Source organism: Alosa alosa, chromosome 14 (assembly GCF_017589495.1).
Source record: "Alosa alosa isolate M-15738 ecotype Scorff River chromosome 14, AALO_Geno_1.1, whole genome shotgun sequence".
Taxonomy (NCBI): Eukaryota; Metazoa; Chordata; class Actinopteri; order Clupeiformes; family Clupeidae; genus Alosa; species Alosa alosa.
In genome coordinates this window covers 7677892-7811150 of record NC_063202.1, presented here as the reverse complement: position 1 = coordinate 7811150, position 133259 = coordinate 7677892, and the positions used below count along the sequence as shown (strand labels likewise).

Sequence of the window (133259 nt, the reverse complement as noted above, 5' to 3'; positions counted from 1 at the left end):
AGTTACCATGGGGATTTATTCTCTGCACCTAGCCAAGCTAAGTTAATTCTAATGGTAATTATGTCGTCTTATTGGAGCTTTATTCCATGTATAAACTATTTTCTAAATGTATTTGCTCGCAAAACAAAACAGATTGTCTGCCTACTACCATATAGTTATTATTTTAATTGTGATAGCCTTATAATTATTAACATAGGCCTAGGTACTCTTTGTTTGCTTATTTTATATATAGGCATTTGATGAATAGCCTACTGTAGTTGATTGGAAGTGGAGTGGCAAGTTCTCGAAGGTATTTTCAACTATAATATTAAGGTATATCATACTATGTGCATCTTTGCAGTGGCAAGCGCTTTCTTAATGACGTTGCGTGCCGAGACAAGGAAGCACTCACACGTGGGTGCATACGTAAATTTGCATTCAGTTGGTCTACCACGCCTACTCCAGAAATAGCCATGATTCCCCATTCCAAAAAGGACAACTTTACTTCATTGTTAGTCTATATCAAAAGCGGTTGTTCACTTTGTGTGAATGACGCTATTTTCCGCGTCTTTTTTATTCCAACCGTGGGCACTTTGGAGCAGAAACGAGAACGCGCACACATCCTGAATTACTTACACCTGGTTTGACATAGTCGCTCCTACTCATCCTGGATTGGCATTAGTGAAACGAGTTGAGCTAGGATGACCAGACAACGCTATGTCAAACCTCGCTTACTTGGATGTCTTAATTCTGCCTTTATGAAATACCCCTCTGGCCTGGTTTCATGCTGTGTTAGTCAGGAATTTCTCTTGCACGGTTAGTTTGAAACTTATGTCTTTAGCAGGTAAAAATATTCACCAGGCATATTTGGGGACGTTTTTTTAAATAGACCATCAGCTTTTCAGCTCAACACAAGTTAATCAGTAACGGTATGATGCTTTGTGATTTGTATAAAGTAAAGCAGTAGTTCAAAATGTGAACAGACAGACACACCTTGTTTAGTACAGTGGGAGTGAGGCACTAACAAAATTCCCCTCTGTGTTAGTAAATTATGTGTCACTGTCTAAACCCCTCGCCCCACTGCCCCCTCTGAGCGCACATTTTCAACCTTTTACACCCCGAGTCTCCCCTCACCAACACACACACACACACACACACACACACACACACTCAAATGAATTTCTCTTGAATATTCTTTTGCATGCATTCCCACACACACGCACTTGTATGACACATCCACCCACCCAAATGCTTTGGACTCTCACTACTGTCCCTACACTACTGAGCGCTAGTTCCCACAAACGCTAAGCTAAGTGTGTGGGAGGAAGTAAGGTCAGCGTCCAGACGTACTTAAGCATGGTGGCACACTCGTGGGCTAAGTGTCCAGACGGACAGAGAGACTAAGACCGAGATTCTGAACTTCGAGGGGTTGTCCCTGTCTAGTCATGTAGTCAGGATCCCCTTCAAGCGACTGAGTGAAAACCAGAAAGCAACACAATCACATCAAGTGCATCATATGTTTTCTGAAGACGAGGTTGAAGCATTGGAGTTTATGTCAGATCAGTGAGACCTGAAGAGCATCGAAACTCAGCGACTTCCCGCCTTTGTTCTTTTTACGCGTAGCATCGAAGTTGTTTATTCCAACAACAAAGAGTTTTTATCAGCTATTTCTGTGTGTGTGTGTGTGTGTGTGTGTTTGTGTTTGTGTGTGTGTGTACAGACTTGCCTCATGCTTGAATACGTATAATTAACCACAATTTGCAGACAAATTCTGAAATTGAGATTGCTCTGCAAAGCGTCCCGGGAGTCTAACTTGTATGTGTTCTAATATTCTTTGGGTGTGTGTGTGTGTGTGTGTGTGTGTGTGTGTGTGTGTGTTCTAATATTCTTTGGGTGTGTGTGTGTGTGTGTGTGTGTGTGTGTGTGAGAGAGAATGATGGAGAGGGTGCGTGAGCACGAGGCCCTGTGAGAGGGGCTGTGACAGACAAAGATGGTGCATTTCTGATGGCATGCAATGCAAACCTCGCCCAAAATAAAATCAAATGCCACGGGGTCCAAATTTACCCTGTACCCTGTCCAACTGTAGCACTTCACTCACACAGCTCAACCCTGCAATTTATTAACTAGAAACTCAAATAAACACAAGTTGATGTGCCTGCTGGGCATAGCAAGTGAATCCACCTACAGTTAGTGGAAAGTTTATATTATGAATTTTGCCCTCAAAAAACTGAGTTGATGCTTGGAGAAACATTTATGTGTATTTAGTTGAGGCCAGTTCCACCTCTTATACCAGTATGATTGCCACCAGCATTTTCAAGTATGTTATTTTTAAACTCTTGTTTTTAGGCTTTTACATCATAAGTCAATGAAGGTACTGGGTTATATTTAAAGTTCTTCTTCTGAAAGCTTTTAGTTGCCAAGGTCTAAATCAGTAAGGCCGAATGGCACTAGGAGGGTGAACTGAGAATGGTAAAGGTCTCTGACATTGACGCACCATAAGGCATGGAACTGTCAATGGGCTCGCTCTTATTGGTTTTGCTCACAGCAGCATTGCATGAACAATCGGTACAATTACAGATAGGCCAATCTGAAACCTTCAGTAATTGTGTTGTGAGCTTCAATAAGACAGAAAGGAAGAGCAATCTGTTCATGGTACATTGAGTCTCTTTGGGTATAAGAATGCAAAGATGCCAACTTGCCAAGTTAGTAAAATTGTGTGAAGAATTATGTGCTTCCGACTTATAAAGGGCACCTATTGCGAGTGTCTCAGCTCAGTCTCAGCGAGAGGCAGAGAGCATCTCTCTCTCTCTCTCTCTCTCTCTCTCTTTCTCTTTCTATTTCTCTGGCAGAGTTGTACGTGTGAAGCGTGCTGATACGAGAGGAAGAGCCTCCCACACGAACAGGATGATCTGTGACAGGTGGCCAGACTCGCAAAAAACAACAACCAACACAAAAAAAAGTGCTGATCACTCTCAAAAACCTCTGTTTATATGTACACAATGAGTGGAATTGGGAGGGTTCTCATTTCTAGATATCTACACACCTCGTGGTAACTTTTACTTCTCAAAGGCCATTTGGTGTATACATTTAAAATGATCAAACTACCACAACCAAAAAAAACATTTACAGTTTGCGTGTTAATATTCAAAATATGAGCTTATGTGCTAACATCCTTAGCTCTGTCATATCTATCTAAAACAAACAGTCTTGTCCGGTGATTGTCAATATGGGCTCATTGATAAAATATTGATCTTTATTAACTATTTAGGTCACTGAGCTTTGATCGGCCATGCTGAGTGCTCACAGGAAAAAAATACATTTAACCCCTCCCCTCTTTGAGAGTGGAGAATTTCACCTATTTCAGTCATGCCCTCTTTCATCAGATGAAGTTGCACAACAGGACGGCTACAGCCCTGAGAGAGAGAGAGAGGAATGCAGTAAGCAGAACTACTGTTGCCGTCATGTAGAGACAGGCCTCCATCGTTCCTCATAGTAGACTTTTCCAGGAGTTGGTTTTATGCCCTCCTGTCGTGTACCTGAGGGATGTGGGTAGTCAGTCCTCCTCCCCACCCTGGCCCTCCCATCGCCCCGCGTTACAGACACGCTTTTTAGGCATTGCTGTACTTGTTGTTAGGAAACCGTGGCAACTGCACACACTTTGTGATTGAGAGCTGATTTGACTGTTGGAAAACTTCTGATCACTTTTTCCAAAATACCAGGAAACAAGTGTGCGTACTGTCTGTCTTTCTTTCTTTCTTTCTTTCTCTCTTTCTCTCTCCCTCGCTCTTTCACTCTGTCTGTCTTGCTTTATCGGCCTCCCTCTCTCTCCTTCCATCTGCCTCCTCATCAAGTCCCATTGCGTGTTTTTTTTTTTTATGTAATAAAGTCAAAGATCACTGCTCATCTGTCAAGGTGCAGGATTGGTTAGGTAACTTATAAAGGATAGAAGAAAAATCCACACACTCCAGTGTGGGCAAAAAAAGTAAAAAAAAAAGATTTAATGATGTGGAAGTACTTTACAGCCGCAGTTTTATTCTTTCTTTGTAACGGGGCGCCCCGTGGGGCTGTGCTGTGAGCTGACCAGTGGGAGACCGGTGCAGACCCAACGGCCTCGTCACCGCAGCAACAATCAGCTCTCTGTTGGAGGCCCTCTCTCACCCCAACTGACGGGGCCTTGGCTGCGCTGCGGAGCTCCAACGCCACAGAGCTGCGGCACTGCCCCTCAGCCCTATTTATTTAATAAGAGACTTCCAGGCAGCCAGAGCGGGTAATTACGACCCTCGCCTCAGCGCCTCTCCACCACGGAGAAACATGTGTTTTAACAAGGCATTACTTTTTATGTGCCCTCTCGCCCCGCGCGCTCACTCACTAAACCCTGGGCAGAGGCTGGGGGAAATATTTATTTATATGTTTAATTGTGAAGAAGCGACAGACAGCGTGCATGGCAGCTGGAGCCATCAAATCAAGTGGAGGTGTTTCATTGAGGGTTTATGTGTTGTGGTAACCCTCAATAAGACAAGACACTGTGTGCAGAGTTTACGCCTTCACACACCCTTTCAATCTCTTTGACTCTCTCAAACTCTCTCTCAAACCCACACACACACACACACACACACACACACACACACACACACACACACAGTATGTGAGAGAGAGAGAAAAATAGTCTGTTCCCGGATGACATGCCACACCACTGATGCCACTGAGTGGAAGAGTTTTTCTTTTCTTTCCACTTGTCGTATGTGCGTTTCATACCAAGTCTTTTTTTTTTTTCATTTTCCACGAGTTCTTCACCATCCGTCACTGGTACTGTTGAGCTGCGCTTCGCCGACAGCGCAGCAGCAGCAGCAGCAGCAGCAGCAGCAGCAGCAGCAGCAGCAGCAGCAGCAGCAGCAGCAGCAGCAGCAGCAGCAGCAGCAGCAGCAGCAGCAGCAGCAGCAGCAGCAGCAGCAGCAGCAGCAGCAGCAGCAGCAGCAGCAGCAGCAGCAGCAGCAGCAGCAGCAGCAGCAGCAGCAGCAGCAGCAGCAGCAGCAGCAGCAGCAGCAGCAGCAGCAGCAGCAGCAGCAGCAGCAGCAGCAGCAGCAGCAGCAGCAGCAGCAGCAGCAGCAGCAGCAGCAGCAGCAGCAGCAGCAGCAGCAGCAGCAGCAGCAGCAGCAGCAGCAGCAGCAGCAGCAGCAGCAGCAGCAGCAGCAGCAGCAGCAGCAGCAGCAGCAGCAGCAGCAGCAGCAGCAGCAGCAGCAGCAGCAGCAGCAGCAGCAGCAGCAGCAGCAGCAGCAGCAGCAGCAGCAGCAGCAGCAGCAGCAGCAGCAGCAGCAGCAGCAGCAGCAGCAGCAGCAGCAGCAGCAGCAGCAGCAGCAGCAGCAGCAGCAGCAGCAGCAGCAGCAGCAGCAGCAGCAGCAGCAGCAGCAGCAGCAGCAGCAGCAGCAGCAGCAGCAGCAGCAGCAGCAGCAGCAGCAGCAGCAGCAGCAGCAGCAGCAGCAGCAGCAGCAGCAGCAGCAGCAGCAGCAGCAGCAGCAGCAGCAGCAGCAGCAGCAGCAGCAGCAGCAGCAGCAGCAGCAGCAGCAGCAGCAGCAGCAGCAGCAGCAGCAGCAGCAGCAGCAGCAGCAGCAGCAGCAGCAGCAGCAGCAGCAGCAGCAGCAGCAGCAGCAGCAGCAGCAGCAGCAGCAGCAGCAGCAGCAGCAGCAGCAGCAGCAGCAGCAGCAGCAGCAGCAGCAGCAGCAGCAGCAGCAGCAGCAGCAGCAGCAGCAGCAGCAGCAGCAGCAGCAGCAGCAGCAGCAGCAGCAGCAGCAGCAGCAGCAGCAGCAGCAGCAGCAGCAGCAGCAGCAGCAGCAGCAGCAGCAGCAGCAGCAGCAGCAGCAGCAGCAGCAGCAGCAGCAGCAGCAGCAGCAGCAGCAGCAGCAGCAGCAGCAGCAGCAGCAGCAGCAGCAGCAGCAGCAGCAGCAGCAGCAGCAGCAGCAGCAGCAGCAGCAGCAGCAGCAGCAGCAGCAGCAGCAGCAGCAGCAGCAGCAGCAGCAGCAGCAGCAGCAGCAGCAGCAGCAGCAGCAGCAGCAGCAGCAGCAGCAGCAGCAGCAGCAGCAGCAGCAGCAGCAGCAGCAGCAGCAGCAGCAGCAGCAGCAGCAGCAGCAGCAGCAGCAGCAGCAGCAGCAGCAGCAGCAGCAGCAGCAGCAGCAGCAGCAGCAGCAGCAGCAGCAGCAGCAGCAGCAGCAGCAGCAGCAGCAGCAGCAGCAGCAGCAGCAGCAGCAGCAGCAGCAGCAGCAGCAGCAGCAGCAGCAGCAGCAGCAGCAGCAGCAGCAGCAGCAGCAGCAGCAGCAGCAGCAGCAGCAGCAGCAGCAGCACAGCAGCAGCAGCAGCAGCAGCAGCAGGCCAGCCCCCTGGTCTTGCCCAGTAGCCCTCGGCCCTAACGGCTGCAGCAGCGGCCCCCTCTGCTGCAACACTCTGCCTTCCTCCTCTTCATCATCATCGTCATCATCATCGCCATCGCCATCACTCATCCTCAGATCTACTGCGCCCTGCCCTTTTGCACACACACACACATATGCACATACACAAGCACGTAATACTCATTTACACCATTACTCACCTATAACATCTGCGTCAGAAAAAAAATAGCCTACATGTGCTTGCTCAAACATACACACACATGCTCACATACAGACACTCACACACCTCAGATTTGTGATTTTAACAAAGAGGTATGCTTCACAGAACATTAGACTCCAGCTGCCAGCTAGCAAAGCAGAAAAATCAGATAAATCTATGCAATATGAGGCCACTGCAGTGCCCATCTGTCTGCGCTAACGAAGAGAGCCATGCTTAATCTGCTTACCCTGGGTTTTTCTAATGGCCAACCTGTGTGTTAGGGAATCTTTGGGAGATAGCTGGAAAACAAGGGTCTACCACATTCATACAGGTGCAGTATCCACTCACACACACACACACACAGAGTGATGCTTGTCTGACCAGCAATCCCCACCCCTCCCCCCGTCTGTTTCGGTACAGGAGTACTAGAGATGCGTCCGATGCCCTCCTGGGTTCGGCAATATGCAACATTCCACACTTCTAGTGACCTTTCAGCATTGTAGATAGTCTGTTTTATTGTACTCCTCTCCCCCACCTTTTCTTCAGGTTTAACAAATGCCTTATTAAAGTCTAGCAGCTTTGAATGAAGATGCTTTAAAATATATAAAGTTACTTTTTCTTGCACAGTTGACCTTTGTGCTGATGACGTGGTTGAAGCCTAAAAAAAAACGTATTATTTTAGAATTAGCTGTAGTGTTAGATAGCATTAGAGTTGCAATTTTTTGGATTGCTAGTGTGTTGGTCAAGTGTTACTTTGTTTCAATACAGTGGTTTCTTGCAATGAGTGATTGTGGACAAATATTTTATTTTTTGTTTGTCAAAAGTCAAAGACTGAAATGAGCAGATACGAACTGTGTGTTTATGCTAGAGTAGGAAGCGCATGTCAACCCTACTGTAATAGGAATATAGAAGGGAAGGGACAATCGAGACGGAATTTGGTTGATAGCTGGGGGTTCAGCCTCGGTCATGATATACTATGAGATGAGGAGGGAATTATATGTGCCTTTGACTTTCCACTTTTCTAAGCAGCCGTGCGTAGAGGAAACCTAGCTACCGTTCAGAATAAACCCCAACCTGTTTATGCTGAATTTGACGTCAGTAGACAGACCACAATTAAGTGGTTGTATTTTAATTTTATTTATTTTTTTGTGTGTGTGTATGTGTGTGTGTATGTGAGTGTCACACAAACACACACACACACACACACATAATTTCCAAATCAACCCTGTCCCAGAGCGGATATGGTTTTTTATTCACAGAAATGTTGCATCCTGACAATCAAAGACTAGTTCAAATTGCAGTGTGGTCACAAAATTGCACTATTTGGACATAGCAGAGACACACAAAAATATCCCATTGGCAAAAAGAAACTGTAGAGCACTGTCCATTTTCACAAGCATAGTTTGTATGTTAATCAGGATGGTAGTCCCAACATTGCAACAGGAGGGCATTTCAAGGGTTGGTTTGGCAAATGTACAAAAACCAAACAAATAAACAAACAAACAAAAACAGTGACCGCTTATAGCATGTAGCTTTGAAATGAAATGGTTCTTATTAACAACTTCTCTGAGCAAGTGTTCTGTCGGATAGTGGGCAGGGAATTCCAACTTTGGGAAATACTCCTGTGATTCATGAAGACAATAACACAAATTTACAACAATCTGTGGGACAAGGGACAATTTTCAAATAGAATTTGAGAGCAGACGTGCATGAAGACTGACATTATGATGAATGGTGTTGAGAGCTCAATAATGTAGTCACGAGGTGCAGTTCATCTTTAAAACTACAGATTTTTTGGCGAACGTGGTTAGAAGTTTCATACAAACAAATCTATGAAGAAGAATTGTAACGGCTCTTTGCCTTAATTTCTTTTTTCTAAATTGACAGTGATGTTGCATGTATATTTTTGTATTCTGAGGGAAAAAAGGTACAGTCACTTCATATTTTTTTTTTTTTAAAGTTTTTAACTATAGCTATATTGACAACTGTTCATTTTTGTCCAAGAGAAAATGAAAAAAAGAGACAAATCTGCTATGCACTAAGAACCTGCCTGATGCCTTTTGAGAAAAGAAAATCATAACAAACCTTGATGCCTCTAGGTGTAGCAGCTCCTGAGATGCTTTCTGTTAGACTAGCATGCCACATGTCCTATTCCCACAAGAGGTTTGGAAGGGTTTGCATTACTGCCTTGGTTTAAACAAAAAGAATGAAAATGACAAAAAACAGTGCAAGCGTCTTAACAGATTGTGTGTGTGTGTGTGTATGCGTGTTTGCGTGTGTGTGTGTGTATGTATGTGTGAGGGTGTGTAAATTGTGTTCTTGAGTGTTTCTATTCAGTAGACTGTAGATATGATTTTTTTCCACTTTTTTGGATTTCAATATTGAGAAAGCACACAAATCCATGAGGCTATGCAAAATAAAAATCTGCAACTTGATTTTGGTGATATCCAGCATCAGGTAAAAATGGGACAGTAAATTATGATTTTCCTCTGCATTTAACCGGTTGTATGTAAACCATTACATATAGCAATTGAGGATCATGATGCCACTCTTTGAGTTATTTAATTTAATCTATCAAACATACTGTAGGAAAGCCTTAACTTGTGTTTGAAGTACAGATTACTGATTTGGGTGTGAACCTTTGGGATTAATTTAGGACTGGGTTTGATCTGTTGAGGCAGGATGTCACTGGGGCTGGTTCCAAGGGTCCTTACTAGTAAGCCCTCAATGTCTAAGACAAGACCAGTCCTCACAGTAACTCCTTTTCTATAGGAAACCAAAGACCGAACATGTTCCCATTTTACATGCAGGTAACAACAGACTTTAGAACTCTATTTTTGATACTTTAAAGTGGATGTCATTCCTAAAGGTTGGTGATATATAAATATATATGCATATATATATATATATATATATATATATATATATATCTATATATAAAATGTTTTGTAAATTAAAAGGGAAATACAGGTTAGCAAATGTTTACGGAGCCTTGTATTGTCATTTCATGTACATTTTGTATTTTAACATTTTGTAATTTTTAAGACTGCAGTGCTTTTTGAAATTATTCAAAGGGAATACCTTGCATTGTAGGCTCTTCTATGGTAATGTATCAATAAAAAGGAAAACCCCCAGTTATTACTGTTTGTCTTTTTTTGTCAGATCAAATGTCACATTTACATTGAGTTACACATGATACTTCCCCACTGGTCTCCAAAGGATTTTTTTTTTTTTTTTATGTTTTAGGATTACTCTCATCATACTGTCCATTTCATTCTAAAGATGCATAATTATTTGCTACACTGTTAAAAAAAGTCAGTTTAAATATTCTTTTGCATAATGCATCGAATGGACTAAAGCTAGGTCACATTGTAGGCCACAGCACCATCTTGAGGATTTCAGAGGAATTGCACACTGGGAAATGTCACATGCCCAGATACATATGTATTGTTTTATTAAATTGTATTTTCTCTTAAATAACAAGTATTGGAAATATTCCTATTTGAGTAGAACCTCAAGCTCTCTTTGAAATGATCGGTACCAGAAAGCCTCTCTACTAATTAAAAAGACCCACATAAAGGGATGCGCCAAAGACCAAGGAAATATATACTGGCATAGCAAGGAATAATTGAATCAGGGTCAAGGAGCATTTTTGATTTATTGTCAACATACAGGAGTCACAAAAGAGAGCATTTCTAAACTCAAACAAGTTTCAAACTTGTTTAAAGGGGAGGAAAAAAAACAAACATGCACTGCTGTTGCAGGCCCACTCATCCCTTAACACTGCCCCCTGAATGATGCTGGCATGGCAAAATCAAGAAAGAGAAACTGTCCCAGTGGCCTCGTCACAGTCATGAAGAAACAGGACGTAGCAGGACGTTGCTGGTTTAAAAAAACAAACCTAAGGTAAGGGAGTGGATTTGGGACTGGGGAGGGCACTTTAAGTGTTTTTGACAAATGACATCCTCGAAGAATCAACAACAAAAGAAAAGCCTCTTTGATAATCTACTGATGACAATGAAAAGCATGCAAAACAGACAAAAAATATTCAGCTCCTGCTTCAATAAAATAACGGGGTTTTTTTTTTTTAGGGGATTGGATGGATTAAACTATTAAATCACATTTACGAGACATGCAAAAGAGTACACAGTTAGAGGCACATTTGGTCTATACTTGATTATAGCATCTGATACAAAGTATAAAAAGCTTCTCGAGTTCTACAGTGCTTTGACACTTTCTACAGAATAACATAACATCTTTTTCTTCTTACTGCAACAAAAAAGCACAGACACATTTGGCTTTGATTTTTTTTTTTTTTTTTTTTTTCGCTTCTGCACACAGTGGCTTGGACTAGACTGACCATCTAGTCAAGACAGTCATCAGTAGTGCTTTGGCTTTCCCTTTGCCCTCCAGTGTGCACTGCAAGGCTAAGTGATCAACAGCATATGGCTTTAATATTATATTGCAACAGCCTTGGCATGTCAGTTTTACAGTTACGGGGGAAAATCAAACATCATCCAAGGGACAAGCAAAGACACGAGTTTTAAATAGGAAGAGCTTTCCTTGTCGTAATGCAGCACTTTGTTCGGCAAAATAAACATCCCGTCAAACTTTGAGGGACTTCAATGCCTTTATGAATATATTTTTTTTAATTTTTTTATCGTCTCCACCACTAGAGAATGGTGTTAGTACAGTGTAGGGCCAGAAGAATCCATGCTCACAAGTCCACACACGCACTCTCTCATGCACACACTGGCACAGGCACTTTGAGCGAGACTTCTAGAGACACGTTTGTATATATAAATACAATATGTACATAAGAGTTTATACATGTAGCATGTTGGCTGTCCTCCAGTGGGAGTAGAAGAGGAGAGGAGAGGAGAGAAGGAAGGGAGGCAGGGAGGGAGGTGCTGGTCTGGTTCTCACAAAAAAACAAAGCAGTCGGTGTCAGGAGTGAAGTGGTGAAGTGCAGTCCTCTCTTTTGCATTTTTTTGTTGTTTCCCCCATTCCCCCTTTCCATCCTCCCATCCTGGTCACTTGCAGCAAAGCAGGCGCACGGAGTGACCGTAGAGGTTCTGGTTGGAGCGCTCGGCCACGGCCCGCCTGGCCGCCTCCTCGCTGGGAAAGGTCACCAAGGCCTCGCCGCTGCGCTGGCCACTCAGGTTGTACAGCACCAGGATGGCGTCGGCACTCAGCTGTAGCAGGAACCGGTCGGACACACACACACACACACACACACACACACACACACAGAAACAGAAAAATAAAATTAGATATGCAAACATTTGAATATTCTTATGCAGCTAAAACTGATCCCTTCTCAAATCCAAACAGGAGAATGGACAGACAAACATAACATGCCAAGGTTGAGTCCGCAATTTCAGTAACACCCCAATACAAACATCTTATTACACCTTGCACAGATGATTAAGGTAAATGGGCATTATAAGAACAGATAACAGTTAGATGCCTTACTAAGAGCCCAAATAATAAATCTTTAATGCAGTTTACTATGCAATCACCTACGCCTCCAAACAAACACCCCAGGCAATGCTGCTTTTTTTTTAAGGAATCCCACAAGCGAGAAAGTTCGCTCAAGAAAGAGTTCCATGTTAAACAAATCAGAGAACCAAGTAGCAGAAAAACTACTAAGAACAACATTTTCACCACCCAAGAGAGATGGATATGGGAGAGGGAGTAGGGAGAGAGAAAAGAAAAAAAAACAGAGAGAGACAGAGAGACAGAGAGAGAGAGAGAGAGAGAGAGAGAGAGAGAGAGAGAGAGAGAGACAGATGTTAGAGGAGTGTTAGCGAGACGGGTGAAGAGGGTCATCGGAGCACGTTTCTGATTAGAGGTTAGGAGCTTGCGACCAGAGGTCTAAGGTGGTTGTTAGCAGCCATGCCGGGTCCTTACCTTGTGGGTCTCCCTTACAGGCAGAGCCACTCTTTTGGCTGGATCAGACTCCGTGCCTGATCGCTCATCTGAACCATGCTGCTGTACTCATCGGGAGCGTACTACAGTCACAAGTGGGTTTACAGTCAGCACTAGGGCCTTAGGATTCATTCATGCACACATACTGCTCATTCATTCGCTCATACTATACATTCATACATTCTCTTGTTCATACACCAACAAGTTTCTAATGGTATCTACAGTATAACACTCAAAATTCACACAAATGCCTACAACTACAAGACCCATGAGACCCTAATTGTGACCCACAGACCAAACACACAAACATTAGTGACAAGAAAATAATAATAATAAAAAAACATGGTCTACACACACGCACGCACACACACACACTTGCACCCCCTACAAAGAATCACCTGCAAACAGCAAATAGAATCCAAGAGGATGGAATCCACTAGCAAGACCTAAAGCAGTACAGGTACATCTAGACTAGATGAGCCAAAAGTCAAACTTACATTTTACAGTCTCATTCAAATACACACTCACTCTCTAATGTTGCTCTGCAACAAAAGGAGTTTGGCTGTTGAGTGTCAACAACAGCATAACCCACCTTTCCCTCAGGACACACACACACACTTTAAATGACTTTTGGCCATTCTGAATGAGAGTGAGGACAAACAAAGGACCCAAGCCCAGTTCAACACAATAGAATGCACAGCACCCATCCCCCCCTTCTGAAAACCCCTTAGCACTGCTTGTTAGAGCTCATACCGTCCTCTGAAGACTCCGCCTACTCAGGTGTCAGCCCACAAGGGAGAAAAAAGGTGGAGGAGGTGGAGAGGGGGGAGGGGAGGGGAGAAAAAAAAATGCACAAGGGAGGTTCAAAAACGTACAGGCAGGCGGAACCCTGTTGCTTTGGTTACATGGGAAGAGAACTTGGGCTGCCGCATAAGCGGTGTGGGGTGGAATTTCTGTCATGACACAATCAGCTCTGAAAACTGAAGCGCTTGTACTTATGGTAGCTTGCCAGATTCTTTACATTCAGTGCCAACAAGAGGCATCTTCACAAAAGAAACACCAGATATACTGTATCTATATACAGATATATAGTACATTCTAAAGTACTCTGGGGAAAAAGCTCCTTCAGTGTGAGACATGGTCAGACGTGTGTGTGTGTGTGTGTGTGTGTGTGTGTGTCAGTGCTGGCCGTAAGTGGAGAGGGGAATTACGTGCCTGTGAGCGGTCTTTAATGTGGCCACTGTGGTGTCTGCTTTTGAACCAGACGACAGCAAGAACAATACAGAATGCTCATGTTGCTACTCCCTAGCCCAGGCTGCTGTCCATCTCCTTCACTGGAAGGAGGCGGGGCTGTACACGATGGGGACTGGGGCAAAAGGAAGAGTAGGGAAATGAAAGCTCTGTGGCCCAACGCTTGAGTCACCCTGACTGACACACAGCTACTGTGTATTATAATGAGTCAGCGCCCGGTCTGGTTTGACACCAGTCACTAAGGAAATGCAGGGTGGACCAAATCCCATTCACAACAAGAGCTGGATAACAGCACTGGGGGGAATGCAGGGGAAAAAAAAAAAAAGGTGATCTATTTCAAGGACTGGTCACCTGGAAGTCTTGCTAAAACAAGGCTAAAGCTGAACGCAGACTCAGATGCTAACGATTCTTATAAACCACAGTAAAGAGATCAAAAGCTCACCTGGTAGCCCTGGAAGAAGCTGAGGATGTCCTTGACGCCGGCGTTGTAGGGCAGGCCCTGCATGCGCACCAGCGCCCCGTGCTGCGTGCCGTGTTGGAGCATGGCAGGGCTGGGCTGGGCAGCGACGGCCGCCGCCACAGAGCCCGGGGGGGCCGCGAAGTAGCTCACCGTGGAAGGGGACACGGGAGGACTGAGGGGCCAGGGGGGAGGACACACACACCAAAGATTAGTGTGAAACTGAGGAAATGGTGGACAGTGGATAATCACGTTGATACTAGATTCCTTCCTCTATCTGAAACTAAGAGGACTCCTTTCTTTCCTCCCTGAAACTAGCTAATGGCTAGACAAGTTTACGTTAATTGTTTTTTTTTTTTCATTTTTTTTTTTTTTTACATATTACGGCTATAGATTTGCTCACTCGTTTCATAGGTCAAAACATAACTTGCAAAATATTTTTTCTTCATTTGGAATAAACAAGACTTTGCTGACTCTGAAGTGTCATTTATTTGATCTCCTATGAATAAATGACTACTGGCATTTGAAAACCGTTTGACTTCATTCACAGCGAATAAGACCTTGATGACACCACACACACACCAAATTTGGATAGTTACCTGGGGTAGTAGGCTGTGTAGTTCATGTTCATATTCATGTAGAGCTGGGCGTGTGGCTGCGGGGGATAGTAGGCCAGGGTTGGGGCGGCCGAATGCGTTGGCTGGGGAGTTCTCGGCGTGGCCAGCAGGGGGGGTTGGTAGAGGGCCGCCTCAGTGGGGAGGAGGGCTGCAGGGCTGGTGAAGGCAGCGTACGTCGGGGGAGAGAGACCTGTGCACAGGAGGTGGAGACGTCATCAACACCAGACCACGGTTATTCAGTCACAAAGCAAGGCTCAACTGTATGCAGAGAACAGACAGCCTACATGAAGTGAGCAGGGCCTTCATTAAGCCATTAAGAAATGGCCAGGTAATGTAAACATCAACACAATGTGCAGGAGAGGACTGGGCAAAGCACTCATGTTCTGGTGGCAAGGACACAGGGAGGGAAAGAGACTAAGTGTCCTTGGGGAGATTTGGGTTAAGTGCAAACACACACACAAAACACACATACCCACAGAGAGTGAAAGCGAGAAGGAGCAAGAGAGAACAAATCGCACCTCCCCAGATATTTACACACAAACAGGCTGAGCAGGGCTATGTGGGAGCCTATGCATTCTCCCTCATCAACACTCTGGCTGCAAAGACAAAGGACTCTCCTCCCCTCACCCACTGACCCTGCATACTACAAAGCCCACTGTAGACCCAGTACCTCTTGCTAATCATTACACACTAATGATTACAGCAAGGTCACTAAGCCAAAAGGAGATCTCTCTGGCCAGTACATGGTCTGGCCCGACCGCTGCTGACACAGGATGTTTGACATTGTGTGGTTTCATAAAGGGTGACTGCAGTTGCACCAGGCCGGGCCATTTCTTCCTTGAAGATAAATTGGAATCTTATCTCCAAACGGCTATACTGATATGAATGGCAAATACACCGGCAGGGCACTGGGCACAGCCCTGCTTCACTCAGTCAGCAGTCTGCTACTGTCCTAGCTACTCTGGACCATCAAACCCCAAGTGCCACAGCACATGACAATCTATAGGTTATGGTTCCATTGGGGGAACTAGGTGAGGGTACGAGATAATTAGCATTCAAAGGCCTTAGCATTTCAGTCAAAGTGACGTATATGAATCGACTGAATAGAAGCCGGATCGATTGTCAAGCGGCAATGCCAACCACTACACCAGGTCTACCGATGTGTGAACAGGAGGACTTACAGGGTAGTTTGCAGGGTGGAGGGGAGAGGCCACTGCGGTTGAGGGTACCCCCCATCAGCACGTAGCTCATTTCCTCGGTGGAGCACTGGAACACCTCGACGTAGCGGTCCTTCATCATCTTCTTGTGGCACTTCTGCGCCACCATGAAGGCCCGGTCAGCAGACTTCATCTGTATGAAGGCATCGCCAGATGGGCGCCCCTATTGGGTGGCAAGATGGATTGAGAAGAGTTTTACTTGGACCCCTACCTGGAAAATCTCATCAGTAAAAAGCCTGGCAAGTGTTTGAACACTCCAGCACAGCAGGATGATGAGTCTACACAGAAATAATGGACTTAGTCTGCAATTGGCTTTCAGTCTGGAAAAAGTCTGCAGAAAACTACACTGCTGTTGCACACTGCGATTGTGCTGCATAGTATTACTCGTAAAGTTAGGCAAAGATGAACTGTTCTGCAGTTCATGTACAGTTTTTGTCAATTGTCTTTAAGTACTCAAAGAGTACTTTAAGACTTAAAGTACTTTAAGCTTGTACAAGCCATTCATGCCAATAGTTGGAGTTTTTTTATGCATTCCACGTCTTAATATGTATTAGATTGATGTTATTGTTCCTTGAATATCAATAATGTATCCATCTACCGGTATCCATCTATCCATCCATCCATCTAATGAAGTGTGCGTACTTGTACAAGAGTCAGATGCTTGCTGAGTCACAGCAAATTTATTTGTTCTGAAGAAGCTTATGAAATGGACAAGCTTGTACAAGAGGAGTCACATTAATTCAGTTGAGCGAGCTGGCATAGTCAGTCACCTGCTGGTTGAGCACCATGTGAACCCCGTGGGGCTTGATGTCGATGGTGTGCTCTCCCATGAACTCCAGGATGTCTTCGATGGCGGCGGTGTAGGGCAAGCCCCGGAGCCTGACACAATCCCGCGTGGTGCCTGTTGTCAGGAAGGGCGGGGTGGCCAGTACAGGAACCGGCACCATGGGAGGAGGCGGCAGGGTGGAGATTAGAGGAGTGGACATGTAGCGGTTCAGCACCTGAGAATACAGGGAAGTGAGAATGCCAATGTTGAACAACGGAATTGTTAGCTGATTAAAAACAATGCAGCGTGAACATTATGCTTCCAGAGTGCAGCGTTTTTTACGTGTTGTAGCTAGCTATGTGTGAATACAACGACTGAAGAGAAAAGTGACAGTAGAGCTATATAACGTCCTTAAAAGCTGTTTACTAGTCTACTACAATTTGTACTTCACCAGCATATAATAAATGGCAACAGAAATTGAAATTGAAAACAGAAAAGTTATTCTAGCTTAGTAGATTTGACCACATGAAAGTTAGAATTCTTTAGGAGAAAGTAGTATTCGTTTTGCGGACCAACATACCTGCTGCACCTCAGCGGCCGTGCTGCGGAACAGCTCGATGTATCTCTTGCCGAGGATCTGCTTGTGCTTCTTCAGGGCGTTCTGGGCGTACTCCTCACAGGCAAACAGCACAAAGGCGTCACCTGTCGGGCGCCCGTCTGGGTACTTGACAAACAGGAGCCCGTCGGTTCCGTCAGTCACTGGGCTCTCGGGGCCCAGGAAGCCCAGTGCATCCTGGGGGGTGGAGGTGAAGGGCAGGCCACGCATCCGGATGATCACCTGGTTCTCTTTGGACAGGAACTGAGCCACCTCGTTGGATGTGCCTACGGTAAACAGTTTGGAGAGGTGAACGTCAATATCTCGTAGGACACACTGAAATGCCAAGCAACAAACACTTGCACATCAACTTAAGACATTTCTGGCCAAAATCCCTGAACATGAAAATGATGTGAGCACAATCAAAGTTGGCTTGTGCAGACTCGCAATGTACGCAATGAAAGTTCCAAATAAAATGTACTGCAGGTATTTTCTTGTACTCTATATTACTTGAATGATTGTCACATGTATTAAGGTTTTGTTTTCTGGGGGGGAATGTCTGGCTACCCAATTATGGTGGGAGATACTAGTCAAACATTATTGATCTGTTGGTGTCTGAGCAAAGTCCTGCAGCGTATGTGTACGTTTATCAGGGTTTATCTGCCTTTGCTCCTTCCTCCCCCAAACACACTAATATCGGCCCACCCTTTGTCTCTTTACACCCCCTTTGTGTGGTGTCAGAGCCGGGCTTTTCACCGGCCGCCTGCCCCCCTCTCTCCCCTGGGTATCGGCGCTCTCTGCGCGGCCCTGGCAGGGGGCTACCGCACACAGGTGAGCCGCTGTTGGACGGGAGTAGAGTTTCCAGCAGCTGGCCACAGCGAGGCAGGTCCAGGAGCGTGCTCACAAAGGCCCTTTCATTCCCACAGGATAAGCCTCTGAGAATGAGCCCTGGGGAAGAGCGTGTGTGTGTGTGTGTGTGTGTGTGTGCGCATGTACATAGTGTGTGTGAGTGCGCATGTACGTAGTGTGTGTGTAGTGTGTGTGTGTGTGTGTGTGGATGTACATAGTGTGTATGTATATAGTGTGTGTGTGTGTGTGTGTGTGTGGATGTATATAGTGTGTATGTATAGTGTGTGCGTGGATGTACATAGTGTGTATGTAGTGTGTGTGTGTGTGTGTGTCGCTGGTGTCACAGGACGAGCCTGACTGCACAAGCTCTCACTATAGAGTAGCCTGTCTGTGGATGTGTGGCATTAAGGTCCTGCACGCATGCAGCAGGTGGGGGCAGATTGAATTTAATGTGAGCTGGCACACAAAGTCTCACCTCCAGCAATCTTCAGGAACTCCTCACCACTGGCCTTGTAGACCTGCAAAGATAAAAGACAGACTGGATCAACAAAGGAACACCAACAACCAACCAGACAGAACCTCAAAATGTTCCCGACTCACAAGACCTTAGGTGTGCAGTGCGAGTCTCACCTCTATGTAGCGGCTGCCCATGTGGTGTTTGTGACGCTCCAGAGCCATGTCTCTGTGCTCAGAGTTGATGAAACGCACCAGGGCCTCGCCATTCCTCCTTCCCTGAGCATTCAGACACAGAGCAACACCACCCCTGCCACACACACACACACACACACACACACACACACACACACACACACACACACTTTTTTTTTATACACCAAAAAAATGAATGGTCAAAATGACATAAAAAGATGTTGCATTACTTACTTTGCAATGTTGAGGCCCTTGAAAAAGCGTGCAATGTCCTGGTCGGAGGACTGCCATGGCAACCCCCTGGCCCGGATGACCGTCTCGCTGTCCACTGCTTCAGTTTTGCTGCTGTGCCACAAGCAGTCATTTACTACAAATGCTATTTGGATTGGTCTAAGCACATAATCCCACATACAGTATACACACGCAGGTCCATATTCAGGCACTGAATTAACAATTATGTGGATAATTGGTAATATGACAAGCTGTGAAATGCAAGCTGGAAAATCTAATTTTGCACTTACCATGCTCCTGATTCAAACTTGTACTTGACAGCTTCAAAACCTGTGAACTTGTGACCTAAAAATTGAATGACAATTTCGGTTATTTGTGAAGCAAAGGCTCCCTGATATGATCATCAATGACCTACATCTACATTTCTAAACTTTCAGGCCAGTTTTCTGGTGTTTTTTTGTTTGTTTTTACAGCCAACATGCTCTTGCTTTTCACAAAAAGAGCAGGGAGACCCCATTGTCAGTAGCTGAATTCTTGCCTTCTGCCAGTGCGTTCAAACATGAATCATCTGCACGTCTCGGACAAGCAACAATTTGAACCCAGTCACTCGGGCTGCACTTGGTACAGGTCCACACAGGCTGGCAAACTGCCTCATCTTATCCCAGCATTCCAAGCCACAATTAATACACGTGGAGACTGGTGGTCTGAGTGAGTGGGTGGTTGTGGGAGAAGGGGGGAGTGTGGTTTACTCACTGTAAGGCTCAGCCAGGATGTGTAGTGTGACCTGGACCATGTTCTCCACCTCTGTTGCCCCCGCCATTTGATCCGTAACGGGAGGTATACATACATCTGCATTCATACGGTTAAAGGAAATGCGGACAAAGGCTTGAACAACTTTGAACAGTTCAATTTAAGAGCCAAATTAATATGCTCTTCAGCACAAACAGTCATAAGAGGCGTTAGCACTCCTATTGTGGGAGATGAAAGGATACAGTCCAGCATGGATGGCAGGGTGAGGTCTTTGGCGGGGCCTGCGTTGGGACAGCATTTGTAAAACTCTTTCTTCAAGTCCACAAAGGAGTAAAAACACTCGGGCAGGACCAAATTCTGGAAAACAGCCGACAGTCGAGTGTCACCTCAAAACAGCACGAGTAGAATTTCTTTACTTTGAACACAACAACTCTATGGGAACTTCAAAATGGTATTGAATACAAAGATTGAGGACGAGTCAGAATCGGTCAAGACTGGCAGGTGTCTAGCATATGCTACAAAATCTTAGACTCTGACAAATAAACCTACACGTGTGGGCCGATTATGAAACGTGAGCATTACACAAAATACTGCCAAGAATTGCCACATCACCGTCACATAGGAGCACATGATTTCAACATCATGCGCTAGTCACTAGCATGTGCAAGGTCAATAAAGACATTGGGGTTGCAACATCCCACTGACAAATATCTGGACACCTCATTGTCTGTAGGACCTCATTTCCATTATCAGTTACATTTACATTACATTTAAATTCACAGGATGCAAACTACACATTCTGCAGCGTGCAGTGCATTCAAATCCATCAGGGGACGACGTCAGTGGTTTACATGTGGCGTGTGCAGTGCTGGCGTGTGGTGGAGCCACCAGCTTTACCTTTTTGGAAGCTTCTGGGTGGAGAACCTGTCGAATTATCAAAGGGCCATCAACGCACAGCGTGTAAGAACTTCTGCCAAGGGCTTTCACTTCGGCAGACACCGACTGCTGGAACTACAGAGTGGGGAGTGTGGATAGGAAGGAGGAAAAAGAAAAGAACAACAACAACAACAAAAACAAACAAAAAAAAAAAAGGGGTTACTTGGAGATAATATGGCTGACACATAGGCCTTTAAGCCTAAGCCATGTGCATGCTTGCTTAGGTTTCCATGACAAAAACGATTCATCAACATTATAGAAGTATTGTTTTAACAACACCAGAGAAACCAATCGTCACAGAATAGATGTTTGTAAAGCATCTAAAAAGCACCTTGGGGCTTTTGTTGTAGTTTTCAGCAAACAAAAACAGTGTTTATATTGGAGTTTGACTCATTTCTCAAGTCATTAAATCTGCTGTGAAGACATCTTAGGTAATACATTGTGTACAGGCTGTTCTCTGCTTGGTAGGTGTGGGCTTTACTGTGCAGGTGTGGGCTGGTTGGACAGGTTTCACATTTGGCACACAGAGGTTGCCATCTAGCTATCACTAGAAGATCAAGGATTTCACTGAACAAGTGAAACGATAACTTGGGCTCCTCAGAAACAACAGCCAGCACAGTTCTTGCCATTATACACACACACAATACCTTTGTTTGGTCACAAACACCACCTTTATTTGAGTCAAATGCACTTGTTTTGTAAACTTCTTCCTGATTGCTGTGTTAGGTCACCAACAACCCCCATCACCCAGTTGAGAACAAAACGAAAAGGGAAAGCCCTCCAACTCTGATCCAAAACAAACATTTTTCTAAGTGCATAAAAATGATTGCTTGTCAGGTATATAAGCACAGGCTGCTTGCTTAATTAATGTTAAACCGTCATGAAGACATACCAACAAGATACCTGGAGTAAAATAAATAAATAAATAAAATAATCATATATATTAAAAAAAAAAAATAATAAAAACACTGCAGACATCTTTTGTGTTGGTGTAAGCAAAATATCTATTAGATTAAATTAATTTATGAGCAGAATTCTTTCCCTTTTAGTGTCGTCAGTACCGGCATGTACTTAATCACCCCACCCAAGTGAAAACAAAACAAAGCACCTTCAAAATTTGACCCAGAAAACAATCATTTGCCTTTCATAGGAAGCTACTAATGTGGAACCGCCCCACTCTGCTTCTCTTTCAAACTCACGTAAGAGCAGCCAATCAAATTGTCTACTCTTTGGACACAGCCTTTGGCTATTAACGGCAGGTCTCAGACTGAGTGATTTGAAGCACTGTCGTGCCTCAGCATGCTGTTCTATGAGAGAGCAAGGGAGGGAGAGAGAGAGAGCAAGCAAGCAAGAGGGAGAAGATAAGTCTGACTCTGGCGGTTAGCTGCGGTCATTCAGTTACAGAAACTGCTGCTTCTGAACAGAGGTCATCAACCTGGTTTGCGTTATTCTCTTTGATCGTATTTAGGGGCTTAACTGCGTTTCACCAAATTTAGTAGACCTGGACATGACCTAGCAGAGCATGTGCGTTTCTGTGAGCGTGAAGATTAGTAACGTCATTCATTTAATGTCCCAATCGTTTCCAACCAAAGTCCAATAGTGGCTGATAATTAAGACGAAGTGAAAGAATGTTTGTGACCCTTCCCAATGCCATATGTGCTATGACGTTGGATAATGGCACTTGTGAGAAGGTTGTAGCATTCTGACTGCCAATAAGAGTCAGATCACAGGTTACTGATTGATGAGCCATCCCAGCATGCACGCCACATGAAGACAGCCACTCCTATTGTGGCCTACTCCACATTTCATAATGGCTAGTGATAACATCTGGCTCAAGCCTGCTACACCAGCCACACAACCAGTGACTTCAGATACCAGAGGACAGCTAGGAAATATCAACCCCAGTAGCAACCATAAAAAAGGCATCCACATAATCATCTCAACCACATTCAAGTTGTATCAGGCACTACTACTACTACACCACCCTATTTCAAGCCGAGGGTCCATCATAGCTGCATAAAGCAATTAAGTCATTAAATCTTGTAAACATAGATTAAGCAGGTAGTTAAGAGCTTTTAACAACAGACAGAGGCATGATTAGAGAGGGTGGGGTGAGTGCGGGTTCAGATTGTCAGGGCGTAATAATCTCGCTCAGCCACATTCTTCATCATCAAGGTTCTTCTGTAGACACGCCGACGCGGTTCCATCTAGTCAAACAGGACTAAGAGACCAAGCTCACCAAAACCGATGCCAAGGCGGATTACCACAGTGCAGCACAAAATGGCAGCCATGTCTGGAGACCAACCCATGTATCAACACAATAAGTAAATACCAGCGCTGTAATCCTGACCCGCGTCCTGTTCTGCAATGCAGGGACATAAGGGGTTGGCACAATAACACCTCCGCATGACACCCAGTCACACTGTTTACTCACGGCTGTTTTCACAGCTATGCGGTCCCACCTTGCGCAAATCAGCCCTGGGGATTAGCAAGTGCAACACAAATGGTTTAAGGTATAATTGACACACCTCAGGCCTCACCCTTTCTGCCATTAGAGCTAAGTCTCAAATGAGAGCAGACGGGTGCAGGTAAACGTGTTTTAGGGGCTCTTCTTTCTGCCTGGGGGCAAACAACAGCCTACATAATGGGTCAGAGTGGAGCGAAAATGCAAAAAAACACCTTCCTGCTGTAATAACAGCAGTAAAGAAAATGACTGAAAAAGCCAACTATAAAAGATGGGATGGAATTCAAAAGGGATCAGGCACCAGTTTCATTTTCTCATCTGAAATGATAGCTGGACATCGTGACGGTGCATTCAGTGAAAGTGACACAGTTGATCTTTAGCACCCATGCTATTGATCAACTCTTCTCGGACTAGAGATGTTTGCTCTGTGGCAAGGCTGACGTGTTTGTACACTGTGGCCCAGGCCAACACACAGAAACACAGAGGGGGGTTGCAAGATAAGGCACCAGGAAGTGCCAGGACAGCTGGGGCATTAAAGGCACAGTAACCTGGAGACTTCACAAACTAGACCGACAAAATCTGAACTCTCATTCACTCCCATTGAGTCGAATCTGACATTTACCATCAAATGCCACTACAAGATATTGTGATGTTCACACACGTCGCCCAATGTCTGAGCATGTACACGATTTATCCACACAAAATCGTTCAACTACAGTAACGTACAGCACAGGAAAGAAACACTTATGTCAATGTGTGAACTCCTTAATGAAATTCATGACCTTGATGCTACCAGCACCTGGCTCTACCAGTTCAGCCACATGAACATAACATGGATGGATTTGCATTTTAGATCTGCTGTCCATCCCAGCTAGTCTGAAAGCCTGGGAGCCTCGTGCTTCCTGTAGTGAGGCGAGGAGAGGGGAAGCGAGGCACGTCTCACAGGCTCTGGCTTGCTCCCTGCCAGGCTCTAGCTCGGGCTTGCCGGATCAGCTCTGGCTAATTCGCACAGGTGAAGCAACGTCACTCCTTTCCCACAGATAGTGTTCTTCAGCAGGTGCAGAGAGCAAGATACACAAGATAAGGTGCCAGGGGCCGTAAAACTACCTCTAGCTCTATCCCTCCTCTCCAAACGAGTGTCTTCCCCTCACTCACATACTCTATTTAATCTTTCAAGTGCTGATGAAAAAGCCAAAACTCAAGTGAAGCAAGTTATGGCCATGTGTGGACCTGTTACAAATTGGCTAATATCAAATTATGCAAATGATTTACAGTGGATGAATAAAAGTTTTAATGAAAACATAAATAAATAAAAAAAACAAAAAAAACACATCTATCTATAAATCACTATGATTATGTGTAGCTCAATAGTTAGTTAGTGGGGGGCAAATCAAGCAAAAGTGGGAGGTTAGAATTACATCTGTGCTTAAAAGAGGTCATTTATAATAACAAAATAACCCTTCTCCTTATTTATTTTACCTAAAAACTTGCCACTGCAGCTGAACTGTTCAAATCAATATGGCAACATAAATAATCTTGATCACTTGAAAGAACACATTTCACAATTAAGTGAATGAGTGCAATTTATTTTACTGGTTAATATTTACGTACAAGAAAACACTGCAGCTACATTTGCGAAAAAGGGCCAATCAGTGGGAGCCTCATCTTAAATAAAAACATCAACTTCATTACACTGAGCTCTATCAACGATTGCTGGGAGGCAACACAGGCTAATCTCTAACCGTATAGAGACCGTAACCTTTTGAAGGGAGGACAAAACAATTAGGGGTTAGCAGCACATACGAAATAATGGAGGGCAGGGATGGGTTTTCAAACGGCAAACACATTCTCTCAGCACAGAGGTGGAGAAACACGTTTGGCAACATGCGCTTTTGACAAAACATACCGGTACAGGTTATGAGGAACCTAAAACTCATTCACATCCTGGTCATGAAAGACCCACCTGAGTCTTAACAGGGCCAAAAGAAAACCCCTCATCCACACCATCAGTGGACCAACAGGTTGTGTTGGTTTCTACCCTCACTCTCTATACCCCCCACTCTCTCTCCAAAAACAAATCACCCCGATTTCTCATTCCCATCCTTGGCCAGCTTCTCATGCCTCAGTCTCGTTCATACCTGTGAGAGGGCTGACATTTAGAGGAGGGTGGTGCACTCCCAGGTAAACATTCCGCCTTCCAGATGTCTGTGGAGTGCCTCAGCCTTAAAACAAGACCGGACCTGCTGCTCTCTCCCCCTTCCAAGCCTCTGGCACTGCCCTGCCCATCTTCCCACAGCAACTTCTAGACCTACCAGCAGTGGAGATAGTGACTTTCTAAAGCTTACTAAATATGATTTGGCACTCAAGGATAGGTCTACCTTCAGACATAGGCAACATGCTATAGGCTATTATGCTAGGACCGGATTATATTTAATTCGGTATGAAATATATGTGATAACATTCTTTTACAAAATCTTGAACCACAAAGCACTAAGGAAGCGCCACACCACCTGAGGCCTATTTCTACATCGAGCACAGCAGGTCATCAGTTGAAATTCAGCTCACCTGTTGAAGAACGCTGTCCAGTGGTTCGGCCTTCAAAAGTTCGTCCACGGTCAGGCCGGTCTCCTCTTTACATTGTTCTGTTAAATCCAATGAGTCCGGCTTTACTAGACGTCTCTGAAGTTTCCCCACCTGTTAATGAGACCCAGGAGTTCACAGCATGTTGCTTTTTTGCAACATTGAGGTTCATACACCACGCACCGAAGGCCTACCATAGAAATACTAGTTATGCCTGATCAAAGCTTACGGTTTCCCTCTCAAACACACCAAGAGAAGCCATGTGCAAAACACTGCAATATAACCGCAAGATATTTTTTTATTATTAACAATGTAGTGGCAAAGCAGTTAGAACTAATTCGTCACCGGTAGCCTATACGCTAATAACAGGCTACGGCTCTGACATATTCTTAAAAAGGTACGTTTCGCTCACCCTTATTTTCAGTCTGGGTTAACTTAGTGTTAGATTTCTATGAAACACCATGCAAGCCAATTTACATCCAAGGCCGACACAAAGAGTGTTGTGAAACTTTGTGATGGTCGCCCGTTTGTTTGTCAAACAATTTAACCCCGCTTTACAAAACGTCTATACACGTACCTCGTTAACAAATATGTCAGCTGTCAAGGTAGTATTTTAATTATGGGCTACTTGTATGGCATTAAATAGTGAGCCACGTTTAGACACCTTTCAACGGGTCAGAAGGTCCGTACCTTTTTCTCATGTAGATCCACAATTTGCCACACCAAGAGAATTAATTCCCTCTCATCCGAACCCAGTTTACCCCCATTTGCACCAGCTGTTGCCCCAAAGAACACCACCAGAGTATCACTGTGCGAAGCCATCAGGGACCACAAGGGTAAAAACTACAATTAAAAGCAAAGACCAAAAAAAAAAAATAACACGAGGGTTCACCTTCCTCCAAGTGATAAGAGAAGCAAACAAAAGAGCTGGAAATTCAATTGCAGTAAACGAAGAAGAAAAGGAGATTATTTTCGAAGAGAGGACGAAAGAGTTTGCGACCACAGACTCTACCTGATCCGGTACTTGTGTGCTCTATCCAGAGTTACTGGTTTAACTGGTAAAGAAGGTTGGAAAAAAATCGTGGTTTCTTTCACTCTAACCCCATAACAAGCCCTAAGGGTTTTTTCTCCTCCTCGCTATTTTTTTCTTAGTTACCTGCGCTTGGTTCTGCCTCTCTTCTTGTAGTCAATCTCCCAAGGGAGTTGGTCTATTGGCTGTTTCCAAAAGGTGAGGGAGGGACGCGATAGCACCAATACTATGTAACCCAACCTGATTGGTCTATTATGTTGAAAGGAAGTTACCACATTCAAGAATCCATTTTTCCCTTCGCGCTCACCTTTGCAATTATAGGTGCGCCTCTGTTTCGGTGACATTGTGCGCCACCTATATGCAGCCCTATTAGCCTACTAAAATGTTCTTTCAGACCAGTTCTACTTTTGGCATAGTTATATTTTGTTTGTTATGGTTGTCATACTTCACAATGGCTAATGATAGATGTGCTAACGCCAAGGTAGATGGTAGAACGTTTGGGCATGTAGCCTACCATTGCTCAGTGTATTTTTTGGCTATGTGTTGCTATGCAGGCAATATGTAAATGAATGATACAATTGCTAAAAATCCATGATTGTTAACCCTTAAAGGAGTACCGTCACACCGGTGTGACGGGAATGTTGGGAAATGAACGTTCTAACGAATATCTGGGTTCATTGAATTCAACATAGAATTTTAGAACCTTCAATTGTTGCGGAACTTAGAATGTTCAAAAACCTACACCTTTAGACAATATGACAGTTTCTCTCATATTGTCCCACCAACCTGCTTGATTACAGCACTTTGCTTTACTGACATCAGTAACTAAAATACTTTTGCCCATTTGCCCTGCAGTGAAACCAAAAGCTGGGTATCATCAAATCATTGAGATCAGAAAGGTCAGTAGTGTTCCTTAACATTCATTTGTAGATTGAGGTCATAATGTGCTCATCAACCATACACTCAAGCCACCCCTTCTATCTAAACAAGATCATGAGTCAGTATAGTTTTCAATGTCACATAGACTTATATTTCATTATATGTGATGTCTTTGTCTTTCTTAACATGACATTTTGGATTTGCAAATAACTTTGAATGAATCCAAATTAAAGAGTATATGACTTTGTATCTGAGAAATACTCATATTGTTACCTTTCTCTCTCTCGTGAAAATTAACATGAACAGCCAGGCAGGACACACTCTCTCTCTCTCTCTCTCTCTCTCTCTCTCTCTCTCTCTCTCACTCTTTCTCTCTTACACACACATACACACACTCTCTTCCCCCTCTCTCTCTTTCTCTCTCCCTCTCTCTGTCTCTCTGTATTATAGCTGTCACCTCTCTCTCTTTAAGTGAAACTAATACAGGCTGGACTTATGTATGGCCAGACGGAGCACTCTTGAGCCTCTTTAGGTCACCTCTCTCTCTCTCTCTCTCTCTCTGTCTCTCTTTCTCTCTCTTTCCCTCTCTCTCTCTCTCTCTCTCTCTCTCTCTGTCTCTGTCTCATGTCTGTTTGTTTTTTCACTCTCTCTCTTCAAATGATCAACTGAAACCTAGCTGGAGCAGATTGATAGCAAGTGTGGCCAGACAGGGCACTCTCAAGTCTCTTTGGGATTTATGTGTGTGTGTTGACAGACTATGTATATGCTAAAAATATATTGAAAATGCATACTTGCAAATATACATTCAAGGAAAACAAGAGAAAAACATAGTAGGAAAAATATTTAATGCATTTGTTTTAAGGCTTTCTCATTTTTACCTTGCAGGATAACAGTATACTATAGTAACAACACATGGATGTTGTAAAATTATTAAAAACAAAAATAAAAGGTAGCTTAAATTACACAATATTCCTAATGAACTCTCATTTGTTTTAGCAACTCTTAACAAAAACAGTGCGTCTGGAGGAGCCATTTCCTCTTTTCACACACATGTGCACGCAACAGTAGTTGTGAAATCCACAGAACTTCAGAACAGAACACGCAAGTAGCGTGCATAAAAAGCTTGCACCACTGCACATTTAAAAACCCTGTGTCAGCTGTTCATGGTATCAACCATGGTTGAATCTTCAGTGTTCTCACAACTATTTCTACTAAACCTGTTGTTGAAATTACTCAAAAGGACCGTATGCCATTCTAAAAAAGACTAAATCGTCAGATTCAAAATCACGAACATTCAAAAAGATCTCAATTTTAAGTGCTTAATTTGTTGATACAGTATCATTTGGTGATTTAATAGTCCTAACATTTCAAATGTAAATTTTATAATTTTAGGATGATTTATAATATGAATATGAAGGTTTAAGGTAATTTATACACCTGTGTACTTCTGTTTTTCTTGTAATGAGTTATTATGACTTATGGATTCATTATATGTTGGTTTGTAAAAATACAAAACAGTAAGCTAAAAAAAAGTAAAAATACAAAAAATACAAAAATACAATACATTATTTTCCAAATTTGCATTAAAATGCATTATAATCAGTTCCATAACAGCACATAAATGATACTTTCCTATGCATAAATGTTATAAATTCTCAATAAAAACTTTTACAAATGCACAACAGTAAAATCTCATAAAGTTGAGGCCTGGTGACAGATGTCCGGGAGGTCTATTTGAGTTTTTGATTCTGTACAACACTGTGAAGACTGGGTGTGAGAGCTCTGCCTCTTGGATGTGAAACATAAGTCTTTATTCCCCTCACCAGTAGCTGTACTGGAGATGTGGCGGAAAAGCTTCTGTATCCCCGTGTCGCGCAGTGAACTTCGAAATGACCGCGCAGCAAAGAAATACAGCACTGGGTTAATAGTGCTGCTGACAAATGCCAAGGCTGCCGCAAAAAACATCATGGTCTGTCTAACGTCCTCCAAACGTTCGGCTGCCTCTTCAGAAGATTCTTGGATCCCAATGTAAATCAGGGAGAGGATGTTGCCAATGTGATGAGGGGTCCAACAGATGACAAACGTGACAACCACCGCTGCAATGATACCTGTTGACTTGCGCTTGGATTTGAAGTTCATCTGCGCAATGCGGCTATACAGACAGCCATAACAAACCACCAAAACGGTAAGTGGAGCGACGAAGCCCACAATGGTCTCCAGCAGCACATTTATAATTTCTTCAGTGTCGGAAGTGTACTCCCTAAATGTACAAAGCTGTTGGCCTGTTTGCTCACCCAGCGCTTGCGTGGGAATCACCGGAATGCTTAAGAGAAGGGCCGCCACCCAGACACCAAACAGTAGCTTATGAAGCGCTTGTTTTCTTCTCCAGCCAGCTGAGGCAAAGGGGTAACGAACAGCCACAAAGCGCTCCACACTCATAATAGTAATGAAAAACACACTGCTGTACATGCAAGCATAGACAAGATAGACCACGGCCTTACATGTGACCAGCCCAAAGATCCAGGAGTGGGCGAAGGAGTAGATCCACAGGGGCAGGGTGATGAGCACCATGAGATCCGCAACGGCCAGATGGAGGATGAGAATGACCGTGTGAGAGCGCTGCTTGATGTGCTTCAGGATGATCCAGATCACAAACAGATTCCCAGGAGCGCCGACCAGAAAAGAAAGACTTAAGATAACAGAAGCCACCACCAGCCCAGTCTCTGGACTGGACTGAGGCTGACTATCCATACCCACACTCGCCATGGTCACAGCAAGGTTTGTCGAGACTGTGCACCCTTAGAAAATGCTGTGGCAGAAGACACAGTTTTAAAGACAGCCTTGACTTCCTTCTTTTGAACAGAAAGTAAGAAATGATGAACAGGGAAGATGCTAAAAAACAGCTTTGGTCAATGCTGTGACAAAAAAAGCAGACATTCATGTTGAGAAATGATATATGATTTCATCATTCCATGGGTTTCTCATAGTTTCCCCAGACAAACAGATATAAAGAGTATCTAATTAATAACAAAAAAATAACAATGCTTTACCAACAAAAAATTAAATTGATTTGTTGAGTTAGAAGCATGCATTTAATTTGACACACAATGTAACAATTTACATAAGAAATAAAAAAAACTTTTAAGACATAATTAAACACACTTCTACAGCTTCAGTCAACCAAATTCATTTATGGTTTCTTGTTGTGTTTGGCTGGACGTGAGAACATATCTGTGTGCACATGATATGGGAGAGCTTATGTCACTCAACTACGTTGAAAATGGTTTAAGTCTATACTCATGGACAACAAGTGTGATTTGTTGTTTTTTTGGCTTTTACAAAATGTTCTTATATTCTTATTCTTATATTTGTATGGAAATATATAATTAGATCATATTACTGGTTACCTAAATATAAGAATTTCAGTGAATTAAATATATTTTTGAAGTACCCATGAACAATTACCGTGACTCTGAAAACAAACCAGCATACGCCTTAAAATCTTCTGTTACTTTGTTTTCAAAGGTCCGCTATTATTTAACTGACTTTGCACAAAAGGCCACCAGGTAAACTTTTTTATGCCAGAGGTAACATTAATACTCTGTCTTTGCATCTGCACTAAGATAAGATTTTACTGTACAGAAACAGTGAATAGTGAAAGCAATACTGATGCACTAACGGCACTCTTTGTGGTAACATTCTGGGCCTGGTTTCGTCCTTTCTCACGATGGTGTATTGAGCCAAGGCAAAAATAATATGAACCACAATATTGCAGTTTAGGTTATCATGGTTAAAATGTTTGGTTAATTTGCTCAACAGAATGTACACAGTGATACAACATCATGTCCACTTCCTGAGTTTGGTTCCAAAACTCTATATCCACCATTTTAATGAATTTTCATTAAAAAAAAAAATACATTTCGCAAGTAAGTTCAGTAGAACTGCTATTGGGTATTGTTATTTGATTTATCTTTACTCAATCAAAACAACAAAACAGCCATTTGATTGCTAATACCTGAAATACACAATTAAATAACATGACTTTTTAATGTTTTTGAAAAATGGAGATATAGCGTTTTGGAACCAAATCTCACCATTTTCACATATTCCTCTACATCTCTGGAAAAGCATTAAATGCAAGCATTACATATCATTTTCAACACAGGCCTACAAGATCAACACTAGAGTGGTTCTGAACCTTCTAAACATCTGTAGCTTTGTCTTTGTCTGATTAACTTGAATACTGTAGATTCATTTTTCATTCTAATAAAGTATTTTTTTTTTTTCAATTTCAAAAATTGAGAACAATCTCAATGTTTGTTTATTTTTTGGTCAAATCATCTCAGTCATTGATGCATTAACATTATGTGTTGCATGTATTTTCCTAACATTACAGTGCATGAGTATGATAAGTATGATGAGCCTTTGAGTATAATGAGTCTGTGCGTGGAACCATAATGTCACACTTACATGGTTGCCTTGTCTGGTAGGAATCACTAGGAAATTGCTTTTCTATAGGCCTGCAAGATCAACAGTACAAGTGGTTCTGAACCTTTTTTGAATGCACATTTGTAGCTTTGTCTTTGTCTGATTGACTTGAATAGATTATGTTTACTCTTAAATGCTCATTCTAATGAAGCTTGTCTACATTCAATTTTAAAAAAGAGCTTAGCAAAACCACACAGCGCCTTCCTCATTCTGATGAAATTATCTGATAAAATGGAACAGTCAGTAATGGACTAATGAGAACAATGTTAATGTTTGTTTATTTTTGGTCAAATCAGCTCAGTCATTGATTCAGTCATTAACATTCCCACTAAACATTATACATCATTAGACGTCTGATGGACATGCAGATCATGTCTTTATTGCATCCGTCTGTCCAAGACCAATTCTGGAAGACTGCAGGATGTGTAAACGTCCGCTATTTTGATGTCTAACCATGACCCCATGCATTTGGACTTCAATAGGACTATGTAACCTATTTTGGACGTTATACAGAGGTTCTGTGGATGTCAATACTGGACGTCGGAAAAAGACATCATCTGGCGTTACAATCTGCACCTGAAGTTGGACGTCCAAAATAGGTATTTTTGCACAGTGGGAAACAGGAAGTATGTGTGGGGACGGCAGAGGAGGGAGGGACCTATTCCTCCTGTAACCTGTTATACTTCAGTTTGTGCTGTGCAATCTTGAACCTTTTGAATTCTCTTTGGCTTTTAAAGAATTGGAGGCTATGTCAAGGAACAGTTTCACAAAGCCAGACCTCCTAAGTCCACCCTGGAAATTTCGTGCCGCAAAAGCATACAGCACAGGGTTCACAGAACTGCTGATAAAGGCCAGGGCGCCTGCAATGAGCACAAAATTATCTCTGTAGTCTGGTGTAGAGTCAGAGTTCTCCGTGGACAGGATGATAACGTCGATGACATTGAGGATGTGATGAGGAAGCCAGAGAAGGGCAAAGGCCACCACCACACTGCTGATCAGAACAGTTGACCTCTGTTTAGTGGCGGAGTGTAGCTGCTTTAGCTGTGTGGCCACCTGACAATAGCTGATGGCCAAAATGGAAAATGGAATCACAAAGCCAACAGAGGATTCTAGGCAGAGGCAAAACAGCTCTTGGTTCACAGAGGTATAATTTTTGAAAATGCACTGAAGAGTACCATCATCAGTCTCATCCACGTAATGGATCAGGATCACTGGAATTCCCAATAGAAAAGACACAAACCACATGACTCCCAAACATTTGTACAGCATATCCAAACCTTTCCAGCCACGCATTTTGAAAGGGTAGTGGATGGCCACGTAGCGCTCTATACTCATAATGCTGATGAGAAACACACTGCTGTACATGCAAGCAGTAATGATGTAAGTTATGGCTTTGCAAGTAGCGTTCCCAAAGATCCAGGAGTTTGCCAGGGAGTAGATCCACAGGGGCAGGGTGAACAGCACCAGAAGATCCGCGACAGCCAGATGGAGGATGAGCACCACTGTGTGGGAACGCAGCTTGATGTGCTTCAGGATGGTCCAAATCACCAGTAGATTCCCGGGAGCCCCTACCAGGAAGGACAGACTCAGAATTATGCAAGCCACAGATGTACTTGCCATAGACCACTCATCCAATGCTGTGCTATTGAGGTTGGAAGGTCCGGAGGCATTCATGTTGCGTGCTCTAAATCAAATCAATGTTCACTGGTCACACAAACCATTGTCTACATTAGTTCCTTTTGAATTGTTCTTACTCAGCAACCCTTACTCTGCTTTTGTGATTCACTTCTGCAAAACAGGGTGTGTGTCTACTAATGTCACAGCAGTGTCAGGAAATACCCTATACTTATTAGATGCATATTCTGTTCTTGACATAATTTATTATCAAGTTATTTTTGTTCATATGTAATGTGGTTTGTCTCTTAACCAGCAAATGCAAGTTATGTCTGGAATCTGGATGGTGACAAAATAGGCTTATACAACTTCATTTAATTACCAGGGATATCCAAACAAGTGCAATAGCCTAGATCAGAGGTTGCCAAACTGCAGGGACCCCTTTTGAGGGAGAACATTCCCCTTCCCCCTTTTTTTTACAGTGTACTCAAGGAATGGGCAGCTAGCGGTCATGAGATGATTGCTGAATGTGACAACTATTTTGGATGGCATAATTTGATGATGTGAACTGACACGCATTTCTAAGCAGCTAGAAATGGTTTATTCATTGAAGTGAAGTGAGTAATTCAAGTGATTCATGAAACATTGATGTGATCTGTCACAAACATATGAGTTATTGTTAATATGGGTGGGAACAATGGACACCGTTTGCTAGTTTTATTGGTGCAAATGGTCATCATCTATATGCATTTTTGAAATTATACAGCAAAACTTTAACTTAGTCTATTGAACATTATTTCACTGACCCCCTGTCTATGGGTTAAATATTTTAAATTGAGCTCAGACATTCAAAAATTAAAGTATTAATTCAATTAAATTTAGTTAGATCAAATCGAAGTTCAATTAAATCAATTAAATGAATTATATTCAGTAGTGAAGTATGCATATAATAGGCCTGTAGGGGCTTATGTGGCTGACAGCTTGGTCTGATGAGAGTGATGCATGTAGCCTAACAAGAAAGTTGATGTAGTGTGCTCATCAACTTTGGTCAATGTGAATACACACAGTATAATATTAAATACAATTACCAAGACTAATGTGTGGCTTGACTGTCATTATGAATGAAGTTAGGTTTGATACATAGATTTCTATTAGTTTGATACAAATTAGTCCTGGTGGCATTATGTACTCAAGCCAGTAGGTGGCAGCATAGATACCACTTTCCACTTTGGAATTGTCTAGTCTTCTCGCACGAAGCACTCTCTAGGTCTGTGGTATAGTCGTCGGAGAAGAATAATGTTTGGGGACTATGCTGGGATAAGCCACCTGAGTCAAACATATCGGACAGTGAGATTGACATACTCAAGGAACGCATTTGGTAGATGCAACCCTAAAGCTAGATTCTTGTAATGCGCCGTTTCAAACTCTGACGTACATATCTACGCGTATCTGTCATGGTATCCTTGAACCAAAGCTGCTAAGTTTGCTAGCCAGGTCAGGTGAGCCTTAGGTTGATCATTCATGTGATAGCTAGTATTTGCTAACGCAAATATATGTTTTTCATATATTCAACTGCTGTCCATAGTCGTGATACATCTGTCGCGGTGGTTAATCTTGTTCAAAATCTAACGAGAGATAGTTGTCCCATAGGAAAGCTAGAAACAGCTAAACGCGGAGGTTAGCTGCAAAGTGATAGTTTGTGGAAAGCTAGCTTAGGGTTAGAAACGTTAGCGATACATTTGCCAATTGTGGTTTGCTGGCGCTGCCCATCTCATAACATAATTTTGTGAGGCCAATTTCCTGAATTTAGAGATCTAGGCAGGCCCTGGCAAAAACATTTGATTACAGCCTTGGTATATTAGTCTAACCTTAACTCATTTTATTGTGTTGGAACTTTCAGCGATGATTAGCCTCGAATTAACCTAGTTAACAGTTAGCTAGCTAGCTCGCTCGCTAGCTTAATATTAGTTATCCAGCTGTCTGGTCCACGCAGCTGACTGTCTGACTGAACGTGTTGACAAGTAAAGTTTTTCCGCGCAGTTGGCGCGGAAACTTATTTACATTGACAGACGAACTTGTTTGGAGCTCCAAGGATCTAAACTCTGTAAGACTGTGAGGATTTGGACATTATTTATTCCCCACACGCTTTAAGTTGCAATGCCACTGATGTTTTTGGAGAGATTGCCATGGCCCAGTTTGCAAACCTACATAGCGCTCAGCGTAGTCCTGTTGACAGGAAGTATCTACAGCGCTTACAGCACCCTGACAGATTTTAGGCTGAAGTCGTCATCTTTGGATGAAGCCCCTGGCTCTGTTGACACTCTCCAGCACCCTGATCAAGATGTGGACAGTGAAGTTATGTTGTCCACAGTCCTGTGGTACCTTGTTAATGACAGTGTTTATGTTTGGGTAAGCTTCATATGAACAGTATTTTGTCCGTAAATGCACATTCAAATAAGATGGATGTCTTGTCAGATATGCTGTCGTGCCTCATTTATACAAACCTAATTTTGATTTTACCCTAAGGTGCTTGTCAACACCGCTTGTTGCACTCTTATGGTCATTGCCAAAATGATCCAATGGATGATTTTTGGAGCCCTCAGAGTCAGTGAAAAGCAGGTATGATTATTCATTCAATTCATGCACCAGTCAGCCATAATACATCAAAAAAGAGGCATTTAATAAGGGAATGATTTAAATACACATGAGTAGAAAAACTGCCACTCTATGATGCCGAGTAACTATGAGAATGCAGGCTTCTTGCATGGGACTGGTAGGCTACTGCTTTTCTAGTGTGAGGTCAGCTATATTAGGAGCGAGCCCCTTCTGTAAAGTTTACTAGGTGTAGAAGTGTTAAAGTTGTCTCAGTTGTGGTGGTTACCTCTCCCTCTAGTCTTGAGACCAAAAAATGAAGACTCGTGTGTACCAAGTTATGAACTTGTGTTGTTAGTATTACTTGTTGTGCCTTCCACCTCAGGTGGTCTTTAGATGCCATACTGCTGTCCACTGTTTTATCTCAGACCAGGGCAACATCTGTTCGCTTGGATAACCTTTGCCATAAGTTTCTAGCTTTCTGACTCTGTTCTTGTCCTGATCTGTCTAGCACTTGAAAGACAAGTTTTGGAACTTCATCTTCTACAAGTTCATCTTTATTTTTGGAGTCCTGAACGTGCAGACCGTGGAAGAGGTGGTCATGTGGTGCCTCTGGTTCGCTGCTCTCATCTTCCTCCACCTCATGGTTCAGTTATGCAAGGACCGCTTTGAATATGTGAGTTAAATTGGGCACTTGTTGCTCTCTAGTGTAAACACAAAAGGGAGTTTGCATTCTAATGTACTAACAGGTGTGGTGAAACTGAAGGGAGTTTTGAAGTTTACAGCACTTTGTAACTTTGTTTTGAAAAGTGCTATATAAATAAAGATTATTATTATTATATTATTATTTGGGGGCTTGGGGATGCCATGAGTCGTGTAAATGTAGGAAGACTCTGAAAATCTGCTCATCTGCTCTTTCTTAGTCTTGCTCCGAGCCTGTCTTTACACTTTCTTACTTGCATAGCCACAACACAACACAACGCATTGCATTTGTATAGTGCTTTTCAAGTCACCCAAAACACTTCACAGTGAAGGGGCTAACGCTGAAACACTACAATAATACAGTATAAACTGTTACAAATTGCTGTGCTATGAGACAGTAAATCTTTTTAAATGAGTGACAATGGTAGGCCATATCTTTTTCAGGTCTGCCTCTATTAATAGTATCTGGCTAAAGCATGTGAGGCCTAGAGTGTTGGTCATGCAGGGAGCTGCTCATGTTGTGCATCTGAGAAGCTAGGTCTCCAGGGACTTGTTTTTATTTGTTGTCAGGTTATGATTGCAGGTTATGGACATGTTACATGTAGGTCAATGTTAAAATGGCATATTCTTTGCTTTTAGATTTTAGGTTGTACCAGACATTGTCCTACCTACTGCCGTTAAGCATTAGGCTATAGTTGGCTGAAGTGATCTATCCTCCTAATATAGGCTCGTTTCCATACGGGCGTTCGGGGTAAAACCTAAGGAGGTGGGAACTTGTCCAGGAACCTGCTCTCACTAGGTCCTCTCAGTCCTTGTGTTTCCATTAAAATTGAAGGACTTTGGTCAAACTCGCCAGCCTCTGGAAGTTTGTTACATGACATGCCCATATGCGGCTTTTGTTGCACGATCGCGACACTAATTAGATTAACTAAAATTGCATAGCAGATCACACAATCTGACATAACAGGCCGATCTGTGTTTGAGAAGGGGTCTGTTGGGTTCCAGTGTTTTAACTTGTGTGTTTGTGTTTGTGTGCGTGTGTTTTGTCCCAAAGCTCTCCTTCTCCCCGACCACCCCTCTGAGCAGTCACATGCGGGTGATGTCCCTGCTGACGGGTCTGCTCCTCTCCTGCTGTGGCCTAGGAGTGCTGTGTGGCCTGTGGGGGCCGGCCCATGGCATGCACACGCTGGCCTTCATGGCTGCTGAGGTGAAATATGTAACATGGCAATCACCCATGAGCTCACCCATGTATTTTTCTCTTTTGCGTAAATACATGTTTTTTTTTCTCTTCTCTCTGTAGTGTATGTTGGTGACCGTGCGCACTGGCCATGTCATTATGCGGTAAGCCTCAGAACACCCAAAGATAATGATCTAATTTCTTGCTTTGGCACCTGGACTTAGTCGCCTCCTGCTTGTTTGAGAGAAACTCCTTTCTCCTTGCTCTACCAGAGCTCGCGTCAGCTGAAATGGCAGCTTTGTGTGACAAAGGGAAAGGGGGATTAGGGCAAGCTTTATTTAGTTAGCAGACTCATTAATTAAAGGATTATATTTCAGCTTACAAACTGTAGGCTAGTCAAATTAGCAGTCTAGTGTCTAAATGAACCTTAGGGCTATGTTTATTAAAGACTGATGTGCACAGAGATGTAAAATCATTCAGCTGTGTTGCTTTTCAGTGTATGTTGACTTTTCAGCAGACCAGTTTAAAATCACACCTCATGAATGGAAGAAGCACATGTTTTACCGCTAGTGCATGACCTATCATCTCATTTGTCAGTATCCTGGACAGCACACCTGCAGAAATAAACACTGCATGTCCACATTAGGCCGCATTCTCTCAAAGTTCAACAAGTTTAAGCTTTAAAACATAACATTTCACCAGAGGCACACTACAGTTGTGTGGTTGTGGTCACTGAATCACTATCCCCCTCATTCTTTTAGCTACTCCATTCACCTGTGGGATCTGAACCACGAGGGCACCTGGGAGGGCAAAGGTAGCCACATCTACTACACTGACTTTGTTATGGAGATGGTCATGCTGTCGTTGGACCTAATGCATCACATCCACATGTTGGTGAGTGGGGGAGGGGGGCTGGTTTCTGTTCTAACTCATAACGAGGCTTATAGTACTCCAGTCATGGTTGCATGTGTGATGCTAAATTACTAGGGAGAACTATCAAAAGTGTTCACCTGACTATGTATGTAGGCATAGAGATAAAGGATCTTGAATGCCACTCAAATGAGCTATGAAGAGAAATATCCCAGTAGTAGTGATAAATACATGATCACCCTTTCTTCGATCTGTCTCTGTTCCTACCTCTCTCCCTCACGGCATCTCACATTATCTCTCTCTCTCTCATACTCTCCAGCTCTTTGGGAACATCTGGTTGTCCATGGCCAGCCTGGTGATCTTCATGCAGCTGCGCTACTTGTTCCACGAGGTGCAGCGTCGCCTGCGTCGCCACAAGAACTACCTCCGCGTCATCGACAACATGGAGGCCAGGTCTGCTGCCCTTAGTTGTAGTTAGTTGCTCATGACACCGGCCCCTACTCCTCTGTCATGGCCAGGGATTTACTGCTGGCCTGGTTGTGTAATGTCCAAGCCTTAGGCACAGATTTAGTGCGCCGGTAATCCTTGGCCAGGTTTTGAGTAAATGAGAGGTCTTGAGAATCACCTGGGAAAGTGGGGTGGACTGTGGTCGTAATGCTGATAATCTTTGGTTGGTTGGGGTCTGTGTGTGTCTCTGTGTCTGTCTCTGTGTGTGTGTCTGTGTGTGTGTGTGTGAGTGAAAGAGTTGGTTTTGGCTTACTCCACTGTCTGTTTTCATAGATTTGCAGTGGCCACTGCAGAGGAGTTAGAAGCCAACAACGATGACTGTGCTATCTGCTGGGATACCATGCATACTGCACGCAAGCTGCCCTGTGGGCACCTCTTCCACAAGTGAGTGGTATATTGCTCTGCTGCAGAACCACTATGAACAAGAGGATTGCCAACATTTGTTTCAGGAAATGTTTTGCATTTGTTTCCTTTTTTTTGGCTTCAAAACATTTTTTTTTATTCCCTCAGAATGCCATGTATAGGTCATATCCTTAGTGACCAGCATAGGCCATATCATTTGTGATCTGACACACCATGATATGCAACACTGAGTATACCTAGGGAGTTGGCCACTGTTGCTGCTGTTATTTGATCTGTGCTTGCGTGTGCCTGTGTGTTGTGCACATGCATGAATAGGCTTCGGCTTTGTAATGTTTACTGTGTCGTTTCCTCTCAGCTCCTGTTTGCGCTCCTGGCTGGAGCAGGACACTTCGTGCCCGACCTGCCGGCTGCCCCTGAACATCAGCGGCGAGGGGGGCCATGCCCGGGATCCCCCACAGAGGGGGACCCTGGAGGGCAACCTGGCCCCTGGGGGCCCCGCCGCAGACGCTCGACCCCACATCAACCAGCACAATCACTTTTTCCACTTTGATGGTAAAAGCCCATGCTGGATCTCAGATGTGACCTTAGATAACTGCAGGCTTTTATTATGCCAGATGAACTGTGCATTGTTTGCTTTACTTGGCCCCACCTCAACCTGCGTGTTGCAGCCTCTTTGAAGTGAAGAGTAGTATTTTGTGTATTCACCAATACTGCTGGTGTTTGGATTATGTAGTTGGATCTTATTTTTTGCAATATCTAGAATAAGTTTTAATCTTTTAAGTGTGAAATGATAATGATAGTATTCACATTGTGGGCATTGCTAATGGGTACATGTTTGACTTCCCACGGTGTTGTGGTTTGTAGGATCTCGCATTGCCAGCTGGCTGCCCAGCTTCTCAGTGGAAGTCATGCACACCACCAACATGCTGAGTATTGCACAGGCTAACAACTCCCAGCTCAATGCTATGGTGAGACATGATTTTTTGTTGTTTTGGGAAGTGAGAGCAAAATATTAAAGTATAAAATGAACTGATGACCTCTAGAGTGTTGCAAAAAGTTCAAATTTTGCTCTTTTATCTCCATTTAAAGAAGACATTTTAAACATGAGTCTAGCTGCTACCAGTACTTACTAGTACTTTCAAGACTGAAATGTGTATTCTCTTCAAGAACGCTTCTATTCATTCTCAAATATTCTTTATGGTTGTGAAGAATAATGTTGCCCTTTAAAGATAATCCAGAATGGAAAACCATTTTTACCTTGGCTTTGTTGAATAAGTTCGGTGCATGACCATAAAACTACCGTGAATGGGAAACACAGTTGTTTCCTCCTTCATATGTAGATCTTGAACTTTGAAATGACCACTACAAAATGGACGAATCTGAACGATGGATTGTGACGTAAATACAGACTGTAATGCAAACCATCCTTCTGATCACCGCTCCCCTCCACACGTTACTTTATCACTACGAGTTGGAGATTCAGGAGGAAGTTGCTGGAGCCTATTGTTATTCCAAATAACGCCTTGAGGGGGCGCTATATATCTGCTTAAACGGGCCATTTTATTCCCCAGCCTACCCTAATTACAGGGTTGTAAATGGGGTTGTAAAATAGCATCTGAACATTGTTTTTTACAGACCAAAGTTGCATACAGTACCTTTAATGTTAGCACCAGAAAACATAAATATCTTCATCATTCTATGTCATCTTTTTTTGCATATATCAATCTTTTTTATCACAGAAGCGTTTTGGCACAGTGCCACCTTCAATGTGCTCTGCACACGGCCTTTTCTCCTTTTTTGGTTACTTATAAGTTTGGCCCAGCACTCTTAAAGACAAAAAAAGAGAATGAGTGAAGCCAGATCCTACCGTTGTATTCTCCTAAAATTATAGACTCAAACTCAGCAGAGAGTTGGTTTCACTCTACTTTTTTTTAGAGAACTTGCCTGAAGGGTTTCACTTTAGGGTTTCACTCTTACCCTTCAGGCAAGTTCTCTAGAAAGCCAGCTCATCATTTGGTAGACAGGCCCAACCTTAGTATGATAAACACCAATAATTCCAGTAGTATGATAAACACCAATAATTCCAGTCAGTCTCTGTTCCTGAGTTTGCCGTTTCGCAGACAGACTGCAGCCAGATGGGTGGTAACACCTTGTCCCCTTTTCTCTCAGGCCCATCAGATCCAGGAGATGTTCCCTCAGGTGCCTTACAACCTCCTGCTCCAGGACCTGCAGCTCACACGCTCAGTGGAGGTCACCACCGATAACATCCTGGAGGGACGCATCCAGGTGCCCTTCCCTACTCAGGTGATTTCTGCTTCCCTGACCTTTCTGTTGGGAGTCATTAGTAGGCAGCCAGTGGGCCATTTGACTCTTTCAGTTCTAAACACATGGAATACCATATCACTACAGTAATTTCCTGTGTATTAGCCGCATTGTGTATAAACCGCAGGACAGTGTTGTATGCAAGTTAAAAGAAACAAAACCATATTAATACCATATTAACTGCCCCCCGTGTATTAACCTCATAGCTGAAGAAATTTTGCAAAATCAATATATAGGCCACGGCTAATAGTTGGGAAATTACGGGTATACCAAGCGTGGTATTCAAAATCCAGAATAAGAGGACAAAATAAGGGACATAAAAGCTACTAGATTAGAGAAAGAGGTAAGATTCGTTGACAGCCTGAGAGTCTTGTAGATGATGCAGTGCCAATGATAAAGCAGCAATGTACAATGTACACAGCATCAGGCAGAGTTACTCTTAACCCCTCAAGTCAAAGTCAGCTTTATTGTCAATTTCTTCACATGTTCCAGACATACAAAGAGATCGAAATTACGTTTCTCACTATCCCACGGTGAAGACAAGACATATTTTACCAATTTAAGTCCACAGACAAACATAACATTCAAGTAAACAAAAAAGTAAGTAAATAAGTAAATAAGAGGGCACATATAATAATGAAAAAATAAGAGCAGCAAAATTTGGTTGAAATTGTGCATTTCAACCAAATTTTGCTGCTCTTATTTTTTCATCAAAGCAGCAATGTACAATGTACACAGCATCAGGCAGAGTTACTCTTAACCCCTGTGTTCTACATGGTGTGTGTGTGACGGCAGACGGTGGAGCGGGTCCCTCTCCAGATGGGCGCGCCCCCTGAGGATCTGGCGGCGGGGAGCAGCGCCTCGGGCGGGGACGCCGCGTCTGCGGAGCCAGAGAGTGTGGAGGTGCGGGGCAGCCGCTTCTCCAAGTCGGCTGAGGAGCGCCAGAAGATGCTTCTGCAGAGGAAGGAGGAACTACTCCAGCAAGCGCGCAGGTACACAACAGCACTGCAGGGCCGAGCATATTTTTCATTGTTGGTTGTATGATTAGTTTTGTTTCGTTTGTGATTTTGTAGTGTATTGAGACCATGTTACATGGTGATACTGCACTATGAACAATAAATGTATTGATTGATTGGTTAACAATTTTAAACATAAACGTTGCCATTTGTTACATGGCACCAGAGTTAGCATTGGACTAATTCACATCTGTCCTGAGATATGCTTTTGATTGTGTTTTAAAGGAACTTGAAAGATCGCAGGTAATATCTCATATGTGATCTCATTACCATAGCATATGCACTTTTTGACATTTTTCTTTATCATAAAGGCTAAATTGTTGTGGATTGTCATGTAAGATTAGGCATAGGTTGTGAAAAAATATGTCCTCTGTGCTTATCAGATTTGAAGTTCCATATATCAAAGAAACTTTGTGAAAGCTGAAAATAACAAAAGGTATTTCTGAAAAAAAGGAAATGTTAACCAGAAGCATTGGCAGTTTCAAGAAAAGTAGCCTAGACAATATGACTAATTATTATGAAGCAACAATCTGTCTTTTGCCCTAGGACAAAAAGAACCTTGGAAATGAGTAGCCTATAAGAGGAAAAATGACTAGCATAACTTCGGAGAAACGTCTTTTCGTAGAACCAAGGGCCAGAAAGGACATTGATGTAGCCAAAGGCAAAGTTCTTTAATAAGAACTGTTTCTGAAGTTAACGGTTATGCTGCAGTTTGTGAATATCGTCTGCCCAGATAATGATATTTAGAAAGTAAATACAAATACAGTCTCAAATGCAATGGCAGAACGTTAAAACATGATGTACAGGTGTGCACTAAACCAAGAGGTGCGAATATCCACTCACTTGATAAAAACACAGGCATGTGCTAATGTCAAATGACAATGCTCAACTAGCTATTTATCAGGGGTTGGAATGACTGTTTTGAAATGACAGAGGATTTCCCCCTAATTCCCTATTGCACTAACCCCTACACCCACCCCCCAGCACCTCCAGACTATTTCAATGGTTATTGGCACTGTACAAATGGTTGTATTGAAATTGAAAACGCTCTCACACACGCACACAACCAGACGGAAAAGAAATCTACCCCGCACAGCCCGTGAAATCACACTTCATAGAGGAGTCTGCTGTCTGAGGTTAGTGTATTGTGTACAGGCTATTAATATCTGTGTATGTTCCTTCCTTCCTTCTCATAGGAGGTTCATGAATAGAAGCCCAGGAGAGGAAGAGGAGTATGAAGACGAGGATGAGGACGAAGATCTGCCGTCTCTGGAGGAAGCTGAGCCCAGCTCAAACCCAGCACTGAGGAAGCGACACACTTTGGCAGCCGCCGCCGAGCGCCGCATGCACAGGCAGCCATACCCTACGGAGTGAGCCAGGACACTGAGGACCCTTGAGCAACACACACACACACACACACACACACACACACACACAGATACACTCACCAGTAAACAAAGCAGAACCAGTTCAAGCAGCCTGCGCTCTCTCTCACACACAGCCTTCTCTTAAAACAGTAGTTAAAAGTACCTACAGAGAACCAGACGAGACAAAGCGGAGAACTGCTGCTTCGAGGGTTGCCTTAGCCAGATCTGATCGGTCGGAGGAGTCTGTCTTCCTACTCCAGATAGCTACTAGGAGCTTTCTTGAAGAGCGTTGGCATGGCGTTGAAGCTTTCAGTGTTGCAAAGGACGATAGACGATGGCTGGTGGTAGCATGCAAGTTTGAGATGGCTGCTGCATGGTGTGTGTTCAGAAATTGTGTTGCAGAGTCACGACAAGCAACAGAGTTGGTTGCTACTCTTTTTTTTCTCTTATTTTTGTCGGGTCCGAAGAAGACGTTTATAGCTGTGGTTTAACCTGGGATGTCAGTGTTGTTTGTGTAAGGGATACTCATGTTGCATCTCTCTTTCTCTCTCTCTCTATCTCTCTCTCTCTCTCTCTCTTTTTTTTTCTTTCTTTCTTTCTCTCTCTCTCTCTCTCTTCTATCTTTTCCTTTTATTGCTCTTGAGCCAGAATCTACCACCGGAGTGTTCTAATTGGATCTAGCAGTCGAGCGGAGACAAACTGTACAACATAGATAGACTTTGCTCCCACATCACCCTTATTACTACTGCTTAAGGCTACATATCAGACATCCATATCATTGTCTTCCTGATGAGACACTGTCAGTTTGTCATTTTATCCAGCATCATTGTTGATTACAGCATGGAACTTTTGCCTATGTGTTACTAACCCACGCCCCCATTTTATTTTTCTAATGTAGGTGGATGGCAACATTGTTATTCTATTCCACACAATCTGCCCAACTTTAAAAAAAACAATACTTACTTTTTAAAGTTAGCCTTTTGTTAGTATCAAAGACTGCTAAGGACATTTTTACCTTTTAAATGATCAATATATTCAGAATGTATGGGTTACTTTCCTACAGTCTTAAAGGGACACATATCCCCTGTTGCACATGGTGTTTAAACAAAAGCAGAAAAGGCTGTGATGTAAAACATTGACACACAGATAAGAAGTTGTTTTTTTTGTCTACTGTATGGGGGCTCATGTAGAGGTTACAAAAAATGTTCCTGTTTGCGTTTCTTTGCCTACTTGAGTGAGGTGGGCTAATATCTCCCATTAACAGTAACCGTTTACATTTAGCTAACAAGAGACCGGAGAGGTGCTGTTGCAGTGCCTGGCCATAAAGCTACCATTGTTATTTCATATCTGTCGAGTAACACTCCGGCGAAGGTATTACATTTGATTTTCTTTATGTCCTTGACCACCAGCAGAGAGAAACTAACATGCCCTGTAATGCCACCATGTGAGATGTGCAATGGGAGATTTTATTTTATTTTAGGTTGCTGGACATTCATCTGTTTGCCCTATGCAAAAAAAAAAATTGTCAAGTATATTTTATTTCTGAAGTCTATTTTGTTTCTTAATATTTTTCCCCAACATTGTAGATGATGGTCTGAAATGTTTTCTCAATGAGAGATTGGCTGTAGGGCCTACTGATAGAGCTTTATTAAATTATTGTGCCTAAATTGGAGAGTAGTGTCAGTGCTGAATGAATTAGTTTTTATATGTATTATAATTGTACCATTATGAATATATCTGCTAATTAAAGTTTTTAAATTGAGCTTTAATCTACTGTTCTTTGTTTATATGAACATCCGTAATTTAGTCAGTAGAGGGCGATGATGAGACTGAAATCTCCGACAAATGTATGATTTAGTCTGGTTCAGAAAGTTCAATATTACAGCGTCATGGGTGGGGTGTACCGACATGGACATGGTATGTAGCCGAACGCATATTTCTCTCTGACAACTACGACAGAGTGTTAGCCAGAGGTACTCTGGAAAATTAACAGTAAGTTTGCCATTGGCAGTTTGTATTCTATATAGTTCCATTTAACTATAGCGTAGCCTATAGCAATTAAATAAATGCATTTTAAATAGACAATACGATTAATACTTTGATGAAACATATCAGTTCATCTTACGGGCATTTATCTTTAAAGACCACGTAAACAAACAAATAAACGCCTATGTGAGAGTTCGTTTTTTATCACGTTTTTTATCACGCTTGCACGGAAATGTTCTAACTAAGGCGTGCATAGGCTATTTATTGCATAGCCCATATTTGTATGCGACCTTTCTTCCAAATGTACTTATAGCATCTTTCTGCGAATGTCAATGTCACATTCACGCCACATGCTCTTTAAAGTTTTACATTTCTGTGAGTGATTTTTATGTATGTAAGAGATGTGTGTGTGTGTGTGTGTGTTGTGTTATGGCTGTATAAGCTACTGGATGCCTAAAATTTCTCTCGGGGTAAATAAAGTATCTAACTATCCATCCATCATTAGGCTACGCGCTTAGCTACTGAACAAAATGCCCCAATGCCAATGTATCAGTTGCATTTTAACCGGAACGTTAAGTCGGTTTTGGCTACTGACGTGAATTTCTTGACTCGCGAATGTTTGCGCACACAAACCTATGTTGATGTATCACAGGAAATGCTGCCGCACACTGTCTGGATATTCTTATGGTGTGTCCTCTTGGTCCAGTGTGATGTTAACTCTGGGTCAAGCTTGGGAAAACAAACTGTGGACCTTATGTTAAAATATCCATTAATAGACGGGTAAGTATTTATATGGTTGCGTTTTTGTTGTTGATGGAGTTTAGTTTTTCCTCAAGTGTGTTAGTTTGTTGGCTTCTGATCTAACCCGGGGGATATTCCATCAACCTCGCTAATGAAGGCGGCGCTTAACAGAAATAGCCTGGCTTGAACTAGCGTAGACTTTCACTTGGGGCTGAAGCCGTTCCATTAACTCAAGTTAGCGGCGTCTTGGCCTCGGTTATTCAAGCGAGGTTTAGTTCAGCTTCATCCCTGCTCGTGCACGAGGTAGAAAAGTAGACCAAAACAGTAGATTGACGAAAAGACGATATATGTCGTAAAATTAAGACAATACTAGACGATTTATGTTCGATAGGCAAGCGCCATCTACATGATTTTCATCGAAAGTCATCAAATTTAACATCAAGAGAAAAAAATAGATTGCCTACAGAAATTGGAGAACAATGAAAGCATACATTTACAATGTTAATGGTTTGAAATCAATTGCGAGTTTGATTGGCTTCACTCTTGAACACATAGACTATACAGTCTATGCTTGAACAAAACGAGTGAATGAATACATAGTAGGCTATAAAGTCAAAAACAACTTTGGCATATATTCAAAACTATCTATAGCCTACGTTCTTATATTAAAAGAGTTCACTCCAAATTATTGTCTAGGTGTAAGTGGTCATAAAATAAATTATCATCAACATAATAGCCTAATGTCTCCCATAAGTCCCAAAGTGTTTGAAATAAAATTAATATCTGAAATGCAATGGCTTTCAATTCAATTTATGCCTAGTATTTAATCTGTGTAGCACACAGTTGATTTGACATTCATGAACAATCGTCGATACATGAAGCAGTTTTAATTATTAGCTGCCTAGGCTACAGAATAATTATCATTTGGCTTGCATCAGACATAATATTGCCCACTGGCAAAGCTGTCACTGGACAGCCTACCAAATGTGCATTGACCACCCGTCCCGCGTAGCGCGTGCGCGCACAGCGTTTGAAGCCATATTCATGCATCCTGCAAATTGAGACTGTCACGCATAATCAATGCTTGCTCAAAATAAAATTGGTCGCTCTATATCCTGCAGCCGGTTGCACGTAAGTTCCATCTGCATGTGGGTTGCACTGGTTGCACTCTGGATTTGTAACCGGAGGGTTGCCGGTTCGAGCCCCGACCAGTGGGCCGCGGCTGAAGTGCCCTGCTTTGAGCAAGGCACTTAACCCCTCACTGCTCCCCGAGCGCCGCCGTTGAAGCAGGCAGCTCACTGCGCCGGGATTAGTGTGTGCTTCACCTCACTGTGTGTTCACTGTGTGCTTGTGTTTCACTAATTCACCGATTGGGTTAAATGCAGAGACCAAATTTCCCTCACGGGATCAAAAAAGTATACTTATACTATATAGCTCAGTTCTAACGTAAACTGGCTCGTTGAAGTTTACGATACTAAAATGTATGGGGTTGCACCAAATTGAATAGTTTCAACGTAACACCAGAGAATCCGTAGACGGGCTCTGGTAACACAAGTTATGACTTAAATTACACCCCCCTCTCCCTAGGTGTAAGGTCCGTCGTAGATAATTTGTTAACATGGTTTTCTAATTTAAATTGTGGGGATGTTAAATTTAAGCCTAAATTCCTCCCCCTTATCGTTTTTTACAGCTCCTTCTTTACATTATAATTTATTTAAAGTGAATAAATGGTCATGAGAAATAAATAAAATGAAATAGGCCTAGCTAAAGTAAATCGTAAGTGGAAGTGGATCTGTCAATTCACTGAATGTTCAAAGTATTATGAATCTTTATTTAGAAAAAAAAATACACATTGGTTGGCCTATTCATGATACATCAGCAATTACACATGTTTAGGGGAGGGCATTATTAATATACCATGTACGGTGGATACGTGCTAGAAATTGGTAAACCACTATCAGTGAGTCTGCCCGTGAGGTGGGGGCACCGCCGCGCCAGGCAGTGTCCCACATTGTCCCTCAGAAAAAATACCCCCTGTCCGCCCTTGGGATTATTAGCAGGTGGTCACCCTAAATGTGCATGACCCTTTATCAGCAGTAGACATATGTCTTTCATCAAAGATTATAACTAAAAATGTTATTATCAAGGTGATAAACAATGTAGCCTTAATACTTCGTATGGGAAGCGAACCTGCGAACACGCAAGATTGTAGACTAATTCCTTTCCTATGCCGTCTCGTTGCACGTTACACCACCACCGAACGTAAGTGACGTAGAGTAGCACGATTCCTAGAACAAGGATACAAGGAAGTTTATTGTCACATGCATATAGTTACTGGAAGTAAGAAATGCAATGAAATTATGTCTGGTGTCAGCCTATTTGTGCAAAGTGGGGGGGTAAAAAGAACAGTAGAAGAGGGGTTTAGTAGATTAAGTGGCAAGGGCTGCATAAGAAAGGTGGGGGAGAATTGGAATTGGGGGGGGGGGCACCAACAAGGAGCACCCAAGAGCAACAGGGGCAAGGACAAACTCCCTTACCAAGGAAGAAACCTTGGGCAGATCCACGGCTCAAGGGGCTAACCCAACTGCCAGGGGTCTTGGTGTGTGTGTTGGGGGGATGACAGGGGAGATGGGATAGTGTGCTGTGTATGTGGGGAGAGGGCAGTGTGCAATATGTGTGTTGGAGAAGCTTCCACACGCATGTGAAGCTAAAACATTTTAATCGTATAATCTTCATACATTCTTTGGAGCTAGTGAATGTGTAAATCCATGCTTGATGCACTGTCGGAAAAAAACATGTCTATAGGCCTACTTCTATTTTTGAAGTTGGCTACAGGTGACGAGAGCACAGGTTGAAGGAACCATCTTTTTGGACTCGTTTTCTGACAGATTGGGTTTTTTTGCAACAAAGCTTAATTTAGCTTGAAAGTTAACCTGCTACGGAGCAGGTTAGTTCTGTGGCATAAATTCCCATGGTTACCTAACTGGGATTCACGTTAACCTCATTAATGGAACGGAATTCTCACTAAAATTAGCGAGACTTATCAAAATAAGCCAGGTTTGGCCTTTAGCGAGGTTGATGGAATACCCCCCAGATCTGTTTGGTTATCCTACTCCTTTCATTGATCACATTTACTTTACAGGTGTGTTCAATATTTGCACTTGAAATAATTTGTCTCCCTTTAGACACAATGATCTTGCACTACAGCTGAGGATCAGGCATAAAAATAAACTAAGTCAGATTGACCCATACAAGATTCCACAAGTTGCCACAGACATAAATCGCCTTAAAACTGGTTATGTTGGAGCGCTGGTAATGTGACTCTCTACTTACAAATATTTTTACTCTCATCCAGTGATATCTTAGATGATAATTTCTGTTTGTCTTCTGTCTCTGCAGGTGTTTGCTGCGTATGTGATGTGCACTGCCCAAGACAAAGATGCTGTGCGACTGGCCCTTGAGCAAATTGATGTGATTCTCCGGCTGTGTAGTGAATGGCCAGATTTTGAGATGGTCAATTCATCCGAAGGTACTGTAAATACTAAGAGGCTTATCTGTAGAGGAAAAGAGATCTGCACACCACACATTTATCTCCCATTTATAATGTTTTTTTTTATTATTGTGTGACGTTTTAAACTCTTGGCTCTTCCTCAGACTTAGTAAGTCTGGCCACAGAAGTCACACAACAGAAAAAGATTAGAATGGGAACTAAATGGAATGCGGAAAACTTTTCCTCTTGTGATACATTCATGCTGGATCCTGCATCTGTCCAATTTTTGGCCTGGGATGTGTGTGGTCTTACGTTTCTACTAAACAGACTTTGTTGTTGTAAAAATCAACCTCTTCTCTGCCATTGTGTCCCCTCAGCATTCTTTCCCCACTTCAGTTTGATTGAATTGAATATTTCTCATTGTCGTGAGAGGAAACTCATTCAGATGTAATTATGTGACGGTACTGATGTCTGTAATAGCAGCAGAAAACTTAATGATGTCCTTGGGCTTTTTTCCTTAATTATGTGCAATTTCTGAGGGTTGCCCAATTTGTTGTTTGTGTACGGCGACTGCCCAGTTGTCAGGGCTATTATCCAGACAAAGCATCGCTTAACATTTCCACTTTTCACATGGATATAGAAGAAGAAGTGGAAAATCCAACTGCTTATATCCTGTGTAGCTTGTCAGTTGTAACATTTGCCATTAAATCTGGATTATGTGTTTTTGTGGGTTCTGTCACTTAAGGGCTGAGGAATACTAAGAAAATTGCATGTATACTGAGCCTTGAGGGTGGACACATTGTAGACAGCTCCCTTCCTGCGCTACGCATGTTCTACAGACTAGGAGTGCGCTCAATGGCTCTGACGCACACATGCAACACACCCTGGTAAATAACCAAAACATCTCTGTTAATGTCTTTTATTTATAGATCTCTGTGTAACTGTGTCTACACTTGTAATGGCAGAGTACAAGATGAGTATCCACCTTAAAAGACTGATGTATGCAACCACTCTTGATGAATAGAGCTGCAGAAATCCTCACTCTATTAGTAACGGATACTGTTGTTCTTTTAAGGGCTGAATCATCATCAAACCTTTATACAGTGTATAAAAAGAAGAACAGCAGTTTATCAGAATTTGGAAAGGTAGGATCTTGGAGGTAAACATATCAATTAAACTGATAAATGGAATGATTCATAATGGTCATATACTGTAGCTGAGTAAAGATAAAACTAAAGTCGAATGTTTTCAAATCGAATTGATTGCAAGTCTGCAATGACATGCCTGGGCTACCATGGCATGAACTGTTTCAGGTGAATAACCAAGAAATTGAGAGAAGAACATTATGTTCCCAAAATGATTCTAACCCGGGGCGGAGCTTGGGGGGGCGCCCCTCTCCCACCTCCGGGTAAGGTGGGACGGGACTCCCACGGAGGAGCTAAGATCATGCAAACGGTTTCTTTTCAATCATTTTTATCAGAGTGGGAAGTATTAGGCTTATAGGTTGCCCCAGTCAGGACGAGTTATGACTACGGTTGCTGAAAAGTTTTGAAATTTACTTTGATGATTTAGTAGGTGTAAAATATTGAATAAAATGTTCTGCTGTATGACTGGTTTTATATTAACTCTCATATTGAACTTTACGACGTGCAAATTCGCAAAATTGGATCAACGATATTGTCTCCTACAGGCGTCAATGAGAGAACACTTACACTTACATGATTTTGGTTTCGATTTTCTAATTGGAGTAAGTCTTTGTGACAACACGTCATCATGATACATTTGATCATGTTTGATCGTTGTTTTGGTATGAAGCATCTTTTACGTAGCCTAATGAATGCGCTCTAGAAAGTGAAAGTAGCCTAACCTAGGCCTATATGCGCTCTGTGTCTCAGCTGTCTGTGCACGCCCGCAATTGATTACGTTCCTCAAATGGAGAACACATCAATCCCATGGTATTTTTTGCCCTAAAATGCATGAAACATGCAAGTTCAAAATCCCGCCGGTAGCCACGTTACATCTCCGTTTCATATTTGCCTAGGCTACTAGCCTACAATAAATTGAACGAACTCAACTGACAACAGGTATATCTACTGATTCGGTAATTGAGACTACAGAATACAGACTAAAGAATACAGTACAACAAACTTTCTGTCTTTCTGAAGTTTATTTTTGTATTCCGGGGTACAGTAGCCTAATTGCATAATGTCTTGACAATAGTTTTTCTTACCGGCTTTCTGTTTAAACTGACTGCGGCGCTCTGAACTTTCCTGCCAGGTTTTATGACATAAACCGCATCTCGGATCTGGCATTGCCTAAACTCATCCTGTGGGAAATCAGATTATCTGTCAATATTGGGCTTTGAAAGTAAGGGATATTTGCTCAGTAATAGTAGGCTACATTTTGTAACATTTACAGAGAAACCGAGGGGAAGTTAAATTAGAAATTAGAATAGTTGGAAATTGAAAACACATACAAAAAAAGATTAGGGGCTTTTGAAAAGAGATTCGGGGCTTGAGCCCCCGAAACCACCCCCTCGCTCCGCCAATGCAACCACCCAGCAGTAACTTCTGCATTCAGTGATTTGCACCGCCCTAATTTTATTTTTGACTCTTCCCGTCACCGTTGCAACCTCTGAGCGCTCATTCTCCAAGTTAAAGATCATTAAAAACCACCATAGAGAATGAGAGAGCAAAGAAAATGGACATACACAGAGCATCGTGGACGAGTTCGCGAAGCGCAAGGCTCGTCGTATGCCCTTCAAATAGTGCTGCGTATTATTGTTGTTTTATTATTAGGGGTCATGTAGACTGTTTTTGTTGTTGTTCTCTTGGTTACACTTCATGTAGGTTCGATGGACTTCAAAATTACAGTTGCTCTCCGTGGCGCTGACGCTTGTAAGACCCGCTGTTGCGGGCATGTGTAGCCTATGTTGTAAAATTATGTTATGATGAGTTTAATAAAGGGCCCGGTCATGTGCCCCGCCCCCGGCCCGGCTCTGACTTGTTCCGCCACTGATTCTAACACAACGGGTGAAATCCTTAACGTCATCTTAATTAACAGGTCACAGATCTTGACAAGTCTCTGCAGATATGCAGAGGCATATTTTAAAAAAGGGAAGCATTTAGTCTTCTCAGAAGGAAGGAAATGTGACCTTTTCAAAGAATCTGCTGTGTTTAGTACTACTAGTACTCTTAGGTGTAGTATGCACAATGCCTTGTTGCATATCAATAGCGTGCAGCAGATGATGGAGTGTTCTTAGCAATGAGGCTGCTTTAAATATGTACATTCAACCATTCATCACAGCTCCCACACAGTTGCGTGTGTTGCAGTCACTTTACATCGTAAGTCACTTTACATGGTAAGTCACTTTACACTTTACAGTAACTTTTGCTGCACCGACTGACGGCACCAGCCAATCAAATTACGAACAAGCGAACAACAGATGGCACCAGCCAATCAAACAATAGACGGCACCAGCCAATCAAATTACAGTTATACATGAAGTCATTTGGATAGCTACCGTCGGGAACACCCACGCAGCAGCTGAACTTCTCAACCGAGTGTCGGGAGCAACGCGACGCAACTGACCCACAATTCAGTTCGGCAACGGATGACGTAAGCCCATGTAAAGTGAACGGGATGCGTCTCCAGCACTGCAACGCACGCAACTGTGTGTGGGAGCCGTAATGCTGGTGATACATTAGCATGCGATGCGAACTCCGCAACGCAGTATCCCTATTCATTTCTATGAGAAACGATTCTGGGTATGCGGTGCGACGATAGCTGTGGCTGCGGTGCGTCCAAAAGTTCAGCAATCCCCAACTTTATGACAATGAATCCGTCCATCGCGAGGCGAGTATCCAATAGCAGAGCAATACGCTGGGGAGCTCCATCATCACGTAGCCTAAACAAAACCTAATTTTCCGGTAGTGTGGTTACCGCCAAAACAACGTACAGAAACATGGCAGACGAAAAATTAATCATAGCAGTGTCTACATTTCCGTGTTTGTATGATGTGTCACTAGAATCATACAGGGACAACTTCATGCGAAATGAAGCGTGGAGGAAAGTTGGTGAGATTGTTAATGTAGCATTTAGGCTAATATAAGAACGGCCAATTGACCTGTCGCTAAGCCCCGCCCCCCATTGTTACCGTGTAAAAACTCGGACAAACAAACCAGACTTGATTAGAAAAACGTTGTGGACAATGGCAGCTGACAGTATATGAAAGCAGGCTTTGAGGACGTTTTGATCGATAAGAGGATTTACTTTCCTCCAGAAGCTATCAAAAGGGACTTAATTATGCTATGGAGGGGTGTATTCAAAACTTACATACAAGGTGACAAGCAGTTGTGGCGAGTAGCCGTGCAAAAAACCACTGACGTTAATGCTAGCTAGTGGAAGATTGATACTAAGATATGTTACGTTAATATTTGATGTAGTAAGAATATAGTAGTTGGTTAATGAGCATTTTCCATCTTGGGATTTAACAGGGAACCTGTGCCCACGTTGTTGGCTTAGTAGCCTACATTACGTCGAGCTGTTGCAAATGCGAGAGACATCCTGTAGGCTACTGTTGATGAAAATATAGACCCCGTTTTCTAGCCTCTCGGGGTACCGGCTATCAGTATTACACGTCCCCCATGCAAAACGTTTGACCATGGTTATCCGTCTGGGTTTTTTGAGTTAATAAACTCTATAAATAACCATTAATTTGTAATTTTATGCCTGCTCCCTGTTGTTTCCTATGGAGTTGTCCGAGCTGATGTCCGAGTCCCGTTGAGGCCGGACTGTCATTGGCTCATCAGCGTTCTAAGGGTGGCGCTTAGCGACAGGTCAATTGTTTATCAGTTACCATGGGAATGACAAGTTTGGGGGTGTTGAGGTTCCGGTGTGGAGGAGATCTCGTTGTTGTAAGTTGTGGTGAACCGCCATTAAACAGAGAGCCATTGTCTCATCCAAAGATATATACGTATCAGTGTATGTTCTTAAGTGACCTCGGACGCTACATTAATATAGATGGTGAGTGTTATGAAGTTTATTGGTTGGTTGTTTACTAGGCTACCCTAGTAGCCTTACTAGGCTGCTCTTGCCCTGCCATTTCCACCCATCTACAAAAGGGAACGCCCATCAAAGCGTCTTCATGGAGGGTAGCGTCAAGATTTGGTACTGCGTTGCGGAGTTCGCATCGCATGCTACGGCGCTGATCCACTAGCACGACACGACATACGCATGGTGTCGCGCTGCCTCCCCTCGTTCAGTCGTGTGTGGGCGTTTCATTTAAAATGTCAGTTAGCAGCTCATATTCAGTTCGTTTTAACTTATCCTAAGTGTTTTTCCACAAATGGACCACAATAGGCATGTACTTATAAGATAGATAGATAGATAGATAGATAGATAGATAGATACTTTATTGATCCCCAAGGGGAAATTCAACTTAACAGTATACAACACATTAATAGCCTATACAAATTATGCAAGCCATTTCGAAATCTTGTTTTATTTAAACTACTCAATGCAATCTCAAATCCTCACCAGAACCACCAACAGTCAATGTATTCCTCCAAATCCTAGTTTCGTTTGGTTTATGGACTATTAGGTGGTCGTGGAAGAGACGTTAAAACATTAATTTGTCTTATAAGCGGAACCAAAGTTTCACAGGCACTGTTGTGGTAGAACAAAGGACCTACAACCTCGTGCTTTCATTGGATAGTCGCGTCGCGTTCAACGGATTAATTTGCATAAAGATGGGCATCAGCCTTTTTGACGCGCTACATTTTTTCAAATGCAGTGCTGCCTTCCCGGAATGGAATGCGACACGACAAAATGTTGTGCAGTGCTAGTGGATCAGCACCACACAGACTCTGACGGCCCCACACACGGTTGCGTGCGTGGCAGTGCTGGAGACGTAAAGCATAGTACAAAAGTACAAAATATTCCACTTATATCCAACCCACAGTTTCTGAGCTGAATGTCTTTCTGTGATATGTAATAGAAAGGGGTAATGTTACCCCCTTTTGATGTCCGAATGTTATCCAAAGTCGTCATCGTCTTCTTCTTCTTCTTCTTCTTCATCGTCTTCTTCTTCTTCTTCTCCTAACCATCTGCGTCTAATTCAGCTTCAACCGTTTAATGTAGAAACTTTGTAACGTAGGTCTTGAAAAGGACACTTGAGCAATGTATTTTTCATTTACTGGATTCGGTCCTCTCCCGTCGATGCGCTAGATGTGACCCGCAGTAGCGCGGAGGTATATTTGTTTTCAATGTATTTTTCATCTTTGTAAACTTTATACTTGTTGAAATACAAGAAAGCAAGCTTATTTTCCCCCATATACGTTGCATTGGCACTATGACATCATAAAGGGCTAATTCAACTGATTTGCACCTGTATCAACTGCCAGCTGCTCATCTAGGCCCCCTCAAAGACCCAATTAAACTGATTGCACCTGTATCAACTCAACTAACTAGGCCAACTCTCTGTCTCCCTCCATTCTACAACGATATAAGGCACATTCCATCTAACTTTCTATCTATCCATCTTCAAACCATTCACTCAACAATCTGCCTATCAAAATCCATTAAACTTTCTATCTATCAACATCCATTACACTACATCAACTTATCTTACTTGTATCTACTTGTCTCTAGCCTGGGTGCCATTCCGAACTTAGTCCCACCCACAACATTTGAGGTCGGGAAGTTCTGGTCTGGCATTGCTCCATTGTGGAGCAAGTATGCTCGCCCTAGATCGGGCGGACCAATCAAATCGGGCTTTACGATGATGGACAGGTGAGCAACAGCGCCTGGTCTATCACGTCATCTGAGCACGCTTAGATCAGGCTTATGTTTGAAACAAAAACGCTGTACCAGAAGGATACATGGCTTTTAAGACCCCATATGGAAAATGCATATTATTTAATGAGGTTTTATCATTGAAAACGATTATTTCTGAAAACTTTGGCCAAAGTTGAGATGTGGGAAAGCTCGTGGTTTCACTTTCATCAAGGGAAAGCAGCGCTGTTGCATTGCGACATGTTCCCTCGTTCGTTTGAAATCTCTGATTGACCACCTGTTCGAGGGATTTGCGACAGCCTTTCCCAGCTGTTTAACATGTTTGTAGCATATCAATGTTCAACAGAATTGGGTCATTCCACGTCAGTTCAACCAGGGCCCACGCACTTAGGTCTCAAAAAATTCTGAAAAAATGACCAGGTGTACCTATGTTACCCAGGAGACACACTGTAAAATTACTCTTATGTAAGATCAATACTTTCCAAGATACAGCCAGTTTTACAGGGGGAGGGGGGTGTCGATTTTGTTCGGCCTCTTTTTTTTGTCAAAGTTCACAAGCCCACAGCACAAGAACTAAACCATGTAGGAGGCTCAAATTTTGCATGCTGGTACATAAATAGGAATAGTATGTAGCAAAATCGTCACGTTTGGTCTGGATAATCCTGCATGGTCATAGCTGTCCCTCAAAGTTGATAGAAATTTTATTGGAGTTTTTGGCTGGGCTCTGTTTAAGCCTTCAGAAGACATATTTGTACTCAACATAGGCTCTTGATTTATTTTCCTTACTGAGATAAGTAGAAACACTCTCACAAAAAGCAATGAACAGAAAACAAATCCCCTCAGGGTCTGAACAGCAGACCTCACAAGTCTGAAAAATCATTTTGGTTATCATTTTCAGAGCACCCAAACACCTTGTGGGAATATACAAAGATTTTTTAAATATGTTTTTATTTATTCTCCATGATCCCTTCTTTTTGAAAACACCAATTTGACTTGTCTTATGCAAATCGTTCTTTTTTATTTTCCACCCTGAACATGGGCAAAATGCCCCATTGACATCAATATGTTTTATATAGTCACCACACTGCCACCTGTGGTTGTATAAAGTAACCTGTGGTAGCAGCAAGCAATTATTTTTAAAAATGGAGGGGATATAGGCTATCAGTTTTTTCCTAATAGCCTACCCTACTACGTATCTCTTAGATTTCGCTAATGAGTGTTGTAGGCTAGGAGTTATTGACGGCACTAACTTTTACAAAAGACCAGAAAACAATGTTAAGGCATTTGTGGAGAATAAGGATGGTTAGTGTGTTTTCTTCCTACACCTCACGGTAAGCTATTTTGTTGCTCTGATTGGTTAGGTCTATCCAATTGAGTGCAGAGGCATTCTCCCCCTGTATCGGTTGAAACACGCCCCATAATTATGAGCAGTATCAGACTCATATTCTGACGAGAATTGAGTATGACTACGTCGTGCTAACTTGTCTCAGGCTTTAAGCATACAATCTGGCTCTCTTAAGACTACAGATCCTATTCAACCGTTTCCTCTTCCCACAACTGTTTCAAAATAAAAGTCCTCACTACAATAATTCACTATTAAATAATTTAACTATTTAAACTATCCGACTATTTAACTGTTCAGCCATTCCAACTGATCAGTTGTCATGTGTAATCGTACCAAAATAGTTGAAGACCGATCGGCATCAGCCCTTTTAGTCCAGTCATTTTAGGAGAAAGGGTTGAACAAATTGCAACACAAGCAAACTTAACTGATTTTGTATCCTCAATATGTCCTGAGTAAGGGAAAAAAAGCCCCGAAGAATCCCAATAGGGGAAAGTTTAGAAAAATACCTAAATATACCCTATTCATGCGCCTATGTATTTTTCTCACGCAAATAGGGGAAAAAAATTAACCTTCACATATCACCATGAAAATTACTGAGTTGATTACTTACATCAAGACAAACAAAAAATGTATTATAAGTTTTTTTAAATTGTTTGTTAACATGGGCAAACAGGGCATAATGTAATTATGTATAGCTAATGTATAGTGACCCAAAACTAATTGCAACATTTGACAAACAAATTGTCCAAGGCATGGAGGAAGATAATACATGTCTTAACTGGTATTATATCTCATCTAGAAGGTATATGCTTATAGAAAATATATAGTTTATGGTGTTTAATTTGTTTTCCCTGGATAGTATAGGCCAAAATGTATCCACTTTACACTAGATTCGCCTTTACAGAATAGAGGGCAATATATTGTGCATGGCATAGAGGAAGATGGGAAATGTCTTAAATGGTGTTATATCTCCTCCGGAGGGTATATGCTTTCAGAAAATATATAGTTTAGGGTGTTTAATTTGTTTCCCTTAATAGTGCAGGCCAAAATGTATCAGCTGTTCACTTGATTTGCCTATACAGAATAGAGGAGTATGTGTTATGCATGGTATGGAGGAAGATGGGACATAAGTTGATTGATGCTATATTTCATGTACAGTGCATATACTTTTAGAGTATGTATAGTTTTGACTGTTCTATGACTTTGGTAAAACCATGATCCATGCATAGGCATGCATTGTTAATTATTAATCTTAAACTATATTTATTAGTATAGCATTTTTGCCAGATGTCACAACAATAGAGTCACTTGGAAGCTAACTGCAGTTATCCCATCTGCACCCTTCTGTCGAAGTAGGACATTATCATGTCCATCTTCAACTTTGCCTTCACAATTTTCCTGCATTCACTAACATAAACATACTGTGCTGTCCGATTATTGTTTTTAGACAAAAATTGTGCAAAGTAAAGGGACATCATACAGGCCCCTCTGATTGGACAGACAGTATATCAGTCAACCCCTGGGCAAGAGGACAATTACTATAAGACTTGCAAAATGATGGACTGATACTTTAGTGCAGGGGTGGGCAAACTTTTTGACTCAAGGGCCACATTGGGTTTTGAAAAATTGCCGGCGGGCCGCACAACATTTTTTATAGCCTATAATTTAGTATGAAAAGTATTTATTTTAAAATATGAATTGCTTAAAAATACTGCTGATTTTATGTATAAATTGTGCACTGTCGCTTTAAGACAGTCGCGTTAATTCACGTTTATTTCTCAATGATCTTCTGCCTGCTCCGCTATGGCTAGTGCTGTACCTACGGCTGGGCCCTCTCACAGTTTTTAAATGGTCAGTAGTGGGAACTACTGTTGCCTTCATGATTTCCTTTTAAAAATTTCTTATAAGAAGGAGATATCAATTATCAACAATGACAAGCCATCTGGAACCGCGGCTCTCTCCCTCTCGTGAGTCCAGACGCGTTCCCAATTAAATGGATCACATAATGTTCACATTAGATCTGCTGCAAAGGAGATAACTAAGAGTTAACTTAGTTTAACATGATGTTATCTCTATTTCACATGATGTTTTGACATTGTAAACATTCTCTAAGGAGAGTGAAAAGCAGTTTGCAGTAAAGCTAACCAACGTCGTCTCTATCGCAGGAAAAAAATAGCGAGGAGCCTGATAACCAAATGAAATGCTCGGCGGGCCGGATGAAAGTGCTTGGCCCGCGGGCCGCAGTTTGCCCACCCCTGCTTTAGTGTGATATACTGTGTTTCAGTGACCTCTAAATCAGATTACGTAAACACCAAAACCACTTTCCTAGGCTGAATAATGACTAACTATGTGTTTGTACAGATTACACATTGTGGAACACTTACATGCAAAAACCTACTTGGCTCTATTTAAAGATTCAACAACCATTTCCATTGATTCAAAGGGCCAAAATGTAAAAATACACCAATTTTGCAACAAACCAGTATGAAATAAGCCAAAGGAATTCACTCTTTGAAAATAAAAGAATGTTCCTCAACAATGCAAGATTCTAAAATTCCATGTTAAGTTGGATGGGGTCAGATATTCTTTAGAATGTGTATTCTACAACATTCTAATTACAGTTTTGTCAGTATTTGCTGAAGAATAATGCATAAAACAACCCTCATTTTAACATTTCCACCAACTGGATTTTCATGGTCTTTTACTATGGTGTAAAGATCACCAATTGAAATATTAAAATGTGAAAATAAATTCTGTTGCAATTAGTTTTGGGTCAGACCTTTGCCTGGACTATTAGCTCTGTTGTGGTATGTATACAAATTAACTATACATAATTACATTATGCCCTGTTTGCCCATGTTAACAAACCATTTCAAAAAACTTATAATACATTTTTTGTTTGTCTTGATGTAAGTAATCAACTCAGTAATTTTCATGGTGATATGTGAAGGTTAATTTTTTTTCCCCTATTCACGTGAGAAAAATACTATAGGCGCATGAATAGGGTATATTTGGGTCTTTTTCTAAACTTTCCCCTATCGGGATTCTTCGGGGCTTTTTTTCCCTTACTCAGGACATATTGAGGATTCAAAATCAGTTAAATACTCTTAAGTAAGTATACTCTTAAATAGGCTTTTTTGGAAAAGCCTTTATTTGTAATGGCAGCTTCAAGACATTTCCTGTATGACGAAACTAATCAGACGCAGTATTTAAATGTGATTTTGGCCCGTTGTTCTAAACAGATTATATAACAGTCTAGAATAGATAATCTTGAAGATTCCATGGGTTCTCTCTGTATTTCATAGGCTTGTCCAAATGTTGTGTAGTAAACTTTAAACAAGCTTCGGCATGTTTTTATTCAGCAATAGAGTCGTGCGAGGTGAGCGTACTTACTGTACTTACTGAATAAAATGTTAAAGCGTTCAATACTTATTTCCCCAGCTATATGTGTATAAGCCAATATGATTTAAATGTAAACTAGAAAATGTAATTTTGAGGAATTACCAGTGCATGAAAATGCAAAACATATTATGTAAAATATATAGTGTTAAAACAGATAATATATAGATAGTTACAATGGTTTTGGTTAGGTAGACATGGTTGTTGCAATGCTAAATAAAGCTGTTTCTATGATGGTTGATAGGATAATCATGTTGATTGGTATGAAAACTGACTGATAGATGCTTTATTTCAATGGGTGCTATGTTGGTGGCTATATAGGTGGTGGTTAAATATAGTTGGCTGGAGGCATAGTTGATGATAACTGACAGTTGGAATGGCTGAACAGTTAAATAGTTGAGTTGAACAGTTAAATAGTTTAAATTGTTAAATTATTTAATAATGAATTATTGTAGTGATGACTTTTATTATGACCGCCGCGCAGCGAAGCATATAGGTTTAGTCAGATTTCTTTTTTTTTTTCTTTTTCGCATGCCCAAATTTCCGTCAATGAGTCCCGGGACACTGAAAGACCGGGGTACACGAAACTTGGTGGGCATGTAACCCCACATGGATAGCATGGAACCATCGTTTTTCGTTTTGATCTGTAACCCCCCCGCTTGACTGGACCCCCCGAAAGGAGGGTAGGGCAGACAAGGGGCCATGTCAAGGGGCCATGTCAACCCATTCCATAACCACTCATTTCATGTATAGCGCCACCTAGTTAAACACAAAAAAGTAAAAATGAGGTGTTGTAATTGAAGGTATCTGTGACCTAACATAGTCAAAACTGCACGAAATTGGAAGTGTATGATCATTATGACACCCTCTGTATGCACGCCAAGTTTTGTGGAATTCCGTTCATGGGGGGGCCACATAATAAATTAATTTATGTTACTATACACCAACTGGCCTGTAGGTGGCCGGGAGACAGTTTTTCAGAATATCTCGAGAACCGTAGGGCCTAGGAGGTCCATCTTTTTATGTATGTTGGTCTTATGGGGCATGTCAACCCATCCCATTACCACTTATTTCATGTATAGCGCCACCCTAGTTAAAAAAATAAAAAAGCAAAAATGTGGTGTTTTTTTCACAATATTCCTCTGGCTGACAAGGTCCTGCACAAAATTAAAAGTAGGATCATTTTCCGAATGCATGCCAAGTTTTGTACTTTGTTCATGGGGGGTCTTCAACCATCCCATTACCACTATTTCATGTATAGCTTCACCTAGTTAAAAAAATAAAAAAGCAAAAATGTGGGTGTTTTATCACAATATCTCTATTGACAAGGTCAAACCTGCACAAAATTAAAAAGTAGGATCATTATGACACCCTCCACGCATGCCAAGTTTTGTACTTTGTTCATGGGGGCCTTACATAATAAATTAATTTATGTTACTATACACCAACTGGCCTGTAGGTGGCCGGAGACAGTTTTCTGTGAATATCTCGAGAACCGTAGGGCCTAGGAGGTCCATCTTTTATGTATGTTGGTCTTAAGGGGCATGTCAACCCATCCCATTACCACTTATTTCATGTATAGCGCCACCTAGTTAAAAATAAAAAGCAAAAATGTGGTGTTTTATCACAATATCTCTGGCTGACAAGGTCAAAACTGCACAAAATTAAAAGTGTAGGATCATTATGACACATCTCAAATAGGTCAACCCATTCCATAACCACTCATTTAATTTATGTTACTATACACCAACTGGCCTGTAGGTGGCCGGAGACAGTTTTCTGTGAATATCTTCGAGAACCGTAGGGCCTAGGAGGTCCATCTTTTTATGTATGTTGGTCTTAAGGGGCATGTCAACCCATCCCATTACCACTTATTTCATGTATAGCGCCACCTAGTTAAAAAAAAATAAAAAAGCAAAAATGTGGTGTTTTATCACAATATCTCTGGCTGACAAGGTCAAAACTGCACAAAATTAAAAGTGTAGGATCATTATGACACCCTCCGAATGCATGCCAAGTTTTGTGTACTTTCGTTCATGGGGGCCTTACAATAAAATAATTTATGTGTACATTTAGTGACGCATACCAACAAGGATTCCCGACACTGAAAACCGGGTACACTAAACTTGGTGGGCATGTACCCCCACATGGATAGCATGGAACCGCTATTTTTTCGCTTTGATCTGTAGCCCCCCCCGCTGGACTGGACCCCCAAAGGAGGGGTAGGGCACACAGTTCTCTGTGAATATCTTGAGAACTGTAGGGCCTAGGATGACCATTTTTTTCCGTATGTTTGCCTCCAGGGGTCATATTAACCCATTTCATGTGCACAAACAGATACACACACACATACATTCACAGTTATCATACGTATGACACATACTCACACAGTAGACATATGTACGCTTGCATGCACAGGCACATACGCAGGCACAAACACAAACACACACACACACACACACACACACACACACACACACATAAACATAAACATAACACAAACAATCAAGAATTTCTCAGAATTATAAACAGGCAAGATGGAGGTCGGGTTGTATAAAATGAATTTTACATGTGAAATCTATGAACTAATTTTTTTTTTACTTGTTGTCTAGCAGATACCAGTGAGAATTGAGTGTGGATAATGCAATTTAGTGAGACAGTTAGAATCATATAGGCCTTTCAGCGTGATTTCTTTTTGTGGAAAAAATGTGCTGGACTGGGCGGCGGTCATATTTTGTAACGCTCTGCGGTACATCTAGTTTTGAAACAGTTGAGGGCAGAGGAAACGGTTGAACAGGATCTACCGTCTTAAGAAATTTCCGTAGGCACGTTCAACACTTTTTTCCTGTGTCATTCCACTTTGTTACACATAACTCTACTTTTGGACTTTAATGTTTGGATTTTTTATATGGGTGGATTATCTAAGTTAATACTAATGTCTGGTGAAAATTTCATGTAAATAGCCTCACTGGAAGTATACTTACTGAAAAAAAAAAGATTTGTTCAATACTTATTTCCCTCGCTGTACATGCTGAATGTGTAGTACTGTTATTGCCAATGTGACGTGTGTCTGCGCTGTTCCTCTCTCTAGGCTGTGGTGGATGAGATGAACAGACTGGGGATGATTGTGGACCTCTCACACTCCTCCTGGGCCACTGCATGGGCAGTGCTGAACGTCTCCAAGGCCCCGGTCATCTTCAGCCACTCCTCGGCCTTCGCTATGTGCAGCCACCACCGTAACATTCCAGACAACCTGCTGCACGCGCTGGTTAGCCTCAGCACACACAAAATGTGTATCAAAGGGTATCATACAGTGTGGAATGGCATTCTTGTGTTTTGTATCAATTTTTAGAAAGACAACAAGGGGCTCATCATGGTCAATTTTTACTCTGAGTTTGTTGGCTGCGGACCCAAAGCAAACATCTCCATTGTTGCTGGTGAGAAATCATTCATGTCAACTGCTATACTGAATGCTCTCCCTCAATCAAGTAAATGATACATTGAAGTGCTCTTCTTTTTTCAGACCATTTTGACCACATCAAGAGCCAAATTGGGGCTGACAGTATTGGGATTGGTGGGGACTTTGATGGTGCCTCTAAGTGAGTATCTCCAAATGCAATGAGTATATCTGCATGCATGGTTCCATGGCAACAGCACATGTGACAGATTCATTACTCACCCTGTTCCATGTGGTTTCCTGTACCTCAGCTGCGTCAGAGTGTTTATGATAATGCAGCATCACTGTTCCGTAGTTTCCCAGAGGGCTTGGAGGATGTGTCCAAATACCCGTCACTGATCCAGGAGCTTCTGCGTAGGAACTGGACCGAGGCCGAGTTGGCAGGAGTGCTCAGGCTCAACTTCATCAGGGTGTTCGAGGATGTCGAGAGAGTGAGTTGGGCTCAAGATGTTATCTGATATGATAGCTAATAATAATCTTATAATGGAGTATCTATCTAGTGGGTCAAACACTAATCCACAAACTATGCTATTTTTAAGATTTTTCCTTTAAAGGAGAATTCCGGTGTGATATTGACCTAAAGTGTATTGAAACATGATACCGAGTGTGAACGTATGTCTCATAGCCCATAAAGTTGTCCCCTGCACTCCAAAATCTGGCGCTAGTTAGCCGATGCTTTTTTTTAATAGTGGTGGTCAAGGCGTCGGTTAGCCATGCAAATAAATCACTGTTTTACACTATTTACGAGGCTCAATGTATCTCACACTTCATTGGTAGACTTCGAGGGCCCCGACATTTAAACGAGACATTGAGAACTTTGAAAAACACTGGTAGTTTACTTACAAGACGATTTATACAGACAGTATCTTCACGAGCCTTTAATTTGCAGCCATCTTGAATTTGTCACGATAAAAAGACAGCCAGTAAGAATGAACAGGTATGATAAGGGATCAGATTCCAAAAATAATTCGGTGGAAATACATGGATTCCAGTTGCTGCTACTGGAAGAAACTGGAATCCATGCATTTCCACTGAATTATTTTTTGGAATCTGATCCCTTATCATACCTGTTCATTCTTACCGCTATTGCTTGACTTATCGCGGTTCAAATTCAAGATGGCTGCAAACGCTAAACTTCGTGGAAGATACTGTCTGTATAAATCGCCTTGTAAGTAAACTACCAGTGCTTTTTCAAAGTTCTCAATGTCTCGTTTTAAATGTCAGGGCCCTTGGAAGTCTACCAATGAAGTGTGAGATACATTGAGCCTCGTAAATGGGTGTAAAACAGGATTTATTTGCATGGCTAGCCCGGCGTCAAGCACCACTATTGAAAAGCTGTTGGTAGCATCGCTAACTAGCGCCAGATTTTGGAGTGCAGGGGACAAGCCGAGATGGGCTATGAGACATACGTTCACACTCGGTATCATGCTTCAATACATTTTAGGTCAATATCACACCGGAATTCTCCTTTAATGACTTATTGAGCCTATTTCTACGACGGAGTATTAGGGCCACACATGAAGAAATTTTTTTTTTTTGCCATGGTCGACATGTCGACATTAAACTCAACATTTCGAGAATAAAGTTGAAATATCACATCTACTTTAATCCCGACGTGTCAACTTTAAAGTCGACATGCCGACATTAAACTCGAAATACAGTTTAAACATAGCCTACAGTTTAAGCTATGTAGCCTACACTAACACACAATATGTGACATGAATAATAGGCCTCGGCCTACTTCAAATAGGAGTTATTTCAGATAGATTGCTAGATTGCAGATATTCAGATAGATTGCGTCTTCTGTTAACTCATTGCCGTCATCGTGAAGCGCTGTATCTCGCGGTTATACCATGCACTAGTATATAGCTAGAATAATACATGTTTCCAATGATGTTTTTATAGTGTTATTTCACTTTGTTTTACGTCGGTAAGGCCACCGCACATCCAAATAACTGCCCTTCATGACCCACAGGCCGTCACTCTCCATAGGTTAACATGGCAAAACTCATTTTTCTAAAACTGCTTTTCCATGTCTCACCTGCAATACATATAAGAGGCTATAAACACAGATATGGATAAGTATATAGGCCTATACTCTTTTGATCCTGTGAGGGAATATTTGTGCGTTTACTTAGAATACATGGGGTTGCCTGGTCGGGAGGTGAGCTTCAGTCGTCCCTCCATAGACATTCAGCAATAGGCTGTTTTGCATCCATTACAAACAAACATGCAATGTGAAAGTCTTGGATTGGGGAGAGCACTTAGTATACCTATTCTAGTGCATAAGCATGAAGTTGAACCTTTAGATGAAAACACTCTTTAATAATAGGCCTACAATAAATAAATAAACCGCTAATGACGTTTACTTTTGACCATTGCATTTATCGCCTGTAACTCTGTGATAACAGGAAAGTATTTGGCTGAGCAACGGAGGTTAATATGTTCTATGTTTTGTCCACATGATGTAGGCCTATGTCTAATCAATGTTGCACTCGAAGAAAACTGCAATGTTTCATTCGTCCTCCCTTTCAATTGTCCCGAGCGGTCATTCTCTCTCCAAACTAACTTTATTCTCAAAATGTTGAGTTTAATGTTGACACGTCGAGATAAAAGTCGACATGATATTTCAACTTTATTCTCGAAATGTCGAGTTTAATGGCGACATGGCGACTTCAAAGTCGACATGTCGAGTTTAATCTCGCCATGGCAAAAAATATTTTGTTCTTCATGTGTTGCCCTAATACTCGTATATTCTCGTCGTATATTTCACATTTGCACTTTTTGTTTTATGTAAGGGATAATATATTGTCTGCCAATCATTATCGGACAATAACTACCGACAGGGAGAACAGGACGCGGAGGGGTTTTGCTTTGTTTGCCACACAACAGAAGTTTCGAGTGCTGCGTGGCAATTGTATTACTTTTTTGAGCACTTTGGTCAACCACAGGTTGTTTTAAATTGTGCTATAATTAAACTTGACTATGACTATTACTTGCTGACTTTCACTTTCAGTGAAGTTCCATTGCGATAAGCAAACCAACTATTCGCGGAATTGTATGACAGACGTGAATCAGAAGCACAAAACCCGTTGCCATTGACAGCGGTCATTATACAGATTTAACAGATCTCCGAACGTTGGGAAGGCCCATTCAAGTAAATGGAACTTTCTGCAGAACTCTGAAGAGCCGTTCTCTCACTGTTTATTTTTTTGGTGACTAAAAAATATCCTACCCATGGACACTACATTTCTGCCAATTAGGGACTTTATTTTTAGTTTTGGATTATTTGATTCTTTTTTTATTTTGTAAAGTGCATTGAGACCGTGCTACATGGTGATTTTGTGTTCTAAATAAATCTATGGACTGATTGAATGAATCTTATTTGGGTTCACTTTCCCAGGTACGAGACACGTTGAAAGGCACCCAGCCAAGCGAGATGGAGATCCCACTGAAGGAGGTTGATGGTGCTTGCCGCCTGGATCTGAGGCCTCCAACGCCAACCAAGAAATCCATCGGGCTGACAACTGTCAAGAGTGAGAGCAATTTCCTGTCGGGTGGAGCTCTCATATGGATGCTACTCCTGATCTGTTTACTCCTTCAGTAGAACAGGCAAGGACCTCTCCTCTGGGTTTAGACGGACAGCTAGAAGCTCAGATGTAGCACTTTATTTCAGGGCTGTGAAACTATGAAGGATTATTTTCACAGTTGATTGTTTTATCAATTGATCAATCAGTTGTTTGGTCTATAAAATGTCAGAACATTCAAAAATGTTAATCAGCATTTCCCAAAGCTCAAGCTGACGTCCTCAAATGCCTCATTTTGTCCACGCGTCAAAGATGTTCAGGTTACTGTCAGTACTACAGTTTACATAGAGGAATAAGTAAATTACAGGTTACTGAAGTTTAAGTAGCTTCAATCAGAGAACTTTCCTTACAAATAACTAAAATTGATTAATTGATAACCAAAATAGTTATTAGATAGATAAGCAAATTGTTTAATAGTTGACAACTAATCCCTTTATCAACTAATTGTTGCATTCCTACTTCATTTATATACAGAGAGGAAATAGAGTAAAGTAACTGAGAAATGTGTCGGAAAACGTCTAAATGCTGATTACCAAACATGCCTCTTACTGTGAGTGAGTGAGCTCACAACATTATATGAAAATGTTATTCTTTTGAGTATTTCTTTTGATATTAACACTACGTGGTAGCATACTATACTGTGTTTTGTTGCTATGCATTGGAACTGTAAAATATAGTCTAACTTGTAACTTTCAGATTACCATTTATTGGAATATTTAAGTGTTAGATGAATGTGGCATGTCCAGTAAGTTGTTGAGTATGGAAAATGTAACCTTCCAGACATATCAAACAAAGGGTTTGAATATCCTATGGCAGCAAACCTGGAGTGTTCTTGAATACTTGGAGTCTTGGAAAACTAATCACCTCAGCTGTTTCGCATCACTGTTTTTATGTATGTTATACATGTATGTTTTATGTTATACGGAGTTTCTATTTTTAGCTTCATTTATCGATCATTTTACATTTACACTTGATATAAATACATATTGTGTTTAATGTAATCATAACCATATATAATGCAAGATTATATTGTGCTTTTAATTTAAAGTGGTTTATGTCATTTTTGCATGATGATATATTATTTGTCAAATAAAATAAGTGCACTAATCAGTGTAATATATGAATTGATTTTTTAATGTACTTTATTATCTTCACTGCTGAGTGGCAGACAAAGGATGGTGGTCATAAATGGTCATATGTATTTTTTTTTTTTTTTTTTTGTCTTTATTCAGTGTTTATTATTTAAACATCAGACTTCATAGCTGAATAATGTTTTTGTTTCTACAAGCAAAATACTTTATTTTATAAATAGTATTATTTATAGTATAATATTCTGGCGCAGGTCCTATTGAGTATTGTACATGAATTTACAAACTATCTCATAGGATTATCAGTACACATTTACAGACTGAAAAGCGTTCATTCAGAAATACAAAGCAAATATAATGTACAAAAGTCATAAATTACTTGCTCTTTCAAATGTTCCATTACTCTATTACAAATTCCTGCATTTACAATTTTTAACGGCAATCCAAGCAGCGAACCCCACTTCAGTTAACTATCTACAACCTAATACTTGATCCCAATGGGGGTGTTACAAAACAAAATAAATAAGAAAATAAATTATTTTTCCAAACTCGAAGACAAACCAACGTTTGGCACTTTTGTTTGCAAAGGCAGTGTAACATGCTCAACACTCGAAACCTAGAGGAATGTTAGCTGGACGTGAGCCTTCACATGGATATTGCTTCTATAGGGCCACAATCATATCAAACATTTGCTAATTTGTTGTCTAACATTTGACTAAGTGTCTTAGTCAGCAGGTTTCACGACTTTTTCATCATGCTCAATGCACCATGTTTGTTCCAAATGTTGTCATGTCAGTTACAAGCAACAAAAAAGACTTCCTGATAATAATAGTCCAATAACAGTCCTGATAGTTATTCCAATGATTGTTCAGTGGTGGGACGTGGGAGTATATACAGTTCTGTTATGGCACTGTCAAAGGTTTTGGCAAAGGTTTTGGAGCAGTCCCAACTTGACATGCTGCTGAAAAATGTTGCAAGATTATATAAGCATCCTATTTGGGGGAAATACATTCTGTCAAAGTGCCAAGCCCATATTTTTCAATCATCTTTCTGTGTGTTTACACAGAGCATCAGCCAAACTGAACCAGTCGCTGCGTTTATTGTGTCTGGGTGTTGGAGTAGATCCAACCATGATCAATCATGAGTAGATAGTGATGACCTCTCGACCCCCTCCTCTCACCAACAGAACTCTTTCGAGACCCTCTGTCAAGACTTCCAGGAACTCCATGTCTGAGGAGCAGTTAAGGACACATAATGCAAAACAGGAAGTCTGGCATAAGAACCATATGGTGTCTGTCCATGTGCCAATTCTATTCCCAAAAAAGTACCATATGCTAGTCACTCAGGCATATAAGCACAAGCAGAACCTCTTCTTTACTGGTTCCAACTCTGTAATGTAAATCTGGTTTCTAGGCCAAGTATACTTGCATATACAAGAAATTTGGTCTCTGCATTTATCCCATCTGTGAATTAGTGAACACACAGTGAGGTGAAGCACACACTAACCCGGAGCAGTGAGCTGCCTTGCTACAGCGGCGCTCGGGGAGCAGTGAGGGGTTAGGTGCCTTGCTCAAGGGCACTTCAGCCGTTCCCACTGGTCGGGGATCAAACCGGCAACCCTTCGGTTCCAAGCCCGAAGCCCTAACCAGTAGGCCACGACTGCCCTAACTACAACACTCAACCAGATTAAAGGTTTTCTGTCATTCAGATACATGTTAACTATGACAGTGATGACATATTTCTCCCATGTGAGTAAAGGATACAGTTTTCATCCCCGTCTGTGTTGCGAGGAGGACCAGGCATGTTGAGCAACACCAGCCTTGCATCATGTGATCTGTTTACGATGACTTCATTGAGCTTAACAGCTGTGTGCATTCTTCGTACATTAGACTGATCCCTAAAAAATGCAAATAAACTCAAGTCAACACAAATGCATCTAAGACACCATCGGTGTTAATTTCAGTTGTCTTCAATAAACAAGCAGCAAAATGCTTGCAGGCTGACTTACAGACCGACCCACTCTCTGCTTGCACAACAGCAAAAACAGAGTGAGAGAAAGCATTAGAGCGACAAGGTTAAAAGAGATGTGTCTGAGATGCCTGAAGTTACGGCTCGTTGTACATACGGTTTGATACTGATGAGCTCTCTGAAGTTCTCTGGAGCATTGGTCCGGTTCCTCCTCTCGGCCTCACACTTTTCCATCGTCCAGGTCATCTGGATTTTATCAGGGACGGGCTCCGGCACGTCCTCCTCCTCGTCTGAGTACAGGCTGCCCATGCGGATCATGGAGTGCCGGTCCTTCACCAGCTGGGCCTGGGAGAATGTTTCACAGACATGCAGTGAGGCTAAAATATTTTCAGAGCCGCAAATGGAAACCCTTGTTATATTCGAAAGGCCAATAGGTAATTGCGGATGGTCCTGGAGGCATTTACCTCTCTCTCTCTCTCTGTGTTGGACAACCTCATCTGTCTCAACATCTGAGACCTCTGCTCCATCATCAGAGTCCGCTCATATGTGTACGCAGAGATATCACTGTCGTGCTGGGGAGGGGTGAGGAGTGGGGTTTATACATGATAATCACAAGATGTTACTTTGATGAATTCACATTAAGGATGTTTAAGGAAATATATCTATTAGCATTAGTACACAGAGATGGGGTGGATACTGGAGCCTACCATTTCCACCACCTCTACTTCAGCCTCTATCCTTAGCTGGTAGAGGAAGGTGGCCAGGTCTTTCTTCATCTGAATGCTGTTGTCGTCCATCTGGGCCACTGTGAAGATGCGCATTTTACACTTCCGCCAAACCTTTAGAGTAAGTGAGAGTAAATGAGAGGTGTTATTATTGACTTAATCAGTCTGTGTCTAGAGATTCCTTGATTTTCAAAGTTTCTATGTTCATTTTGATCATTTTGACACCGCACATGGATAATTGAAAATAAAAAATTTCCAAAGTTAACTGAATTTATATGAATGACAATGGTACAAATCCTGCATATTGTCACTTTAGTTCTCTTAGATGCTTTACCATAGACAGTGATTATAAGAAGACAACACCCTCTCACCTTGTGCTGTTTAAGGAGGAAGGGAAGCAACATGAGCATGCCACCGTCATGGACAATCCACCAGACGTCAATATGGCCATCAATGAAGCGCTCGTGGTTGCTGGGGTAGAAGGACACATTCTTTGGCACCATGAGGGCCAGGTGAGCCGCTGTTATGCACCTGACCGTATCTGCAATGACCACAAGCCAAACTCATCAGAGATGCAGTGTACCAAACTATAAACAGTGACTTTTCGAAGCTCTCCTTTTGTATCATTACAGCATGAATATATCAACAGACATATCAAAACACAGACACACACACACACACACACACACACACACACACAAAGAGCATACAGAAGAAATGGGAATAGCTTGTTTGTAATAACAAGTAATAATGCAATCCATCAATGTTTGTATAATGTAATCTATCAAATATTTTATTGTTTGTTGCTTCAGATGTTTAGGTGCTTTACTATACATGTTTCACCAATCATCATCATCATTGTAACTAATAATTTTACAGACTGCACTCACTGATGAAGGTCTTCCAGGCCCGAGGGTCCTCACTCTGTCTCCAGCCGTATGGCCAGCCCATAACCACGGTGTTGTGCTTCATCCCGCCCAGACCACACGACTGGATGAGATGGGCAATGCCCTCTCGTACTTTTGACGTCACCACGGCCTGACAGAAACCTTTCACCCTCTCAATCTCCATCATGTTTTTAATCGCCTGAAGAAAAAAAAAAAAAAAGTTATGTGAAATTTACAATTTCAGTTTGTAGTTAAAACTGTAGCATGTGCATTGAAGAATATAACTATGGGTCACTCTGAGACCAAAAATATGACTTCTAGTAGTGGTACCTGTTCAGCTGCTTGTGTTTCACCATAGCTGTCAAGGAAGTTGCCCTGAATGACAGACCCAACTATGGTCAGGCCTTTCCCAGCCTTCAGCTGGGAGGCGAAGGTCAGCAGTCTGGGATACTTCACGTGTAGGTCCTCATCTAACTTCAAGAGCACCAGCAGCTGAGGCCTGAGGGAATTGAACGATAAAAAAATATCTAAAATTTCATGTAATATTTCATGTATGCTTTGGCAGAACACTGTTGTTGCTTTCACTGCTTGAACCCTTACAGCACTATTTGATAACCCTAGTGATATGCTCTCACAGCCTGCTCTGTTTGAGAGGTTTTTTTGGCCACAAAGGTTGCTTTTTGTTGGTGATTTTGTTTTTGACAGTAAATAGGCTAATTGATTTGCCGCTGTGTGAATTCCTTACCTCTAGCACTAGGAATTGAATCTCACATCTCTCCTGTGTATATTTGAAACTCCTACCCACCCAAGGAGGTTATGTTTTCACTTTGCACTTTGTTTGTTCGTTGGTTTTGTGCAGGATTACTATTACAACTACAGGCCTGATTTACAAGAAAGATAAGAACACTTTGAGCAACTCTGATGGCTTGGCAAATTTAGTTTGACTTTTACATGATAAGATACAGCATTTGGCAGTGGTCCATGCTTTCTGGGAGGCCTTGCTGTTTTTGTTTTGGTTTGGTTTGTTTTGTTTCGTAGGTCTGTTTTCGGCAGTCTAGAGGATACCGACCTCCAGTTTTTGGTATGAGGTGGTCCTGCCTCAAGGCGTAGGAGGGCGTAGCGAGCAGCACTCAAAGATAATCCCCTTATCCCATCCCCCCACTCCTTCTCAGCTCTTAGAAAGAGAGAGGGAGAGAAAGAGAGAGGTTTTATACAACACACTCCTTTAATCAAAATAGCATAAATCATGCATGTAAACAACAAGATAAGAATCTGAACTCACCCTTGATACTCAATGTACTTGTATATCATTCCAGCTATTCCCATAGCCACAATGGCGTAGTACCAGGAAGAGATGAACATCAAAGCCAAACACATGCTCATCCCCAGAAAAGAGAGAGCCCTAAAAGCAGAACACGCTCAGAACATTACTCTTAAAAGACCATTACTCTTCCAATAATAGGGTTCATTACAGTTTGGCATAATGTCTATATCCCTTTATGCTATGATGTCATAATGTTTATCTACGGTGTACTTTTCCAAGTAATTTAACAGGTAGTGTCTCCGCCTTAGATTTCCTTGGAAAGGACACTTAGGTAATAGTAGGATTGACATTAAAAAATATTAATTCGCTGACAGGACACACCTATCGCAGGAAGGGTAATTATAACTAACTAGCAGGGACTAATCTGATGACTCACCAGTGGTAATATTTGAACCTTGGCCTCCAGTTTGGAGTTCGGAGTAGTGTTTGCACTGCACAGGCTAAGTTCACAAACAGGTAACACATCAGGAAGAACCTGTTGGGCAAATTAAAACATTAACATTGTACACATGTGTACCTTTTATGGGTAAACTCACCCCTATACAATGTTACTTCTAGTTTCAGCATTTTAACATCTTGTGAAATTAGGGTGAAAGAGACTGGTTGCAAATGGAGTGTACCACCCAAAAGCTGAAATGTGTTCCAATAATTAGTCTGATTTCTGATAAATTCATATCAGATAACTGCCATAAGCAAGATGCCAGTACCATTAAAGAACCTTCCATGAGGGAGTGTACTTAATGAGTTATAAGCCACATGTATACGGGTTCGACTGTGGTCTCACATTGAGAGAATAGGCGCCACCATATCCAACGAGGCGATGAGAATACCCAGTTCAGCAATGAGGCCAGTCAACAGCAGGGCCCACGTGGGTTCCCCATTGGCCTTGCTGTGTCCAAACACCTAAAAGGAAACCACAAAACGTGTTGACTGAGCATTGCCATAACGTTTATTCTTAGCCAAACTTTGCATGTGGAAATGCAAATGCAACCATGCATATCTGATGTACTGCTGTTTTTTTTTTTTTTACTTCCTGTTGCACACAATGTGCTTATTGCTGACCAGGACTTGCCCAGCATGACCAAGGCGGAATTAAAAACTAGATCTACTTGTAGCAGGTTACAGAACCCTACCCTGAGAAAAGGGATGATGTTGTCCTTAGCAATGGCCTGCAGCAGCCGAGGAGCCCCGGTCAGGGACTGCAGCCCAGCTCCCACCGTGGAGAAGAAGGAGCCGACCACAATGACCCAGGGCGAGGGCCAGGAGAGGGTGCCCACCACCAGGTTCTTACTGACAGCGTCCCCAAACCTGCAGCGTTCAGTTCAACTCAGTGACTGGAACACAATCAGGAAACTGTACAACAACCACACTGACTAGGAAATAAATAGTAAATAAATAAATAAATAAATAAATAAATAAATAAATAAATAAATAAATAACCAATTACTGGCCAGGATCTGTCCTAGACTAAAAGCTTTTTCCATGGAGAATGAAGTTTTCTTTTAGTCTAGGATGAGGCTTAATCCGTAAAATATGCTTGAAATCCGACCCTACAGTAGCCATTCAAAGGATTTAAAAGCGTTGTAAATTGAGCTAATGATGCATTGCACTGTGCTGAGAGTATAATCCACAGTCTCCTTACTTGTCTCTTAGGACCGCACCCTCTATACACCCACCAAACAAGACCACCGAAGTCATATCTGTGGAACCAACAGTTAAGGGTAATATTTCAAATCAATACATTATCATTTCAACATCAAACTGACTTTCACCAAAGTGAAACACAAAACTTTAGCTGCAGCTGTAGAGACTTGGCTTATGCTGCTTCAGGAACTAGATGTACCATATAGCATTACATGATATGACAAGCTGCTAAAATCCAAAAAATAAATCCACTTTTCAACTTCTATCCATCCCCTGCTTCTGCAACTCCTGGTAAACCGGCAGTCTTATTTAAATGTCCTCCCATTGATTGCTCAATAGTTGTTGAAATCTGGTTGAATAATTGTTGAATCAGCTACTTGCTTATGTATACTTGTTCATTTCACAAAATGTTCAAATTTTAAAATGTAAGTGCATTACCTCACTAAAATATCTGTTTGTGCATGCATGTTGCTGTGTGTGTGTGTGTGTGTGTGTGTGCATGTGGGTGGAAATATCTGCCCATGATGCTGCTCTGAAATTGATTCAATGTACAAATACACATGCTCACACTCAGAAACTGCGATCATAGGGGTCTGAGCAGCTATTGAATTATGCCAGTTATAGCACCCCCTAATGGACAGTGTGTGTCCATTGTGCTCAAAATTTGGCATTTAAAGATTGAATGAAACGCTTCTATTCCTTATCAGCCTAGTGTGGCCCACCAAGTTTCATGTGCTCAAGGAACCATAATAAACACTACAAATATTGTTAATATCAAACCTTATACTGATGGCAAAAAAAACAAAATTTCTTAAATGCCCAATGTCCAACAAACATTGGAAGTACACATAAGAATTGTTAATGACCAGATCCTTTTCAATGGATGTACACTCTTAAAATGAATGTATTGAAAATAACATGATGTATTTAACACATCTCTATGTTCAGATAGGGACAGTCCAGTTTAGAAACGGAATGCTTAGGCCTACCCTGATTGTGTCCACCGATGTTAACTTTGGCATTATACCAGAATTCCATAGTAGGTCACTCACTAAAAAATAATGGACTTATTGAAGGATACAGACAAGGGATGTGGTTGCTATTGCCAGAATGGTTCCCACTGGTATGGACCTTTGTGCATCTTTGAGATCTCCAGATCTGTTGGAGCCTGCCATAATACCTGCAGCACAAATAAGGATTCATGAATGACATGGGAATGTGGAACATTTTAGCACCCCCATAATAATGTTCCACAGTAACGTCAAAATTATGCATAACAGGGCATAAACTTAATCTTGAACAGATGGACAACGTGGTTGTGGAAAGTTGTCTTTTTACCAGTGGATGATGGGAAGAATATCCCCACTAGGAGGGTGAATGAGGTGGCTATATCAGCAGACACATACAGGCCAAAGTTCTCCATGGAGCCGTGCACATCCACCGAGGCCAGACCAACTTTCTCCAGGATCTGCCCCTTATCAAGGTAGTTAGACCACATGTTGTCTATCGGAAAGGCAGAGCAAAAATACCAAACAATTATTGGAGCAATTGTATCAACACAGTATTTTGCCACATACCAGGACAGCCGTGGCCTACTGGTTAGGGCTTCGGGCTTGTACCCGAAGTGTTGCCGGTTTGATCCCCGACCCATAGAAAAATGTGGGCGGGGGAAGTGGTTGAGCACTGGTCTCCCCAGGGCTCGAATTATATTTTTGTCTTTAAGGGGGTCTCTCTCTCATAAAAAGTTGGCACATCCAGTAGGCTACATAGCCTAAAGGCGATACAATAAAATTAAAAGCCTAGGCGCGAGTGGCGCTTTTGCGCAGTAGGCTATGCGCACGGTAGGCCTTGGCTATAACTTGACAGATTTGATAGAAATTGATTCCTTTTAATTAATTTCAACATATTATTGATTGCAATAGTCCATATTTCATTTCAATTTCACAATACAAAAAAATAGACTAAACTTAGTTTAGTCTGAGTGTCATTCTCAATTTAACAACGTAACTCATTTGAACCATACCACCGTCTCAGATAGGCTAAATTAAAACACAATAATGCATGTAGTCTTTAACTTATACACAGGGAAAATGCACTAACTGGCAGAAATGAATAAAGCCATTGCAGCCAAACTATGTTCTAGTATTATAGGCTAATGTACACATAGTGATATCAACACCGGGGTGTTCAGTCGTCTCGTGTGTTGAACCGTGGAAATAAATAGACGAACAATTTTGGAATTTGCACTGCGTGATGAGATGTAGCCATTGGGTAGCCATTGAATATTCCGCCATCAGAGATTGCTAACAGGTGTTTCAAAATGTCTGGGAACTTTCCGGAGCTTGAATGGCAGAGGATAGTTGCAGATCAATTCACACAATCATTGAAGTAGGCTGTATTATGGGCCATAATTTCATTTTTGTCAATAAACACAGAAGAGGCGAAGCGCAAGTTCAACAGCAAACAGGACTTTTTCAGCCCAATGACCGCCTATGTAAATAGACAAAACACTCGCATCAAAGCAGGGTGACTTCTTCGGACTTGCGAGTGCTGTCAAATCGATATTAGGCTATGCGGTTTTCTCATAGGCTATAGTGGTGTGATGGTATAGTGCAGTCATGCTGCGTTCAAGAGCGTAGGGTAGGTCTACGTCCAGTAGTAGCCTATATTTTAATTTAACGTAGCCTAGCCCAGTGGTTTTCAAAGTGGGGGCCGCGAGAGGGTGCCAGGGGGGTCTCAGCAAGTTGGAGGAAAAAACAAAAGCAACACATAAATACATTTGAAAAATGTCAAATATACCTTTTACTATGAGGGTTGTTATACAATGCCATTATAATAATGTGACGCATATGTGAACATTATATTTTCCATGATAATGACTGGGAATAATAGTCGTGATAGCTCTCATATAGCAGAAAGCCCCAAATAAAATTTTTACGCACTGTATGCTCCATCGTGAAGTGTTTGTGGCTAAAATAATTATTAGGATTAGCTTAATGTATTTTTACATTTGCCATAGTATTGTCGATGGGTTTAATAAGGGGGTCCTTGGCCAGAATCTAGTGGTATTTGGGGGGCCTTGTTTGGGAACCCCTGGCCTAGCCTACTGGTAAGAGATCGTTCAGGGATGGATAATGAGCGTTGTTTAAGATTAAATTACAATGCCAGACACCTTCAGATATAAGAGACCCCCTCAGATTTTTGACTTTGTTGTTTTTATAGGAGCCAGTCCTCACTCTAAGGGAGCTCGGCTCCCTCTGGCTCCCACGTAATTCGAGCACTGCACTCCCATGCCCACATCCACGGCTGAAGTGCCCTTGAGCAAGGCACCTAACCCCTCACTGCTCCCTAATTCATGGATTGGGATAAATGCAGAGACCAAACTTCCCACACAGGATCAAAAGAGTATATATACTTATATATATATAAAAGTAACATATCACATTTTAAAAATACATGTGGCATTGCACCAATTACAGTACTCTATCCACAACTGAATGATTCTTACCGCTAATTACACCACTGGACAAGCCAGGAATTCCCTGTATTTCAGTAACATTGTTCTGGTTGAAGTACTCATCGTCACAGTGGAGGCTAGTAGCATTTCCTGAGCCGCAGAACATTCTCCACAGTTGGCTTGGTACGGTGTTGTTGCCCTCCACAACGGTCTTCCCGCACGTGTCAAAGAGATCCCTCACCAGTGTCCGGTTTCCCAGCATACAAATCCTGCATGTTAAGTGTTAGAGTAAACAGGAAAAGGCCAATGACGACCAATGTCCTGACCACTGTCAAGCACAAGCACAAACAAGGCCAGAGAACATACATGAATGCCATCATGAATGCCCTCTGGAATATTAATGTGAGGAAATTATATAGTGGACTGGAATCATTGTAGCGGTGTGTCGTGTCTTCCATTCTACCCGTAATTAATGAATGAACCTGAAAAGAAATAAATGATGTTGTTCTTTTGTGGACTGCTGCCCTTTACTCTCTGTCTTAACTTACGAAAAGTCTGGTGGGTTGAAGCTGGACATCACAGCTCCAACATAGATGGACACGATGGAGATGAGCACGCAGGCCAGGAAGAGGGAGGCCAGCTTGTTGACGTACTTAACCCCCACAAATACGACAAGTGCCATCATACTGAGGCATATAGTGCCATAGACCCGCATGTTGTTGAGCATGGCCCCATCTGCTCCGTGCATATCGGTAGAGTGAAATATTGCTGACTGCGGTACCAGGTATTTCTATGGAACAGGAACACAATACAAGTACATTATGCGACATACATGGAAAACAAAAGGTTAAATGAAATTATTAAAAATCAGTAGCCTAGTAAAACATAGGTTTAAAACATAAACACTACTGACTTACCAGAAATATTTCAATTGCTCCTAATATGTACATAGCTGCTGCAAATGTCGTTCCCAGGTAAAAACAGAGTCCCACAGCACCTCCAAACTCTGGGCCCAGAGAGCGGGAAATCATAAAATATGCCCCACCAGCTAGAAGAACAAAGCAACAGGCAGGTCTATATCATGAGAAGGGTGAAGGACCACTCCAGCTTCTCCAGACACCAAACTGTATAGTGGTCAGTACAACTGACAGATTCTTAAAAGGGAGTTTTAACCCTTAAGCTTACCTGGCACAACTCCATTAGTAGCAATTGCGCTCATAGATATAGCAGTGAGCATTGTCTGTAAGATGAAAAAACAAACAAACAAACATTAAAATAACAGGCCTGTAGCTGATAGACATGGAATAATAATAATAAAAAAAACATTTATCATATCTTTAGCCTACTTAAATAAGTATTATAATGGCGTTTTGTGTTGGGCTACAATTCAAACTTCCTGGATAGCTAAGGGAAATGGGATAGGTAAAGAGAAAGGTGAGGAAGCTGTGTCTGTCAGTTGTCACAGATCAGCACATGGGCTATTGAGGCACTCTGAAAAGAGTTGGCCTGTTGTGTCCACTCTTGTTCATAAGGCCTAAACCATCATTCGTCAATAACATTTTATGCTTTTTTTTCATATGCACGACAAGTTATCTATCTGCAACTATTTTGCTGTCTGGGAAGTGAATTGCTTAAGTCTGTGCCATTTCCTGCCATCAAGTGTAGGCTAGGGGACTTGCTACTGTGAGAGAGGATGTTTTTCTCAGGCTGATGTAGATGCCAATGTAACACCCTAAAAAGAAGTTATATTTTCGTAAATAGCTTAACTGCAGCTTTAATTAATTATGTCCGTCAGTATCATGTTTGTTGACAAACATAAGACATGTGTACAGAGTATTTGTGTTTTTATTCTAGAAACAGATTTACTGACGTTAATGGTCTCATGAGGACAGTGACGTGTTGAAATTGATTTAGCAACACAAATGTCCTCGGAGTTCCAGTAATAGACTTACACATGCACAGCACATGAGAACTATGAGGAAGGACTGTACAACTCCAGCCATGCCCACAATCCAGGTGAGTCGGAGGAAGAGGATGACACCAAAGATGTTTTGTAGACAGGGCAGGTAGACACCCATCAGCGTGCCCATATTTGGTGACTAAAGACACAGGAATAAAACAGAGTCATGTCACTAGGCCTATGCTAATGCACTGACAATAATACAAATAGGCTTGGGAATCGGTTCCAGGTATCGGTTAGGAACCGGTTCCAAACGTTCCGATCCATCGGAATCGTACAAACCCACATGTTAACGATTCCACTAACGATTCCAATACAAAGCTTTGTTTTAGAAATGTCTACTTTTTCAGAAATTTTAAAGCATTCAACTTCTGTATTGATCTTGCACACTTGATATTCATTCTCTAAAATCACTTTAAATTAAACATTCAAAGCCAACAACTCTCAAAGCCATCCTGTAAGTGTTCAGCAAATGGTACAGGAATCGATATGGAAATCGATAAGGAATCGCATCGATAAGCAGACTCGACAATGGCATCGATATCGATAATTTCTTAACGATGCCCATCCCTAAATACAAACCATCCAATATAGAAAACCATCCAATAATAACTGACTTGCAAAACTGAAGGGAAATGCTACATGTGAAGCACATTCACACCATGTAAGCCACTGTATTCCTCTACCAAGGCAGTGTTTCCCATACATTGACTTATTTGTGGCGGCCCACCACAATATCAACATTGAACACCACACAATGATTTTCCAGGTTGTACTAAATTGTGCTTAAATCTGGTTAGCATCATAACCACGCTGTGCTAATTTGTTAAAAACTGTTGCATTCAAGTTAATTCTGCAAACCAGCCACCACAAATGGAATTCAATTCTCTGGGAAACACTGCAAGGAGATTTGCAAGTGTATTAGTCTTGTATGTAATCTTTTTTATGTAAAAAAAACAAAACTTAGAGGTTGGTTGAGGCTTGCACCACAGATGGCTCCATGAGTGTGTGCCATTGATCAGGAGCATTGATTAGTGGCATCTGGGTCATTCATGCTTAGAGAGAACTGACCCCAATGGAAGCATTAGTTATTTGCAAATGTAGGGCATGATCACTTATCGTGTACTGATGTCTAACTAGGGTCGTAGCTAGACACATAACTCTGAATTCTTAAATGCATGCATGGAATGTGCTATACAGTGTGTGGTACATTTTTGAACTTCCCTTGCTCAGCCCTTTACAAACCCTGACTCAAGTCAACTATAAATCAGCCATGAATAATTTCAGACTTACTTTTGCCAGACCCACAGCAGGCCGGATAGCTTACTTGTTAATCACTTGTTAATCATCTACAGTCAGGTCTTACCTCTGTCTCATCCTTGCTTACTGCTTTCCTGTCTCTGATTCGTTCAAATAACTTTCTGATGTCTGTTCATAGGAGTTAATGTTTGAGGCAAATCAAAATTACCATTAAGTAACCACTTTTAAAAAAAAATATATATATATACAGCAGGGAAAATAAGTATTGAACACGTCAACATTTTTTTCAGTAAGTATACTTCCAGTGTGGCTATTCACATGACATTTTCTCCAGACATTAGTATTAACTTAGATAATCCACACATATTAAAAAAATCCAAACATGAATGTCCATAAGTAGAGTTATGAGTAAAAAAGTGGAATTCCACAGGTAAAAAGTATTGAACACGCCTACTGAAATTTCTTAAATACTTTTTTGTTGTGTAGCAAACTTTCAACGTGTTTCGACATGTTTTTCTTCAGTAATAGAGTCATGCGGCGTGAGCGTGCATAGAGGCCATGGCGGTGGAGTGCATTACCTATGATTTTCTCTGTAACAATTGAACCTGCTGCCTCCAAGTCTTTCTGGAGCTTTCTCCAAGTGGTCCTTGGCTCTTCTACACTTCAGGCTACACTTCTGACTATCCTTCTGACTTCCTGGTCAGAAATCTTGTCAGGGGAGATCCTGTGCATGGCCGATTGATGATGCAGTGATGTTCCTTCCACTTGCAGATAATGGCTCCAATACTGCTTACTGGATGATTCTTAAGTTTTGAAATGCATCTGTAACCAGTTCCACTGATATGTTTTGCAACAATAATGTTGCAAAGGTCTTGGAAGAGCTCTTTGCTTTTTACCCATTATGAAATGTTTCTTATGTGACACCTTGGTAATGAAAAACCTTTTATAGCTCATTAATATGTACTAATCCATCTTATATTAATTTGCACAGATATGAGGGATAATTACTCTCTAACTGCGTATAGATTCCAGCTCGTCCCTGGCCATTCCTTGCCTTTGTGCACTGCTTTTTCTTAGCGTGTTCAATACTTTTTCCCTGTGCCATTCCACTTTTTTGCTCATAACTCTACTTATGGACATTAATGTTAGGATTTTTTTTATATGTGTGGATTACCTAAGTTAATACTAATGTCTGGTGAACATTTCATGCAAATAGCCTCACTGGAAGTATAATTACTGAAAAAAATGTTGACATGTTCAATACTTATTTTCCCCGCTGTATATATATCAATAAGGATTTGATTGACCAGTTCATACACTACTTAAGTGACTATTCTACAATTTTGGTCAGAAAGGTTGTTGCTTGATGTTAATAGAGAAGAATAGCTTGAGATTTTTTAATTATTATTATTATTATTATTATTATTATTATTAATATCATAGATTAATAAATTGTAAGGTTCTTGTGACTATGGTTCGCCTATCTCTGATGATCTTAACCTTTGGGATATTTCTTCTGGATGCATCTGCGTTTTCAGCCTCCTCATGTTCTTTGGCCCCCTGGGTCACGTTGGTGTAGTTGACCAGCCGGCTGAGGAGATGGGACACCTTGGGCCTGATGTCCAGCTCCTCCTGCAGGACACAAGAGGTACCAAGTTTTATGCAGGCTCAGATAGTTAATAATAATAACTAGATGTACCGCATAGCGGTACAAAATATGACCGCCGCTCAGTCCTGTACATCCGTTCCGCGAAAATAAATCACACTTCAATTTGTCTCCATATTTTACTCCATCCCCCACTCTTGAAATTTTTGTGTATGCTTGTTTGGCATGCCTGAGTGTGTGTGTGTGGCTGCACAGAAAGTAGCCTACTGGTGCTGAAAAGGTGAATAGATTGTAGAATAGCCAAAGAAGATGTAGCATTGTTATAAAAACTTTAAAATCTCTAAACAATCACAAGTAGGGCAATTCATCACAGTTCATCCATTGCAACTGGATTGATGAAAGGTCACTTACACCTGTAGGCTACATTGTATTTGGGAAAAGCAAAAGGTATCAGCATAATGTTATTTATTTATTTATTTATTTATTTATTTATTTAATTAATTTATTTATTTATTTATAAACAAAATCTCTGTCAGTTCCATGCCGTTTTCAACAGCTATCAAAAACAAAGGTCATTTTTGGATGGATGGATTGTTTGTGAATGTTTCTTCTTCTACACAAGATTTTAGTCATCTTTAGTTCATGTAATACTTTATTGTCAATGCACAAATTAAGTAACAGTAGTCTGAAACGTTATTGTTAATGCACAAATTAAGTAACAGTAGTCTGAAACGAAATGCTGTTTTACATCTAACCAGTGGTGCAAATAACTGACATGTCCAAATGGGCCTTGATGAAATGCGTCGCTAGACTGTTCATACACATTTTAACGGGCCAAAGTTGAAGAGCTGTTGTCCGTTATTGTTCGTGCAAATATAGGCTGATTCAGGGGCGCCTGCAGGAATTAATGCTATGGAACGCACACCCATCACTGAACCGTGGACCGTGGACAATATTTGTCAGTTTCCCGGTTTTAGGTCCGTGCATTGGTCAGCAAAAAAGTAGCATAGTAACATTCACATGCAATAATACAACAACGTCTTCAATGACCTATTCATTCGGACAACTTGACACAGCCCTATTAGGGTTGCAAAGGGGCGGAAAATTTCCGGTAAATTTCTGGAAACTTTCCGGAAACTTACCATGGGAAGTTAAGCTGGGGAATTTTGGAAATATTCCAAATTGGAAACTTTCATGGAATTAAAGGAAATTATGGGAATTAATGGGAATTTACGGAAATGAACATGGAATTTTGGTAATTCATACAAACTGTTTCATATACAAACATTAACATTTTGTTTCGTAATAAGCAATATGATTTGTATGTTCGGATTTTTGCTTAGCATACAAAGCTAGCTAGCATGCTAGCGGGGATCCCATTCTCTGCCTATGGTTTACTGGTGTGCTAAACTAGCAACACTGAACTGCCCAAGATACACTACACCACTCAACAACAAAATCTGATTGGTTGGAACATTTTTTCCCCATGCATATGAACGCTAACCTGGCAATAGCCAGATGAATTTCGCTCCGCCTAGCTCCACTCATCCATCTGGAACCGGAATATGATTGAATAAGCCACTTGTCCGTCATCTATTGACGTGCTACTTCAACCACTCACATCGAAGCCAACCCGTGACGCTAATAACAGACTCACAGTCGCATCTACGCTATGTCACATCTATGAAACTCCCGCCCTGCGTCCTGATTGGCTAAACCATAAAGTTGGTTGGAGAAATCACTCTCAATGGAAGAGGTCCCAGATGGATGTGAGTGAAGCTAGGCGGAGCTAAGCGGAACGACATTCATCTGGCTAGGGTCAGGTTTTATGAACGCACCATAGGTTTCCTTTATGTCTAGCAGCCTATGCCGATTGCTGTGTGCATGTGATTGACATATGTGCAGGGTAGAAATTTGACTGAAATTGCATTAAATCAGGTTGTTTTAACTAATATTATGCTGCAAGATGGGGTTTTGTCCACTACATTTAAGTTCCCTGTTATAGACTAACTTGCCATATTAAAAATTCCCAGTTTATTCCCATTAATTCCCGTTTATTCCTGTTAATTCCCATATATTCCCGTTAATTCCCATGGAAAGTTTCCAACTTTGAAAATTCCCGGAATTTTGCAACCCTAAGCCCTATACAGGCTAAAGTTACCTTTAGTTTTGTTCTAGCCTACCGTGACGTCTGGCTTTAAACAGCTGTCTAATGCAGTCTAACGTTCTGACAAGCAATTGCCTACCTTGTTCTTGCCCATCTGGAATAACTCCCCTAGCTTTGCTGCATCCATCCTTTCTGTTTTCGTTGTTTAAACTTGTGATATCCATGATGAGTATTGAGTTAGTGAATTATCTCAACATTGTGTGCTGATAATATAGATAGCTGAGTAAAAGAAAACAAGTAGCCTAGTTGCGTGCCTGCGTGCGTATTCTCTCTCTCCTGCTCAAACAAAATGTGTGCGCGTTAATTTTGATAAGGTATTCACTAACTTCAATAGAAAATTGTAAATTGTAGCCTGATGGCATGCAGCTAATGGGAGATACTGTCCATAGTTGGGAAGGTATGGTGGGCCAATTTGGTGTGAATACACACACACGGGAAATTTTCTCTTGGTGTTGAGTAGCCTGATGGTACGCACAGTGCGTACGGACGTACACCTGCAGGCGCGCCTGGGCTGATTCATGTTCCCTTGCATTGTGTAACTGAGGTCCATGGCTAGTCTGGCTTTCACCAGACCAAGCTCAATCTTTTAAGAAATCAAAAAATGCAAATCACAAATGAGTGATTATGGGCCAGATTGATGTGGGCCCTTGAGACCAACATACCATAAAAGATTCTTCATCCTCAGTGTCACGGTTCAGGTAGTTATTTAGGAAAAACGGCTTTTTTTGCGGTTCGGGGGGCCCAGCACGGGGGGGAGTGGCCCCCGGGGACGAAACAATTTTTTTCCGTAAGTCTAGTGGGGCTACATACCCACCAAATTTCATGTGCCCCGGTGGTTCGGTGTCCCGGGTATCGTTGACCAAAAATTCAGGAAGTAGATGATGGGGAAAAAAAAAAAAAAAAAAAAAAAAACTTTGACAATCCCTAAATGACCGCTTCGCTAGCGGCGGTCATAATAAACAGGCTATTCACATGAGTACACCACTTTGATGCCACTGCTTTTTCAGTAAATACTAAGTGAGAAGGGTATAATGTTAGAGACAAATTGTCAAGAAGCTGCCAGAGGTGGTTATTTGCTTGAAAGGACACAGAGTAGAATGGTGGCTTAAAGGTGCTCTCACCTCAAACAAAGCCAGATTTTTGTCATAGTAATCATTCTTCTTTGATGTTGACTCATTGCTGCTGAGAAAGGGGCTGTCCTCTTTATGATTTCCATGGCCTGGAATAGAGCAGAGGAAACACATTGAGTTTAACACAGTATGGATGAAACAGATGCTAATGCTTCAGAACTTATTTTTGTTCAGGGTGAATCACGCAGTCCGTGCTGTTTGTCCTATTTGGGGGATGGGCCGCTTTCAAAACCTAGTAGGGCCTTTTTGCATTTGCACTGAGGCAGTCTCATGGTTAGCTACATGATATGTTTGGAAACACTGAACAGAGTTAGTAGCCTATATCAACAGAGTGCTCTTTAGAACTGCATTACCTACACCACAGCAATGACCAAAGCATTTAATTATTTCCTGTGAAAGTGTGAGTCTACATACAATGTTCCACGTGTTTCATAATGAACTGATGTTATTGCGTAAACAGACCATTTTCATTGGAATCATAAGTGCACACCACCGCATTCTTTTAATTGGAATCGGAACTACACCACAAGAAGTGCAACACCCACCAAAGCTTTATGGCAGACAAAAGCACAAACAAAACCGCCAAAAAAAACAGGCTGCTTATGCTGCGCAGAATATAATGTCATCTTCTGATGGGTGGTGTTTGTGTAATTGGCTTTTGTAAGGTTTCAGATTGGGCTGATAACAATCTAGCTCTTGGATGAAAACTACCATTGATTTTCCTCCACTTTGTGCCTCAGCATGAGTAGTACAGTACAATCTCTGTGAGATGAATATTGGTGTCTCGTCTTGTTTAGTTCACACAGAAACAACCAAATTCATGTCTGTATTTTCCGTCTGTTTTGTGTACTATTTCCAGTGCCCTTAAATGACTAAAGTAATGATTATTATGAAGAATATGGGGAGGCTGTGTCCTCACAATCAGGGAGCTAATTCCCCATCCCTGTAAATGTCCCAGTGTAGTGTGGAAGAGACTAACTGTCATGTGGCCTTGGGTCCTCTCCGCTACCCTGAGCCAATCAGAGTGAATCAATTTCTCTGTCTCTGCCGTCCTGTGTGAGCAATTGGTGTGCGAGAGTGTGTGTGCATGTGTGGGTGAGTACGCGTTTGTGTCCTTGTACATCTTTCTCACTGAAAACACACACACACACACACACACACACACACACATGCACACACACACACACACTATCACTGTAACTACACTCTTATCCCAGGTCACTGAGTCTGAAGACCTGTAATTGTTTTCTTATTCTGACATTCTCATTGACCACTGAAGCGTTAAAATGAAACACCAAGGACAAAGGCTTCTACGCAAGAACAAATAAGAGCAAATGAACTCTTTCAGACTGGACTTCAGCAGTGGCATCAGCAATTAGTCTAGTGTTTATACTGGCCTGATTGTTTGCCATGCTTCCAAGCAAAATCCAAATTGGTTTTTATCAACAGTAAACACTTTCGTCAATACAGATGTTAGTGTGTATGCAGTGTAGTTGTGACCGTGGCATTGCTTAAATTCTTCCTCTCATTTTTCTTGTAACTGTATGCATCCCATATTATACTTTAGTTACATACACTGAAGTACAGCCAGAGGCGGACAGAGTACACAGCTTCATTATTTGAGTAAAAGTACAGAGACCCCTAGCTAAATTTTACTCAAGTACAAACAGTCAGATGTCTAAAAGTACTGAAGTACTTGTTTTTAAAAGTACTTGAATATCAATAGTACAAGAGTACATTTTCTAAATATTGCATTACTACTGCCACAGTGCTTACATTTATGTACAGAAACGTCCTACATGGAGTTATGAAAAATGTTAATATTAATACCTTGGAGAATGTAAAAGGAATTGAAAGTAAAATCAAGTCATTTCCATCTTTTTACCATGTTTCCAGGGATGGGCAGTATTTCTAATACATGTATTTAAAATACGTATTTCAAATACAAAATACTATTTTGTAATTGAAACACTTGAAGCGAAAACTATCATTGTAACTTGTTCAGCAAATTGAAATAGTCTGGTGAGGTGGGGCCACGGGTTGGCACATTCCCGGCATCTAGAAACCTGCTGCGTCTTCATCCATTGTTTCGTCCATGGTATGGAAAGCTGAAGGTGATTGCTGATAGGCTGTCCCAATCAGTGGCATCTGCACAATCCAATCACGTTTGAGAGGGAAACAACAAATTGAGGGTTTCCTACATTTTTCTTTTTTTTAGAAGAAGTAAAGGGTACTCACGGTTAAGGATAGAAATGTAGTGGAGTAAAGAGTACAATATTTGCCTCTCAAATGTTCTTGAGTAAAGTCATGAGTAGCTTACTCCCCAAAAATGATACTCGAGTAAAGTACAGATCCCTCAAAATCGTACTCGAGTACTGTACTCAAGTAAATGTACTCCGTTACTGTCCGGCTCTGAGTACAGCATTAAAACTTTAGGTCTGGTCAAGTGTATGGATCAGTCAATACACTAATTAGTACAACTAAAAAGAAGTTAACATGCATGTCTTCAGACTTTACTCAAGAACTGCAACAAACCTCAATGGTTTAGCATGACGTCCTTTGTCCCTTTCACCAGCAAATGCATGCTCTGACATCCTGACATAACCTTTGGTCCATCACACAACATACCAGTTTGCAATGCTGAATCCTCCTCAAACAAATCTTGCCATGGCAAATACCTTTAGCTCTGTGCCCTTTTGAAACGCGTCTGCACGGTGCCTAATAATTCCTCATGGCGAGAAAAAAAAACAGCTGGGCAGGTTAAAAAAGTGAAAGGTGTGCGACCAGGTGAGTTACCCCACACAATCAGCCCTCTTCTGCCCCAGCTGGGCAGCTGGAGGTGCCTCACTCACCTGTGTCTACAATTGCACTGCCATTGCTGCTGGTGTGGTGGGTCGGCATGCTTCCTCTGTGGAATGCAGCGGTTTGTGCTCAGAGCATAGCAGCTCCAGAACAAGCAAGGCAAAATCCAGGGCACACTATCACTCAGTCAGCTGTAGTAGGGTAGGGGTGGGGGGTATACTGACCCTGCACACCAGGGGACACAGCACAAACTAGATACACACACACAGTGGAGGCTGTGGTGTGTGAATAATCTCCCATCATCCACATGCATTAGGATAAAGAGAGTACAACTCAACCAGTTCTAAAGATTTTAGCTTGGGTGAAGACAAGTCAAAACATGACAGTAAGCTTCGGTAAAAAAATGATTCCGAGGGTATTTCACATACCATTAGCTGTTTTTCTTTTGAAATACTATGGCACCTTAGTCAGATGAACAGAAGCCACAAGGACTTGTTTGTATGTGTGGGAGGATGAAAGAATGGTCTGTGATTGTGCCTATCAGGAGAATATTTTGTGGAAAATGTAGAAAGGCTGAAGTCAGGCCAGTATTGACGTCAGCACACCGGATGGATAACAACTTAGATTGTTGTGTATGCTGCTCTCTAGTGTTTGCCAATGGTATTTCTCCTGTTCTAATTTTGAGCCATTACCATATCTTCCTTTGGTTTGTGTTTTTTTAAGTGTGCATCAGTGTACTGTCAATATTGATCTCAGCGATTTTCACTTGTCCTTAGAGAGAATGAAGGTCTGTAGAGTATGAGAGTGAAATGATGGGACATTATGAGAAGAAATGTCAGATTATGCTTTGGTTTGACAGTCTCATTTTAACTCTGCTGGCTTACGTCTTATTAAAGAAATGCTGGCTGTTTCCCTTTGACCACATGCTGGACATCTCATTAAAGCGATTACAGGTTTCACGGAAATATCAAGCACACTCTTATGCCCTGCTGGGCTGAGCTTATAAAGAAAAGTTCTGACTTTATGATGGCAAGCCTGGACAAGTCAACAGAGCCTCTAGAAGAATGCCTCACAGTTCATGACATCAAGGAATGGCAACAAAGCAAAACTCACAATCTCCATTTGAGAAGCATTTGCTGTGTTGAGCTTTTACTACACTCCTGAGAGTACTAGTAGCTTGCGTGCAGTTTTCAGGTTTGCTGTTGTTACTCAATCTGTAGTATGTCCATAGTTTACACCATGTGATGTTGGCTACTTGTAAAAAACTAAACTGAGGGCATTTGAGGGTTTACGTCTAAGCATACTAGCTTATTTAATGAATTGCTCTGTCGGTGCTCCTGTGATAAAATGTTCATAGGGTGCTTGAAGAGCCAGTCATTTATGGGCATGTGGACAGGATGTGACATAAACATTTTTCTCTGGCCATAGACTTGTGGTTTCTGCTGTTGTTGATGAACAATGGTTGGAAGGAAACTGATGAGTTGTACTGTAGCAGACATGATAAGTCTTACAGTACTTGCTGTGCCAGCATTAGTATAAGATCTTGTCCACAGACTGACTCTGTTTGTCTGTTTGTGTGTCTCTATGTGTCCATTTGTGTATGTGTGTATGTGTGAGAGAGAGAGAGAGAGTGAGAGAGAACAATGTGCGCGTGTATTTGTTTCACTTTTAGCAGTGAATGTTTTCCTATCACTAGGGGGAGGCCAGGCTGTGCTCTGGGAAATGTGTGCTCTAAATCCGATTAGCCATCCAAAACAATTTACCACCTTATTAGCCTCTTAGGCATGAAGGCTTATCACTGAAAATTCTCATTTAATGCACATTTATGGAGTTCATTAAAACAAAAGCCACATGGCTTAGGCCGCTTTGCTTCGTGTTGTGCCTTGGCAAAGTGTTGTGTTATGGTGGCATACCTGACGGTTTCATTCATGTCCTGGCTCAAAGAGTGCTTTTGAGCCACATGAGTTTGTGTGGGTCTGATGTGTGTGTACTTCAAAGGGGTGTGTTTAGGAGTGGTCATTAGATGGCAAGGAGCTCAAACATTTATATAAGGTCTGTTTTTGACTTGCATCAGGTGTTGATCCCAAGGAGTTGCTGCCATCACATCAGTCTCCTAACCCTCTCTGACTCTTAACCTCCACACAGGAAAGCAGCAGAAGCTCTGGGTCTCAGTCATCCAGACCCAGTACAGGTGCGATAGAACACATTTATCTGTATAGCAGATTGAGATCGATATAGATAGATACCTGGTTCATTCCAGGAGACATTTTGGATATTTGAATGTTGTTCATGTGTCATTTTACAGCTTATTTAAGTCTGGGTCTTATGTAGGGGAAAGGGCTGTTTTATTTGTTTATATATGACATGTTGAGGAATATTGAACTTCTACAGTCTTTGTATTTACTGTAAGCTTTGTTATGGTAGTCACAAGAGAAGGATGAAATTCATCACTCTCTGTTGGGTTTCTGTTACCTTCGAAGATGTTGAGAACTTCAAAAAGTAAAACATTTGTGTTCTAGAGCACAAACAAATTTGCATGACTCAAATTTGATTAAGTGTGTACTGGTTTCAGATCAGTCGAAGCAGAATATGATTAGAAGATCACATGCAAGTGATTTGCCTAAACTGTAGTGATGTACACAGGAACTAATCAAATTGGCTGTAGAGGCTCTTGTGACGTTGTTTTATTGATGTAGTAGTTGTAATGTAGTTCTTTCTTACACTTAGGGACTGCCTCTAACTCCTTTCCTTTCCCAACTGTAACTCACAAGCCAGGTATGGATGCAAATTATATGCCTCTACATTTTGGTTTTTATCTATGAAACCACGCCATGTTCTAATCTGCTTAGTGTGACGTCTTGTACATTCATTTGATTTCATTTGTGGAAGTGGGAGGTCAATCTGATTACCTAGGTGTTCTTGTTTTGTGATGATAATTTCCCCCTCAAATAGATGGAGCAGATTATGAAGATGGTGCTGTTATTAACATTATTCATTATTCATTATTATAACATTATTCCCACCACCACCACCACCACCATTTTCAGCAGGAAAAAAAAAGCAAATTTTTCTGAAGCATCCGCCTGTCAATCATTATTCATAATAGGCCTGTCATAAAAGTAGAAAGGAGAGCAACTGTAGTGGTATAAAGAGGAGGAATGCTAAGCGCCTGCATCTGGCCTTTGTGCTAGGGCTTTGATGTGTGCTAACGATGAGGAATGAATGAGGAGGCGGTGGGTGATGTGCTGAGATGAGGAGAACTTGCCTGTACCACACTCTTTTCTTGAGCCTGCTTTTCTCTGGGACAGACATGTTAATCCACTGACAAATCTGTTCCTTGAGTTTCTTAGAATGTGCTTTGTCATGGATGATATACATTACTGCTGCATTACACTCTTGAAATTGATTTGTTCAGCAAAACATATGCTGCTCTGTTGGGCTCTGTGGCATTGAAAGAGCTCTTTTATGCCGGCCACCTGGTCTGGTGCCAGTTCGCAATGCCAGTCAGGGCAAGTTAATTCGGCAGACGGGTTGGTCACCAACTGCTGTGTGTGTTGGTCTCTTTGAGCTCGGACTAATACCCCACTTAGGGAGACACATTGTAGTCAGAGCAGGAGGATGTAGAGAGCTCAGCTATTCTCTGTTGCACAGGATTGCAGGCCCTCGGGTCAAAAATAGAACTGAGTTGTTTTCATATGTTTCGAATAACTTCTCCCTCAGGGTTAACAACTGCTGTTTGTGTGTGTGTGTGTGTGTGTGGTGAAAGGGTTTGTGTTACAGAACTGAAAGTAGGAGTCTGTTTGAGATATTTTGAAAACTTATGATAAAATTACATGTAATGACTCATTTATGTAACTTTGTACATATTTTTCTAAATTTCAGCAGATAGAGATTAAGTCTGTCTTGTTAAGAAGACTAGAACTAGAACACTCTGATAACAAACTTGATAAACAGATAGGTGTTGATACCACCTCAGACCCAGAGCCGTATATATACCTTTATATGGCTCTGCTCAGGCCAACATAATTGTTGTACTCATACCCCCCAACTCTGTCTACCCTTGTCTGATCTCCTGCGTGTGGGTTTACAGCAGTAGCCCAGCTGTTAGTGGGCCACCTCACCTCCCCCCAGACACACCCCAGACTCAGCTGTCTGTGAGGCCCTGTGTCTGCTGGGACTGCGTAACCCCTCCGTGTTTATCTTCCACCAGCTAATGTCATCTCAGATATGCGGGCCACCGAAAAACTAGGACTAGGACTAGCAACAGTGTTCACCCATACAAGGCCACAGGAAGTGAACGCATGAGCGGCACATTGTTGAGGATAGTGTTTGTCTGACTCTGCTGCGTCATGGCGATATGCTGAAGATGCGTGACATGCTCATTCACAAACACGCTCCTTGAGTCGCACACAAGACATGGCCTTGTTGCCACGGCGTTAATGGAATTATGGGGTGGACCACTTGAGCCTGCTCTCTGTCTCTCACTCTCTTTTTCTGTGCGGCTCAGCTGGAGTGCTGGTCCTGGGCACAATGGTCACAGTGTGCAGTCCAGTGCTGAAACGGAGCAGAGTTCACCAGCTGGAACAAAGTTAGCTCTGTGGCCGTCTTCACTCTGCTCTGGTTCCAGCAGCCCCCTCCTCTGGTTGCTCAGTGCTGCCGGTACCCCCCCCCCCCCTCCTCCAAAGCGTCCCTCCCCAGAGTAAGAAGTAGGTCTCCTCTGCCTGGCCGGCCCCCCTCTCTCTCCAGCTACACAGGGGCCTCTGAGGAGAGGGGGCTCAAGCCAGGTCGCTGCTCACACTCTCACTCTCTTCTCTTCTCTTCTCACTCTACTCTCTTCTCTTCTCACTCTCTTCTCTTCTCACTCTCCTCTCTTCTCTTCTCACTTCTTTATGTCTCCATTTCTCTCACAGTCCCCTGGGTTGGTCATTATTTTTCTCACAGTCCACTCTTACGCTTTACTATTTCTCTCAAGGCTGTCTCTTTCTTGTCTCAGTATTTCTCTCACAGCTCCTTGTCTTGTCTTGGTATTTGTCTCACAGCTCCTTGTCTCTCTCTCTCTCGAGTCTCTCTATCAACCTCAGCTCCTTTGAGACCCTCTTAATTAGGATAACAGACAGTGAGGTTCAAGATGAGCTCTGGTGTTGATGTCCTTGCCAGACTGACCTCTGCTAAGACAATATATATTGAGGAAATGTGTGTGGGAGCATTTAAGGTCAGATGCTTCTACAACTGTTGAAGTAGGCCTATACACAAGTATCAAAAGGACAAAATTAGGACACAAATAGGAATTGCTTACAACAAAGAGTGAGAGTAGGATAGTAAATAATGTGGAACACCAAAAGGTAGCAGATGAATCGAATGAGACGAGCGGAATTCAGCGCACACTTTGAAGTGGAGTTTGAATCAGCATTTTCCATCTATCCCTCTTTCAAAGCTCCTCCCCTCTCTGCTTCAGTCTCCAGTAGTTTTGAATTCAGATCCTAATTTAAAGGAACCATATGTAAGAGATGTACTTCAATTAATCATAAAATGGCCCTGATATGTCACTAGACATTAAGAAATCATGTTCATTTCAAATACTTATATCACTGACAACAGTAGTCTGGCCAGGATATTGTCATTTAAAAAGTTAAAAAGTTAAAAACTGATGTTGATGTTGTGTTTTGTCATGTCATGTTGTGTTTTGGCCTGATGCGCCACCCTCCACCTATCTACTAATCACAAAGTCAGTAGTGTTTCTGCATCGGGTTTAGAGTGCGGATCGGGCCGCAAATTTCTGTCCGAACCCGGCCTGCGTCCGACAGAGTTGCGTCCAAACCCGACAGGCATTTTCATTTTTATGTCCGTACCCGACCTGAGCCCGACGCAGATGATGCCTCAGTTATTCTCATGCTAGTGATTAAACGTTCACGTTTGTGGATAGCCTGTCTTTTTAGCCCATTAAACGGAACACACAACAAATTGTCTACAGAATCAGATGAGCGTGCACGCACGCAGGTCACACACAGCGCACATTAACACAAGAGGCCCAAGCAAGCATAGCCTATTAAAATAGAATTCTTGTCTTACCATTGACGAAAAGTCGTGAAATGAACTGCAACTGTCTTTGAAACTACAGTGCCTCTGTCACTGATATGCAGAATTGACGTTAATTGGTGCAACTCGAGGAAATCCTCATCCAGTTGAACGAGACGACCTTATAGCCTACCGGTAGCCTATGTCTTTACCACAGTATGCAATGCAAATAATCTCCTGATAGGCTAACAACTTTTTTTAACGTCACCCAAGACTGTGCTTATGTGCATATGTGCATAACCATTTGTTTATGTAGTCGTGACAACGCGTGTGCATTTCAGGCTGCATGCCTGAAATGCGTTGTCACGATAAACAAATCTTGCACACAGGAAGAAAGCTATTAGGTCTTTTTTACATTTTACTTTATTCTCAAAAAACAAACATTTGCATCATGTAAAGCAGACCTGTTGGTTACCCAACATAATAAGGAATTTTAAATGTAAAGCTTCCAATGCATATCGCCCCCATGTGTCTGAACCCGACTACAATTTCTAAATATTTGTCCGAACCCGACCCGACCCGTCGGGTCCCGTCGGGCTCGGGTCGGGTAGCCACACTCTAATCGGGTTGGCAACCTCGAGTCAGGGGGGAGGGGGAGGGGATACACCGTTCTACAGTAATTTGAAAGTGATTGCAGTACCAGTTTTGGCCACAATCTTACATATGGTTCCTTACAAAACACTTTCGATGCAAAAAGCAAGATGGAAATGCATATTAAAATAGAGTAACTATCCTTCAACTCAGCAATGGTGCCATGCTGGCGAGGTGTTTATGTAGGTCATAGTATCTCATTCTCTCTTTGCCGAGTTTGCTACCTTAACTGATCTCCTGCGCACAGCCTGTTTGGAGAGGCTGGGTAGGAGGCCCAGACCATAATAAACCCAGGGCAGGGCAGTTGTGTGGTTTCTACGGTTACTTCCTTTTTGGAAAGTCTGCCGTCATGTTCGAATGAGAAGCTAGCTCAAAACTGTGCACCACTGCTCCTCGCCTCTCCTCTCTTCTGCTCGCATTAGATCCCGTCCCCCCACAGCTAGCAACTCCGTCATTTGTTTTGCCTTTCTTTGCCACCCTTGTTCTCGCGCCTCTCTCCATTCAGGTCGAGGAGTGGCCCTCTTTTTATTGGCTCCCGGGGGGAAGTGGGGAGCGAGGGAAAGCTCAGCAAACCAGCTGCTCTCTGGGGGGGGAAAGAAAGAGAAGCAGCCCAGGCCACCGAGGCCCATCTTTTGTGTGGTGGGAAGAACACTCCAGGCCTGTCTTATTACAGAGAAACCCAACTACCCCCCCCTCCCCTCCTCTTCTACTCTCCAGCCCGCCCCACGCCTCTCCTTGTCTATCCAATTGTTTTTCTTCCCTTTTGTTGCCACCACAGTCTATGCCAGGCCCTTGGAGTGGGTTTGCAAGAATGTTTTGTCTCAGTTCGGGACTCCAATCCTCTGCGGATCCCCCCAAAATCCCCCAAAGTGCACACACTAATGGCTGACGAGTCTTTTTCAGAAGCCCCGGGAAAAGAAAAAAAACTGAACTGTCAGAGAGGCCGCAACTGCTGGTTGGAGAATTGCCATGGTTACCGGACCGCTGTAGGGTGGAACACACAGCTGAGCGGAGTAGGCTGAGTTTTCATCAGAGTCACAGACTTCTAACTTTGAAAAGAAATTAGAAGCAAACCAAAAAACAACCAAAAGACACATTTTTCTTCCCTCCTACCATCCTTTTTGTTCACACATACACAAGAGCAAGAAAGTCTGTTGCGCAGAACTTTGTCTGGTCCTAAACTTACCATCAGAGCTGACAGTGTCCCCATGCCCAGGGTATCCTTGTCCCGTGTCCTGGTAATCCACCCAGTTTATCCCCTCTAGGCTGTCATAAGCTGACGGAGCGCTGTCTTCCACTGGCACCACGGTGAAATGGGGCATGTTTTCCTCCGTTCACAGCACTTTAAAGTCCCCTCAGTCAAAATGCCGCTCAGTCAGCCCGCGTCTGTCTCCCTTCAGCCTGACTCGACTCCCACTAATCTCGACGCATTCCAGTACCCTTCGGTCACTTCCTCCTCTCACAATTACCATACTCTCCTCCCACCGGCCGGCCTCCTAGGTTCGGGGGGGAAAGGGGCTGCTTTGACACTGTCATGCCTCAGTGTGTTCTTGCGACGACACCTCGGATGAGGAAAGGGATGGGATTTGGGAACAATGAGAGAGAGGATGCCTTTTCTCTGCGCTCACTGGGTCCATACACAGTAATATGGGGAAGACTTGTCACCCACCCATCACCTATAGACTTTCCCCTCACTATATGAGGATGATATTTTTGGCATAGTTTGCTGTTATTAATGAATCAAACAACTCTTCCCTTTTCTAAACCATACTTAACATAACTATTTCTAACAGAGGGGGGGAGGTTTCTATGTAGTCCAAACAGGCTATTCTGAGCAGGGCAAATACGCCCAGATACAGACTGACATGGGCAATTTTCTGCCAAGCTTTAAAGACAGTTTTTAGTTTTTGCCTCTTAACTTTGTTTAAACAAGTGCCTTACTCAGAGGGATTACTCTATGCTGCCAATGGTGGAACTGTCATGTTCTGTCATGTTAGAAGTGTTATATAAATGTGCCATTAAAACAAGCCCAGTAAGAGTAAGCCATCCCAAAGTTTTCAGTGTATCCAGTAGAACGTTTTGTGAAGAGTGAAGTGAAGTTTTTCAACAAGGAATACGGTCCTGTAATTTCTGGGAGTCTACAACAGCTTCCAAAACTACAAAGACAGCCTTAAGTAAACCAAAAGAGTGTTTTTGTTAGACTTTTCCCTTTGCCTCAAGACAGTCATATATCTTCCTCTTGGGCAAATGGATGCTTACTCTACGTGATACAGATGGGAAACCCTTTGAAAAGTCCTGTAATTACTCTGAACTGGTCTGCTTTAAAGTCATTCCAGGTCATGTCTACATCTGTCTATGTGTGTTCGTATCTGTGAGGGACGGTAAGATAGGGGGAGTGAGAGTGAGTGGAGAGAGGGAGACACAGTAACCTGGTGAGGGCTAAAGTCTACTCTAATGTTTGTTCACTGTGAGAGAGGTGGAAAGAAGCACCAGCTTGATTTCTTGCTCTTGTCATTAGCACGGTTTGCATGCTGACTTTAGTAATATTCCCTCTGATTCATTTTGGTAGTGAGACTGCTGACGTCAGAGTGACTGATGCACTCCAAGAATTGCCTAAGCTTCTCCGTCATCTTGTTTTTTGGCTCTTCTTTGTTTTCATGGATACAGTAACTACAGACCCTTCTTGTACTGTATAAAAGAAAACACCTTCAGTACTAAGTTGTGTGCAGACACTCTTCACCAACAATGACACACAACACAGACACTCATTCCAGACGCTCCTCCTCATGGTTTGTCGTGTTGTACACCATTTATGTTTTCTACTTCTCTGAGTTGTTTGAAAAGCTACAAAGTGTAGAAGCCCCATAGTTTAAAGCAGCAAAAGCAAAACAAACAGAGCAAGACACTCCTGCAACTGCGACCAGACAGCATTTGGGGCTGTGAATGTCTTGCCCTAAAGCAGTTTATAGTGCTGTCATTGGGCAGTAATTATCACACAGACGTCATTGCACACCCAAGGAAAGTTCCCACCCTGGTGCTGTTTGTGGTCAGTGCGGGTCAGTAAGCAGCTGGCCCCTGTGCTTCGCTCTGCCCTGTTCAGTCTCTGCTCCCACTTGCAGTGACTCAGTCATGAGGAACAAAAGTAAGGACAGGGGGCGGCTTCCTGGAAAGGCTGGGAGGCCCCGTGAGGCCAGGTTGTTTTGTACCAGCACATGGACAGGAAACTTCCAGACAAGCTGGCAAGCACATTTCTAAGACCACTAGGTATCACCCGCCTTTGTGTGTGGGTCGGTCGGCATTTTCTTTAGGGGTAAGCCATTCCTGAGCATTTGAAAGATTTTTGTTCAGTTTGTGTATTATGTTGTGGCTCATTGGATGCTTCAATATTTCAGTGTGTATGAATATTTCACAATGTTGTATGCAGTAATGTTTCTGTTTTTTTATTATGATGTACGAATGTACAGTTAAAGCTGCAGTTGGCAAGATTTGTTTTATCATACAGTATTCACTGAAACCGACACTATGCTCCGACAGAACAACATAAATCAGCCGGTTTTAGAAAAAAAAAACTTGCACTTCTACCTCCACCTAGAGCCTGTTATTTGTTTTGCAAAAATCCACAGCTCCTGGTTCTTCTGGTCCAATCAGAGCAGGGCTGTGTGAGATCTGACTGTCAATCACAGTCTGGTGCAGTTTGGTGCACATTGACGAGCACAAACTTGATGAGAGGGTACTCGGTAGAAGTGGGGGAGGGGCATGAGAGTTGTAAACATTAAAAATTTTGGCTAAGTCCCCTTAATCTGTCAGACTTGCCAACTGCAGCTTTAAGAACAAAATTATTCATACCCAGGGCCGGAGTGGGGCCACTTTTCAGTCCGGGAGTTTCAAGCCCAAGACCAGCCCACGTTTTCCATAGTGGTGGAAATTGGATAAATGAAGCAACATTTCAGCTCTTACTATCCTGTAGTTTTTATTAGTACCATGGTTCAAAAAAATGTGTAAAGGTTATATAATAATTCACTTCAACTGAGAAGTTAACAAAACAGAAAGAAAGAAAGAAAGAAAGAAAGAAAGAAAGAAAGAAAGCCTTTGAAATGTAGCCTATATCCCACGTTTCCACAAAGAGGCATATTGAACTAATGTTTAGGCTACATGTTTTTTGCATGGGTAGGCTATATTGTTGTTTGGTGATTTAGGCTACTCCTTTACTACACCCACTTCTGAGCAAAGTTTTGTTATCAATATTTGCATACTGTAGTCTATGAATGAAAGTCTACAAAAGGCTAATATTTTAAGTAATTTAATATGTTGCTTGTGAATAGCTTGACAACGCTACAACATCCAATATTAGCCCAATAATTACATTGCTAGTAATCATTGCCTATAGGCTATCTCTCTTTACCAGTTGTACGCCGGAGTATTAGGGCCACACATGAAGAACATTTTTTTTTTTGCCATGACGAGATTAAACTCGACATGTCGACTTTAAAGTCGCCATGTTGACATTAAACTCGACACTTCGAGAATAAAGTTGAAATATCATGTCGACTTTAATCTCGACGTGTCGACATTAAACTCAACATTTTGGTTTGGAGAGAGAACGACCGCTCGGGATGAAGGGAGGACGAATGAAAAAATTGCAATTTTCTTCGAGTGCAACAATGATTAGACATAGGCCTACACCATGTGGACAAAACATAGAACTAACCTCCGTTGCTCAGCCAAATACTACTATCCTGTTATCACGGAGTTATAAATGCGATGTATAAATGCGATGGTCAAAAGTAGGCTAAACGTCATTAGCGGTTTATTTATTTATTGTAGGCCTATTAATAACGAAATGTTTTTCATCTAACGGTTCAACTTCATGCTTATGCACTAGGTATAACTGCTCTCCCCAATCCCAGACTTTCACATTGCATGTTTGTTTGTAATGGATGCAAAACAGCCTGAATGTCTATGGAGGGACGAAAGTAAATGCACACATATTCCCTCACAGGATCAAAAGAGTATAGGGCATAGGCCTACTTATACATATCTGTGTTTATAGTCTCCTATATGTATCGCAGGTGAGACATGGAAAAGCAGTTTTAGAAAAATGAGTTTTGCATGTTAACCATATGGAGAGTGACGGCCTGTGGGTCATGAAGGGCAATTATTTGGATGTGCGGTGGCCTTACCCACGTAAAACAGAGTGAATTAACATTATGTAGCCTAGGCCCTACTATAGAAACAAATTGTTACGATTTGATAGCGACACACACAGTTGTCTAATCAAATGGTTTATTAGCTGAGAATGAGAGCAGGGACACAGACCCAGAACACAGTACACACGGAGCAGGTCAAGTACACACACACACTCCACATACAGGGGAGGACGCAGCCCCCCACACAAAAAGGATCACACACGAGGGAGAACTAAAAGGGAAACATGTTACAATAAAGACGCTAACATTACACTCAAAACTAAGGGGAAACACAGACATAAACCCCAAATGTTCGCTCCCGCATCCCAGCATGCCCTGCGTGGGAGAACGCTATGCAATGTCTTGTGCGCCGACGTTACAATATCATTGGAAACATGTATTATTCTAACTATATAATAGTGCATGGTAGGCTATAACCGCGTGATACAGCGCTTCACGATGACGGCAATGAGTTAACAGAAGACGCAATCTATCTGAATATCTGCAATCTATCTGAATAACACCTATTTGAAGTATAGGCCTATTAGGCTATTCATGTCACATAGTGTAGGCTACATAGCTTAAACTGTAGGCTATGTTTAAACTGTATTTCGAGTTTAATGTCGGCATGTCGACTTTAAAGTCGACACGTCGAGATTAAAGTAGCCTAGATATGATATTTCAACTTTATTCTCGAAATGTTGAGTTTAATGTCGACATGGCGACTTTAAAGTCGACACGTCGAGATTAAAGTCGACATGACATTTCAACTTTATTCTCGAAATGTCGAGTTTAATGTCGACATGTCGACTTTAAAGTCTACATGTCGAGTTTAATCTCGCCATGGCAAAAATATTTTTTCTCTTCATGTGTGGCCCTAATACTCGTCGTACAGTTGCCTTTTGTCTGTCCTCTTAAAAAATAAATAAATCTGGAAGCTTGGCACATTTGGCAGCATTTTACCTGGCCGTTTCAGTCCCTCCTTGCCTCTTTCTACCATCCATCCTTCCTGAGGCTTATGGCTAGTAGGGCCGGCCCGGCTATCCGTATCTGAGAAAACTTTTTGGAAAAGACGGGCTATATGGACCCAACCAACTCTTTTTGTGAGGGGAGAACTCCCTCACATGGTAGGCTACAACCCATGCAGAGGCAACGGTGTCATGCACAGAATGCGGAACGTGTAGCCTAAGGTAGACTAACGTGACAAATGTCAATATTTTTTGCCTCGACCGCCCCAAAAGTGAAGCGGCCTACCGGGAATTCTCCCGACCTGTTCATACCCCTGACAAATAATGATTTAATGTTGATTTTCTCTTGACCAATATGTTTGTTCTGACCGAAAATGACACTGCCACATGCCAAAGGTTTAGACCTCACCTTTTTAGCAGCAATCCGGGCTTTGAGGCAGGAACGATTATTTGCCATTACTCTGTGTCTTGTGCTCACTTTTTATTTAAGGGTTGGGGGTTACAGGGGTTTCAGGGGTTCCGGGAGTTCATTGAGGTCTGCTGGATGATCTGGCTGGGCCACTCAAGGGCTAAAATGATGATAATTGTTCTCTCAGTTAACCATTTCTTTTGCCTTCCAAGGAGAGCTTTTAAATACTGGCTGTTTAGGATCAATCTGGGCAGAGAGAGAGCTCATGACACTCTGGTCTTGACAGTTGCTGGGCTGGGCCAGTTAATTGTTCTCTGTTAACCATTTCTTGCCTTCTTTGGCTGTTTAGGATCACTGGCGTGTGACAGTTGCTGGAAGTTAGCCTACAGGGACTATTTTCAGGTGCTGCATGATATCATTGTGCTGCTGTGCCCATGGTGTTCCTTGATTATTACGCTAATCCAAATGGTGGAATATCCCTTTAAATCAATATTTGCCAGGGGTATGAATAATGTTACTGTATATACATTATTAATACATATACATATATTGTAGCCTACTCTAAAGTATATTCCACTCTAATAGACTAGACTATGTCAAATTCAACGGGTAACTGTATTACACTGCAGAAAAATTGGTACACATGTCATGATTTTCCCAATCTGGATTTTGTCAATGTCATGAATAGGGCTGGAAAATAGAATTTTAAAGTTCCATGACTTGTTTGTGGAAAGTGGGAACCTTTCGACCTTAAGTGTTGTGTGAAAAGAGTACATGTACAGTATTATGCCTGCAGTTTGTCTGAAAACCTTCTTCAAACTATGCACAGAGAGCATGCTGTGGTCTTATTGGAAGAAGCATGCCCTGGCATACTGTCACACACAGAGGCCATATATAACACAGAGAAGATAAGAGAATTGGTAGCATAAAGAGAAATGTTGGTGCAAGGTAGATATGGCGCACCATGACATTTTAAACTAAACCTGATAGTAAAGCCTCAAGCACTGAAAGGCACGATAGTTTTGGGTTTCTTTTGTTTCTAGTAAAAACAATCTAATCTATCTAATCCTGTTGTTGAAGTTGTGGTGTGAGTTTGTCTTTCACACTTAAGCTGGGTGGTGTCAGGGGAAAACTGCAATGTCCAATGTAACCAGCTACTGCATTGTTTGACATGATGTGATCCAGCCGCAGATTCTTTCCACCATGGAATTTGGCAGATTTGTTTGTATTCAGAAATAGACTGTCGGTATTCAGTATTAGAGTTAGACTGTATTAAACACATAGATTGTCGGTATTCTGTAGTACATTGCAATAAATGTGTTTCACAATAACTTCTTTCCATGTCAATATCTTCACCAACAAATTATTGTAGTAAATGCAATATTACACTACTGAAATTATTTGGCAGTGTGTATAATAGGTATGCTCTCAAATATGCAGGAAGTTGCTTTCGGAAGCTTGACTTGATCTCGGCAACCTTTACTGTACAGATTCAAATCTCCATATCCACAACTTTTGTAGTATTTTATCATTGAGAGCTATGTAATATTTATCTTTATTAATACACAAATGAATTTCATGCTGACTACTGGCTGATTACTTCAGTGTAGTGCAGCAGAACAACTACAGTATGGGACTGCAAACTCAAGAAGAAATCCAGTACTCAAGGAATCACATTGATTATTGCCATTATATTAAAAAGGGTATTGCTGTCCAAAATTAAAACATTTGAGAGCATTAAAGCAACACCAAAGCACTCTTCCTCTGATGCACGCACGCTATCTGTTTATCCAGCACTGGCTTTGGAAATAACAATGTCCACTGGCAAGGTAGAGTATGTTGCATGATTTTATGAAAGTATGATGTATTGCGACATCAGAAGCAAGTCAAATTTGTCTTATGTCTCATTCCATCGAACTACAGATCCGCTACCGATCTGGCAAACTTGCATAGTGCGGTTATAGCCGATAGAGGGCCGCGAAGCGAATGTGAAGTTGATGTTACGAGTTGATGAACCACTGAAACGATTTTGGAAACATTATTTTAAGGTACAAAAACTCTTTGGAGTTGTTTTAAAGTGATACTAGTGGGTTTAAAGTGGGTTTTGTTAAGACTTTTGTTTGGGAGCAAATTTACGTCAATCAGAGTAACTTTTTTCAAACCACTAACGTAACCACTAAGTTCAAAATAGCCTTACACAAGGTGGTTGTGTCCATGGGTATCCTACAGATAAACTGTATTGCAAGTATTGCAAACTTTGGTAACACTTTAGAATAACATGTGCTTATTAGGTATTAACAATGCATAATAAGCAGTTAACAATTCGTTACTAACAGTTAATAACATTAACTAACTAATATTTTATTTTCTGACAGCTGAGTACAAATATTAAGTTACTTACAAGCATACTTGTTAACAGTTAACATGCAGCTTGTTAATGCTTTTTAATGGTGTATAAGACAAAGAGGTGATAACTAATACGCTTATAAGACCTTTCTTACCTATTTGTAGTAAATTTTGCAGCCCCCCAATCTAAAGCGAGGACTATGTAGCCTATAGTTCTACAAGCCCAACCTTCTATCTCTATATATCTACTGTATCTATCTATCTAGCTCGGTTAAAGGAGAATTCCGGTGTGATATTGACCTGAAGTGTGTTGAAACATGATACCGAGTGTGAACGTATGTCTCATAGCTCATCTTGGCTTGTCCCCTGCACTCAGAAATCTGGCGCTAGTTAGCCGATGCTACCAACAGTTTTTCAATGGGGGTGACTCGGGCATCGGCCAAGTAAATCACCATTTTACACCATTTACGAGGCTCAAAGTAGCTCCATACTTCATTGGTAGACTTCCGAGGGCCTTGACATTTAAAACAAGACATTGAGAACTTTGAAAAAGCACTGGTAGTTTATTTACAAGACGATTTATAGCCTACAGACAATACCTTCATAAAGTTTACCGTTCGCCGCCATCTTGAATTTAGTCACGATAAGTCGAGCAACGAGTAGGAATGAACAGGTATGATAAGGGACCAGATTCCAAAAATAATTCAGTGGAAATGCATGGATTCCAGTTGCTGCTACTGGAAGCAACCGGAATCCATGCATTTCCACAGAATTATTTTTGCGGTTCTCTGGCGGACATAGCTTGCTGGCATTTTTCGGTTCTCTGGCGGTCAGCTGGCGGGTTGGAGACAAATTGCCCATATTTTGCCACTATTGGTCTAAAAGCTTTTTAATTTGTTCAGTTATACTCCATATATCATTTTATTAACTTGTCTTAATATTCATGACAAGTTAAATTTAAAGAGATGGTATTTCAAAGGCGGACCACAAGTGGCATACCACCAGCGGTCAGCTATCTGCCAATCTGATTTTGCTATCTGGGCCTCTCTGTTCACTTTAAAAGTTTGCAATACTTCGGTTTATCCATAGGATACCCATGGACACTTCCACTGAAGTGTAAGGCTATTTTGAGCATTGTCAGTGGATTTAAATTAGTGATTTATTTTGGCTGTATGTTTATTTTTACTCCGGAGTATCCCTTTAAGTAGGCTAATGCAATCCAAGGGTCGAAATGCTTCTAGCTATGTGATTGGTAAATTGGCGTAGGCTGGGCGCAGCAGGCCAAAATGCAAACTTAAAGGGACACCAGGCAACGTTTTCGTGTTAATTACTCATCTTCGTAAGTTGGTATATAGTTAAATGACTCATTAAAGGGCGAATGAAGACTCATTGTTGTCAGTGAAGCCAGTATTTGAAAATAACATGTTTCTTTAATCTTTCATGGCATATAATTTTTTAATTTATTACAATACATGTCTCATTGCACCTTTAAAGGAACATGCCAACTTTTTGGGAATTGGCTTATTTGCCATCTACGAGTTAGAGAAGAGGATACATACCCTTCTCCTCTCTGCTCGTGCAATAACCCAGTTTGACACCATTAACCCAGTTTAGCATAATCACGTGGTTTACACCAGTTAGCCTAATGCAAAAAGGAAGCTAGGCCTATAGGCTAACTGGTGTAACCCACTTCCAATCAGAGGCGGACAGAGTACACAGCTTCATTACTTGAGTAAAAGTACAGATACAGATACAGAAAAGTACAACAGTCAGATGTCTACTTAAGTAAAAGTACTGAAGTACTTGTTTTTAAAAGTACTTGAGTATCAAGAGTACAAGAGTAGCCTACATTTTCTAAATATTGCATTACTACTGCCACAGTGCTTACATTTATGTACAGAATCGTCCTACATGGAGTTATTGCTTGGAGCTTGGAGAATGTAAAAGGAATTGAAAGTAAAATCAAGTAATTTTCATCTTTTTACCATGTTGCCAGGGATGGGCAGTATTGCTAATACATGTATTTAAAATACATATTTCAAATACAAAATACTATTAGTATTACTATTACTACTATTAGTATTACTATTGAAGCGAAAATTATCATTAACTTTGAAATAGTTTAGCGAGGTGGGGCCACAGGTTGACACATTCCCGGGATGGACCTGCTGCGTCTTCATCCATTGTTCCGTCCATGGTTTCGTCTCTTATTTAAATCTGACCATGGAGTTGACTTTGGCGGAAAGCTGAAGGTGATTGCTGATAGGCTGTCCCAATCAGTGGCGCCTGCACAATCCAATCACGTTTGAGAGGTAAACAACAAATTGAGGGTTTCCGAGATTTTTTTCTTTTCCTTTTTTTTTTTTAGAAGTAACGGGTACTCACAGTTATGGATAGAAATGTAGTGGAGTAAATAGTACAATATTTGCCTCTCAAATGTACTTGAGTAAAGTCATCATGAGTACTCCCCAAAAATGATACTCAAGTAAAGTACAGATCCCTCAGAATTGTACTCAAGTACTCAAGCAAATGTACTGTCCGGCTCTGCTTCCAATGAATTATGCCAACAGGATATTCGACTCTAATAACTGTGTGACATGTTATTTTCTATATTTCTGATATGTTGCTGATTGGATCATAAACGGCCACAGCAATGAAGAAGTCAAGTCAAGTCAAGTCACGTTTATTTATAAAGCACTTTAAAAACAACAACAGCTGACCAAAGTGCTGGACAGGCAAGTTAGTATGACTTGGTAGACAACAAAAAAGACAACAAAAAGTGAGGATAACAATATTTACAGGCAAACAAACAAACAAATAAATACATAAGACAATCAGACTGTGTTAAACGCCAGGGCATAAAAATGGGTTTTTAGGTGAGATTTAAAAACCCTCAAGGAGGGAGCTAGGCGTATATGTTGAGGCAGCTCGTTCCAGAGCTTTGGTGCAATCACCGCAAAAGCCCGGTCCCCTCTGCTCTTTAGCCTAGAACGAGGCACAACCAGCCGGAGTTGGTCAGCAGACCTAGAAGCCCTAGAGGATGTCTGCACCTTCAGGAGATCTGCTATGTACAGTGGGGCCAGACCATGTAAAGATTTAAAAACAAATAAAAGAACTTTAAAATGTATTCTAAAATGGACAGGGAGCCAGTGAAGGGCTGCAAGCACTGGTGTAATATGCTTACACCTTCGTGTTTTGGTTAGAAGGCGGGCTGCAGCGTTCTGAACAAGTTGAAGGCGGGATAAAGAGGAACAGCTAATGCCCACATATAGGGCGTTGCAGTAATCTAGGCGGGAAGAAATAAAAACATGAATAGCCATCTCAAAGTTTTTGAGGGATAAGAAAGGCTTAACCTTGGATAAAAGCCTTAACTGGAAGAAGCTAGATCTTACTACTGTGTTTATCTGTTTCTCCATTTTAAAATTACAGTCTAAAATTACACCAAGGTTTTTTACAGTATCTTTAGCAAATGGCTCAAGGGGGCCTAAGTCACCCTGTGTGTCGCAAGCAGCACTGGGCCGAAAGACTATGACCTCAGTTTTATTTTCATTAAAATGTAAAAAATTTAAAGCCATCCAGGCTTTGATGTCCTCTAGACAAGCTAATAAAAGTTTAAAAGATTGGGGGTCGTTATATTTCAGGGGCATGTAGATCTGTGTGTCATCCGCATAGCAGTGGAAGGAGATGTTATATTTTCTAAGGATGGATCCTAAGGGGAGCATGTATAATGAGAACAGTATAGGCCCCAGAATAGACCCTTGAGGAACACCACAGGGAAGAGGCGCAGAGGGGGATACAGATCCATCCAGGCAGACAGAGAAACTTCTTCACTTCAAGGGAAGTGAAAGTGATTGATAATGACTGACTGACTCTATTATTGTGTTACATGCTCCAAATGTAAAGCACTTTGAGCTGCATTCTGTGTATAAAAGGTGCTATACAAATAAAGCTTATTATTATTATTATTATTATTATATTATTATTATAGCAGTGTCCAAAAAAATATAACTGATATAACTAATAAAATATAACTAATAAAAATAACTGAGTTATTGCGTGCACAGAGAAGAGAATGGTACTGTATATCCTCTTATCTAACACTGGGGTATATGTCAAATAAGCCAGTTTCCCAAAAATGTTCCTTTAGAGTAAGTAGAGTTAATTAGAGGTTTGCTATATTTACTTTCATTTGGTCATTTGGTTATGAGTTTTTTCCACCCGGTGAATTCAGAGATGGAATGCAGTGTGCTGTGTAGTGATGTGCAGTTCCCAAGTAAGGCCTGCAGATGAAGCCAAAACACCATTTTGTGAAGAAATGTTATCTGGATACATAGGTGACAAACATTCATTTTTATAACCACTGGATGGCAGCATGGTCCCAGTCTAGTTCTGTATGTGTGGTATATAGTATGCACTGAGAGGACCACATGCGTAGTAGTGAAAATGTATAGCATCCAGGGAAGTCCTCCTACCTTATAGTATATAACATATGGCGGTTTCTCTAACACTTACATAACACCACAATTGTGTATGCCAAGGGTATGGATTGTTGTAGTGAGATTTTGGCCAGGTTGCTCATAAGACATTTACTTGCTGTTAGTATGTGCCTGGTGCACTGTAATGCACAATGTGAAAATGTGATGCACTGTGATGTACTGTATAAATGTGATGAATTGGGGTGTCCACAATATTACACCACAGGATGCTAGTGTTTTTGTGTGTCTGTACCTATTGCAAACTAATGTCCTCTTTGAATGGGCGAGCTCTACAACATTTTGTATTACTGTAGCAGTGAGTGACATTTGGTCTGTCTCCTCTGATTCCTGAGTGTAAAACATATAGGTGGAACTAGTCTTACAGTACATGTATGCATTTGGCGTCATCTTTTACGGTCAGGATGAAGCCAGAATGCCAGTTTTCTGCTTTCAGTTCCGAGAAAGGTCTCAAATTAGATCGTATCAATGCATTTCCTAGAATTGACTTGATTTTTAGACCTAAAGCTTTTAATCACCAGTAAATCTATTCCATAGTAACCTCAATAAATCAACAGTATCTATCTGACAGCTCCAGATTTGTGATTGGCTCAATGTGTAACTAAGAAGGAAGACTTGTAGCTTGCTTAATGACCTCAGTTACAGTTGTTATTATTTGTGGCAAAACAGTATATGTGAAAACAGTCATTTTGTGAACAATATATCAATGTGGGGATGCTTTTTGTATACTAATATTGTAATCTAATCTATCTAACGATACTCAGAGTATCAGAACAGAGAGTTACCTATTGTAAGGAAATGTAATGCATTTGTCTACCGGAACAAATTAAATTACTATATTGTAGGCTATTGGGAAGTATTGGCATTTGGACAAAGAGGCACTGAAAGCTGGACCTTATTAAACCTTAGCTCAGTCCTTGTAATTTTGTTTTGCATTGCTGTGGCTATCCCATTCAAGAAGGAACCCAAAGTCATGGTGAAAGGGGGGAATTTTCCCTTATGAATGGGATTACGTATGAGGACCAGGGAACAGCATGCAATCTTTTCACTTAATCTCCAGCCTACCAATGACATTCATTATACTTTCTGACCGAGTGCTCGACGGGGCTCAAGTCAATCCAATTACAATTGCCCTCCCGTGACATGGGCAGGGACCCTCAGGTTAGCCCCTATTGTTTCACACAATGAACTGGTTCTTGAAGGAGTGTCTGACATTTCTGGCCCTACAAAAGTCATGTTTTTGTTTTGGCCTTCTGGAAATGTTCTCTTCTTTTCCAAAGTAGGCCTCTCATGTCTGTACATTTGTTTAAATCATGTGTATGCCAACATTTCAAGATGAGAGCCATGTCATGCTTTGATCTAAGATATTATTTGTTTAAATACACTTTTATGTTCAATGTGTCATGATTAAGCACAGATGGTTAGATCATAGTATCCCCAAAGCTGTGTTTTTAAACTCTTCTTAGAATATGACTTCAACCCTCAAAATTGAGAAGAAATAGGACTTTGGCACCAACTTATTGCCATAAAACAGCTATTAAAATCAAACTGATGAAGAATGTTAGCTCATTTTGACCGCTTTGTCGAGAGGGTCTCCAAGAATAGCAAAGCACTGTTGCCCATTTTAAACCCCTGGAAGTTAAGAATGATACAACTGTTTAGCAGATGGCAGCAGTTGAAACAAAAAAGCATTGCAGCAAAATATTTAGAACGTTGGTCTGTAGGTAAGTGATGTGGATGAGCTGAGATGAAACTGGTATCTCAACATGCTGAAGGGACATTGTGTCCAGGGACTTAGCCTTTGAAGGCCTACAGGGTGGAGTGCAGTGATTTACTTAGGGACCAGGTTTATGCCTCTTCACTATTTTATTTTCATTAGAAAAGTTATTTAACAGTCTTCTCTATCCATCTGTCTGGCCTCAAAAAATCAATGACCTAGATAAGAGGCTATGACTTCATGGGTCTAATCACTATGCTCACGCTCACTACTTTCTGGTCTTTGTGCTAGGCTGTTTATTACATTACATTACATTACATTTAGCTTCTTGACCAAAGTGACTTACATATGTCAGCTATTACAAGGGATCACATTGTCCCCGGAGCAACTTGGGGTTAAGTGTCTTGCTCAAGGGCACAGCGGTGGAAGCCGGGAATTGAACCGACAACTTTCAGGCTACTGCACGCTAGCCCAGCTCCTTACCCACTACACTACACTACCACCGCCCCCGTTTATACACAGTACATCAGCATAACTAGGTCCAGTAAACAGTATCAGCATTATGGGTGATGTGAACGGCAGAATCTGTCCATCAACAGGCTGATAAATGCTGGGACGACTCTAGCCCTGGTCTGGCCCAATCCTCCCAGAGTCCACTGATGTAAGGCCAGGGTGGTGTCGTATATGGATCCAACATTTCATCTCTTAAATGGTACACGTGAGATTTATATTGGGTGTTCCTCTGCACTCCCTGTTGTATTGTGTGTTATGTCCAGTGCAGTGAGTGCCGCACAGCCGGAGCAGCAATAACATTGGTCTGTGCCTTGGCTTTGGATGCGGCCAGAAAGGCTGCCAGATGAAAACGTGGGGAAAAAAGACTTAAGGGGACACCAGGCAAGCCTGATGCTTTTTCTCTACGAAACTCCCCCTCGCTCGGTCTGAAGCTCTTTTCCTTTTCTTTGCGTCTTCAGTCAAGGGTTCAGTTCTTCGCTGGCTCTGCCATTATACACATGTTTGCAACAATCGCTAGCGTTTCGTTAGCCTGCCTCTGTGCTGTAAACTGATCCTGCTTTGGTCGGCGGGTAGGATACACAGAACTTGCAAGTGGGATATTCTTCCTACAGGCAGTAGGGGCGGGCGAGAGAGCCTTCATTCGCCCTGTAATGAGTCATTTAACCATATACCGACTTACGAAGATGATTAATTAACACGAAATTAACACTTTCATATCTTAAAGGTTAGCCTTTTTCAAACAGAGATCCAGTGTATTTTACTGCACACCATTGTCATTCCATAAAACAGGCTCACTTCATCCCCTCCTTTACATTCTCGGGTGGCCAGCAGCCAAAACTGTAGACTTGTAACTAAGACAGAAGACGTCATCAAATCAAATTGCATTATATTTTCATTAGACCACAAATGAGAACCATCAGACTATTTATGAATAACTTTTATCAAATTAGCTACTGCTCACGTGTGAGCCATGCAGCCATCACCTCAAAGGCCTCCCCAAGGTATTTGCTCAGCTCTCTCCCACCAGCCTCTTGACCCTCTGAGTGCTTAGGCCATAGGGCTGATGCCCTGGTCAGCTCTTGTGGTGATCTGACCTTTCCTCTGCTTTGCCAGGACGTGAAATTAATTCACCATTTCCTTTGGAGGTATGATTTGAGGCCCAAGAACCTATACATTTTACATTATGAAATGATGGTCTCTACAGATTGGTTCTGTAAATATCTTTGCAATGGTCAGATTTCAGTATATATGACACAAGGTTTGTTGTGGCTCCTGTTTGTAGTTATAATCATTGTAGACCTGTACATGTCCATCGATTTGCCCCCTGTATCTAGATTTCACATGCCCCCGTCGTTGTAGGTGTCTACTGTGGGACTTATATATATATAATAATATAATATAGTGTGTGTGTGTTTGTGTGCTGAGTGTGTGTGTGTTTGTGTGCTGAGTTTCTGGTCTGTGACGGGAGGTGACTGGCAGTCAGACAGGCAGTGCTTGAGGGATCTCATCAAAAACAGAGCGCCCCCTCGGCATCCCAGGAAATCCGCCGCAGATGGACGCGATAGCATCAATTCCACTTCCTCTTGTGACAGAGCACAGAGGAGTATGTAACCAGTCCAAACAGGATTAGAGTGGGGATGGAGATGTAGCCCTGAGTCAGGGCAACACCGCACACAAACAGAGAATTCTCACTGCTGTGTGTGTTTGTGTCACGCATGGGCCTGAAGGGGTCAAGATTGCCATCTTGCAGCCAGTACACACACACACACACACACACACACATACACTCAGACATACATTCAGGCACACACACACACACACACACACACACACACTCAGACATACATTCAGGCACACACTCACACACACACACACACACACACACACACACATTCAGGCACACACTCACACAAACACACACACACACTCACACAAACACATACATACACACACACACATACACAAACACACACACACTCAGACATACACACACACACCACACTGATGTCCAGATCCTGCTGCCCCTGGTTTGTTAGTGTTCAGCACTGCCCGCGCTGTCATGGATGTTGATAGAGTTGTACACATGGGAAATGACTCCGATGTCACAGCCAACACACTTTTTTCAAGCAGGTTATGTAATGTAACTCTATCTGATTAGGGAGCTGATAAGTGGACACATTTGGCACGGCACTTACTGTATTTGATCCTTTTGGGTGTTTATTTTCTCCTTTCAAATGTTGTTCTGTTTACACAATCTTTTGGGTTTAATTGTTTTTTCTATGATGATAATGTATTGGCAAGCGATGAATCTGGGTTCAGATATACAGCAGATTGCTCTGTGCATAGCATGCAGTATGATAAAGATGGGGATTGTAAGGGACCGATCAGTGAGGCATGAGGACACAAGGAGGTTTGGTTCAAAATGGAGGGTTTTTATTACCCAAAAAATGATCAAAACTGACAAGGTCTACAAACTGATAATTAGGCCTATAAAAGAGGTCAACCAAAAGTATAATGACACTAAAGACACAACTGACGTGACGTAGACTGAACAAAAAACTGACCTGACACAATGAAACAAAAGGGAACATGTATATCGGCTTGGCCAAACCAAAGGACACAAAAAGTGGATACACTAAAGGCCAAATTCCCCCTTCGGGCACATGGCAGACGTGGTACGGTCTAATAGGTCGGTACCCAGACTTAGGTCCTCTCAGCCCTCAGCCACGCCTTTGCCCAACCAGGAAGGGAACGCCCCCAACGCTCAGCCCAGGTAACTCAAGACAAAAGAAACACATGATTAGCAACAAACAACTTATGTAACCTTACAGTGTTAAAATGTGTGCACCCATATAAAACAATGTAAGGCTAAAGTACAAAAACTAATAAAGTAAATAAATGAAACAAAATGTTGAGTGAGTTATTTGAATAGAATAGCACATATGACTGCAAACAATAAAATGTGCAGCAAATTCATGATGTACCAAAAGAAACTAATAATGTGCATTTGTAAAGTGAGGGCTTGTGTTACCATGTGTGGCTGTGACCATCACACCCCCGCTCCCCTTTAGGACTCTCGCTGGTACTGCGAGAGAGGTAGTCAGCTGTCAGGTTCTCTTTGCCTGGGATGTGCTGGATGCTGAAGCGGAACGGTTGGAGAGCCAGGTACCATCGGGTGATTCTTCCATTGGCATCCTTCATCTTCTCCATCCACTGGAGCGCCTTATGATCTGTCTCCAACGTGAACTGTCTACCCAGGAGATAATAGCGGAAAGAATTAAAGGCCCATTTAATAGCCAGAGCCTCCTTCTCTATTGTTGAGTACCGGACTTCCCGGGGAAACAACTTCCTACTCAAGTATAAGTATATATACTCTTTTGATCCCGTGAGGGAAATTTGGTCTCTGCATTTAACCCAATCCGTGAATTAGTGAAACACAGCACACAGTGAGGTGAAGCACACACTAATCCCGGCGCAGTGAGCTGCCTGCAACCACTGCGGCGCTCGGGGAGCAGTGAGGGGTTAGGTGCCTTGCTCAAGGGCACTTCAGCCGTGGCCCACTGGTCGGGGCAACCCTCCGGTTACAAGTCCAAAGTGCTAACCAGTGGGCCACGGCTGCCCAAATGCTTACTTATGTAAGCGATTGGATGACGGTCCTCCGGGGGCCCCTGGAGAAGCACGGCTCCCAAGCCCATGTCGGAAGCATCAGTCTGCAAGATAAATGCACCATTGAAGTCAGGACTGAACAAAACTGGCTGCTTACTCAGTGACTGGCGGAGATCATGAAACGCTGCCACCGCTTCCTCCGTCCATTGGATCTGATTTGGGTTCCGGGTTCCCGTCATGTCGGTGAGAAGCGCTGCCCTGGTGGAGAACTGAGGGATGAAGCGGTGGTAGAAGCCAGCCATACCAAGAAAAGAGCGGAGCTGCTTCCTTGTCTGTGGTAAAGGACATGACCCTATGGCTTGGACCTTGCTGACCTGTGGTCGTATTGACCCGTTCCCCACTATATGGCCCAGGTACTCCGTCTCAGATGCTGCAAAGACACACTTGGATGGATTGACAGTCAGCCCAGCAGAGCGGAGACGACCCAGGACAAGGCTCAGATGTTCCAGGTGCTGGTCCCAGCTATCACTGTGAAGGACTATATCATCTAAATATGCAGCTGCGAAATCAGAAAAATCACAGAGCACCTGGTCCATTAGCCTCTGAAAACTGGCTGTGGCCCCATGGAGCCCGAATGGTAATACAGTGAACTGAAACAGCCCCCACGGAGTCCTGAAAGCTGTTAGGTCCCGGGACCGCTGAGTCAGAGGGACCTGCCAGTAACCCAACAAAGTAACCCAACAAAGATAAATGGTAGTTAAGAATTTTGCTTTTCCTAAACGTTCTAACAAGTCATCAATCCTTGGTGTCGGATAAGAATCGAATTGGTAAACGGAGTTGAGATACCTGAAGTCTTTTTTCGGCACAAGGACTACAGGGTTGCACCATTCACTTTTGGAAGGCTCTATGACGCCCTGGGAGGGCATGACATCCACCTCCCCCTTCAGTGCCGTCAGCAGGCGTTCTGGGATCCTGTAACTGAGACGTTTTGGAGAAGCACCTTCTTTAAGAACGATATCATGGACAACGAGATCAGTCCTCCCTGGACTCTCCCGGAACACCTCAGGACTGCAGATCCCCCTCACCTGGAGCTGTTGACCCTCTGAGAGGTGGCTGAGAGGACGTTTACACGACACCGCCGGGTGGATTTTCTCTTACCGCTTTCACACCTTTAACGACTCCGGCAAAAAAAAACCTTGCGTGTACACACAGAGGTGTAACCGGCTAAATGTGCTGTAGTGCATATGCCAGACCAGTCGATGGCACCGCTGTGCAGAAGCTTCACGACAATTTCGCGTGAATCGCGTAGGAGAAAACATTGTTGAAACAGTTTGTTAAGCCAGAGAATGTCTAATAAGTGCTCTGGTTAAGCTGTCGCATGAAATAAGGAGACTACAGACAATTCGGTTTTCAATTCAACTGTTAAACTAATAAAGTTCATTTTCAAGGTATGTGACTGCTATGTGAAATTTCAAATACTTAGCCTAAGCATTGCATTAGGTCTGAGCACCACTGGAGAAAACACTAACATGCAGTAAGCTAATGTTTAACTAAGTTAAGCTAACGTGTGCTTCTAACTTAGCCACTAAAGGCTGATAGGCTACATTGTGCACATAAATCATGACAGGAGAAAGAAAAACATTTTAATATGATAAATACTGTAAATGGTTTGGTTTGTTTTGACAAGCAACATGTCAGGTTGAGTGCAGTGGCTGAGTTGAGAGGTGGGGCTATGTCGTCATAAAGTTGCCGGCTTCGCACCTACAGGCGTCTATATGGCGAAAGTTAGCGGGCGGTTTCAAAAGTTCCCACTTCGGAAACCGGTTTCAAATAGGGCTGGGCGATATATCGGTATTACAACTACGACCGATATATTTTTGAAAACGATATGTAGTTGAGACAATATCGTAATACCGGTATTATGTCAAATAATGGGCCATTTTATCAAAGCCACTTGCTCTTCTGTGTTCAGACCATTCAGATTGCCGCAGCTCTGCTCAACTGCGCCGCCTTTGCGCGGTGCACGCTCTCCCTCGCAGCACTACAAACTTTCAAACATGACGGACACTGAGTCAGATTTTGTTTACCTTGATCAGAGGTTGGTGCTGATGCCTATGCCGTTCGGCACATGAACGGCTAGACCGAGAATTCTCGTTGTGAAATCAAAATTCCACTGGAGCTCCAAGCGGTTTTGTACACGCAGATTTAAGTTACAACACTGTTTAGCAGCTACAGCTCTTCGACTCACGGTAAAATGTCATTTTTGGTACATAGCCTAGCTAATTTAAATACACTGATGAATGCTTGCGTTTAGCGACAGTAACAGATCTAAAGTCCTCAGGGAGACAACCTAAACGCTGATTTTATTAAGAGGATATGCACGCGACTCGCGAGCAGTTAGGGCATCATTTTTTATGATTCCTGAAACCCCATTCAATCGCGCATAGGGATTTTTCTTACTTAACCGAACATGCAAAAATGAACGCGATACAAAACGACGGTAGCGTCTATCACACTCTTGATGAGTGACTCAGTTACGTTGTTTAAGTAGACTAATTGTTTAAAACTATTTTTGTTATTGATAGCAACATGTCTAGGCCATCATAGTCTACATTTGCTTGTCATCTAGGCCCTATCAAACCCTTACAGGTAAAAAAACTGCATTGTGTGACAAACCTGCAGGTTTTTTCAATATTGTTGTGCCCAAAATAGCCTATTGCATTGTGCAGTACAATGTAGGCCTGCGTTGTCAGTCAGGGTCAACTTTTGGTCTTTTGTTATTTGCACAGCTTTATCAGAGCAACTGTAGCCTATGCCTATTGTAGGCATAGGCTACATATGTTATATATGTATGTTATTGTTTACACTTTCTTGCACAGCTCTGTTAGAGCAGTCTGAAATTAATATAATTAAAACTGGCTGTGTTGTCATAAGTTGTGTTGAGTGAATATATGAAGCACTTCGCTCTTTCTGTTTGAAATATCAATATCGTATCGATATCGTATATCGCCAATCAGCCCCAAAATGTCGGGATATCAGTTTTGGTCCATATCGCCCAGCCCTAGTTTCAAAAGCTATCGGTTTCAGTCTCCTAAACTGTCGGCGTCGTGTACATGCAAGGCGTAACCGTTAACAAAACCTCAAAACATCCCCTAAGATTGAAGTTCACCGGATCACCAGCAGGGGGTAAGTACTGTTCATCTACCTCTTCTTCCAGTATACTTCTAACCAGCATTACATCTATGCTCTTTTCAGGTCGCTGCACCCACTCCTTCAGGAGGTTTACGTGCAACACCCTACTATGACGTGACTGACCTGGAGTCGAGATCTGATATGTAGCCAGCCCAAGTTTCTTCTGCACCTCGAATGGGCCTTGCCATCTTGCTAGCAGCTTGCTGTCACTGCTTGGGAGAAGCACCAACACCTTCTGGCCAGGGCTGAAGGATCTTTGGCGGGCTTTCTGGTCATACCAACCCTTCTGTTGCTGCTGGACCTCCGCCATATGTGCTTGGGCAAGCTCACTCATCTTCTGCAAACGCTCCCGCATCTGTACAACATAACATAGGACACAACATTAACAGCCTTCTCTCTCCCCTGGTCACCCTCCCAGATCTCCCTTAACAAAGACAAAGGCCCTCGGACTTCATGCCCATAGAGGAGTTCGAACGGAGTGAAACCCGTTGAGGCCTGGGGGACTTCACGGTATGCGAAAAAGAGATATGGCAGCCAGAGGTCCCAATCTGTACCACTGCTGCTGACGAACTTCCTCATGATCTGCTTCAGGGTCTTATTGAAGCGTTCTGTCAGCCCGTCGGTTTGTGGGTGGTATGGCGTTGTTCTCAGGCTCCTGATTCCCAGCAATTGATAGACCTGCTTTAAGAGAATTGACATGAAGTTAGTTCCCTGGTCAGTGAGAATTTCTCGTGGAAAACCCATTCTTTTTTTTTTTTTTTTTTTTGAACACTTTATTGAAAGGTTTTCCAAAATACAATAATATGACACAATCAAACAAGATATCTCAACCGGATTAAAAGGGAACACATACAGACAGAATGACAATACAGATACAAACACAGACCATAAAGGACTGCAGTAACAAAAAAAAAAAAAAACCACAACAACAAGAACACAAATGTGTGCACAAGCTCCATGCGCTTTTTAGTGTAGAACAGTTGGGGGAAGGGGAGAAATTATGCCAGTGTTAGGTTTTCTACACAGCTAATGAATACAGACCATGTTTTATCAAATCTTTTATATGAACCACCCAGATCCGATCTTAACTTCTCTATTTGAAGGGCCATCATAACATCATGTACCCACTGCACAAATGAAGGAGGATGAGTAGCCCTCCATCTAAAAAGAATTAGCCTGCGGGCTAGAAGTGAGGAGAATGCAATAGCATTTGATAGGTATTTGTTAAGCTTATATTCTTCTGGAGTAATTCCAAATATTGCTATGTATGGATTAGGTTCAATTGTTTTTTGGCAGATTTCTGTATATACCTCAAATATCGATGTCCAAAAGTCGTTTAGTGAGTTACATGCTAAAGTATAAGCAGTGAAAATTTTTTAATTGAATTAAGCGGTGCCGGATACATATGGATGATGAGTAGATATACCTAATGGCTTCATCCCAGGTGGCTTCTGGGATGTCAACACTAAGGTCCTCTTCCCATGCAGTTTTCCTCCTGATTAGTGATGGGGGGTTAATCTGTTGAATTATGTCATATACTCTGGAGATATGACCTTTTAGGTTTCCTGTGACGTGTAGGCATCCTGCTAAGTGGGAATCTGGTGTGAGATGAGGAAATGTACTGAAATTTATCTTGGTAAAGTTTCTCACTTGTAGGTATCTGAAAAAGTGAGTTTGAGGGATGTTAAAGTTCCTGACTAATGTGTCAAATGACATGAAAATGTTATCAATAAAGAGATCTCTGAAAAACCGTATGCCCTGCCTCCTCCAGAATGTGAACACTCAATCAATTTGTGATGGGAGAAACAGGGGATTTGATGTTATAGAAATAGATGTCAGTGTTTGTTTACAATCAAAGTGCTGCCTACATTGAAACCAAATTCGAATTGTGTTGTGGACTACTGGGTTCTTAGCACAGCTTTGTAAATTCATTGGGAGAGTGGAACTGATGAGAGATATAGGTGAGATAGGAAGGCTAGAATGCAGCTCCATAGTAGCCCATGTAGGACCTTCACCAGATTGAAAGGTAGAGAGCCAAATGGGTAGTTTTGTAATGTTTGATGACCAATAGTAGTGTAGGAAATTTGGCAATGCCAAACCTCCTATTTTCCTTGAACCCTGTAAATGGGCTTTGTTGATTCGTGCTATTTTGTTATTCCAAATAAAAGCTGATATAATTTTGTCAAGTTTCTTAAAAAAGGATTTAGGTAGAAATATTGGAATCATCCGGAAGAGATATAAAAATCTAGTAAGTACTATCATTTTGACAGAGTTAATCCGACCAGCAAGAGAAATAGGGAGAGTCGACCATCGGGTCAGGTCCTGTTTAGTGCGTTCCATTAGGGGGTTAAAGTTATTTTTTAACAAGGCCTTGAAGGTGCGTGTGATCTGTACCCCCAGATAGGTGAAAGAAGTAGATTCCACCTGAAATGGGAGATGATCATAGTCAGTATCAATTGCTAGCTGATTCACAGGGAAAATAAGACTTTTGTTTAGGTTCAGCTTGTATCCTGATAGGGTACCAAATGAATGCAGAATCTCCAAAATTATAGGAATAGTCTTTTCTGGTTCTGAAATATATAAAACAAGATCATCAGCGTACAGTGACACTTTATGACTGATCCCATCTCGCATAATTCCTGAAAAGTCATTATTTGCTCTTAGAGCAATAGCTAAAGGTTCTATAGCTAGGTCAAATAATAAAGGGCTGAGGGGGCAGCCCTGGCGAGTACCCCTTTGTAGTGGAAAGTAAGCTGATGTAGTGTTATTGGTTCTTACTGATGATACAGGTGAAGGGAAAACCCATTCTAGAGAAGAACTGTACCAGACAAAAGGCAACCGATCTTGCTTTTATAGACTTCAATGGGAAAACTTCTGGGTATTTGGTCGCATAGTCTGTTATGACTAGCATGTAACGGTTCCCATTAGTTGGAACTTTCACAACAGTATTCTCTGCCCACGAGTCTTACGAGACTTCCCGGGTTTTGTCTCCAACTCATAGTTGTAAAATGGCAGGGTGCTGTGAATCTCCTGGTGCTCGTTCGACTTCTTAGCTTGTCCTCTAGTGACAGCAGCACATTTCAGGTTCTTGTCTGGCTCCAACAGATCCAGCAACACTGGGAGGTCACGCCCTAGTACAACAGGGTAGGGCAAATTATCAGCAACCACAATATTCAACAGATAGGTTTGATCATCAAATTTAATGTACATCTCGGCTGTGGAATAACACTTCTCGTCTCCATGCACACAGCAAATGGGCACAGCATCTTTGGTACTGCCAATATAAGGCGGCACAAATTTCCTGTGTACAAGCGTCTGTCCACTCCCAGTATCAATTAAGGCTCTAAGAGCAGTCCCGTTAACTTCAACATCAATCATCTTGGCATCTTGATCATTAACGTGAACTGAATCCACACCAGGTCGTGGCACAACACACATATTGTTGGACTTTGCTGTGTTTTTAGGACACATAGGCTTGGTGTGGCCTTCTACTCCACATAGATAACAGATGGGCATCCCACCGCCAGTGTTGGGAGTAACGAGTTACAAAAGTAATGTAATTACTGTAATATATTGCTTTTTGCTGTAACGCAGTAATGTAAGGCATTACAAAAAACTATTGGGTAATATTTTACTCGGTACAAACTTCAGTAACGCGCATTACAATGCATTTTAACCTGAAATTAAGTGGTGTTATGTTTTGATACATATTCGCAAACAACTGAGCAAATAGCAGAACGTATCTCCTGTTACTGGTTGAAGATGACTGTGGCTGGCTGCAACTGACTGGATGGACATAAGCCTACGCTCATTATTTTCAATTTATCAGAGACAACTAGGATATGAAGAACAGTTAAGTGCGCTTTGTGTGTGAAACCGAAAGATCTCTATACCTCGCGAAATAGCACAATTAATTTAATGACACATCTAGAGCGGTGCCACGAATCTTTTTGATTCTTGATAAAGCATAAATGCTCTTCATGTCAGCTTCGTGCTGTGAACTTGAATTTAAGAGAATGAAGGGATAGAAATGTAAAAAATATGGGGACTTGGACTTTGTGACTTGGACAGTGACTTCAGACTTGACTTGCGACTCCACTCAAAAGACTTCAGACTTGACTCGGACTCGAGCTTCGAGACTCCTGAACAAGCTGTATTTCATGCAATTATTGCTTTTTTAATCTAAATTTATTCATGTATTTCTATTTAGAGGGGATGCATCCCCTCTATTGAAATCCGGAGACTTCTTCTTCTTATTTTTCTTTTTACCTTTTTGTGCGCGCTATTCAGCCCAAATCGCTTAACGTACAAATTTGGTTGAAACACCGTTCCGTAGATCTTCCAAGGCTTTACCGTCCTATCCGTTTTTCATTTTTGAGAAGTTTATACTTTTTGAGATATTTGTAATTAAAAGTGTATTTTTCCCCCATAGACTTGAACGGGGGCTGTGATGTCATAATAGAGCCAGCTAGCCAAGTTAAGTAGTTCTCAGAGCAGTTCCCAGGCTAATCAGAACACTGGCACAGGTGTCACTTGTGAGGAATTCAACTGTCTCAGCCTCTAAGCATACAATCTAGCTCTACCTAAACTACACATCCTGTTAAAGTGTTTCCTGTGTGTCAAAATAAAAGTCCCAGCCATAATATCTCATGCATTCAGCATTATATCTGCAGAACGGCTTGACATACATGCTTCAAATTTGGTACGAGTGTTTTTATGGACTCAAAGATGAAGTGAGTTGATGTTGGAGGTTGAAGGTCAAATGTCAAGGTCAAAAACACCTTGAGTGTGATATCTCAAGAATGCCATGTCACACAAGATTCAAATTTGGTTACTCCAAAAGCACCTTTGCAGGTATCACAATTACCCTACCAACCAGCTAGCATCAAGCTTAACAGCCCCACCAACACCCTAACCAGCAGATTGCATCCCCTCGTGTAATTCCTCAGAATTGGATTTCTAGTTTATTTTACTGCTACATATACTTTGTGAAACGTATAACGAGCGGCATGGCCCCTTTGCCATAATGTGCAATGTAACGCATGTGCTATGTGCGCACACTCACAGATATAAATGCATTGACCATGGCGACAAGAAGTCCTCCCGGAGTTGTGCTTTTATCATTACTTTCGGTTACAAAAACTGCACAGAGGAAATAAGCGAACAGCTACATGCAAGGTGTGTGGCACCAGGATAAATGATGCCTATTCAACAATGTCTGATTTCATCAGGCATCTCCAAACGCACCCAGATAGGTCAGTCACTTAGGCCTAGCATATATCGTCACAGGTGACAAGCTAACCATCGCAAAGTGTTGTTCTAATGCTGGGAACAGGCAGGGATGGGCAAAAATACATCAGAATGTATTTCAAAATAAAATACCTAATACCCTCATTTTTAATGTATCAAAATAAACTACAAAATACAGTAACCATATTATGTATCAAAATAAAATACTGTATTTTTGTATTTAGAAAATATTCAAAATACTTTTTTCAAGGAAGTATGAAAGCACTGCAAAAAAGCTTTTTAATATCCCAAACATTTAGCCTATTAAAACTATATAGTAAAAAACAATACAATTTGGCCCGTTATACCAAATAGTACACCGTATGCAAGTTTATGTAGTGTGATCAGAAGAATAATTCAAGAATTTACATTTACATTTAGTCATCTAGCTGATGCTTATCCAAAACGACTGACAGAGCTTTCAATTAACCACAATATAATCAATAGGCCAAAATCATAATTGTGTATCTGTGCCGAATTTTGTAATTCAAGTCCAGTGCAGAACTGAATAAGAAAATCATAAGGCTATGTATCTTGAAGTTCCAGTATGTGAGAAACTTGATATGCCTTAATATCTCCAACCTCAAGGATGCAGCTAATAAGGAAATAGAATTGTTATTTAATTAAACAAGATGAACTTGTCCCCACTGTAGAATGCAGAAATGGATGCTACAAGGTTAGAGAATTCAAACACACTCAACACCTTTACCATCTATTGATGTCATTGTGGTTCATTGAGATATCTGACATTTGTTCTGTTAAAGATTGGCATGGAGACAATAGGACATGTTTGCCTTTTTCGGTGTCCTTATGTGAACTTGCACAGGTAAACTTGCTCATCTTTACTTGCGTACGACTTCATACCAGTGCTTCAGACCAGAGCTGATGCTTCAACAATAGCAGTCACTTAAAAGCTGTGAGTGTCTGTGAACACAGCTGTTCTCACATTAGCTGATTGCGATAAAAATAAATCATTGTTGCCTAATTACCAATTATTCATTACACCCATGTGTAGTATCTACTTTTTTTTAGTGTTTTTTACATATAGTTTTGTAGTATTTCTTTGCAGTATTTCTAAAATACAAAAATACACACCAATAAAATATTTTGATACAAAATACAGAGCCATTTCCTTCAACCCAATAAAATACAAATGACAAAATACTATTTTGTATTTGAAATACAAATACATATTACATGTTTCAGAAATACTACCCATCCATGGGAACAGGCAGATTACATCTTTATAGTTGGCCATATGATGACATACTTAGGTTAATACTGTATTTCACCAGTTAGGGCACCAAAATGGCCAGCAGCGGCACTGTGTAGCCTATCTTGACAAGTTTTTGGTTACAATATACAGGTAGTGGGCTCTCTGCTGATTTTAATGAGTAGGCCTAAGCCTAAAGTTACAGCATTTCTATCACAATTGTCCAGACTTTGACCTTTTATCTGCTTTTAACAAAATTCTGGCTATGGTTGTTCCTTGTATTGAATCATGAGCCATCACTGCGCCTATTGCATTCTACTGTTGTTAGCCTTAAGCCTAGCTCAATCATTATACCACATCGCCCTCCATTAGAAGTGCAATGAACTGCATTGAGCATAATAAACTGCATTTAGAATTCCAAATCCATATTTCTAGATATTTTGGTAAAAGTAACAAAATAGTAGTGTAATGCCTTACAATTCAGAGACAGTAATATTATAATGTAACACATTACTTTGAAATGACAGTAATAAGTAATACATAACGATTTTAAAGTAACTTGCCCAACACTGCCACCAATTGTAAGGGACCAATCAGTGAGGCATGAGGACACAAAATGGTTTGGTTCAAAATGGAGGGTTTTTATTACCCAAAAAATGATAAAAACTGACAAAGTCTACAAACTGATAATTAGGCCTATAAAAGAGGTCAACCAAAAGTATAATGACACTAAAGACACAACTGACGTGACGTAGACTGAACAAAAAACTGACCTGACACAATGAAACAAAAGGGAACATATATATCGGCTTGGCCAAACCAAAGGACACAAAAAGGGGATACACTAAATACATAGACTTAAATCATAACACAGAGCAAAGTAACTAAGGCCAAATTCCCCCCTCGGACACATGGCAGACGTGGTACGGTCTAATAGGTTGGTACCCAGACTTAGGTCCCCTCAGCCCTCAGCCACGCCTTTGCCCAACCAGGAAGGGAACGCCCCCAACCCTCAGCCCAGGTAACTCAAGACCAGAGCCATAGAAAAAGAGAGTTGCGACACTCTTTGAAGTCGCCGCCACGCGGTCACGTGGTTCACGTACGCTTCAAGTTTCAAACAGCTCTTTGCGTGTAGTGTTATTTCAATGGGATAGACAGCAGCAAGTGCGTTATTAGACGGGAAACATTACAACAAAACAAAAACGAGTGTTATTACGTGTTAGCATGCTTACATTATAGTGTCAATTACATATTGCGAGTATAATTGGTCTGCAACATCGATCTAAAATATGTTCTTTGGTAGTTCTAACATTGGACGTTTGTTTCCTTGCCTGGACATAAGCTGTTATTGGATTCCTACATTTGCCTGTATCACGCTACATATACTTTACTTACATTGTCCAAATGTAGGCTATGAATTTTGTATCCCTTTGTGTGTGGACATTAGATCCAGTGTCCTTCTCAGTTCGTTTGGTGAGATGAAGATGAATCTACCCCAATCTACAGCTTTGATCATTGTAAGACTAGCAATAAACGTCTATCAAATATATAAATAGCATTCAGTAGCCTAACAGCTTACATTTTAAAAGTTTCATCAATGCATTAAATCTGTTCAGTTCTTTTAGAGAAATAGCATAAAGGTGGCCTTGGTAGTAACATTTTAAGACTAGCCATAAACATGTCAAAAACACATAGGCTAAATAAGAATCAATAACAACTTAAATGTGAAAAGTTTGATCAATACTGCAAGACACCCACTGTTTCAATAACACACTAAGCAATAAGCAATCAACTTTTTCAATAAAATACTTATAGCCTAACTTATATTTCAGCCGCCTGGTGAGACTACAGCATGAAAAGGATGACTGATACATGTTAGATTTTCAATATAATTTTTATTAAGTTTTCAATATGTGTTTAAAACAAGAACAAATGCAAAAAACACTGGGAGGAAGGTATGGTGACACTGCAACGTAAAAAAGGAGGTCTGACACTAATTTAGGTTTCCAAAAAATAAAAAGATTTCAGTATCCAAAGTTTAAACAACAATTGTGTGTGAACTACACAAAAGACACAATGTGGAAGGGATGGAGAGCTCTCCATATACTCTGTACACCTCTAAGAGGGACATGGTGATATTCTTGAATTTCCCCTTGGGGATCAATAAAGTATCTATGTATCTGGTAAGGAGGATGCAACACATTTGGCTGGAGTCAGGAGTGTTATGGGAAGTGTGGAAGATGCTGGATCAACACAACTCCATTTGTGTAAGGGCCCCATTGTGTGGACCTCAAACATAAAAAATGATCTTATCTGACCATTCCAGTCATATATCGCACACCCTCCTTGTCTTCTGCATCCTTGGTCCTGGATAAGCAGAACAGGCACAGTGGAGAATGGAGGGAGAGAACAGAGCAGGTAACACTCAGTGTATACTTGGGACAACACATTAAGTAGCAGAAACCTAAGCAAGAGGCCAGCAAGAGTTTTACATAGGCTACCCATATACACAGCCAACTATTTGCAAGGCTGGTTGGGGGTGCCACAAGTCCACACAACAACTATAACAATAACAACATGAAGAATGTTGGGAATTACTTTCAGAGTGATCTATGCCCTATTAACCTGACTACACTTTTCAGTTATCCAAAAAAATACATTTGTCCTACTTACAAAGATCACTGACCTAATGAAAGGCAATGCCCTCGTGTCACGTCAGTCACTTCGATGGAAACTTCGCTATGTATTTGACAAATTACTTGACAGACAAAGCAATCAAAATTATTACACCAAGAACACCAACACGAAATGTAAAATTACTGAAAACTGAATGAACTAACCTGAAACCGATTATCAGTTGGAGCAAAAACTCCTACTGTAGGCTACTATAAAGACGCCACTGTCCCACGACCACGCCAGTGCCACACCGCCATCAGCTTGTGCCACTGTACCGTTTGGAACAGTGATAGTGGCACAGGACTGGGCTGGCAAGGGACACAAGAGCCACGCACCAGTAACAAAAACAATAACTTATAGTCTAGGTTTTGCTCCTACTGCTTCCCCTGAAATTCATAACTGAAATCCCCTCTTTCACGAGTCGTGGACACTAGCTTCATGTCATGTTCAGGCCACGGTTCAGTTCATAACGCCATAAAACTCGCCATCTAGCAAGCTAATCTATATCAGGTTTAAAGACAATAATCACATTAATTTGCTCGATTTTTCACCAGAAGAGCGTTAATCACAAACCCATTGATAACCAGCACATCTAAATATAGAGTTACCATGCTGAATGAACTGTAATTTTTCGTGTTCCCCTCATAGCATGTCTAACGTTAACACTATTATGTCAATGAGCTGACTAGCTAACGTAAGCTAACACAATCAATCAGGTTTGATAAATATAGCATTATAAACATAATAAAAACCTGTTGACAACCAACCTATCATCTAAAGTTGCCCTACTACAATAGGCTAACCAAATGTGTTTTGTCTGAAATTCATTATTGACGTAGGAACATTACCTTTAAGCTAACCTCCCTCCACATCAAGGTTTGCAGGCTAACTTTTAGCTTAGAAATTTCGGTCAACATTTAAGCTATAAATATCAGTTAAACAAGCAGCACAAAATCCTCAAAGAACAATACCAGTATCTACTAGTGCAGTTGGTATAGGAAATGCATATGCCAATTGAAAAAACGTCGTACCTTTGTCTACTTACCACTGACAATATCAGGCAGAAAGCAATGGAAGTGAATGGGGCTAAAGCCGTGAATGTCAAAGTTAGGAACTTACGAGCTCAGCATAACGCGGAAGTAGCCTAGAAAAAGCGCCGCCATTGTTTCCTATGGAAGTCTATGGGAGTGTCGCAACTCTCTTTTTCTATGGCTCTGCTCAAGACAAAAGAAACACATGATTAGCAACAAACAACTTATATAACCTTACAGTGTTAAAATGTGTGCACCCATATAAAACAATGCAAGGCTAAAGTAAATAAATGAAACAAAATGTTGAGTGAGTTATTTGAATAGAATAGCACATGTGACTGCAAACAATAAAATGTGCAGCAAATTCATGATGTACCAAAAGAAACTAATAATGTGCATTTGTAAAGTGAGGGCTTGTGTTTCCATGTGGCTGTGGCCATCACAGGGAACATAGTTCCTTCATATAAACATAAGTACTGAAATGAGTACAATGTACACGTGAATTGTTTATACAAGCTAAAATTAGAACCATGCGTTTTTTACATATTAGTTCATGAACTATACATATAACAATATGGATAATAAGGGTGTTTTCAGTGACAAAAAATAACTCTTTTATTATTGTGTATTATTTTGAATATTTTCTGGGGATATGGTGTGTGATTTCTAACACAATGTGACTTATAATGTCAAATAATGTGATGTGATTAATAGTAAAATAACAAATAATAATCCTGCACTCTAAATGTAATCTTGTCTCACAGGCTGTTTGACCTTTAGCAAGCCATCAAGACCAAACTCCTGGGAATGGAGTTTTTTCTGTTATCTCACTGACGTAGTGAGTTATATTTACACTGTAGAGGCTCTTGCCTAACTGGTAATTAAGTATTTAGTAAACACAATTTGAGAAATGACTCTTAGTGCGTTTTTCCCTTACTTATCCCTTGGGGTTTGTGACTCAACCTGACAGCATCAGACACACATCTGGTTTATACTGTAAATGACCTGTTTAAGAGATTTCTTTCTCTCTGAGAGAGCCCAGTGGTTTGTGTAATAGCAGAGTAATCGGCACAGTATCTAAAAAGGTGATTGCTGTTTAAACGTCACTTGGGACAGAGCGTTTTGGATTAATCTCACAGAGGTTAATGTCACGATGCCCAGGGCTGGGAGATGCAGGCCATGCAGCTAGCCTGCAATGTGTGAAGTAATGGGCTAACCCAGTGAGAATGGCACCGCCGTGACCCCTAGCGTACGTCAACACACATTTGGAGCAGACAAAACAAGCCGTAGTAAAGAAAACAAAAAACAGCTGTGCGGAAACATGTACCCTGTGTACTGTTCAACACCAAACACTTTCAGTCACACTGGCCTGGAAGAGCTATTGTTGGAGGCCAAAAGGGTGGACTTTTGTATGGTGCAACCTGCTTTCACATTCTCATAACTGTATCCATCTTGTCTATTAGATTTTCAATGTTGTCAACAGTGAAAGGAACATGTAAACATGGCCCTAAAGTAAATTATATCCTTTTGTAATACTGCAGAATACAGTTTAACATTTGATTTTCATCATTCCCTGTTATGTATTATTTTCTCGGGGAAGAACATGAGTCTGGGTGCTTGTTGTTCGTCTTTCTACGTTTCATGTTGTTGTTTTTGCACGTCATGATTTTTTATGTACTATTTGTAGTTGCGATGGATGCACAAAAGGGGGATGTACTCCATTCCTAGCATGGTCGGGATGATTTGGGTACCTTAATTATTGTCCAGTTAGCCTGATGAGTAGGCCTGTTCACCTGATCAGTTTAAATATATCAAAGTGATAAATCTGAATGTTAATTTGTGTTAATGCGAAAAAACATAGCCGAATGCAGTTCAGTCATTTAACATCGTTCACCAAGTATATGGAGCTTCAATTCTGTGTGTGATCCCATGGCAAGATCTCATGAAAATCTGTCAGTTCATGACAAATTTACTACAGATATTTTTTTTTTTGCTGTATTGAACAGTAGCTCTAAGCTAACTCGCATACACTTTATCTAATGCAACATTCATGTTTTGATATATTAACATACACTGACATTCAAAAGTATGGATTGATTTAGATATTTGCTTGTTTTCGAAGGATAGAGTATTTTTTGGCTATCAAAATAACACCTAATCAATCAGAAATACAGTGTAGACATTGTTAATGTTGTAAATGGCTATTATATCAGGAAATTGATATATTGACATTACTTTTAATGCAATATCTATAAAAGTTGACATACAGTAGGCCTATTGTCAGCAAGTAACCATCCATCCTATGTTCCAATGGCACATTCAGTCTGCTAATCCAATTTTTTCATTTTAAAAGGCTAAC

At 41.8% G+C, this 133259-nt stretch overlaps 7 protein-coding genes and 1 long non-coding RNA gene across 13 annotated transcripts; 4 read left to right on the top strand and 4 right to left on the bottom strand.

The window, feature by feature from the left end:
- Nucleotides 1-4843: 4843 nt before the first annotated feature.
- LOC125307628 (putative uncharacterized protein DDB_G0271606) lies at nucleotides 4844-6264 on the top strand (the record flags this gene model as incomplete). The annotated part of the gene is given in 3 exon segments (XM_048263683.1): nucleotides 4844-4972; nucleotides 4975-5304; nucleotides 5701-6264. Coding segments are annotated over 3 exon segments (1023 nt in total), but the record flags the coding sequence as incomplete, so codon positions are not given.
- A 5300-nt stretch (nucleotides 6265-11564) lies between these two features.
- esrp2 (epithelial splicing regulatory protein 2) lies at nucleotides 11565-27013 on the bottom strand. Of its 5 annotated transcripts, XM_048262994.1 has the most exons (17): nucleotides 26863-27011; nucleotides 26541-26693; nucleotides 25836-25964; nucleotides 20768-20881; nucleotides 20113-20227; nucleotides 19874-19969; nucleotides 19411-19465; nucleotides 19124-19234; nucleotides 18872-19004; nucleotides 18717-18759; nucleotides 17378-17679; nucleotides 16802-17032; nucleotides 15996-16194; nucleotides 14797-15004; nucleotides 14183-14381; nucleotides 12472-12572; nucleotides 11565-11753 (listed from the first exon to the last, which is right to left on the bottom strand). In XM_048262994.1, the coding sequence occupies exons 2-16, from the start codon at nucleotides 26670-26672 to the stop codon at nucleotides 12486-12488; spliced, it is 2154 nt and encodes a 717-aa protein (XP_048118951.1). In that variant the 5' UTR covers nucleotides 26673-26693; nucleotides 26863-27011; the 3' UTR covers nucleotides 11565-11753; nucleotides 12472-12485. The 5 variants fall into 5 exon arrangements, with proteins under 5 accessions (XP_048118951.1, XP_048118950.1, XP_048118953.1 ...); XM_048262993.1 differs by having other exon boundaries at nucleotides 26541-27011; XM_048262996.1 differs by having other exon boundaries at nucleotides 19124-19231; nucleotides 26541-27011.
- A 1586-nt stretch (nucleotides 27014-28599) lies between these two features.
- On the bottom strand, nucleotides 28600-30669 carry si:dkey-148a17.6 (uncharacterized protein LOC108190685 homolog). Its single transcript, XM_048263013.1, has one exon. It carries the CDS (start codon nucleotides 30523-30525, stop codon nucleotides 29452-29454), a length of 1074 nt encoding a protein of 357 aa, XP_048118970.1. The 5' UTR covers nucleotides 30526-30669; the 3' UTR covers nucleotides 28600-29451.
- Nucleotides 30670-32569: 1900 nt separating this feature from the next.
- Nucleotides 32570-33921, bottom strand: si:dkey-148a17.5 (uncharacterized protein LOC100535037 homolog). The gene has a single exon (XM_048263682.1). It carries the CDS (start codon nucleotides 33919-33921, stop codon nucleotides 32932-32934), a length of 990 nt encoding a protein of 329 aa, XP_048119639.1. The 3' UTR covers nucleotides 32570-32931.
- A 1184-nt stretch (nucleotides 33922-35105) lies between these two features.
- Nucleotides 35106-46539, top strand: amfrb (autocrine motility factor receptor b). Its single transcript, XM_048263000.1, has 13 exons — nucleotides 35106-36270; nucleotides 36388-36480; nucleotides 36965-37129; nucleotides 38210-38362; nucleotides 38456-38496; nucleotides 39094-39226; nucleotides 39522-39655; nucleotides 39983-40093; nucleotides 40428-40624; nucleotides 40937-41040; nucleotides 42242-42376; nucleotides 43190-43386; nucleotides 44607-46539. Exons 1-13 carry the CDS (start codon nucleotides 36019-36021, stop codon nucleotides 44782-44784), a joined length of 1893 nt encoding a protein of 630 aa, XP_048118957.1. The 5' UTR covers nucleotides 35106-36018; the 3' UTR covers nucleotides 44785-46539.
- Nucleotides 46540-46670: 131 nt separating this feature from the next.
- On the top strand, nucleotides 46671-70675 carry dpep2 (dipeptidase 2). The gene is made up of 11 exons (XM_048263012.1): nucleotides 46671-46769; nucleotides 47416-47543; nucleotides 50690-50816; nucleotides 50904-51033; nucleotides 51740-51881; nucleotides 52070-52139; nucleotides 65625-65801; nucleotides 65886-65970; nucleotides 66057-66132; nucleotides 66286-66421; nucleotides 69394-70675. Exons 2-11 carry the CDS (start codon nucleotides 47419-47421, stop codon nucleotides 69595-69597), a joined length of 1272 nt encoding a protein of 423 aa, XP_048118969.1. The 5' UTR covers nucleotides 46671-46769; nucleotides 47416-47418; the 3' UTR covers nucleotides 69598-70675.
- Nucleotides 70676-70762: 87 nt separating this feature from the next.
- Nucleotides 70763-99670, bottom strand: slc12a4 (solute carrier family 12 member 4). 2 transcript variants are annotated; one of them, XM_048262992.1, is made up of 24 exons: nucleotides 91646-91733; nucleotides 88785-88882; nucleotides 85391-85522; nucleotides 82623-82769; nucleotides 81856-81910; nucleotides 81588-81718; nucleotides 81219-81460; nucleotides 80722-80939; nucleotides 78552-78716; nucleotides 78295-78393; nucleotides 77212-77269; nucleotides 76703-76877; nucleotides 76354-76472; nucleotides 75946-76044; nucleotides 75528-75647; nucleotides 75315-75419; nucleotides 74576-74744; nucleotides 74249-74444; nucleotides 73730-73899; nucleotides 73341-73472; nucleotides 73098-73205; nucleotides 72791-72978; nucleotides 72429-72562; nucleotides 70763-71895 (listed from the first exon to the last, which is right to left on the bottom strand). In XM_048262992.1, exons 1-24 carry the CDS (start codon nucleotides 91692-91694, stop codon nucleotides 71804-71806), a joined length of 3201 nt encoding a protein of 1066 aa, XP_048118949.1. In that variant the 5' UTR covers nucleotides 91695-91733; the 3' UTR covers nucleotides 70763-71803. The 2 variants fall into 2 exon arrangements, with proteins under 2 accessions (XP_048118949.1, XP_048118948.1); XM_048262991.1 differs by lacking the exon at nucleotides 91646-91733 and adding an exon at nucleotides 99448-99670 and having other exon boundaries at nucleotides 70764-71895.
- Nucleotides 93702-122443, top strand: LOC125307179. The gene is made up of 2 exons (XR_007195667.1): nucleotides 93702-93786; nucleotides 120755-122443. It is a non-coding gene; the product is annotated as an uncharacterized LOC125307179 (long non-coding RNA).
- The last annotated feature ends 10816 nt before the right edge of the window (nucleotides 122444-133259 follow it).

Bases quoted from the DNA above. Each gene is read 5' to 3' on its own strand.
- esrp2 (XM_048262998.1), bottom strand. From the start codon at position 26,672: ATGGCTTCGCACAGTGATACTCTGGTGGTGTTCTTTGGGGCAACAGCT. The intron at 19,970-20,112 runs GTATCCTTTCAT...GTATGAATGCAG, and splicing joins CCTGCCATCCATGCTGGACT to ATGTATGTATACCTCCCGTT. The intron at 19,235-19,410 runs GTAAGTGCAAAA...CTTGTGGCACAG, and splicing joins AAGTTTGAATCAGGAGCATG to CAGCAAAACTGAAGCAGTGG.
- si:dkey-148a17.6 (XM_048263013.1), bottom strand. From the start codon at position 30,525: ATGGCGAGTGTGGGTATGGATAGTCAGCCTCAGTCCAGTCCAGAGACT.
- si:dkey-148a17.5 (XM_048263682.1), bottom strand. From the start codon at position 33,921: ATGAATGCCTCCGGACCTTCCAACCTCAATAGCACAGCATTGGATGAG.
- amfrb (XM_048263000.1), top strand. From the start codon at position 36,019: ATGCCACTGATGTTTTTGGAGAGATTGCCATGGCCCAGTTTGCAAACC. The intron at 37,130-38,209 runs GTGAGTTAAATT...TTTGTCCCAAAG, and splicing joins GCAAGGACCGCTTTGAATAT to CTCTCCTTCTCCCCGACCAC. The intron at 39,656-39,982 runs GTCTGCTGCCCT...CTGTTTTCATAG, and splicing joins ATCGACAACATGGAGGCCAG to ATTTGCAGTGGCCACTGCAG.
- dpep2 (XM_048263012.1), top strand. From the start codon at position 47,419: ATGCTGCCGCACACTGTCTGGATATTCTTATGGTGTGTCCTCTTGGTC. The intron at 47,544-50,689 runs GTAAGTATTTAT...GTCTCCCTTTAG, and splicing joins AAATATCCATTAATAGACGG to ACACAATGATCTTGCACTAC. The intron at 66,133-66,285 runs GTGAGTATCTCC...ACTGTTCCGTAG, and splicing joins GACTTTGATGGTGCCTCTAA to TTTCCCAGAGGGCTTGGAGG.
- slc12a4 (XM_048262991.1), bottom strand. From the start codon at position 99,583: ATGCCCCATTTCACCGTGGTGCCAGTGGAAGACAGCGCTCCGTCAGCT. The intron at 75,648-75,945 runs GTGAGTCATCAG...TTCTGCTTTTAG, and splicing joins AGGTTCAAATATTACCACTG to GGCTCTCTCTTTTCTGGGGA. The intron at 74,745-75,314 runs GTCGGTATCCTC...CAATTCCCTCAG, and splicing joins CCTCATACCAAAAACTGGAG to GCCTCAGCTGCTGGTGCTCT.